Source organism: Strix uralensis, chromosome Z (genome assembly GCF_047716275.1).
Source record: "Strix uralensis isolate ZFMK-TIS-50842 chromosome Z, bStrUra1, whole genome shotgun sequence".
Lineage (NCBI taxonomy): Eukaryota > Metazoa > Chordata > Aves > Strigiformes > Strigidae > Strix > Strix uralensis.
The window spans coordinates 71,601,689-71,723,584 of NC_134012.1; the positions used below are offsets into that span (position 1 = coordinate 71,601,689).

A 121,896-nucleotide genomic window follows, 5' to 3' on the forward strand; every position below is an offset into this window, starting at 1 on the left:
CTTAAACTACACATATTACCTACAGTACATCCACAGTAAGCTCAGTTATTGTGTTTAGACATAAACCACCTAAAAAAAAAAAAAGAAAAAGAAATTAGCCGAACAGAAGGAGAATGTAGTTATGCCATTCAGAAACGTAATATACATCTTAACTCCCAGCTTGTTCATGAACAATAATAAAGAATTACATCTGAGAAAAACAGTCTATGAAGTGCTGTTGATTTTTCTATAACATTTTATAACTTGAGCATAAAAGACCAGGTTTCTCTTAGCTCCTAGTAGGGACCTGGATTTCAAGACAAATATATTGCCTTTAAAAAGCAGAGGGTTTCTTGGTAAGTTCTTTCCACTAGAAATCACACTAAATCAGGACAGAAGCATTAAAATATTTTTCATCTCCTGATTGTAATGATGACAGTAATTTTTAATTTGTTTCATTGAGAGTTCTACTGAAATATCCTTTATTACTTTAATATAAAAACTTTTAAACAAAATGTTACTCAGATGAATTGCCCCTTTATTTTGCCAAATGCTTGTTTGGACAGAAACCAATTCTCTGCATTTAGATATGGTTTTTATTAAGTTAGTAATTCTTTGTCCAAAATGCTTTCTTCTCTGGGCTAATACCTAGTTCTATTTCATTCTTCCCTATAGCATAGATTTGACAGGATTGTTTTACTGCCTCCTTAGCAACAGCCCAGATGATAGCTTTTTACCACACATAAAGGCACCCTGATAAAATTGGGAAATCCATTTTCTACAAGAACTTCGTATCAACTATCTTAAATCAAATGCCAATTACATCAGTAGTGTTCTACCTGGTTTCTGTGTTTCTTGCGCAGTTTTCACTGATCCCCACATGAGAGCTTGCCTTCTCAGTTGCCAAAGCAAAGATCCTCTAAGATGCAGTTAGTAATATTGGCTCTGGCATTCTTCAAAAGGATACAGAGATGGGAGTACTGCTTCCTACAAAGGCTTGTCTAGAAGCCTGATTGTGAGGAAAATAAATGATTTTAACAATATTTAGAAATAGATGAACAGGGTACATTCACTGTAAGAAAAGTATTCAGTGATGTTGCAGTTTGCCTGAATGCATAGTTATTTGACTGAGTCTGCGAATGTTCCGCTGAGCTACTTTAAAAACACAAGAAGGCTTTTAAAAACCTTTAGCAAAAGGAGACACATCAGCATTCAAGAAGTTGTAGTTAGATACAATTACCTCAATTTTTAGGAATCTCCACTGTTGGTCGATTCTGTTTCCACTGCCTTTGCTTACATCTAGCTCCACAGAAATAAATACCTTTATTTCATTCCCTTTTGGCATAAACTGTATGCCCTGCCTCAAAAGAAAACATTCTATATATTTTATTTACTAAATACCTGCCCATTTCCTGTTATAAGTACCTAAGGCCCTCCTTAGGCTCTGATCTTCCAATATTACATGGTGGCAACTACTGCCAATTTACCCATGCAAGAGACCTTGCTCAGCACATTTATGTGCCTGTAATTGTTTTAGCATGCTGCCTTCTGCGATCTGCAGAAAATGGGCAGACAACTTGGTTGTTTCTACCTTCCATGTTTGGAAGTAGGATTTTAAGAAGTCCCTTGAGTAATTGGCTCACATACGCCAGGCGCTTGCCCGCTATATCAATCCAATGCAGTTGTGGCTATTTTCAAGATGTGAGAGTATATGCACAAATAAATGGGGTCGACATGAATGCAAAGACAAAATCTGTCCAGTGCTTTGAAGCACAAGTGACACAGGTACATTTTTTAATAACATGTGTTGGAACCACGTAACAAGTGCCATGTAAGCAAACTTGCAAGCATTCCCAAGTAGACTGAGTTTAGTAAGAATAATTTCTGAAGAGAAAAAGTAAACAATCTAAGGAAACAGCTGCCTGCGAAACATACTGAGCAGGCGTGGTGCCAGAAAGGGAACATGCTGTGTGTGCTGCCTGCTTATTAATAATACATAACAATGAGGGACTTTTCTTCAGCAGTACCAGTGTTAAAAGAAGAGCAAAAAGTCATTACAAAAAGTTAAAAATCAAGACTGAAAACACGAGTGTGATCAATAGATAACATAATAATCAGTAAAATTCTGCCATTAATAAAAAGCACATATGTGAAAATTAGAAGAGACAAAAACTCCTGGCAGGTTTAGTGAAATTGAAACAACCTTTATAAACCAACTTAGAGAAGAGGTAGCTAATGGATCTCATTCTCAGATACCAACAGTCACTTTATAGAGACAATTAATTTCCAACTTGCAAGAAAGACAAGTGATTTAGCTTGAAAAGCCAAAATTTGGTGCTCCATTTTTTCCCTAAAACGTGCTCCCTTTTCACTTTAGTTATACACTGCCACTGATGTGTTCATCCAGGAAAAACAAACTATTTGTTACACCTTATCTACATGCACAATGTAAGAAAATCAAAGCAACTTAGAATTCCTAGGTGAGATTCCTTCTTGTCCTTATTCCTGCTTCATTGTACATACTGTGTAGACCTTTTCACTGTTACCTGTAAAGTCGCATATTAGTATAAATACACATGCAATTATTTTTCTGTCTCATTTGAAATGATCTATTAATATTTTTAGTAATACTAGATGCCTAACTGAACAAGTACTTTCACACTCCTTCATTTTTAAATACCTAATTTAGATCTTAAATTTAGAGGCCACACTCCTCCATTATACTTAATTAAGAGTCAGATTGTTCCTCTAGAAAGTGAATCATGGCAGGTGCCCTGCACTGAATCATGTTGAATAATGTTCTGAAGAAACTTCCCTCCACTAACCATGTAGGCAGTCTCCCAATTTCTGCACCTACACACTGTGCTAAGTTGAAACAGTACTGCACCAAAAACACAGAAAAAGGACCCCCCCACACCTCAAATCCCCCTCCCTTCAAACTAGGTTTTAAAACAAAAGCTGTGAGCAAAGCTAAAATAGGTGCTGCACATTTTCCTTTCCAGTCTCAGCCCTGTATATTGTGAGAACCTGCAGCCTGATGTGAATGGGCTTTCCAGGGTAATTCCAAATGTAAAATTAATTAGAGTGAAGGACCTTCAAGCTTTTTCCCTTGGATTAGATTATGATTGAGTGACCATATTAAAAGTAACAGCTGAGTGCAGAGAATTGCTGAGCTATTCTCCACCTACACTGGTTCTATTTTCATTCATGCTAACATTGCTTCTTTGGGTATAAGGGAGGCTGAGTCAAGATTTATACAGTTGTGCTAAATCAATTTATTTTACCCATCACCCAGTATCAATATTTGGATTTCTGTGTGCAGCAGCAATCAGGTTACCAAGCAATGTCACATGTTTTTTAGGTAGTTACTTAACAGTGCTGTTCCAGTTGCCCCATTTTTTTCTTCTTGTTAGGATATATTTTTAAATAATAATCTGCATGTCAATATACTTTCCCTCTGTAACTAAATGTGCTTTCCATGTACGACTGACTTTAAAGCTGTGTTGTTAGAACTAAACCACAGTGAAAAAAACAGGGAGCAAGAGAATATGGAAAACTCTGCTTTCATCCAACAGTCCTGATTCATGCTTGAACATCAGTGCAATGGAACTGAATATACAGTACTATAAAATGCACTGCAGTATTAAAGTACCAAAATAAAACACATTTAGGAGTATCATGTGGTTCTATGCATGGTACTCACGCTCTTTAAGAGAGACACAGTTCAAAGAACAAAATGACCCACTGTAGCAGGCATCTTTATGACTCTTGTTGCCAAAATTTTAAAATTTGATTTTAAAAAAAAACATTACTCTCTAGACTGCAAAAAATCTTCAGGAGCTTTGTTATGTTACAAAGATAGCTATCTTACCAATCTTCACAACCATTCTGTTTTCAAAAATCACTAAAAAGGTCATTGGAAATAAAACTTTTTATCTAGGTGTAAACATGCCCTAGCAGTGCAGATGTGGGAAACTGCAGAAAAAGTGAATAGAAATTAAATTTTGTTTTCAGTTCTTATGCTAAGAAAGTAAAATCAAACAGTGATGGTGTAAAAGAAAAGTGTACTTCTAAAACTCATCCAGCTTTAACCATGATTGTGGATGTTTGTACAACAGATAGGAGGGTTGATTCCATATGCTGACCTCTGCTCAGGAAAGTGTTTGCTAGTCTTTGAGTCTGGGAACCATTGCAAATGACAACACTTTAGCCTTCAGGCTAAAGGCAACATTATGGTACTGTAGTGAATCTAGTTCTGCTTCTAATGCCTTTTTACCTCATTCTATGTCTTTTAGAATAGTGCCGTCCCTCTGTTTCTATTGAAATATGTGGGCATGATCTTTCAAAATTTGTTCTCATTAAATAAAATGTTCTTCAGCTGTGAACAAAACTTCCAGGATGGACATTCTTTATCCCTTTCTGCTGGAAAAGTCTTTAGCATACTGCAGGCACTGCTGGAACAGCCTGTTAATCACAAGCTATAGTCTTGTTTAAATAGTAAAACATAATAAATGCAAGGTGATAGTCTGCCTGTTCCTTCCCTCCCCATTTGCCCTTCATGGTGCTCTTCATGAACAAACAGGGCATTATTTTTAGACTTTAATTTCTCCAGAAGGAAGGCAGTGGAAGAGCTGCTGAGCAACTGCAGGGAGAGGAATGCAGTAGCTAGTTCTCCCAAATGACAACCAAAATGGCTCCACCTGAGCCTTTGTTCAGAAGCAGTACAGCTCTATCCCTCTGATTAAGTAACACTGAGTTTTGAAAACGATAGTGGTGGCTCAAAGGCATGTTTTCAATTCTCAAGGCCTAATTCTTTGAAGCAGATAAACTTCACAGTTTTAGGAGCCTCATTACTGTTACTGGATTAACTGCAGCTATAGCATCCTTTCCCAAGTCCTGTGGTAAGGAATCAAGTGAACTTCTTTACTTGTATCCAGTATACATACATATACTCTGGCCCAACTAAAGGTTATGGTATTGACACATGGATTGATGAAATTGTACCATCCTTTTGAAACAGGTCATACTGGTTCTGTAATATGTGAATTTGCAACTAAAGATGGCAACTACCTCCCACCTCAACCCTTACTGCTTATACAGTTTGACTTGCTTCATGCCGGTACACCTGTCAGTGTGGATGGAGAGCAAGCAGACACCACAGCTGTATTCTTACACAACTAAACCCAGCTCGGAATACCAAACTGTGTTAGTTTCATCCTTACTTTTGCAAAGCAACAGTAAATCTGAGTGCTCAAAAAGAGGACAGTGGATGTAGAGGGGGGGAAGCAATGCAAGCAGCTTTTTATCCTAGTGCGCAGAACCAGGTGTTACCTGGTTTACATTACTCTCTGTAGCTACTTGATGTCAGTGCTTATGCCACCACCGGGCCTGGGCACGGTTGTGATACTGGAAAAGACGCAAGAGCAGAGGAGTTCATGTGCATTTCTTCTGGTACCACCTCACACAATGCAACAAAGTCTGAGCATGTTGCCTTTAAGATGGGACCTAGATGCGTTCACCACAAATAAAAGTGCTGTGTGACTTCCACCAAGAATTCTCAATAGAGCTAAACAGCAGCTTGTACCAACAAGAAACCTTTGCACGCACCGCTGTATTTCAAGCTGTGTGTGAAAAATTCCAGCTCTCTTCTGGCTAACGAGCCTTTTCTCATCACCGGCCGCAGCCAGCGCTGGGGCCGGCCCGCCTCGTGCCGCCCCTTCCCCGCCGGCTCCCGCGGCCCAGCCTGCGGCCGGCCACGGCGCGGGCTCCGGGCGGCCGCTGGGCGCGCGGGCCGCTCGCAGGTTCCTCGCGCCTCGGCGGCGGCGGGGGGGGGGAGGGGGCCAGCGGCGCCCCGTGCGTGCCGCAGCCGGTCACGTGGGCGGCGGGGCCGGGACCGGCGGTCGCGAGAGGCTGAGGCGGCGCTGGCGGCGCAGGCAGCAGCATGGCGGCGGCGCTGGGCGGCCTGGGCCTCCTGCAGGGCCGAGTCAGGCTGGCAGTCGCAGCCGCCGCCACCTCCTCCCTCGGCCGGCCCAGCCACCGGCCGCCGGTGCGGGGAGGCGCCGCCGCCGCTCTCCCCTCGGCCGGGAGGAGCTACGGTTCCGAGGCGAAGGAAGAGGAGGAGCTGCGGGTCCGGTACCTGGATGACGAGCACAAAGGTAACGAGGGGAAGCAGCAGCGGCGGGGCGGCCCGGCCGCGCTGCTCCGGCAGCGCCCGGGCCAGGGTGACCCCTGCGTGCCGCCGCGGCACTGTGGGGCGGCCGCCACGGCGGGGCAGGGCGGGGGAGGTCCCGGGGGGAGCTACCCGGCAGCGAGGGGCGGGAAGAGAGCGGCGGCTCCTCCTCCTCCTCGGCGCCTCGGCCGGTGGCCCAGTCGTACGGCGCTGGGAACCGGGCAGTAGCTGAGCTGGCTTAGGTTGAGCTCTCTTGGCTCTTCTCTTCAGACCACCGCCCTGTACGTACAGTATGTGCAAGCTACACCTTTCTGAGTTGGCATCCGGTGGCCGCTTTAATGGGAGAAAATGAAGTTTGGCCGGAAATTGCTATGATCGTGCTGCTTCCCACACCTGTTAACGTGCCTGTGTGCAGGGACAGACAAGGATCCAGAAGTTGTATCAATGTTTTCTGTTCTGGGAAGCGTGACTTCAGCACTCTCGCTCATCTCATGCTTTCCTACTAACCATCTCACCCTACTCCTTGCTTTTAGTGCTGTCAACTCTTGCTGACCTGTTCTGCTCAGCTCTACCCAGAGTCTTTTTTTTTTAACCCACCTCGTTAAGCAGAGAAAGAAAATCTGTGCTCCAGAGTGATCTGGAGCCAGTGCATCACAACATGGAAACTTTGTACTTCCTCTTGTGGTTTGGTGCTCACCAGGTTTTGGAGGTGTTTTTCCTTTGGAGGTGTTTCACTTCCTTTGGTGTTTGTCACTTCCTTCCCATTTGGGTGCAGCAGGGCTAGGAATAGTTGAGATACAGTAAGTGCAAGCTTTGTTCTTGAGGACTTATTTTTAGACCAATGATGCTGTACTTATTTTTATGAAGAGGGCCATAGTGTGGACCTCTCTTCATCTGCAGCACATGAATCTCTTTATGTGGATAGCATATCTTGGAATAACCATATGTTGAGATGCACAGTTCAGTTTCCATCTTTCAGCATGTTAACTCAGTTACTTCAGATGCTCCAAATTCAGGCAAATGCCTGTGAGTTGAGTATGCCTATATGTAGATTTGTATACATATATGGAGACGTAACTTTAAAACTTCAAATTTCAGCCTAAGACTTAGAAGATGATTCTTTTTCAAAGGAAAACTAAGGTTCTGCTTTCACCTGAGGTCAGTTTTTTCTGTCACTGTTAAGGGACAGTAAAGCTGATGATGTAATCTGATCCTGAAATCCACTTATGTCTTAGTGATTGTTTTGTTCCCAACTCTTTCCAGTTCCTTTAAGATGTACTTCTTTAGTGCTGTTTTCTCAACCAGCTGTGGAACTTGGAATTAGTTTTAAACATTTATTTTAATTTTTTAAGGTTATTTTAAATTGAGGAAGAGGCAAGTCAGGAGCAAAGAAGAGTTTGGCAGAGTGGTTTTGTTTGTTCTGTGCTTTTCCGATAAGTGGTAGAAAATACTTGAATACTACCCAAGATCATGATTTTTGTTTCTGCTATTATACAACAAGCTATAGAATTAGGGTACTGTGTTTCAGCTGTTGAATCAGCTAGGAATCATTGCTTTTGTAATGTTACGAAGGTGTTTCGTGCTGTGTATCTATTGTTCATTGCTGAGTGCTTTTGATGCACATACTATAAGTTTGATTGTGCAGAGAATTGAAGGAGGTTTTTGAAGAAAAGGTGCAGAGATAGCTAAAGTTTTGCATGTCAATAGCCCATCTGTTTTTGGTTTTTTTCTGTTGAAAAAAATATTTTTGAAGTTGATTTTTCTTCTCAGAATATACGTCTTTGTTAAATGTGGCATTAAAAAAGCCCGAAAACATGGAGATGGCATTTGGAATGTTAAATCAACTGTGGCTATCATAAGGAAGGATTCAATCAATGTATTTTTAATTAATGAATTCTTTTCAGGCGAAGGGATTTTCTTTGGCTTTGCCCTTCAGAAGGACATAGAAACAAATACTGTTTGTTAATAAAGGATAAGAACAAGGGTCTAGAAGTAAGCCAGAAGGAGACATAAGCTTGATATGCCTCCTTCAGCAGCACAAAGAGCAGACCATGTTTCTGTGAAAGAAATGTGTCTGTGTTTCCTCCCTGTGCTCCTAGTGCACACCTTCCTCCTCGCCTTGTATGTCAAATTCATTTTTACCTGCTTACAACATGTAATACCACCGCTGCATTAGGACACTGACTCCATATAAGTCCCTCTGGTCTTTCTTGCTCTTCTCTACCCTACCATTCTTTTTTACACCAGTTCATGTTCTAGACTTTCCCAAGTGAGACTCTGGTGCTCCTGCCTCATCACATTCTTCTATTACATACTTCATGACTACACAGGGACAGACGCTGTCCCTCTGGCTACCTTTTATGGCACTCACATACTCATTTGTGCTGTGGTTATGTTCTTGTCCATGCCTAGTCTTTCCGTGCTACTTGGAGAAGGATCTGTTGTCTAGGGGCTTTTACAGCTGAGGATGCAGGGGAGGCGTGAAGACTGACAGTAACTGCGTCACGTGGAGGCACATACCTTGTAGCTCTAGAAAAATCTTTCCCTGCAGGCAAAGTAGCAAACTGTCCTGCCTCATAACACTTTTACATGATTCGTATACCACAGGTTTTGGGACGTTGTTAAACATAGACTGAAATGAGTATATTTGAAAGGGCTGGTTACTGAAATTTTAACTCAAGGTTTGGAGCTTCCAAATTTGAACTGAACTAGAATACAGAAGATGTGAGATTTTTGAAAACTGTGATTGTAAAATGCGTGTGAATTCCGAACATGTTGCAACTTGTGAAAATTTTAGTACTACTTTTCTATGAGTATAGGTGAATGTCAGTGCATTAGTATTTCTTAATTAAATACGTATCTTTTACTTTATTTCAGATTCTGTTTGATTATCACTAGGGCTGAAATATATTACAACTATTGACATTTCAGAATTTTCAGCCACATTGCATTAGTGATCCCATAACAGATTTTAATGACCTTAGCTCTTTAAGTTATAGACGGAATTAGGAGAAATATCTCTGTAGTCTTGACTCAAGTGTTGCAGTGTCACTGGAATGCGATCTAAATATTTGTAAAATTTAGATTTTACACTAGAATGACTCTTTGTGTTTATATTTTCCACCTGGTTTTAGTTCAGTTAGAGTATGTAAGACAGCTTTTTGTCCTCATTGGTTAGAAATTTAACATATATGGAATGAGTAGAACAAATATGGTCTCAGTTGAAGTTGATAAGTTGGAAAAACTTTCCCTTCTTTTGCTCTTTTTAAATAAAGCAGGGCTGAGCAGATGAGATCTACTAGATCTCGACTTTAGAGGTAAAGAAGGTGCAGATATGGAATTTTGAAAAGTGTTTTGGTGTTTTTTAAAAATCCTGCTTAGGACTCATCTGTGTGATTTTTCACTTAAATACTTCTTGATAAGGCGATCAATGGAAACCACTAGAACTGTGCATGATACACTCACCATAGATTCTTGTTTTGCTTAAAAAACTACTCTAGAATAATAAGACATCTAAGCCAACTTTATCTGAGTAGTTAAGTGAGACAAGCCTAAAAATAGCTCTCTAATCCTCCTTGTATTTTTAAGTGCATAATTCAGATACTTTTTTTCTATTTAGTTATGAAATAGTACATCTGGATAGATAATTTGTGTGAGTGTGTATACTTAATACACATAAATGTATTTCCATAAGTACTTTTTATGCAGATGTAGTGAATATTTCTAACTCGGACAAAATTACTAATATGAGTGTAAAGACAAGACTTATTTGTAAATAGCTGCTTACATGTGCTTCTGCCATTGAGGATGAGTATTTTTCTAAAACTAAAAAGTACAAGATAAAACAGATAAAAATCGTTATTTAAAGTAAGATTTCCTGTGGGCTGATATAAACTGTAGTTATACCATGATCTAATCACTTTGCTTAAATTGGTCCACCCTGTTTTGTACACTGTAGAAGGAAATATGATCTTCTCTCTCAGCAGTTTTAACTAATGATAGCATCATATATTTTTGCTATCACTCTTAAAATACAAGAACCTTTCAATAAATGCAAATCTCGAATTTAGTGTACACTGAAATGAGGATGTTTCTGGGAATTTACAGGTATTTTGAAGCTATCTTTCATATATGTATGTATATTTATCTTAATGAAAGACATTTTTTGGTTTTATTGTATATGACTTTCATATAGTCCCTTAAACGTCAAGAATTATATCACAGGCAGCTTTCTGCTTTGACAAAGGTAACTTATAAGCAGGGAACATATTGTACGTTTGCATACACTTTTCATTGGATGGTTGACTAGGCAAGCAGGGATATGCTTATATTAGACAGCATTGGGAGTCACCCTTGTCCCTTGGAGAGCTTAGCTAATAGGGTGAAAGTTAGTTTTTAATATGTGGATGTAATTTTTAATAGATGCATGTTATTTGCTGAAGAGTGTTCTGAAATAACAAGGAGATGACTCCCAGGAAAAACTATGAAATGAATGCTTATTGCCTTTTAGTATATCTCCCATTTCTTTGACACCATACAGATACTGGAATTTTATTATTATTATTATTTCTACTGATATTTGCTGATGAATGTGATGATGACTTTTTAAGTTATTTTTTTTCTTTAACAGATAGATTTTTCCAAATAATTAAAAAAAAAAGATTTTGGAAAGCACACCTATATGTGGGTGCTTTAGGAAGAATGAACGATGGTTAAATTAAACATAAAAATAATCAGGTTTTCTGTATGAATAACAATATTTATCAGAATGATTACCTGTATGGCAGTATTGTCTCAACATTTTGCCTTTTTCTTAACGTCTTCTTTCTTTATAATTGGGTTGGTGGGGCTCTGCAGTGTTATATGGAGCCTGATTATTCCTTTTTGCCCTTGTCAGGGAAATTTATCCCATCTAAAATGGATATACCCATGGGGCCAGGAGTTTAAATCTTGTTGAATGAGCCAAACAGAGAAGACTTGCCTTAAACATTTTTAGCCAGGAGATTCTTGGGGTGGGCTGGGAGAAGGCTTAAACTCTCAGCTGGACCTCAAGAAGTCTATTCTTTAATTTCTGTTTTGTGACTTTGAGCAGGTACTTAATCTGTCTCTGGTTTGGTCACTGATCAATAATACATTTGGAAAACTTCCCAAATCTTACTGCAGTATTAAAAAAACCTAAGAATTTGTTTTAAGGATGCCCAGGTACTATAGTAATGACGTATTAGAACAAAACTGACTCAAACCAGAATTCAAAGAATGCCTTTTTGTATACATCACTGCAATATATAGTTTTCTCTTGTAAACCTTTTATGTTTTTCCTGTTGCAGTTCTTGCTTCTTCTTTTTTATCTTTTTTTTTTTTTTTTTTTTCTTTTTCTCCTATTTAAGAAATAGAACAGCTGTGTGGGTGTCATCTCTATTTATCTCTTTATTTTTCTGGAGAGCGAGGCAGAAGTGGTAGATTTGTGACTTGATATGACACTGCTAAGAAGAGTCAACTTGTATGATTTGTCTTCAAGGATCATCCCTTCATAGGAAAAAATATTAAATGTGCTTCAATGTTAATTGGAAATTCGTTCTGAATACACTAATATTGGTGATGGAGCAACAATTGTTGCGGTTTGATGGGGAGAAATAAAATACAAGTGTATTTAAAAAGTGTCATTGTCATTGGAAAATAGCATGCTTCTGAAAAGGACTTTATTTTCCTAACTGAAGAACAGTTTGGGATGATAGCTTCTGTAGTTTATTCAAATGCCAGATTTGCAGTGTGCCTGAGAGTTTAAAGTAAAAGCCAGGTCAAGTGTCTCTTTGTTGCTTTAATGTGTGGTGAATGTGGAGTATTTGAATTTGGAGTAATCCTCCTGAAGAGTAAGTTGTGATGGTAGAATAAAAGTGCTATAGTACTACTCTGCTTTGCTTAGCAAAACATAAACAGATTCCTGTGTAAGTGCTGAATAAGGACCCTTGCAGGAGGTCCTAGATGCATGCCTCCAACCATGGGGATGAACAGGTGGGAATTCAGGTTTACAGAACAAGGAAGTGAAGATTATTTAGGTTAGCCAGGCTCCTCTCCCCTTTTAGGAGGTATGTATACATAGCAATTGATTGTACCCTGGGAGCAAGCAAGAGGCACATGTACTCTTATTACTTGGGTTTAAACATTTTTATTTCAATCTTGAGAGTGGTAGCTGGTCAATGGAGCACTTTTGTTTCAAATTGGTAGCTGCAGAAGGAGCAGGAGCTGTCTTAAATCTCATTGTGTGTGCATGCGCGTGCATGTACATGCAGGAGAAAGAAGAGGAAAGGGCGTGGGGTCAAGCACTGATGGGTCAGTACTTTGGGAGGACAGGTTTCCCTGAAATAAAAGAAGTAGTATGTGCTGAGATGACAAGACAGACACCCTGTGGAGGTTACGGGAGCCAGATTACATATAGATTATATGTGCAAAGCTGAGTGGTGAAGTAGTAAATACTCAGGCAAATACTGAGTTTCTGGAATTTCTTTTTTTCATCATGTAGATTGATGGCAATACTGTGGGCGTTTTTGTTTGAGATCAAGAACTCCCTTTTTGTCTTTCATTCCTGATCCCTGTTCTTCTACTCCTTTGTCTTTCTCCCCTTAGCCCTGCATTCTCCAAGTGAAAAAAAGCCCTTACTGATAAGGCCTTACCAGGGCTGGATCAATTTAATAGGACTGTGTGCTGATGTTTAGAATTTAGGGAATTGTGGTGTGTTTAGGAAGTAATTGTCTAAAAGATTATAGGCTTGGTAAATTTAGACATTTCCAAGATAAATTGTTCAGAATTTTCCTGTTTGATAATCATGCCTGTTAAGCTGAGGGGGGTCGAATAAGGAGAAACAATTCGTGCTTCTGCTACAATGTTCAAACAAATGCACATACAATCAGTCAGTGAGACAACCTATCTCTAACTGTTCTAAGGGAGCTGTGAATGTATGATTGGAGCTGTGTACCAAGCATTGAGTGCAGTTTTTGTGTCTTCGGGGATAATTTTTATATGATTTTTTCTTTTTAAACAAACGTTCAGGTTTCCTGTGGGTAGCTTTCTTTCTGTGTTTGTAACTTCCTTTTACCTGTATCGGAGTTGCTAGTCTTAGCTATGGTAGCACTTCTGGCTTTAAGAAGTCTCTGAAGGCAGGCTGTCTAAATATGGAAACATGTTTTACAATTAAATATTATTTTTCCTGATTGCATGTCAGCACTTCACACACAAACATGAAATTTGTGCATGCAGTTGTGTAATTATACATGCAACTTTTGTAAGCACTATTTCCATGTGAAGGTGTTAAGGCTATATTTTTTTCTTAAAAAAAATGTTATTTCTGTTGAACATGGAATGTTTAACATTGGAAAATGTAACTCAATTTATTTTGTTTCAAAAACTCAGTAGTTAAGTGATTACACTAGCATTTTTTTTGCAGTACTCAGTGATACTTTTTCTATAATTTCAAAATAATAATTTATGTAGATAATATGTATTTTACTACATTGTAACAATGATACAATTTTTATTCCCCTCCAGGAATTGTGGTGCTTGGATTAAACAGATCTCATGCCAAGAATGCACTTAATAAAAATCTTCTAAAAATGGTAAGTGAAAATAATAGTTTTTAGTATAAAGGTAAAGTATTGGAATTAAGGACTTTAAAAAGTGTTTGGTTATTCCCCTTCCTCCTTTTCTCTGTAGATGTCAAAAGCTGTGGATGCTTTGAAATCTGATAAGAAAGTACGAACTGTTATATTCCGGAGTGAAGTCCCAGGAATATTCTGTGCTGGTATGCAAACTTAATTTTCCTGAGAAGCTGGAAATCTGTATCTCATATTGCACAAAAAAAGCCCGGATTCCAAGGAAACATGTCTTCTGTATATATTCATCTCAGTAGCGAACAAAACATTTTTTCATGATTTTCTTCAATTACTAACAAGAATCGAATATTGGTTTTGTACTTTCTGTGTCATAAAGTATTTCAAAATATGTAATAGATTATTCATTGTGGTGGAAAATTATTTAATTGAGCTCCTAGAAAGTCTTGAATGTACTCCAGAATGAAGACCAAATATGCTAGAGGCCATATAAAGAGGCTGTGTAGAAAGCGGTATCAAAACAATATTTTAAACACATTAAAAATAAATTTTAATTAAAGAAATGTACATAAAATTAATTATGAACATGACTGTTGCTGCAGGCTTAATGTATTCTCAAATTAAAAAACCAAACCAAAACAAAAAGCACACACGACCCCACGTATAAAGCAGTACATGTGTCTTGCCAAAGTGCTCAGGAAAATAGAAGCTCTCAACTGTCAAACACTAGGAAACAGATTTTGTCAACACATCAAAATCAATTGAAACAACTGTGCCTTGTGGCTATCAAGTGAATAATCGTCTTATTTTCAGATGGTCCATCCAGTTCTTACTTTGTTCAAATTTAATTTAAATCTGTTTGAAACTGAAAACAGAAGTTTCTTCTTTTTAATATACAAATAGAACTGTCAGGAAAGAGGAGGAGATCACTTCTAAAATCTTTCTTTTCTGATAATTTATGCAGTCATTAAGCTTGCTAGCCATACATAACATAATTAATTCAGTTTTAAATGCAAAATAGTTTTTCCAGTTTTTATATATGTAGCACATGTAAGTACTTTTAGTTGAGTTTAAAATTATTTTTGGTGCTTTTAAAGTCTGTTTTCATCCACACACCGTTTGTCACTTAGAAGACTTGTGAAAAGAATTGTCTTGAAAAAAAGAGTAATAAATTTATCATTTAGTAATACATATAAATAGGTTAAATATGCATGTATTAACATATTTAATTTAAATGTTATATCTTGTTTTAAAACAAGTTTTAAAGATCAGTCACTATTCAATCTTCAGGGAAAAAAGGTTTAAAAGCTGTGGTTTTTAAACTGGTGAAGAATGCAGCATCAGAGCAACAAATGCAAATGGGGTTTCAAGTTGGGTGCTACATACATTGTATAAAAAGGTGGCCATTAGTTGAGATTTGTTATCAACTCTTTTTTTAAAAAAAAAATTATTTTTTTTTATTTAACATTCATGAATTTTATGGTACTGTTATATAAGAAATATGAGAGCAGAAATACTGATTTTGAGGGAGAGGATCTTAGGTATGCTATTAATACTGTATTTATGAGCTCCAAGTACTTCTCCAGTATGCTTTGTTGGCTGACTTTGCAGGGCTGTTTTGGTATTAAGATTTAACATAGGTATTGTTGCCTGTTTGGGTAAAAAAAAGGCAGCATAAAGTATGTACAGCTGACTGTATACAAGATGTGGGGATGTTTATGTGTGAACATCAGGAAGAGAGATTAGCCCTGAAAAGGGGAGCGTGAAAGACTGTGACTGGTTAGCTATATCCGCGTCTTAAACCAAGAGGTAGAGATAGGGTGTGGACCAGGTGTCCATAATTTAAAAAAAAAAAGCGACGGGTAAAAGGAGGGTCCTAAGAAAGGAAACTCCTGTATTTGAACCAGTGAAATAAAGGATGTTCCAACAGTGGTAACTGAAATTCAGGGTGAACCAGAAGACTTGACGCCGAGTTTGTCAGTTGAAGATGGGCAGAAAGAGCTCAGTGGCTGCATGGGTTGCTTTTGTAGATGACTTTAGGGGGTGTCTGTAAAGAGAATGAAACTAGAGGAAGTATAATGGGACATGGAGAAAACAGGTAATGGCTTAGGGAAGTAGGATGAAGGGAGGAACATACTGGATGTAACGGCATTTTCTGGAGGGGACTTAGCCAGGAAGTTCAGTAGAACAGAAGAAACTTAACAGTTAAAGAACAATGTGTTTCAAGAACACTTGATTTCCTTAAAAAATGCAAGGCTCATCTTGTGAAATGTCACATTTTTTATGCATTATAGTGCAATTCTATTAGGCTAAACTTTGAATGTTTGCTTTATTTTTGTGTATTTCCTCAATTATGTTTTCTTGCTTGCATGTGTGGGAATGTATGTTTTTAAAAATACATTTGTTATGATTTTTTGGACCACCATCTGATGTTTTACAGACCACAGATTGAGAAACTTTGTCCTAGAATGTAATTCCCTTTTATGTGTGGAATGAAATCCAAGATCCTTAAATCTTGCCATTCCTCAGCTATCAACATAAATCTGTGAAAGCCACAAGCCAAGTGTCTTGTTTCCTTCTAAGGGCTAGTCCACAAAACATGACATCCAACTGGTTTTCACAACATGACAGTGCGGATGGTTAAAAAATTTAAACTCTGTTGGTGACTGTTGTGGATTTGAGTATGATTCCAAATTATGGAATTTTCACATGGTGAAATGGGAGTAAAAAAATAAAAAAGAAATTTTATAAAAGAACATAGAAGTATGCCAGCAATTGTATCCTTTCATTTCTGCGTAAAGATTCACTTTGAATCTTCTACTACTGTTTTCTTTGTATCTTCTTTCTTATGCTCTATCCATGGTTGCAGAAAGTTCCTCATTAATGCTCTAGTGCTGATCAAAAGGAACACCTAGAAGTCAAAGAAGAGAATGACTGGAATTAAGGATGCATTATGAGGCCTTCTTGTGCTTCCATCAGAAGTGCTCTGGCTCCGAGTCACTTCTTGGCCTCTTTCTTTCTTTGTCTAAAACCAAGTAAAGAAAATATTGAACTTTCTGGAGTGAACATGTATGACCAGTCCAGGCCTGTGTAAGCCTACCCTGTGTGCCTGCCCAGTTCTGCAACCAAGGCAAGTGAGTCTTTTCAGGAATCTTTTTATTTCTTGGCAGTGTTCCATCCTCAAGGAAGGAATTGTCTGTGCATGGGATAAGGCAGGTGTCCCATGGGTAAAAACTCTGTGATCAAGTAATTAAGAGCTGTGCTGTGTTCACACAAAGGGCTGAATGACATTTACATAGGCAGTTTAAGTAGCTTAATTTTTCATTATTAAAGTAATTTTAACGTATATATATTAGTGATATTGCTCAGGTAGTTTTGTGAGCAGTTTTTCAGGATTTTTCATCTTCAGAAAATTTCTGGAAGTGCATGTATAGTACTGTTGGGAGATAGGGTACTGTAAGGAAGGGCAGAAGGGCTGTCTGCAACTTGTTACAGAACCTTATTTTGGAGTGGCAGTATATTCTGGAGACAATTTTACAGCCTCTTCTGATCTTAACTGTGTGATGTCTGAAAGAAGGTACAAATAAAATACATTGCCCAAGAGCTACCTTTTTGGTTTTCAGATAGTGTTCAATAATGTTTGTGGTCCAAAGAATTGAACAATCTAATATTCCACCTTAAAGCTTTTGTTGCTCAGTTTCCTAGAGCTTTGAATAAAAGGCAAAATAATATTTATAGAACTTATATTTATTACAGAATTTTGCATTTGGAAATGTTGTTTTGGCAAACTGAAGCCTGCTGCGTGAGTCCAGGTCTTCTCCTTTCCTTTTTTCCCCCCCTCTCTCTCCGACTTTTGTCTGTGTGTTTGATGATGTGAAATAGGGGTTACATTATATATTTCCAATTACAATTATAAAATTTGTAATTTTGCAATTACAAATTTGAGATCAGGTAATATTAATTTCTTTTTAAACAGTTTGATTTGTCGATGCTTACTGTAATTAAAGAAACAGACTCCTTTTATATTCTTTTCCTTCCCCCTTTCCACCTGCTGTTCCTTGTACTACTGTTTCCCTTAGGACTGTAATGTTCCCTCAGACTTCTCTCTTTTCGTGTCCTGTCAAGAAGGCAATTCTATGTGTTTTGAAAAAATGTATTCCTCATGTGTTTGTCTCAGGCCGTAACTTATTGGCTCATAGTTCACTGGTTCAGTTTACAGCTCATACTAATAAATTAAACCCTGAGCTACTGTTCCACAGCTCAGAGTAATTACTGGTTTATTTTCCTTCCTCTGCTGCCTGGCCAACCAGGACAGTTGTTTAACTCTGTCCCAAACCAATCAGAGATTGTTTCTTTCCTAAAAGTCCACATGTGAGTTGTGGTCTGTTTCCTTGCATCCATCCACCCTCTGTTGATAGGCAGAAAAATTCTGCCATACCATGTGGGAGGAGAATGACATGCTGTGATTCCCTAGAGGAACAGACCACCTATGGATTTCTTTTTGCATGGGAGAGTTAGAAGGAGAGCTTTCAGGGGCAAGAACCTCTAACTTGAGAATTTTTGGAGACTGTGTTTAAAGTATAATTGTTATGAATGGGCTCTTCAGTATTGCTTCTCCAAAGTGAACTGCACTAATTGAAATAGAGGTTGTGAGATTGATGAGTTATTCACTTTGTATGTGTGCACACAACTAAAGAGAGCTGTGGGGCAATTTTTAGTTGACAGATTTGAAAAAAAATTGTTCTTTGGAGACCTTATTTCAGAAATCTTTGAGACATATCAGATTATGGATAGTTAGTATATTTTTTGTTGTAACCAGCTTTCAAGACAATTTGAAAAATTTGGGTATTGGGAGCTCTTCAAACCTCTTTGACCTAACAGTCATTGCAGCTTGGCCAATAAAGCCCTCTCTTGGAAAGGCAGAATTAATTTTTCTGCCAGCAGAGGTTCATCATTTGGGTCTGTGGTGTGAGTAAAGCCAACACAAATGCTTTTCCTGTTGACATAACTTGTCTACATCAAAATTTTGTTTTCAGCACAGCTGAATTGGTGTGTGGTTCCCAGCTGCCATTTCCAGCTGGTGTAGTTTTTCTGGCAGGAGATTATGAGGTAGACAAGGCTGGCAGAACAGATCCTTGAAGGAAGACTTCTTCGTTTATGAGGTTTTGTGGAGGAGAAGAGGAGTTCCATAATAGTTCTCAAATACTTGAGCTACTCTTATTTTTGTAGAACTAGCAAGAGTAGTAGGGAAGTATTACTGTGGGTGTAGTCTCCTTTTTCCCTCCAGTCTCTGTTAAACAAGCAAGGAGAGAGGATATATGTTCCCAGAGCATGTTTTGGTCCTCAGATTCCAGCTGTTGCACAGGAACTGAGAAGAGAGTTCACGTAATACTCCACTGTTCCCTTCTGAGGATTCAGATCACACATGAAAATATTTCAGTGTCTTCTGAATATTTTTGTTGCTGTACATACGTTTCATTCCCCAAAATAAATGTCTTCAGATGTAGACTGTAGCTAGTTTCTTTCCTCTTTTTTTCATTCCAGACTTCCATGAAGTTCATATTCAGGCTGATGCTAGTTGCTTGTAGACTGCTAGGCTCAATGGCAGTTGCATTTCCCTTAGAGCAACATGAGTTATGTGAAATCTGGCAGGTTGGTCAGCTGTGTGACAGCTATGCGTTGTGAGTGTGTGCATGGTAATCTGTTGAGTTTGGAGTCTACAGCTTGCTTTTGTCTGACATTGGTTATTTTACTTCTTAATTTTGTTTTTGATGTTTTGATGTTTTTCTGAAAGAATTAGTAGCTGCACATGTTGAACAACCAAGCCAACGAAGAGTGCAGTTAGGTTTGTGGTTTGATCTCATAATCTATACAGAAAAAAATCACAATAAGAAAAACTCCGTCTTTTTTTTTTTTTTGGAAGTACCTCAGTCAGATAACTCCAAATACTCCAAATACCTTCTACCTTGAGGAGGCATACTGAATTTCAGAAGAAACTGGAATGACTGTGTTTTTTTGTGAGCTAGAAAAGTTCACCTTAAACTAAAGTTCATTCCTGGCGTTAAATACGGCAGAGCTGCTGTGTTCCTAATTGATCACCTACATGATTCTAGTATTGCAATGTAGCTCAGATGAGTTCAGCATGTTATTTGATGCATGTTATTCTGCTCATGTATACCTTAACCTTGTGGCTAATTGTAGAACAAAGTACTGGGAAATTAGCAAATAAAAATTGCTTGTAGTTAATGCAGCACATGGTGGTACAGTAAATAGCTGCATGCTTAATTTATGATGCATAAATAGATAAATATGCATACACCTTTTAGCTGCAGAAAAAATACAAATGGGAGGTTTCCAGGAAGTTTTTCAATAAGAATATGAGAACATAACCACATTTTTTTTTCTTTTATCTCCAAAAGATTGATCCATTTCTGTTAAGGAGGCAGGGGGTAGGAATGGGGTGGGAAGTTGTGTGGGACTGTCAACAACAGTGCAGTCTTATTTCAGCTCTAATCAGCTATGAAACTTTCAGCTAGAAATCACTTGTCTGCCTTCTGATTGATGATTACAATGCCTGACTTGAGAAAATTATAGGAAAGGTTTTTTTCATATATTCAGCTTTCTTAAGGTTATTCTGTAGTTTGGAATAGAGTTTTTAAACCAGTGTATTGGGTTTACATGGCAAGGTTTTGGTAGCAGGGGGTAGCCTCTCTGAGAAAAGGCCAGGATCTGTCCCTTTATTGGACACAGTGAGCTCCAGCCAGCTCCAAAACGGACCCATGGCTGCCCAAAGCTGAGCCCATCAACAATGCTGGTGACACCTCTGTGATATCATGTTTAAGAAACGGTGAAAAACCATGTGCAGCAGCTGTGAGAGAGATGAGAGAGAAAAAATGAGAGAAAAAGCCCTGCAGACACCAAGGTCAGTAAGAAGGAGGGGGAGGATATGCTCCAAGTGCCAGAGCAGATATTCCCTTGCAGTCCAAGAAGACCCTGGTGAAGCAGGTTGTCCCCTTGCAGGTCATGGAGGACCACTCTGGAGCAGATATCCACACTGCAGCCTGTGGAGGAGAACCCCATGGTGGAACACGTGGACGTGCCCTGAAAGAAGCTGCAGGCATGAAGAGCCCTCTCAGGAGCAGGTTCCTGGCAAGAGCTGTGGCCTGTGGCAAGCAGCCTATGCAGGAGCAGATTTCCTGGCAAGTGCAGCCCATGAGGGACCCACACAGGAGTAGTCTCTTTCTGAAGGACTGTATCCCATGGAAATGATCCATGCTGAATCAGTTCTTGAAGAACTGCAGTCCGTGGGAAGGACCTGTGTTAGAGCAGTTTGTGAAGGACTGTATCCTGTGGGAGGGACCTTATGCTGGAGCAGGGGAGAAGTGTGAGCAGGAAGGAATGGCAGAGATGGAGTCTTATGGTCTTACTGCAACCCCCATCCTCCTTGTGCTGCTCAGCAGTGCGAAAAGAGGTAGAAGAGTTAGTAGTGAAGTTGAGCCAGGAAAGAAGGAAGGGTAGGGGAAGATGTTTTAGTTTTGTTTCTCACTATCCAACTGTATTTTTAATTGACAATAAATTAAATTTATCTTTCCAAAGTCAAGTATGTTTTGCCCATGATGATAACTAGTGAGTGATCTCCCTGTCCTTATCTTGACCCGTGAGCTTTTAATTGCATTTGCTCCCCTGTCTTACTCAGGAGGGGAAGTGAGAGGGTGGCTTGGTGGCCACCTGGGAGCCAGACAAAGTTAATCCACCACATCCAGTTATTACACATTTTCCAAAATAAGACTGAGGCAAGACCTTTATTTAAGGAACTATGAAATTGAGGATGGACTGGTTATATGAAGTCTCAAAGGAACTTGCATAAAAAATGGGCTAAATAAAAGCTTTTTCTCCGTTGAGTGAGTAGCGACCAGTGCTGTGTTGAGTGCTGTACAGAAGCTAAAGTTGATTAACTTCAATGGAAGAGACTAAATTCTTTCTTCCATCCCTTACCTGAGATGCAGGATTCTTTTCATCAGGCTTGTGCAGGACATCTGCTTAGATGTCTCTCTCTACATTTTGTGCTCTAACCACTTGTCTGTGAAATACTGTGTTCCTGTCCTCTAGTTTTTAAGCTCTCTGATGACAACTTTTGTTTAGTTGCTCCTTTAGTGCCAGGAGCAATTTATGAAAACACATTATTTCTAAGAGAGACTCCATTCTTCCACTGGTTGACGATTATTTGAGTTGAAAGTACTTTCAGCCACAGTGTATTTTTCTCCTGTATTGAAGTTTTTCATAGGCTCTAGTGGAAGTAGAAACAACTTTATTCATAGCTAGTATTGCCACAGCATAAGACTTTAAAAAAAGTTTCTGGTAATTGGTTGTATTCAGCTGGGATGCTAGTTGGGGATATTTCCATGCAATTTTTCTTCCTTTTTTTGGTCTTGAATGACTGTAGAAAGAATGTAGACTGTAGCTCACTGTGATTTGTGAGCACAAAGTTGATGAATAACAAATACGAAGATCAGGCCATTAGTGAAAGATAAATTATGAAAGCCAGGTAGAGAGCCATCTTTTTAGCAGTATTTTTCCTTGACTCATGTAATTTTGAGATTTGCCTTTGCAAGCAGATGAAACAGAACATGTGACCATTCCTCCTCTTGTGTGGCTTGTGACATCTCATTCAAAAATGGAAATGTAAAAGGTTTATTTATCCCGATAATATAAGCATTCTTCTTTATCCTTCCTCAATTAGAATTGAAGCCATCTTGGACTTGAGATCCATGCTATTATGTAAGATTTACCTAAAAAACCAGATATGTCTGAATTGGTCCTCTAGTTATGTGGTGATTCTTGTGAAGAAGAATCAACATTTTTGTGAACAGTGACTTGATAGGAATGATCAACCTAGTGCTTTACTAGTGTAAGACTTACCTAAGGCTGGACTCTAATACAATCACATGGAACTACAATCTATCACCTACTTCTGTTATTTGAGATGTGGGGTTATTTTACGTGATGGATAGTTTTTAGAACTAATATTGAGAAGTAAAGGGCCATACTAGGTGTCATTCAGCTGGTTTATGTATGCTGTAAAATGTGAAACCATGGTTAAAGTGTATCTTTGGCTATTGGAGAACGTAGTGAGGTTGTGATAAGTTTTAATTGCTGATAAAAAATAATTTTTTAAATTATTCTGTTTAATTGTTTTAGGCTTCTAATCCATTAGAACAAATGCACACAATGAATGTGATATTTTCTTTGAAATATTTTTTTAATGTGAAAACCACCTAAAAATATTAAAAGTATTAAATTCTAGGTAACATATATTTCTGAGAGAGTGGAATGTGGTTAGTTCTTTAGTTTAACCGGAGTAGGTTAAGAGGAAACAGGAATAATTTTCCCTAAGTCCTTAAAAAAATTATTGTAAAAGCATGGGAAAAATTGATCAAATTGAATGCCCAAAATTATTAAATTGAAGTATCAGGTACAAAATAATTTGTTATTATGTTATGGAGGAGTAGTCACAAAGCAAAAATATAGAGGTGATATGAGAAATTTATGTGTTTGGATTTTGTGTATGGCAGTCAGAGCTGTTCTCCACGGTGTCCTCTCTTTTCAGTAGCTGTACAGAAAATCTAGGTAGACAAATGTCTGAAGGATACACTTGACTGTTTTGAGTTCCCTTCCTACATCTAGTTTATACTAAGTTGAGTGAAAATTTTGGAAGCGCAGCTTGCTTTTTTTTAATGGAAAATGGAGGATTTGAGCCTATCTTTAGAGCTGAGACTTTTATAACCTAATGACCGAATGTCATTTCATTAATGAGAATAAATATAGCCATATAGCTTGTGAATAAGCAAATTAAATAGGAACCTGAACAGTTGGAGAACTGCAGTTTTGTGAGATGTTTGAAACCGTCACAGTGTTCAAGATGTTTTGGATGGTTACAGAAATGATACAGAAGTCTCCTGAGTAGAAATTTGTAGTGACTTGGTGTGCAGCCTTGACACAAGCAGGATCTGTGGAGGATCATCTTCAAGTGTGTCCCAGAATTTAATTGAAAGTGACATCTTGTCAAGATGATTATGAATCAGTGAAAGGCACCTCACTTGAGTACCTAGAATTGTGAAATGTGCACACAGGCCTTACTTAAAATTCTATAATGAATTTTCAAATAGTGAAGTCTTTTTTTGGAGTGGATTTTACCAGAATAGACTAAATTAAAATGGAAAAAAATACCAGATGGATGCAGCACATTTTATATTGTGAAAACTAAAATGGGTAAAAACTGTGTGGTTTTAAAGTTGCTGAAGCCAGGTAAAAATCACTTTAACAGAAAGATAGAGATTATTGATTAGCCTTGTTAATACTAAATTGATAAAGATAACTTTTGGCTAGGCCTCTGCTACCTGGTCACCACTGGTAAATGTGTTTGTGCTTAGATGAGGAACTTCATTCTTTTCAAATTCTGTTATGTACCTCTGAACATTTGACTTCCCAGTGCAGTGTCTAAGGTCCAGATCTCTTCCGTAAGTAATAAGTCAAATTGAGTAGTCGCCTTCATTTGAAATATGTGTGGATATTTGACATCTCGATTTGTGAAGAAGGGCTGCTGGTTTTCTTCACAGTTCTCTGAGGTAGGTTGTCACAGTGCACTATATGAGCTAACTAACCCTATACACTGGTGTACTAAGTGCCAGTGGCACCTGGTTTCTTTATTGCTGAGGGAACGGAGCCTGCTTTTCCGCTTATGTCCTTAGCTGAGAAAACCTGCTGGCAAAAATAATCTGATCTCATGTGCTTGGTGGTAATGTGTGCTGGAAATAGAATACATGTGCGTAACACATGGCAAAAATAGTTATTGCATAGTAAAGAATTATTTTCCACTTGCTTTTGAAAAGAATAAAATGGTCAGAGGTATTTAGACATATCTGAATCTACGGCATTTTCATTTTAAGACAACTTACAACAGTTAGTTTCTGCTTCCTTCAATAAATGGTGTAGAATACCATGCAATGCAACTATGTATATGTGTGCTAATTGCCCCAAATGTGAAGAACAACTTCCAATAATTAAATTTTTTTGCTTTCTCTTCTCTTGTCTTTGCCTGCTGCTTACACTGGTTTCCTTTAAAGGGTGCCTTTGTTGTAGGTTTACTGCAGTAAAAGATATTTTTTTGCAGCATTTAGATTGAACATGCAGCTCTGGAAAGCTAGAGAGGAACAAAACAACTGAATCTGCATAAATGTAGTGTAGAGTTGCTTATATAGTCACAGTTATAATATGTTGATGCAGTGATGTAGGAAAAAGTGGAGACCTGACCATAGTGCAAATGGTATGAATCTAGTATGTAGTTTAGTTTTTGTATATGGGGTCAGTGGATATTTTGTTTTGTATGTTGCAAAATGTTTGTCTTTGTGAAAGTAATATAGGTAATGTGAAAATGAAGAAATTCTGAAATCTCTCTTTAGATCATTTTCTCCATGTAAAATTTTTACTTTTTCCCTGTTTAAGTACTGATCCCATACGTATGTTTTAATAAATAGAAATACACATGTGCGTCTGTTTGTACTGAGCAGGCAACTCTTTTGTTGTCTTACACCAAAAGAAATTTAAAAAATAAATAAAAGAAATGGTGTGACTCTTAGTCAAATCCTTCCTGATTTAGACAAAATACAGTCCCCAAAAAGCTATTTAGTGATAAAAAGGTGCAGTTACATAGTTCTCTACAATGCCCCTCACTTACTGACAACTTAATGTCAGTAGTTTGTGTTAATAGTGAAACAGCAAGGTTTTGCAGGATATAAAATATTTAGGTCTAAAATAGTCTATTGTTGATATTTTAACATTTATTTGTGGAGTTCCTGTCACCAGCTGGAACTTACTGACTGCATGTGGATAGACATGTTTTTTAAGTGATTGAGCTGGACTCAAATACCACCAAATCTGTGTAATTTGTTAAGCCCCTTCAGATAGCAGGTAATATTCCAGTGTTGGATCTCCCTTCCTTTACTTTCTTTCTCTGAAGTAATTCACTGACAAGTCTATTAGATGGTCTTTTAAAAATAGAAGAGATCAAATACCTTTGAAGTATTTAAAAGTACCAAGTCCTTAGGAAATAGAATCGAGTTTGCAACGTTGGTGCTGAAAAAATGTTCAATGGATGGGAAATTTTGCTATTTGCAAGCATTTTCAATTATTTTTCTGAGTCCATTTGAAGCCTTTGGGGGACTAGGAATAAGGGGAAGTATGGCTTGTGAGCTGCTTGTCTTGGTGCTTATGAGAAACAGAACTGCAGCTGCTCTTTTCCTGTCTTGACTTTTGTATGAACAAAGCATAATTAAGAGATGTTCCTGTTAATGGCTCGAATGCTTTCAAGTCCTTACTTTCACACAGTACTGTGTGGAATGGCAGGACTTTGGCCTTGTGTGCTGGCCCAGATTAATACGCACCAGAGATGTTTGTGCAGGAATGCCAGCCATTTTAATGCTTTTTTTTTTTTTTTTTTTTTTTGAGATCAAGATTTAAGCTTTCTTAGTAGACTTAAAGTGGCCAAAGCTGAGCTCCATATCTTTAACTTTGAAGGCTTTTCTTCTCCTGTTTGAGTTTTCCCACAAAAGTCCTTGTTCTCACCTGCTATAGCTCGAAAAGGTTCCCAGTCAAACTCAGTAGTTACCTCATCTAATCTTTCTAAGGCCATTAATTCAAATCTTTCCTCAAGTTTGTTTGTCATCTGCTGTATGGAGAGAATGATCATCTTGTAATTGGGAGGCAACAAGTCATGATTATTGTTACAGATACTGCTTACAAGGTGTGTTTATTTTCATATACTACTTGTATTACCTTCTTCTTTAAATGTTCCACTGGAAGTATCATTTCCTGCATAGGTGCACAGAATCCACTGTAATTGAATCTTGATCGGCTAGAAGTTTTCAGCTACTATACCGGTATGACTAATACTGATCATTGGGGGAAAAAAATAAAGGAAGCTAAGGAGATACTGGGTGATGCCTTTCAAATCAAGGGATGGGATGAAGGGTAATGAAGAAGAAGAAAAAGGCTTTCACCCATGCATTCATCTGCATTCAGGTGATATAACAGTTCAAATTGTGGTTTTTCTCAGGAAGAACTCCTCCTGTAATAGGATCTATGCCTGAATACTGACTTCAGGACTTCTTTAGAAGAGATTCTGACTTTCTCTTTTTTTACCACGTAACACACTTCCTCCTTTTCTATTTACAGGTCATAAAGCTGGGTGTGCTGTTAGTTAACTATTTTTGTAATTATTACTAATCAAAATAGATAAACCGGCAGTATCACTTCCTTTTAACATTAAAAAAAACACATGTGCAGTGGTCAGATATATGGTATATGCAAAAGATTTGAGTCAGTCATCTGTAACAGTGCAATGAAAGATGTCTTTTTTTTTTTTTTTCCCTCTGATTACTTAATTTACTAGAAACCAAAGTGGAACAAACAGCAGGTTGCTCAAAATTTCAGATGTGTTCATGTTTCTTTGAATTGAAAGGGTTAGTACTCTTTACTAAGAATGTTTGGATTGAGTATCACTATTCATTTAAGATTAAATAAGAAAGATGAAGAATCTTGCCACTGGCAAGTTTTAGGAATCCCTGCTTATTAATCAGAAGATAGAAAACTGTGACACTTCTAATTATAGGGATTAGATATTAGCAGACTCACTGCAAAGCTATTGCAATTGATACAAATGAGGTGCAGTGCTACATGAATGCTATTTTTTTCAGTAATTGTGGTGTTAAAACATCAATACATGCTTATCCTCTTGAGTAAATTACTTCTAGTTCTTTGTTTAAAAACCAAGAAATGTGGTGCTGATCTCTTCAGAGGATTTTCTTGTGGAAGGTGTAGAATAAATAGAAATCACAATTAATGAGTCCACCATTAGTTTGGAGCTAAATAGTAGAGTAAAAAATGTAGCTTTTATGGTTGTCTCATTTGAATTGTTATTTTGTATAAGAATTCAGTTATGTTTCATTACCCGAAAGTAAGTGCACATCATGTTACAGGCATGATGTAGAAGTTCTCTTAGTGAAGGTTGAATTTGAAAATGAAAAGTGATTTGAGGAAGTTGGGCATTCAGACTACCAGAATGACTGGATTGAAGAAGTACTTCTGTAATGCTTATTGTGGAAATAACATAGAAATGCAAGTGGTGTAGGAAGTAGCTTTGCTTTTTTCTGTTGTTAGAAAAAAAAAAAAAGCTCTATATTAAATGATAACTGTAATATATATTGCTTTTTGTTAAATGCTGATATCATTACCATGATGTCAGGTGTAAACTCATGGTCTTGCTGTGTTTAAGTAGCTGGGCTGTTGTATGAGGAATTATTTGAAGATTGGGACAACCAGGTTTGTCATGATTTGATTGCTCTAGAGGTCTGTATTTATGGTTCCTAGCCACTTACTAAGTGACTTTTACTGCTGCCACCACTGCTGCCACCACGGATTTAGCAGCTAGTGCTTTAAATATGCTGATCTGGGTGTAAATTATTGCAAGATATAACATACAGGAGTGGCTACAAGACTGCCATTTTACCAGAGGGTGTGCTCAGGACTGGCATCCTGCCAAAGGCTCAGATATACAGGAATTGCAGATATTTTGTTTTGTCCTTCACTGTTTTATGATTCTGAAGAACTTTCCTGTGATACAGAGGGGATATGAGCAAAAAGTGCAGATATCCAAGTCATGCTAATAAATTATAACAGCGAATCTGATCTGGAAGAACATCACTGTCAGTTTTGACTTAAAAATCATATACCCACATCTAGAGAACTTCAGGAATATGAAGTCCTGCATAAAAATTAAACAATTTTATTCATTTAAATTACTTCCTTATGTAGGGAACATACATTCATGCCAAACTGTTTCCCCTTGACTAAAATGACTGCAGCCAGCATCCTTCTCATTTTGTTTTGAAATTTAGAATACACCTTGCTTTTTATCAAAGTTACATGTAAATGGATTTTTGTTTGTGCTCAGTTCAGGTGGTGTATGCAAAAATTTGTGTCTGTACTGGTGTGCAACAGGATTCATGGTTGCTCTCAGTAAGGCAAATGATTACTAGAGAAAGTAGGTGGTTACTCTTATGAAAGGTGAATTATGAAGTCTGCTGCTCTGAAAACCTTGTGATAACCATATGTTGTGAACTAGTTTCTTAGACTGGATGTTATTTAACAGCAATTATGAAAATGTATCATAACTTCCTTAATATGTTTGTGTAACAGTGCCAAAGACTGAGCGACAACCCAGTTAGATAGGTGTAGAGCCAAGGTGTGTTTTTTTAGCCAGTGACTATCGCTCTTTTGGGCTTAAGAGAAGCTTTTAAGTATATTAATTCACTCTTAAGGCTGGGTCCCATGGTAATACACTGGTTTTCCTCTTTTGGTTCCTTATACATTACATATTAAAATTTCTTCCTAATGACCATGAGCATATCTACCCTTACATTAATTTCAGATCATTCTGGATCTATATAGTGTGCTGACTTTTTAAGAATTTTGTACATCTAAAGAATTGGGTTCTGAATACTGATATAAAGGTTTTGGAGTTCTCCATTCCCTTTTATAGGAGAAGATTTTTTGGCATTTGCTTAATATTTTGTGGTATGTGGCTGACTACTTTACCGTTGTGGTTTTTGTTTCCTACCTAATTCGTTTAAATTTCTAAAGTGTGATTTTAAAAAAAATTTTGTTTTTAAAATCCTAGTATGAAATGTACTAAAATGTAGAGATCCAAGTCATACTTGCCACACAGAAGTGGTGATCATATCTATTTAATTTCAAATGAAAAAATAAATATAAAGGAAAAATTTAAGTATGAGAAGATACGAGAGTTTGGATAAAACTGTGTGGAGACTGAGACTAAATGTCATGGGGTTCCTTCCTTGTTGAAAAGTTTTGAGGTACTCTACAGCATAGATAAAGTTAATGTGAATCCTTGAGGAGTAAGAAAACAAAAAAAAGGATAATGCAAAGCCATGTTTTGCCAACAATACATTGTTCTCGTAGAGAATAATCTTTGAGGAAACGATTTTTTAATTTAAATTCTACCTGTTACATGCACATGTTTGATTTAAAGTTTAAAGTAGTTTCTTAAATAAAGTTTCTTTAAATAATAGTTTCTTAATAAAGTTTTTCAGAGAACAGAAAAGGCAGAAAGTTTTACTGCTTTGTAAGATCTTTTCAGTAGTACTCATAAAAGCAGCTGATCCTCAGAAGCAAGTTGCTAGCAGTTCTTTGTTTAGTAGGTACTTCTGTAATATTTTTTTCCTTTCTCTTTATCCTTAACTTTCAGATCTCTCATACGTCACAACTAAAAACCATGATTCCTGATGAAATGATGTTTCATTTCTTAATGTTCTGAATTAGTAACTGAGTTGTAAGTATTGACAGAGTCAATTTGGAATAAAATATTGAAAATATTTAGGAATGCACTGGAGTGTATTCAGTACATTATAAGTTTATTTTGTGTATTCTGTAGCTTTTAAACATTTAGATTTGAATATTCCTTTTTATTCTTAAAAAAGAAAAAAAAAAGAAAAGCTTTCATCTGCCTTTTAATCTCTCAAATATCCATTATATATTTTTTGGAGGAGGTGTTTATTCAGCTTACCCTTGGAAAATGGGACAGACTCCCAAAGAGTAATAAAGAAATACTGCTCAGGTATGCAAAGATGTGTTTAAGATGGAAGAAGCTCAGCTGGAACTTGAACTGGCAAAAGTTGTCAAGAATAACAAGAAAAACTCATGTAGGTATGTTAGTACCAAGCAGAAGTTCAAGGAAGATGTAGGTCCGCTGCTGCGTGGGACTGGCAGCTTAGTTTAAATGACACAGAAAAGGCATAAATACTCCATTTTCTCTTTGCCTTGGTCTGCATGGGAAAGGTCAGCTCCCAAGTCTCTGTGCCAAGAAGTGACAACAAAGTAAACAGCAAACCAGTGACAGTAGAGGAGCACTGAGTTAAGGTCCATCTGTACCAGTTGGATGCATACACATGAAGAGGATCTGATCGGATGTGTCTGAGTTGGTGCACTGACAAGCTACCATCTATCATATTTGAAAGGTTGTTGAAGATCTAAGTGACTGGAAAAGGGCAAATATTACACCCATCTACAAAAAGGAAAATTTGGGAAACTACAGACCAGTCAGTCTCACTTTGGTCTCCAAGGAAATTATGGAACAAGTCTTTGTGAAAGTTGTTTCCAGGCACATGAAAGACAAGAAAGTGGCTGGGAAAACCCAACTTAGATTTACCAAGGGTAAATTGTGCTTGACCAACCTGATTGCCTTCTGTGATGAAACCACTTGCTCATGTTCTCCCCTGGCATCCCTGTGGACAAGTTTGTAAGATACAGTCTGGACATACAGACTGTGAAAAGTGGCTGGCTTGCCAGGATCAAAGAATGATGTGTTAATGGCTTAAAGTCAGACTGTCAGCTGGTCACAAGCTGGTTCCTTGAGGGTCAATGCTGGGTCTGGTAGTACTAGTCAATATCTTTATAAATATTCTAATTATATGATTGAACCCTCACTGAGTTTACAGATGACTTCAAAGTGGAAGGAGAGGTAGGCATGTGGGAAAGAGGAGCCACCATTCAGAGAGACCTTGACAGGCTAGAAAATTGGGCCAACAAGAATTACATGAGGTTTAACAAAGAGAAATATGAAGGCCTGCACCTGGAGTGGAATAATCTTAAGTGGCAGAACAGACTGGGGACTGACTGTCTGGGGTATAGGTCTGCTGCGAAGGACCTGGATGTTCTGAGGGGGACAGCAAGCCTAACGTGAGCTAACAGTGTACTGTGGCAGTGAAGTGGCCTGAACTGCATCAGGAAGAGAACCATCAGCAGACCAAGGCATGTCTACTCAGCTCTTAGTAGGCCAGCAGAAGGTGATTAGAGGGTTGGAAGTTGCTCAGGGGGCAGAGGTAACTGTCTTCCTGTACCTGCCAGATACAGAGAAAAGTATTTGCAAAGATGTATACAGTGACAGAAGAGTCAGTGGTCACAAGTTGCTTTAGGAGAATTTCATCCAGTTAAATTCTTCATTGTGAGAACATTAATTAAGAATTAAACATAGGAATGGTTTTCCCAGAGAAGTGGTGGAATCTCCCTTGCCAGCACTACTAAAGACTTGAAAGGACCCTGGATAACCTAATCTAGGGCCATGGATTTGGCAGAAGGTTGGACGAGGTGATCTCCAGAGATTGCTTGCAATCTAGACTTTTTTATTATTCTAACAAATAGGTGATAATATTTTTTGTTACTTTGTAAAAGGTGGTCCAGAATAGTTAATATTCTGTCTGTTCTTAATTGATCAGACTGGACTAATTTTTATTCAAGAATACAATCAGTAGTAGCTTTAGTGGGTAGAGATTGATGATCTGAGTATCCTGGGTCTGGCTAGGCTGGGACGTGTGATGGAATTCTTACTGGAATGCATGAGTAGTTTGCAAAGCATAAAATGTTTTTTCTTTCACACAGGCAAGAGATTTCAGTAGTGGTTGACTTTGTTTTGTTGTTATTTTTTAAGTGTATAGCTTTACACAGAGAAAAATGGTAGTTGAAAGCAAAATAAAAATCATTAATCTACATGCTGACATTATTACCATCAAATTTAAATAATGTTTTTGTGTGTTTTTAAAGGGATTTTTAAGGATATCAACCTGAAGTATATATCTGTCTGCAGAATAGTATTCATAACTTATTTATTACTATGGTGTATACCTCTAAGAAACACTAATTCTATTTGGACAAGGTTTTGCTCGCTGTAGACTTGACACTATCTCTAAATTTATTTGCTTCATGAGGTATTACAGTTTCTGTTCAAAATTGGCAATTAAGTTGTGCTGAATAGATTTCAGGATGTAAAAGCTTTATTTCTGAAATTTCTGGAAATTTGGAGACAAAATTATTGGTAAATCTTTTGAACTTAACTTGCTATAGTGTTGTCCTCAAACATGTATGTACAGCTCCCTTTTGGGGTATTTCTAACCTCATAAAAGTTAATTGGGCTTCTGCTAACGATTTCAGCTAAACTTGGATTACTTGCAGTTGCTTCTCTAGGAGATGCACACATCTGCCTTTGAGGAAAGATATTTACATGTACCCTAACGGGTGGGGTTTTTTTAGTAGTAGTTACGAGTTAATCTATAATGTGTGTCAAAGTTAGCCATTTGCCTCATTATTTTAGTGCAGTATCTTAAGTGTATATTTTTGTGTGTGGAGGAGGAGTGGCATTATTAATTCACAGTCTGCTCAATTACTTTGTGTGGGAATAAGCTGTGGGTACATAGCAGTTCTTAACCTTTTAACTGGTGAGGCAGTGCATGTTTTGTACTCCTAGTTGAAAGCCTTGTAAGTTTTCTTCATACATTCTTTAGCCTGTTTCATTGGGTTATTAAACATAGGTGGTGCCTCTGGGCTTTGCGGTTGTCAGTGTTCCTAGTTCTTGCCAACAAGATGCAGAGGAGTTGGACAGAGTATGCAAGAGTATCTTCTGATACTCTCGGATGTCACTTCCTTATTGAAATTTTGGTGTGCTGACAGAATTGGTTGATCTGTGTTTAGTAAGATCAAAGGGCAAGCTCAAAATAACATTGCAATGGTAACAATTTAATACTTTATTCTACTTCAAATGTCTGTGCATGTGTCACTTCCTTTTCTCAGAGAAAGGGCACTTTGGGCAGCTCTTGACACTTGGTAGAATAACTTCACTGTTTAATTTTGGTGTGCCAGATTTCTAAAAGACTTATTTTTTAATAAAAGTAAAGTTGAGTAAAGTTAAAATTTTAAGTATGATGTATAAACCATTAAATTTTATGCCTTTTTAGTTTACAGCTTTTGTGGTGTGTTTTGGAAGTGTGTTAAAAGCATAGTATAGAACAGTACTGTACAAGAAAATTTCTAAGCATTTATGGTATTTGGAAAGTGAGGCTTATACAAAGATGTTGGAACAGATTTTTCAAACACAGCTCTTAGCTTTTCAACAGAATATAAATTCTGTTTAGAAAGTGTGTGAAAATATCCAAATAAGGCAAGAGGCTTGGGGTCAGAGTAATCACGGTAAAGGCTGGTATCTTTTGGTGTGTTCTCACAGTTAAATAGGCATCCTTGTTGTCATATAGATGTGTAGGTGGAAGAATTCTGGTGAATAACAGTAATATGCCTATCTTGCTGGACTACCTTCGGCATTCTTAAATAATCATTTTCTCTGGCATCATTGTGAAATGCAAGTCAGGAACATGCTGCAAAAACTCTCTAGACTGACAGTGTACAACAGCCAACCACTGAGTAGCCAAATGTTTAAAAATATGCAAAGAGAGTTCGTTGATTACATCAGGATTTTTATATTTATGGGAAATAAGGTAAAAAAATAACTAACTTTTCAATGTTCTTCCAGTATTGGAGGGGGGAAATGAGAAAGTGATGGATCAAAATCAAACATTTTCTTTTGGGTTGACAAATCCCAGTAGAAGTGTAGCTAGTATTCAGAACAGCATGCATCTTCCTCAGTAGTTTCAAGGGTTGATTTGCGAATACCGGTTTATGTACTTGTTGCTCAGCAGACCTCCAAAAGACTGCTGTTTGTACCGGTATTTTGCAAACAGGACTGTTTATTGGAAGGCTGCAGGGAAGTTCTCTCCTACCAGTTTGCTTCATAAATTTGGAATTGATGCTTCTGTGAATTAAGCTGTTTCAAGAAGAGTTTATTCACAAGTGGAGAGTACCTGTCTTAATCCTAAAGTAACTGGAGGAGGAAGTGGCTGATTCCACTGTCAATGTAGTCTTTCACTGTTGCACTTCGCTTTTGTCCTGTGCTATAGCTAGTAATTTGAACATGGCACTCCACAGTCTTTTAAAGGGAGTTCATAAAATGCTGGGAGCAGAGGGGTAAGAATTGGGGAGCATGACCCCTAGAATCACAATTAGTTTTGATTGGCTTTTGCTACATTTCTGTGTGGATGAGAATCAATTAGTGGGACAAAGCACTGAGACGCCAGAAAACGTAATATGGAGAAAACAATGATTCATGCTTCAGTACAAACCGGATGGATGTGGGGACATGATTACAGTGTACAATCAAATGCTAACTGCAACAGCTAGTTTGCCTCAGCTCACTGGTATCTCAGGTTCCCCCTTTCTTACATCTCTGGGTAGAAGGGCTTAGAGAGCCCTATGTTCAGCGTGATGTGGAGTCATAGACCCACAGTACAACCCCTGGAGTCTGTTGGAAGTGGGTGTGGGGAAGCAGATAGGCCAAACATGTCTTCAGATTTCAGCTGTGACCCATGGGAAAGTTGCAGAGGTTCATTCTGTGAGAGATTTTGTGGTTTGAAAAGCTTAGCTACTTTCCTGCTCTCAGCAGTTGAGCAAATACTATTTTCAGATACTTTAAAGTAGGAAGCTTGGGGTGAGAGGAGGGATCTTTGATTTCAATAGCTGAGAGAGCAGAAGTCTCTGGTTGAACCTGCACTCTCCTTCATGGCTGTCTTCAGAAACTTAACCTTTCCTACTTCTGACTTGAGAACAGATTTCAAAGGAACCTGTGAACAGTTTTCCACTATACGGGTCAAGGAATTTTTCAAGAATTCTTTGATCAGTGATTGAATCTTAGAACAGGAACAAAAGTATTAAGTTGGTGGCAGTTGCATCTCCTGTGAACCGGAGGATGCCAAGGCTTGTGTTCTGTTGGAGTGCAGCGAATGGTTTCTGCCTAGAAGTATTCTTTCTGAAAAAGCTTCGGTTACTATTATTATGCTTTGGAGGGCTAAAATAGGAAAGGGTTAGGAAAAGAACCTTTTCCATTTCCTTGACAGTTATGAGGGAGAAATACTTAAAAATGGAAATGTATGATTACAGAAGTTGGTTTAAGGCACTAAGATCAGCTATTGTACTAGAAATTTTTTTACAGTACTCAAAATAATTAATTTTAAATTGGCATCTACCTTTTAGTCTATTCTTGCAAAAGTTTTTGTTGAAAATTTAATAGATTTTTGTAAATATCTTCAAGGAAATGTATATTCTAAATGAAGGAAGAAGTCTGCAGTTAGTGCATTTTTTGTTTTAGAATGGTTTTTTTTTGTGTTGGGTCCATATTTTAAATGAGTCTCATTAAATCAAAACCTAAAAATTGCCTTAGTCTTATCTTGACTGTAGATTTTCTTAGCAGTACTAGAGGTATTTTTTAGGTTCAGAGCTTGTCTTTTGAAGTTTTCTTTATATATTTTTCAAAGGTATGCCCAGTGAGTAAGATTTCAGCATGTGGAAGTTTTGAGTCAGATTGCAGAGCCATACAGTTTTCTTGTTCATAAAGCACACAGTTTCTTCTTGTTCTTATACAGGTAGTGATTTGGGCAGAGTTGTAGAAGGTAGCCCCAGAGATTAACTGATATCCCAGAAGTGATATTTTTTCATTTGCACACTTGCTGATATAAGTTTTAAAGCAGGTTTGTCATGAAGTTTTACAAAGCTCCTTTTAGCTACAGAACCCTATACATAAATGCATTTGTGAAAGTTGCTTGCAGTTTTATACGATTGAGAGTTCTATCCAGATTTATGGATGCAAATTTTGTTTGCTTCTCAGGTTCCTGGCAAAATTTCTGTATGCACTGGTTGCGATTTACTTACGTAGCAATTGCAATTTTGCTGTAGTGCAGACTTGCCCACAGTAATTCCTGTTTTATACTGCCTGCTCAACTGGCCTGTGGTACTGTCTTCAGTTGGGGCATATCCTAGAAGTGTTTGGAAGCTTTTATCAAGGTGTCTGATAGTGTAAATTAAACTTGACGTTATTTAGTGGGAAACATGCAAATGCAGTCAAGACTGATGCTTCATTGTTTTTATATTGACAGACATAGGAGGACAACAGAAGTCTTAGGGAAATGAGGAGCTTTACTATGATGGAAGTAGAGGGGAGTTGTAAGCTGCTTTATTGGGCATGTCACCTAAAACAGCAGCTGTACGTCTATCAGAAAATGTTAGTTTGAGATAGTGATTTTCAGAGCTAGACTGGAGTTGTGAATTTCAACTAATGCTGTCAACAAAAGTACATCTAAAACTGTTTGATGAAGAGGGTCAAGAGGGTCTAGCATGAGTTAAGTCCAGAAAGGTAAAACGGGGATCCTATGACTGCTTTATTTAAAATTCAGAGTTACGGTTTTAACTTAATCTGAGTCTGATGCATTTTTCTGAATGGATGATAATTTGATTCACAGCATAGAGAACCATAAAACTGGTTTTTGCATTGGTTATATGCCTTGTTTAGCCTTTTCAGACATATGCCAAGAGACTAAATAGATTCACTTTTAACACATGGAAAAAATATGCACTAAGTTGCAGTGGACATGTTGCACTTCTTTGGAGAATAAATGTGTGTATGCAGATTTTGTCTTTTTCATGTATTCTTCCTCTATAAGAACCATAGACTTCCTGTTTTACTCTGTATTTAGTGTTATTATTTACTGTCTGTTTCTCTTTTTCTTTACACATTCATGAGAGAAAATGTTGGTTTTCCATATCAGAGAATTTTTAAATACACATTTTTGTAACCATCTAGTTACAGTGTGCTTTTTAGAAAGAATTTCATATATTCTTGAAGAAATAGATTAAAGATTTCATGTTTTAGCATTTTTTGGAAGAACAAAAAATATGGTATGTAACTTATTAAAAAATACATTTCAGTAAAGTGAGTTGAAAAATGGTACTAGGTCCACTGTAGAATTTTTTATTTAGATAAATAGAGTCTGTTAATGTAAAAACATGCACCCTGGGTATTTTATGATCTACCAATAAAAGAATAACAAGAGCACAACAAGAAAAACAGATATTTATCAGACTTTGTGACACAGTTGGGAAAATAAAAATATATGTCAGATGAAATATTAGCATAAATGCTGTTGGTCATAAACTACTTTAACATGAGAAGAAATGTCACTGGGAAGAATATACATAGTGAAAATCTGGTGGTGGGTAATTTGATTTTTTGTTTGTTTTGGGTTTTTTTGGTTTTGTTTCTGTTTTTTCTTGATAAATAGTCCATGTTTTCCTTGAAATCTGTGGAAAATGAATATGACCAATTTGAACTGTCCTTGTCCCAAAGTAGACTCTTAATTTTTTTTTTAATACAGGAATATTTTACTTTTCAAAATGTATTTACAGTACTGTATACAGTTTGCTAACATGTATGTGGAATGTCACTTACAGGTGCTGACCTTAAAGAAAGAGCAAAAATGCATTCAAGTGAAGTTAGTTCTTTTGTCTCAAAAGCAAGAGCAACTGTTAATGAAATGGGTATGTAACCTCTCCCTTGAACAATGTTATTTTAACTGTAACCTGAGAAGGGTTAGATCAGAGGAATGACATAAACGTGTATGGTTAATTCTTGAAAGGTAGTAGGATATCCACAACTATTTATATTGATAAATACAAATCACAGTGCATTACTTCTTTTAAAATGTTTCTAATCAAGTGGGACTTTTTTTATCGAATGCTAGAAGAAGCTGAATCTTAACTGAAATTGAGGTGATTTGCGCTGCTGTTTTCATAAAGGATGGATTGTTGAGTGACATCCAAGTACTTTAGAATTTAATTTTTACTATAAAGGATTGTGGTCAGTATAATTAATACAATCTTTAATACATTTTAGAAACATGTTAAACATCAGCTGTTGATAGAAAGTTAGCTACTAAGGCCTTCCAAAATTTTGTTTAATATTCACTTGTTCTGGTGTAGTAAAACCTGTTAATAGTTTGGGATTTTAATTGCGTTGAACCAGTTTTTAAGGATAGTAATATTTCTGTAAATTTTACATTATGAATTCACCATCAAATCATATGTTTCTATATCTTTGCTAATCAGTTTTAATGTAATTGTTTTTCGATAGGGCATTACTGATATGTTTTATGAAAAAATCAAGTGTACCAAGTTTGAAGCAATTAATTTTATACATTTGGTTTATATACGCAACATATTTTGTCACTTGAAATTTTGGCACAAAACTAATTTCTCAGAGAATGTTTTTAGATGCATTTCCTTAATAACATTGAGTCAGATCTTGGTTTGGTGGAATGTTATGAATGGAAACCAGGATGTTTTTGCAGGTAAATGACAAACTACTGAAAAATGAGCCATTGATTAGGTAGTTCATGGAGGTACTTGTGTCATTGAATTAATGTCTTGTCTTTGAAATGAAGCAGATCTTCCAGGCTCTTTAAATAAATAAAATAAGTAAAAATCTATAAGCAAATAAATCATTATTTCCTGCAGCTGATACTGTATTTCATGCTGGCATTTGTCCTTTCGTTGGAATGCTGAGCAGCAAGTTGTTCCATTTAGTTACTTTGTAAGATTTTTGGGAGGCTTCCTTAGCTCCAAGTAATATTTTTTTAGCCTTTCTTGGACTGAAGTTACTGGAAACACTTTCTGAGCTGCTGTAATGTTTAAATACAGGCAACTGGTTTAAAGATTTTCCTGATTGGGAAATAGGTTTGTTTTAAATTAGATTATTTTTAATTTTTTAAGTAAGAAAATTCCTGAAGTCTAAAGAAGTGTTTGAATTCGGCTTTCTGCACTGAATGGCTGGAAAACATACACAGTGATTTGATACTTAGTTTTGCTTCAGAGTTGAAAAGACTTTAAGACAAATGTTTGAGTGTCTTCAGCTTCATTAAGGTTCCTGTGAGAGTGTTTAATTACTGAATACGTAAGCAAATTTTCGGTGTTATCTAAAAGGTTTACAGTGGATCATTATGCTAACAGTGAATTACTTGAAGTTTAGGAAACCTGTATGAGTGCTTTCATTCATTGATCTCTAGTCTCTTTCTCAAGAAAGAAGCATGAAATTGTGAGTAAGTGAAATTAATGTTTGAGAATCCAGGTCACTGTGAAGTATCTAGATAGGAGGGTTTGTGAGAAGAGGTAGCAATGGCAATTAGACACACTGCAGGTTGGAAAAGAGAAAGAATTTGAACATAGCCCTTGCCCAGTATTGTAACAAAACTTTTGCTGAAATTGAGTGTCTCTCTCCCCTACCCCTTCTTCCCCTCTTTCTCCCACTTCTCCCTCCCCACTTTTCTCACTCCTTATTTCCTCCCTCCCCCTATTTTGCCATTCCTTCTTTAAAACACTAAACTACACAGTGACTAGAAGGTTCTTTAATGGTTACATGATATTTGGCCCTCTCCCAGTTCATTTTTTTAAAGGCTTTTTTACAGGATTAGAGAAGAATATTGAGATATCACTCCTAATGTTATTGGTCAGTTTTCATATCATGAATGTTTGGACATGCATACTACATAAGTAGCTTTTATTCATCAATCACATGATACATTCCCACTATATACACATTATGCCAACAGTAGTTGTATTTATGGGATTATTCTGAAGGGTCTTCGCAGAGCAATTTAAAATGTGGTTCCCCACATCAGGAAATGGTAGAGAATATAAAAAAAGTGGATTTCATAAAGGAGATTAGGTTAGATGGGTGCACAAAACATAATGTTGTATGATGAATAGAAGTGAACATTAATTTTGTAGCAAGTCAGAGGTTTTCAGTTCTTTTTTTCTTCTGAAGAAGTGATCTGGCATTACAGAACATAACTTTTGTAGAACTAATGGGACGTTGTGTTTGCATTTGATTACTGCAATGAATCCATATATTGAAAATAATAACGATATTTTTCCTGCCTAGCAACAACCAGAATGTTGTGAGGTGGTTAAAGAGGGGAAACAAATTTCAAATTGTTATTTGCCACTGCAGAATGCTGTATAGCCAGGCAACAATATTTCCAATCTCCCACTTTGTTATTTTTCTATCCAATTTTAATACTGTAATCTCATTTAAAATGTGTTCTACTTTTTGCTTTTCAGAAATAGGTCATGTTTTGGTAATTGTGTTTGTGTTCAGATGTGTGACCTAGTAAAGAGATGCTTCTTTTTAACAATATTTTCAGAAAGAAAACCATTAAGTTATCTTTCTAAACAAAATACACAAAAGGTTAATTACATCTTGAACAGCTGGGTAAACTTGGCTTTTTAGAATTGATATGCTTTGGCTTTCTTTAGTTCCTGTCAATTTCATTACATTTAAAATCCTTACGCTAGTGGTTTTATAAAAAGCTGTAGTATCATTTTGGAATACAGCTACAGAAGAGAATTTTCTGGAAATTAAAAGCATACTGCACTTGTTTTTATGGGATGGGTTTATAAGTTCTTGCTAAATTTGGGTGAAGTATTAAGACTGCAGTAAATATCACTTGGTATAAAAATAAGCACTTAAAAAAGAACTGAAAAAATTGTAGAGCCGTGAGTTGCAGTGCTTAGAGCTTTAAGTTGAGGGGGGAAAAATCAAAACAGCCTCTATTTTTAGCAGTGATTGCTTTTGCTAAAATTATACCAGAATTGTGGGGGTTTGTTTGGGGCTTGCTCTATCTATCTATCTATCTATCTATCTATCTATCTATCTATCTATTTATAATAGTAGGAATTGTAAGATTACTTGCCCATTACTATATTCTGCCTTGAGGCTCTTCGTTACTGATGGAAGGCTGGCTTTATCCTCAAAAAAATAGAAGAGCACTAATAGATGTCTTGCAACCATGCACAACAAAACAGGCCTGACTAAATGAAATCAAATGTTACTGACTCCCAGAAGCCGTGTTTTTGATGCTTTGGGGGAAAAAATCTTCAACATATATTTTATGGTTTGACTCCCATTAAGTTCATGTTGTTCATTATACTGTCTGTGGGGTCTGGGCTGTGATGTTACCATTGTATATATGTTATCTGTTGGGATTTCAGTTGCAAAACAAGCTGAGGCTATGTATGGAGCTGAATGCAATAAATGCTCTCCTCCAGAAAAACATCTTGTTTAACAGAAAGAAAAGGTGAAGGTGCAGAAAGAATTAGAATTTGTCAAATACTTGTAATTACTCAGAGTGACGTTTGGTCCCAACCTCTAATAAGTGGGAAACAGCATTGGTTAGCAAAGCTTTTCCAAGGAACATAGTTGTAAGTACCTAAATCCCACAAATGGAGAAAAAAATTGGGGACTGACTTTCTTGGTTACTTTTTAAAATCAAAGTTAGAGTGTGGTCAGGCTTGAATTTTGTGTCACATTTCAAGGTAAAATACCTTACTTGTGGCTTGATGGAACCTAGATCTGAACTAAGCTAAGGAAAAAATTTTTAATAAAATAGTAATTTTGCTTGGTTTTTGTTGGAGATGTTCCATTCTAACAAACTTTATAGTGCTTTGTTTAAGACATCTGATTAGTTTTGATGCATAAGTTGTGATATAACTTTAATAAGTAGTGATATTTAGTAACTTTGTTTAGACATAATTTTCACAGATGTGATTAGTTTTGATATAGTCCAGTTTGAATGAGATCATCCTGAATGAAAGCACCTTGCAGTCAGTTACTTGTGTTTGTTTTTTTGTTGTGTAATTTTTATTTTATTCAAAGCAGATATAGCTCTATTTTTACAGATTTTTTTTTCCTTCCTTAGCAATTTTCTGTCATTCTGGCTTCACTCAGTCATCACCAAACTTTTAATTTACCTGAAAGAGTGCTATAATTAATCTTCTCCAAAAAGTTGCTTTTTTGACTATTGAAGATCATGCATCCTTGGAAATTCTTAGGTTGTACCACATTATATGCTGCAGTTTGTTTTTGGATGCAAGCTGTCAAAACTTCATCTCAGAGGTCCCAAAAGTGGAACTGGGATTATACAAGTTTCACTTGATTTCTGGTCTGCTAACTGCTACCCCACCTTCCCCTTGTAAACTCTCAAAAATAGGGAAGAATGATCATTGATGAGGTCAGTGCAGTGCCTTATTTTACTGTTTGGGTTTCTGGGGCTTCTGAGTAGCTTTGGTTAACGTTAAAAATCCTGGTTTAGTAATGAACACTTCAGACTTTATTGCTATTCTGAGAAGTGACTGCCTATGTAACACTGACAAAATCCATCTGTATTTGCTGGAGGTAAATCTGGGCAGCAAAGATGGAGTACTCTAGTTTGGAAATCCAGTGAGAGCTGTGGATTTTTCTCTTAGGGAAGAGCAGATATAGGCTATAACTGGAAGCTGAATGAAATATTGCAGGTAGCTATCAAATTTGGAAAAGGGCAAATTTACAGCTAGCAGTGTCATGCTTAGCAGTCATCCTTAGTCATCATGGTCTCCTTATGTTGCTGACACTGTGAAAGGGAAACTTTGGCACAGTATGTCTCTTGCTCTGTTACGTTGTTGCCTGTTCGGTTAAGTGTAGAGCATAGCTAATACAGTCCAAGACTGCTAGCATTCTGAATGTGTTCCTGAGCAGTTGGTTGTTTTCCAGTAGTAGATTTACTGCTTCTCTTAACATTGAATTAATTTAAGATACCCTTTCACTAAGTATTGTCTGTTTCCTAAATAGACAGTACTGTCCTTGCAGAGCTGAAATGATAGCTTTTGTCAAATTGCATTGGATTGTTTTTAATTAAAAAACACAATGCTAAACTCTGTACCATTATAGAGGGAATGAATGCAACATTAAATTTCTCTTCCAAGATGTTTATTAGTTATTTACATGACAGCATTACTTCCACACTTACTAATATACTTTTTTCCTCTTAATAATAACTTTTTTAAACTGCTAAAAAAGGATGCAGAAACGGACAACCTGGATGTTAGGATGAGCTGATTGTCCTTCCTTATAGATCTGAAGATTAAGGAAGGAGGTGGCTTTTCATTGCTGATTCATTGCTTGATCCCTGGGCACTGCTGTACAGCCTTGACAAAATTAACATAGCCTCAGTTGTAGTTTAGTTTTCCTTCTGGTAGTAATTCCAAATGCTGTTCTGTGAGGAAAAGAGACCATGCTCTGGGCATAGCTTTTTCATTTTCCTCCTGCAAAAAGTTACTGTACCAAAAGAAGGGTGGTACTTGCCTAAATGGTTTATTAAGATCAACATAGCCAGTTTGCACATTGTTAAAACAGGCTTCCAGTATGACTTGCTGTCCAAGGCTTCTGTTCCCTCTCTAGGGAGCCACATTGTGTATGTTCGATGCGTTGGGAAACTCTACCCTTTCCTCGCCTTGTTCAGGTTTGAAATTGCATGTTTCAATCCCTGAATGAGAGGAATAGTTTGTTGGCTCTTTTGCTTTGCCTGTCTCACTCTGGCTCTGTTCCTAGAACCAATTGGTATTCAAAGGGCATCAACTGCTGGCATGGTACTGGAAGTATAAAGTTGCTTTTCTATTGAAGAAATCCTAAGCTCATTGCTTGGGCCCAGCATTAGGCTTTGACTTCAGAATAGCATGTTCAAATCTTGTATTGAACATGGCTTTTGCCTAGATATAGACAAAATATATATGTGTGTATATATATATATTTTTCTTTGGTGATATTACTGAGCTAGTTTATTAAAAAAAAAATTATGCTTAGGGAGTGTTTCCTCTATAGTGTTCAGTGAATGAGCTGACTGAAACTATTACTTAATATATTAAGCTAATTTAGAAATAAAGATGTTTTAGCAATAGACTGGGGAATGTAGGTATATGGAATACTGCTGAAAAGAGATACAGGAGAAAAATTCTAGAAATGTTCAACTAAAATGATCAGAGTCTGTGGGAGTTTGTATTGTGTCAAACGAGAATGCTGCTGGTACTAGAGTATGTTATCTTTATACTGTAAATCAAACAAGTAGACAATAAAAAAATCTAAAACTTATCCCATTGGATTCTCCTATTAGAGATTATAATTGTACTGTTGTTTGAATTTTATTTTGTGTGCCAAGAAAAGGAAAAAGCTTACATAGAAATAGAATGTAAAAATGTAACTGAAATAATTTATCATTTTGTTTTGTAAATTCAGTGCTTGAATATGTGCTATGCTATTTGTGTGAGTAGTAAGTTCTTAAATGTACTTACTCAGGATAAGAAATACAAGAAATAATTTTCATTTTTCTTCTATCCAGAGCTTTTCTTCATTTGCACAGAAAGTAGATTCTGTCATATAGGGTTTACTTCATTATTGTTTTACGGAGGGCAGAGTGAGATTACAAGAAGAAACATCAGTAAATATGAAGAAGCTGAGGAATCTTTGTCAAACTGAAGTGTATCACTGAAGATGAATGAAATATCCAAACTATTTTATATAGTACAAAAAGAGAATCATGGGAGAGTAGGCTGCAGAAGACTGTACCTAAGTGTTTGATTAAAGCACATCTTTCATGCCCATTAGTTCCCCAGCTTTTGCTTCTAATGTCAAGAACATAAAATACACTGTCCTTATTACCTGTCAGTCATGAACTGCCAAAGAGAAAATTTTTAAAATGAAGAACACAATATTCCTGTATTAAGTATTTTTTTGTCAATTCAAAAATATTTTTTCTAGGTCATTTATAAGAGTGAGTGATCGGTGGAAGAAACCAGGAAATTAATGGGATTGAGGGAGATGCTTTAAGAAAACCCATTAGCTACTGTCATAATAAAGGGAAGATAAACTTTACTAATATAGTTTACTTAATAACCAACTGTAAGCAATGTGCAGTAATCATTTTCATTAAAAAACAAAATTTCTTTACAAGTACTAAAAAATAATATTTTTTTTATGCAGCTCTTTCTTGCTACCGATTGCCTGCCTGAACTTTAAAGGCATTAAAGCAAAGATAATAATGTTCAAATAAATTTATCAACAGTAGCAGTCTATTAAGCTTCTTATCTGAAACACAGGAATAAGAGGGTAGCTAAAAGCCTTTCACAGTTGAAACTAGCAAATGCATGGGAAAGAATTGCGTGTATCCAAATGCACATGTAGACCATTCAGACTGAAGTGTGGTCATGTTTTTGCAGATGGAGATATTTTTAAAGCATATGTAAATACAGAAGTTAACTTTGAGTAATCACTTTTTCATTCTTTTTGCAGTTAGGACAGGTGGAGCTTTGTAGCATTTAATTACTTGCCTTGCACAAAAATGGTTTAACCAATCTTTGCATTAAAATTCATACAGGAAGATTTGACGGTTTCTCTTAGCCACTTTTGTATGTTGCTACATACATTGGTTGGTTTTCATAGTGTTATAGAATGGATGAAAGTGCTTGAAGTATTTGGTTTCTGTTAGCTTTTTTCCCCGTAGAAAAGCCTTTTTTGATGAATGCAAACAAACTCTTGTAGTCACTGACTTGATAGCAGATTTTACAAGGCAAGGCAAGTGCCTGAAACACAACTGACATTGCTCTCTTAAGTGCAAAGCTTGTATGCCATCTTAATTTTATTATTGTTCTTCAGAAAAAGATCTCAAAAGATAAAATCAAGAAATAGCATTGTGTTGCAATTATTTTTCTGATTTCCAATTACATAAATTAACTTCTGTGAAAGTGTAATTTTGTGATTAAAATGTTCCTAATATAAAGAATATTTCAGTTATCGTAATTGCCCAGGGACTGCCTCTACTTGCCACTCAAGGGGCATAATTTATATCCTTTCATTTTCTGAAGGGAAAAAATTAATTTTACGCTCAAGAACAACACCACTAAGAGAGATCAAAAATCTGGGTAGTGAGCAGGTGGAAGAGAAGTCTATTTGGAATTACAAGATACTAATATTTAGGTATAAATTATTTTAAAACCAAATTAAAAATCCATTCCTGGTTATTATAGCAAGCTAGCATGTAATTTTAAATAATACCTAATGCTGATTCAAACTTCCTATTTACATCTGTGGCCTTTCGAAGTCTCCTTTCCTAACTTGTAACCAGAAAACTGTAGTTAGGAACAAAGCTCTGTAAAGTAACATATCTCGAACTTTTCTTTCAACATTGTTGGTATAGGACTCAGCCCATAGACTCATAGTATTATGTGGTTTTAAGCTATTGTTAGTTGAAATATTCACTGAAGATAAATAGGATGTAAATAACTACATTGTTTTGTAATAATAACCCCAAAATCTATAATTCTTGATTTGACATTTTCACTCTGATTTTTCTTCTTTCTTGCTTTCCTAATGACTGACACATCAGTTGTGGAATTTACAAATATGTATTTCATTGTGTTCAGACATTTTTGGGGCATGTGACTGTTATTTTTGTTAATTTGAAGGCTCCGTTATTGTACTACTTTTAAGTAAATGTACTAAGAAACCAAGAGGGAGCTTTCTTATCTGTAAATTAAAATTTATCCTTGGGAAGGTGCTGGAACAACTAATCCTGGAAACTATTTCTGGGCACATGAAGGACAGGAAAGTCATGAGGTGTAGTCAGCATGGATTGACAAAAGGGCAATCATGCTTTACTAGCCTTATAACCTATGATGAAATGACTAGTTTGGTAGATGAGGGAAGAGCAGTGGATATTGTCTACCTTGACTTCAGTAAGGCTTTTGACATTGTATAATTGTCTTACATAAGATTCTCATAGAGTAACTGATGAGTATGGACTGGATGAGCAGACAGTGAAGTGGATTGAAAATTGGCTGAACGGATCTGTCCAGGGACTGATCATCAGCAGCATGAAGTCTGCTTGGAAGCCCGTAGCCAGTGGTGTGTACCCAAGGGGCCAGTACTGGATTCAGTCCTGTTCAACATCATTAATGATCTGGATGATGGGACAGAGTGTACCCTCAGCAAGTTTGCCGATGATATAAAAGCAGAAGGAGTGGCTGATGCACCAGAGTGTTGTGCCATCATTCAGAGGGACCTCAGACAGCTGAAGAAATATGCTGACAGGAACTTCATGAAGTTCAACAAAGGAAAGTGCAGAGTCCTGCACCTGGGAAGAAACAACCCCATGCACCAGTACATGCTGGGGCCTAATGGGTTGGAAAGCACCTTTGCAGAAAAGACTCTGTGGGTCCTGGTGGACACCCAAATTGAACATGAGACAGCACTGTGCTCTTGTTGCAAAGGAGGCTAAAAGAATCCTGGTCTGCATTAGGAGGAGTGTTTCTAGTAGGCAGAAGGAGGTGGTCCTTCCCTGCTCCTCAGCACTGGTGAAGCCGCTGCTGGAGTACTGTGCCCAGTTCTGGGCTCCCCAATACAAGAGAGAGATGGGGCTACTGGAAAGAGTCCTACGAAGGGCCATGAAGGTACTGAATGGACTGGAGCATCTCTCCTGTGAGGGAAGGTTGAGCAAGCTAGGACTATTCAGCCTAGTGAAGAGAAGGGACAGGAGGTGATTTCATCAATATATATAAATACCTAAAGAGGAGGGTGTCCGGTGACAGGACCAGAGGCAATGGGCACAAACTGGAACATGGAAGGTTCCTCCTGAACATGAGGAAACACTTACTTACTGTGAGGGTGACCGAGCACTGGCACAGGTTACCCAAGGAGGTTGTGGAGTTTCCCTCCTTCAAGATATTCAAAAGCCATCTGGACATGATCTTGAACAGCCTGCTCCAGGTGACACTGTCCTGAGCAGAGGAGTTGGACAAGGTGACCTCCAGAGGTCTCCTCTAGCCGTGACCATTCTGTGTTTTGCATGTGCCGCAGGCACATGTAGACAGATATTTTCCATGCTTTCTCAATGTGCTTTAGTTAGATAATGAATTGTGGAACTTTTTATATATCCCTCAATTTATAGCGTACTTTCCTCCAGTAATCCATGTAATACAGTATGCAGATATTTTTACACAATCCTCCTTACTTTATGTTTTATGAAATCCATTATTCAAAAGGAAAAAAGAGCAGCTAGAAATGCCCCCTGAAGTTTCTTGTCCTAGTAAGTTGTGCACTGATCAACCTTATTTGTCAAATAATCGGAAATGCACATGTGGAATAAATAGTTTTGACAATGTATTTCTCCATTCTGTGGGAACTCAGCTGTGCTGTCATGTAAATTTCAATTCTCTTGCTACTTCTATCTTAGTTGGAGATTCACAGTTTTTGAGGGGAGTACTTTCACTACTTTCTTTTCAGTCAGTACTGGAAAACAAGAATTCTTCTCAAACCATTGTCTGTCTGTTGATAAAGACAAGTCAGGCTTATGAATCTGGTTCAGTAGGTGCTAGAGGTAGTGACTAGCTTCTGATTTACATCTGAATGTTCTTACCAAAGATTGATTGCCAGAGGTCACTGAAGTAAGAGAGATGAACAATAAGGACTTTTTTCAACATTGTCCAGTTATAGGAGGACAACAGAGGAATAGCAAGGGAAGTTAAGGTGACTGTCTTTCATATCAAATGCTTGAAGAGTCATGCTTTAAAGTGTGGCTTCATTTGAATGTTCCTAAATACCAAATTCTGAATGCTGTGGTTAGTTGAATTGAAAATATTTGTTCTAATCTGTAAAAGAGTACTTCAAAAGTAGAAGTTAATTATATCTAAGGAACCATACACAATTTATGCATTGTTAGGGATTGAATGGACTTCAGTGGAGTTTTCTGATTCATGGGAATCATGAACTGCAGCTGTTGCTGGAGTAACGGTGCAGACCTTTTACTTTAAGAGAAACTGGATTCTAAGTCTGCTGGACTTCCAGTTCTTTAATGATGGCTCCTGTATCCTAGCTATAAGAAGGAATACTACCGGTGTTCTTCACATTGATTGTTTGAAACTGCTGTCAAGCTATGAAATGTATGGTTCTCATAGAAAGCTCATTGGCATGTGAACTGTCTAGATCTCAGAATTTTGTGCCTAGCTCGAGAATGTTTCTTCTTTTGTATGAATATGTGGTACAGTTGTTAACAGAAAATACTAGAGCTGTAAACTTACTTAGCAAGCAAGGAAGCCACTCTTAGGAGATCAGTCTCTTTGGATTTGATACATTCTAAATCAGTAACTCTTTTTCTGGGTGTCATGTATTTTAAGTTAATTAATTTGGACAAGTTGATGTAGGTTGACCAGGAACACAAATCACAGTCTGGAATTCTGGATAACCATATTACTCTTCCTCTACCCATTTCAGGAACTCCCAGTAAGGGACTAGTAATAGTGATAGGTCTTCCCTTGAGCCCTGGACACTGTCTAAAAAATATGTTTATTGCCTGTTATGTAAAATCTACTGTATGTAATGTATGTATGTTGTTTAAAGGCAAGACTACTTTCAAATATAAATTGTTGCCATTTTTTTTTTTTACTGTATTTATTCTTTATATGTCCTCCTTCCTTCTTCCTCAATACCTGGAGAAAGTAGATTTTTCATAGTTGATCAGACCATTTCATTATCTGTTAATAGTGAGAAAGTGGGGTTGTGCAGGAATAGGAAAAGGCTGCTTTAAAAGTTACTAAGAAAATAGCAACTCTAATTCAGTTTCCTCTCAGATTTTATCTTACATATCTGTAATTTTATAAGAACTTTTAAAATTAATTAGTCAGAGGACTAGATAGTCACATATGATTCAGGTCAATAGAATCCAGGTTACTTCTACTTTCTATTTGGGGAATGTCGGTGTCTGCAATATATGAATCAGCAGTGTGGGCTTTGTGACACACATCCAAGATTCTTGGCTGAATCCTCCAGACCTGTTGCCTGCATTCATATGTTGATCTTTCATTTGTCATATAATCATCTCTAAGTGGAAAGAAAATCCCTTGTTAGTCACCAGCAGCGGACATTATGTGGAAAGTCACTTAAAGATGAAATAACAATTACGGTCTTCAAAACAATTGTGATTCTTTGTGATTGCTTCCCACAAATTACACGTGTTTTTATGTGCTTAAATGCAAAGTCCTCCTCCTGTGACATTCTGTACTGGTGACAAAATTCTGGGAGAGTTTAACTTACTCTAGTCTTCATGTCTTTCAGTAAAGGGGAGTCACAGTAAAGCAAGAGGCATTCCAAGACTACAAGGTGCTGCTAGTCAGCCTAATCTAAAACTACGCATAACATATATATTTACCAGGAATGTATTCCTGAAGTTGTGCTGAAGATCCACAGTTACTACAGAGTAGGAAACAAGTCCATTTCTTTATATTGCTGTATATCAAACTTTCTAACTTTTGTTTGATTTTTTTTATGGGTTTATTTGACTTAATTAGCTGTATCATGTTATGTTTGGTTTTTCCTATTGAAGTTTTTGCATGTCATTAATATCTTAGTTCTTCAGTTTACCTGTTGGTCACTCCACCTGTATCATGTCTTCAGTGACCAATAAACATCCTTTTATATAGGTTGTATTGCCTTCTGTCCTAACAGATTATTCCTCAAATAACTTAATACATAAAAACTACCTACTCGTTCATGTTTGTCTCCTCTTCAGGTAGTCCAAACTGTGTTTCTAATCCTGTGATCTCAAATAGAGAAATGCATTTTTGTTTTATGTCTGGCTCTGTTGCAGATTTAGGACTAACATACGCTGAAAGGGGCCCTTCTTTACTATACTTAGAACCTTCCTTTTCTGTAATACCATTAAGCATTGATGTTTTATTAGAACGTGAGTATTGACTTATGCTTGGGACACTTATTTTATATGCAGAATGGAAGTGTATCTACAGAATAAGCAGCATGTTTTACAAAACAGTAGATGTGTGAAGTAACCCTTTATGAATTGATTGTATGAACTGGCTTATTCTTTAGTGTCCATATTACACACTTTGATGTACTACAGTAGTTCAGTGCAGTTCTCTTGACTACAGTTTAATGCTGCTTGTTACCTAGTCCTTTTTTAAGTACTACCAACAATAATCTGTGTATATACATGGTCTACTTTTGTCTGTGTGTTGTACAATAATTTAGCTTACTTATTTTGTTTCTTTATATATGATTCTAATTCTTTTTGTGGACTTTACTGTGCAGCTCATGATTGCACATTGATAAACCCATATCAGATCTAGAATCTAGCACTAATGATTAGTAGTACAATTGCCTGAAATTTACAGCATGATGAAAATGTAGAATGTTAGAGAATAAAACCACTGGGTTTCTTGGCAAAGCTTTAAATATTTTTTTTTTTATTGCTCATAGCTAATAAGCCTTGCCATGTAGAATCATTGCGGAGGTTGACCTGTCTATTTACATAATTTATTGTTCTTAAAATTTGAGTGCATATAACTCAGTTAAGTCTACAGGGCACAATTTGTCAAATATCATCTCTGGTTTTGTTATTAGCCAAACAGTTTTGAGAGTTGTGTATTAAAATTATGCAGATAAATGTGAACAAGTGCCTCATGTGCTACAAAATATGAATATTCCAAGAAGCTTTACCCTTGGTAATAAGTTCTAGTAATTTAGAAAGTCAATTTGCAACCCAGAGCAATTGCTAATTTATTTCTGTATTGCTTGTTCTGATGCTTCACAAGAACATGTTAAAAGGATTAATTTCTTCAATTCTTGCGATAGGTGTGCACAGAGCTATTGTAAAGCATTTGTATTTTGCCTTTCATTCATTGTCAAATTCCATGTCAGGTGATCCTGTAAAATTAATATCCATGGGAAGTGATGATTCTAACATATGGTATCAGACTGCTTTTTTCCTTTTGAATTATGAATTTTAATATTGCTTGATAGAAATGCTGGCTGTAATTCTTGAAACCAAGCAGTTTGGTAATACTCTTTCTCTAAGTTTCATTTCTATGTCTAATAGTCTACTTGAATTTTACCATAGCTAAATATGGAAGTTCCTTATCATAGGGAAAGTAGTCTGCCTTGGAGTATTGCAAAAGTTGAATAAATAGTGCTCCAGATAGTGTTTCCTAGTGTCTAAGAAATGAAACATGCATGCAGGAAGTAATGGCTGGAAACTACAGTTAATAATGACCATGCCTTCGTGTTCAGGCAAATTATTTTTCATTTACCTATGGCAAAGGCAGATTCCTTTAAGAGAAATGCTAGCTGTATCATCCTTGAACTTAGATTGCAAGACTGTTTAGCAAATTGGTTATGGTGATGTGGTAATAAGTTTCGGTCAGCAACCTGGTCCTGATGGAAATGAGAGTTGTCTTCTGTTCTTGCCTTCCCATATAACTAAGAAAAAGTAAAAAGGAGCAGATTTTACTCCTATTCCTCTGTCTCCTATGCCTTCTATGGTAGATGCCAAATATAATGGATGCTTTGGGCTCCTTTAAGTGGCAGCAAGTGCTTGATGTTGCAGACAGTAATCAGTAGTCTCGGAATTGATTCAGATAATCACTTTTAATCATGATCTAAACCAGCAACGAAGGGACTTTGATTTAAAGCATCTATTATAATTTTGAAAAGCATTGGTAAATTTTTTTGTTGTTTTCCTAAAGACAACTTGATTTTTATTAGTTGTTAACCATAAAAGGATGCTGATTTGCAGCTAAAAATAGCCTTTCATTTAATTTGATATTTTGTTTTGATACCCAGTGAGAGACTACCTGTTTGTATACAGATTTATTCATGCTGATATACATTAACATTTAATTGATTTTTTTAAAAAAATTAGTTGAATTGTATCTGTCAGAAAGGAAAAAGGTAAGCTAAATAGCACAACTTCTAAATTTAGAACTAATTAATTCGCTAAAGAAAGGAAGTATTACTTGTAATTAATACATTTAATTAACAATTTTTGGTCACATTACCCTTCTAGAATAGAAGAGGAAAGAACATTTTCTCACACCTCACTTTCATTTATATTTTGACAGCAGTTTTTTTTCTTTTTCAATTTTCAACTAAGACTGAATGAGCTGATCATTGAATTCAAGTAGTTGAAACATTAAAACAAAGAAAATATTTTTTGACATATGCAGAAAAAGCTCTTGCTGTCAAGAGTTGGTTTAGCATTTCAACAAGCTGTACACTCAAGTGTTCAGCTAATGAATTGCTTTTGACTATATTTGAAATGTTAGCAAAAATGTACTGCTGAAATATTGAGTAGAGTTTAAAATTATTGATTGTGGTAAATGTTATGTTAAATATAATTAAAGCTGTAATGTACAAGTTTATTTCTCAAGTAAAAAATACATTTTTCATCAAACTTCTTTGAGTTTGTGGTGAAGAGGGAAGAAGGGAACTTAGGCTTTTTGGAGGCGAAGAGCAGTACTTTAAGCTGAACATGTCTGGAAATGTGAAGACACAGAGAGTTTCCAGCTATGCTAGCATCACAGATGATTATGATAAGACATCTGTACTTCAACTGGGTCTGTTTGTGTATGTGCCATTAGGTAGTCCTGTTATACTGTTTGCCTAGCTCTGCTATGTATGTTTTTGTCATTTACTATCCATATTTTTGTCAAAAGTGAGCAGAAGCTAGAGAAAAAGACTTGCAAACCTATTCAGTCACAGAATGTGTAGACGGAGGGTCAGGTTTTTTGCCAAAGTGTTGCTAAGCAATCAGTTTTTAGTCCTGCTTTGTTTTGTGAAACCTTTTTCCATAGCATGACTGTACTTTGAACAAAACATAATGAAATGATGTTTCAGAGATGTTCTTTATGAGACCAGTGTTAATTGGTACTTTATTTTTCAGCTAATCTGCCCGTACCTACTATTGCCGCAATAGATGGAACTGCATTAGGTGGTGGCCTAGAACTTGCTTTAGCCTGTGATATAAGAGTGGCAGGTAGGTCTGATTCCTGTTTTTGGAACATAGGAGTATTAGTGCTGCATATGGCTTGACTAGTCCTTGTTTTGGCAACAGTCTTATAAAACTTATTTTGTATTTGATGTTGTTTATAATAAATTATTTTAAAGGGATTTAAACTTTCTCAAAAAACTTTAAACTTTCTAAAAAAAGAAACCTGTCTAAGTATTTGCTAATGTTTAGTTTCAAACAACTTACCACTGATAGCTGGATTGGTTTTGTTACATGTTTTATTTTACTCTTATGACCTTCATTTTATCAGTATTGCCAGAAGGGTTATGTAGTTGTTTTAATGTTTTATTTAGTAATTAAAGTATTCTCCTCCTCTGTATTTGAATTGTTACAGATGGAGATTGATTTTATCTAAACAGGTTGCAGAGAAAAAGGAAAAGTTGTTAGTGAGAGTATTATTACACAAGCAATTAAGCTGTTATAAAAGAAAAGTGACAACAGCACTTGAAAAGAGGAACCTCTGACCTATCCAGCTGTCAGAACTGTAAAGCCATTTGTTGGAAAGTAAATGGAAACTTTGTCCTGAACAGTTGCCAGTAACTTAGGGTGTATAAAGCTGTTTGGCCCTTAGAGAATATGCTGTCAGCTAAAGAATTCATAATAATCAGATACAGAATTCTACCCCATTTTAAGATGTTAAATAATAACAGTCTTTTAGTATTTTACATTTTGCAAATAAGTCTGTTAATTAATCACTGTGATTACTTACTTGCTAGGTGAAAATAAGGTACAGAACTTGCCTTGATAGAAGTAGTTGGAACTTTTACTAAAAGCAGATCAGTTGGATCTAAAGATTTTCATAAACAAATGCTTTTTGATTTATTGTTCTTAATGAAGGAAATCTAATAAAAACAATCTTGTAGGTCATCATTACATATTTTGCAATTTTTTTTTCTATAGATTGTAGTAAGAACTCATTTACATTCTGTTTTTTAGCCTCTTCTGCTAAAATGGGCCTAGTTGAAACAAAGTTGGCAATCATTCCAGGTGCAGGTATGAATGTTTTGCATTTGTTACCATGGATAACTAAATAGTGCATGATCTTCGTATTTGATTTTTGGCTTGTTGTTTATGAATTTCTGCTTATTTTTGTATTTCTGTTAAGAATCATGACATGTTTTAAAGTTCATTGCTCATATTATTTACCAAAAACTAATAAAAAAGTGTATTTTTCATTTTTAGGGAGTGGCAGTTGTATATTATGTTTTTAATCGAAGTCTTCATTAACTAAGTGTTGAGTGATTCTCTAAATGACACTTGATGTCTTGATATGAAGGCTGAATAATTTTGCTGAGGATCAGTCTAGGAAAAAAGAGTTAACTATCAGTGTACAAAAATGGTAATGTAAATAATGATGCACTGTTATATAACATCTGGTACTTTAGGATTCAAATTCTGTTTTCATGCTGCTTGTAAATTGGTTGTGAAGAGTTTAAAAACTGAAAGTGTAGCTGTGAATAGATCTTTTGTCTTACCAACATTTATTGAGATTTTGGGGTTCAAAAAACTCTTTTCTATTCGGAAGGCTAGTTGACTGGCTTTTTCTGGATTCAAGGTGAACGAAAGTAACACAACGAATAATGTTTGTGGAGGTCTTTGTGTTATGAAACCTTTTGGCTTTATTTTATGGATAAATCATTGTTACTTGAATTGACATATCTGCTTTCCTGGAGAAATGTCAGTAACTTGAAAACAAGTGCATCCGTGTGACCCCCACCTAGTTTTGCCCTTCATTTCTGGAAGTTCTGGGAAACTTTATACCCTTTCTTTGCCTCTGTTTTCTTTCTCATGGGTGGAACCTATCCTGAAAGCACTGTATCCAGTTTTAATGGATACCGTTGCAGCTCATGTAGAGACAAGAGTAAAAACTACCATAATGGGAACACTAGTATGAGCTTTGTGTAAGATAATATCCCATCCTATCACTAATCTAGACAATTATTGTACAATTTCAAATGCTCTATTATTATGGTTATTGTTGAGTTGTGATTTCAGTCAATACTTTTTCCCTATCTCTTTTTCTCTGGTCAGAGCTACATTTTACATAAGGCAAACTGAGTTATGTCTCTTTTTAGCAGTGGATAAAGATAATAACGTAGATGATCTTAAGGATATATTTTATTCTGGTGGTGGTGTCATGAAATAATGTGCCTTGACAGTAAGTTCTGGTGAAGAAAAAGACAGAAAATTATGTTGTTTATCTTTGTTGGCAATTTTTTCCCCTTTGTGCTCCCACTCCACCCTCTCCTAAGGAATTCTGAAGGACGGTATCGGAGAGATACTCACTGGTGTGCAGTCAGGGCGCAGTCCCTCTCCTGGCTCTAGAGCTTATCTGAGCTAGCTGTCATCTCATCATCCTCCACGAGTAGACTGAACCATGGTCTCCACTCAGGTCAAAACCACCACCAGAAAGAACGTGGTGACCCAGCTGGAGCTGCCAGGCAAACATGCAGTGGTCCGGGTCCCGGGCTGCAGGGAGTGCCTGAGCCCGCCAATCCTGCCGGAGGGCAGCAGTGACAGCACCCGTGTGTGCTGCGATCAGCTGGGTGACCTGCTCAGCCTGGTGGCGGAACTCAGAGAAGAGGTTGAAAGATTAACAAATATTAGGGAGTGCAAAAGGGAGATTGATTGGTGGAGTAGCACCTTAGCACCCCCGAAGCAACAGTAGCAAATGGAGGCTCCAGAAGAGTCAGGCGATCCCTCACCCTCTTGCCACCATGCAGAAGGAGGGGACCTAAGAGATGGGGGAGACTGGAAACAGGTCCCTGCTCAGAGAGGTAGGAAAATCTTCTCCCAACCTCCCTCACCCTCCATGGTGTCCCTTCACAATAGATTTGGGGCCCCAGAACTTTTGAATGAGGCAGAGAAGGATGAAGAAAATGAGTCAAACAAGGAGGAAGACCAAGGTCCACCAAGGCTGGGTCGCTCTAGACCTGGTATTAAAACCAGTTCTAAAACGAACTAAAAAGAAGAGTCATTGTAGTGGGTCACTCCATTCTGAGGGATGTCAGAGGCCCCATATGCAGACCAGACCCGCTTCAGAGGGAAGTCTGCTGCCTCCCTGGGGCCTGGGTAAAGGACCTCATGGTAAAACTCGCCGCTCTAGTGGGACCCTAGGACTACTACCCTCTCCTGTTTTTTTAGGTGGGTAGCGGTGATATTACCAGGAGTAGTCCAAAATCAATGAAGAGAGATTTCAGGGCCTTGGGGAAACTGGTTAAGGGGCCAGAGGCACAAATAGTGTTCTCCTCCATCCCTTCAGTTGCGGGGATGGATGAGGAAGATTACAGGAGAACTCAACAGATGAACTTGTGGCTCCAAGACTGGTGTTACCATCAGGGCTTCAGATTTTTTCAATCATGGGATAGTATACAGGACGCCAGTCCTTTTGGCATCAGATGAGATGCACCTGTCCCAGAGGGGGAAAAGGATCTTGGGGCAGGAGTTAGCTGGGCACATTGAGAGAGCTTTAAACTAAACTTGAAGGAGGAAGGGGACAAAACTGGAACTCCTAGACATGAGCCCCAGGGAAGATTACCAGAGTTTGTGGGCTGTTGTGCCAGCAATGACTCTCACCCTGCCATCTCAGAAGAAGCAAGGGATGGAGACATGCAGCACAACAAAGATGCAAGGGATATTGATGGATCGGTAACCATGGTAACACCTGTGAAAGCTCAGGCTGGACTTAGGACCTCTAAATGCAGAAAGGTGCTGGAGACATCAGCCCATCTGAAGTGCATGTATACCAATGCACACAGCATGGGTAACAAACAGGAGGAGCTTGAAGCCATGATGAAACAGGAAAATTATGATGTTGTGGCTCTCACAGAAACATGGTGGGATGTCTCCCATGACTGGAGTGCACCTGTTGATGGCTACAATTTCTTTAGGAGGGATAGACAAGGAAGGAGAGGCGGTGGGGTGGCGCTGTATGTTAGGGACTGTTATGATTGCTTTGAGCACAAGTGTAGTGAAGACAGGGTGGAGTGTCTTTGCATTAGAATCAGGGGGAAGGCCAACAGGGCAGATGTTGTAGTAGGAGTCTACTATAGGCCACCCACCCAGGACAGAGAGGTGGAGAAATATTCTATAGGCACTTGGGTGAAATCTCACGATCGCTTGCCCTTGTTCTTGTGGGGGACTGCAACTTCCCAGACATCTGCTGGAAACACAACACAGCAGAGAGGGACCAGTCCTGGAGATTCCTGGAATGTGTGGTAGATAACTTCCTCATGCAGCTGGTGAGTGAACCGACCAGAGAAGGTGCCCTGCTGGATGTCCTCTTTGTGAACAGAGAAGGACTGGTGGATGATGTGGCGGCTGGAGGCTGAATAGGGCACAACAATCATGAAATTAATAGAGTTCTCTATTCTTAGAGAGGCCAGGAGAGGGGGAAACAGAACTGACATCCTGGACTTCCAAAGGGCTGACTTTGTCTTGTTTGGGCACCTGCTTGACAGGATGCCTTGGGAGATGGTCCTGAAGGGTATAGGGGTTCAGGAAGGCTGGGCACTCTTTAAGAAGAAAGTCTTAATGGCTCAGGAGCAGGCAGTGCCCAGGCACTGTACAAGAAGCCAGCGCCAGACAAGACCACCTTGGCTAAACAGGGAGCTTTGTCTGCAACTCAGGGAGAAAAGGAGAGTTTACCGCTTTTGGAAGAAGGGGCTAGCCACTCACAGTGATTACAAAGATGCTGTGAGGCTATGCAGGGTGGAAATCAGGAGGTTTAAAACCCAGCTAGAAATTAATCTGGCTTCAGCAGTCAAAGATAACAAGAAATGTTTCTATGTGAGCAGCAAAAGAAAGACCAGGGAGAGCCTCCATCCCCTGCTAGACACAGGAGGAGACATAGCAACAAGTGATAAGAGGCTGAGGTGCTTAATGCCTTCTTTGCCTCAGTTTTTAATAGCAAGACTAGTTGTATTGAGGGGATCCAGCCTCCTCAGCCAGAAGACAGAGACTGGGAGAACGACCCCTCCTCATTCCAGGAGGAGATAGTCAGTGACCTACTGCATCACATAGACACACACAAGTCTATGGGACCAGATGGGATACACCCGAGGGTGCTGAAGGAGCTGGCTGGGATGCTCGCCAAGCCGCTTTCTATCATTTGCCAGCAGTCCTGGCTGACCAGGGAGGTCCCGACAGATTGGAAATTGGCCAACGTGACACCCATATATAAGAAGGGCTGGAAGGGCTTCCCTGTCCCTGCTGGCCACGCTATTGCTGATACAAGCCAGGATGCCATTGGCCTTCTTGGCCACCTGGGCACACTGCTGGCTCATGTTCAGCCGGCTGTCAATCAACACCCCCAGGTCCCTCTCTGATTGGCAGCTCTCCAGCCACTCCTCCCCAAGCCTGTAGCACTGCTGGGGGTTGTTGTGGCCCAAGTGCAGCACCCGGCATTTGGCCTTATTGAAACTCCTCCAGTTGGCCTTAGCCCATCGCTCCAGCCTGTCCAGATCTTTCTGCAGAGCCTCCCTACGCTCGAGCAGATCAACACTCCCACCCAACTTGGTGTCATCTGCAAACTTACTGAGGGTGCACTCGATCCCCTCGTCTAGGTCACCAATAGAGATGTTAAACAGGAGTGGCCCCAAAACCGAGCCCTGGGGGACACCACTCGTGACCGGCCGCCAACTGGATTTAACTCCATTCACTACAACTCTTTGGGCCCAGCCATTCATCCGCTTTTTTACCCAGTGAAGAGTATGCCCTTCCAAGCCATGAGTGGCCAGTTTCTCCAGCAGAATACTGTGGGAAATGGTATCAAAGGCTTTACTAAAGTTCAGGTAAACAACATCCACAGCCTTTCCCTTATCCACTAAGCTGGTCACCTTGTCATAGAAGGAGATCAGGTTTGTCAAGCAGGACCTGCCTTTCATAAACCCATGCTGACTGGGCCTTATCACCTGGTTGTCCTATACGTTCCACGTGATGGCACTCAAGGTGATCTGCTCCATAACCTTTCCTGTCACTGAGGTCAGACTGACAGGCCTGTAGTTCCCCAGATCCTCCTTCTGGCCCTTCTTGTAGATGGGTGTCACATTTGCTAACCTGCAATCAACTGGGACCTTCCCGGTTAGCCAGGACTGGTGATAAATGGTTGAGAGTGTCTTGGTGAGCATTTCTACCAGCTTCTTCAGTACCCTTGGGTGGATCCCATGCGGCCCCATAGACTTGTGTGTGTCTAAGTGGAGCAGCATGTCACTAACCATGTCCCTTTGGATTATGGGGGCTTCATTCAGCGCCCTGTCTTTCAGCTCAGAGGCACTGGGTACCCAGAGAAGAACTAGTCTTACTATTAAAGACTGAAGCAAAGAAGGCATTAAGTACCTCAGCCTTTTCTTCATCCTTTGTCACTATGTTTCCCACCACATCCAATAAAAGATGGAGATTTTCCTTGGATCTCCTTTCATTGCCTGTGTATTTATAGAAATATTTTTTTACTGTCTTTTACAGCAGTAGCCAGATTAAGTTCTAGTTGGGCTTTGGTCCTTCTAATTTTCTTCCTGCATAACGCCACAACATCCTTGTAGTTCTCCTGAGACTCCTGCCCCATCTTACAAAGGTCATAAACTCTCCTTTTTTTCCTGAGTTCCTGCCAAAGCTCTCTGTTCAGCCAGGCTGGTATTATTCCTTGCCAGCTTGTCTTTTAGCACATGGGGATGGCCTGGTCCTGCACCTTTAATATTTCCTTTCTGAAGAATATCCAGCCTTCCTGGACTCCTTTGCCCTTCAGGGCTGCCTCCCAAGGGACTCTGTCAACCAGTCTTCTAAAAAGGCCAGTCTGCCCTCCAGAAGTCTAAGGTGGCAGTTCTGCTGACCCCCCTCCTTACTCCTCTGAGAGCTGAAAACTATCATTTCGTGATCTCTGTGCCCAAGACAGCCTCCAACCATCACATCACCGACAAGTCCTTCTCTGTTCGCAAAACAACCAGTCCGGCGGGGTGCCTTCTCTAGTTGGCTCACTCACCAGCTGTGTCAGGAAGTTATCTTCCACACACTCCAGAAACCTCATATACTGTTTCTTCTCTGCTGTATTGTATTTCAGATTGTCTATTTATCTGTTCATCCCCTCTTTTCCTCCTTTTTTGTTCCCTATGAACTTGGGGTCTGTTGGCCAGTTTGGTCTGATTTGACTACAGGGCAGTGGTTGCAAAAAAAGACAGTCTGTAGAATTTTATTAGAATTAGGTGGCCAGATGAAGGGCAAATTTTATTGTCCTCAGATGAAAATTTTCAGCATGAACTAACCTATTCTTGGGCATGAAAGAACGGGTACAGGAGGGAGGTGTTGTGGATGTCCTAGCTGTAGAAAATGTTTCAGTCAGAATATTCTCACTGTACAGCAATGAGTTTGTGTGAGACAGGATTTCATGGGAAACCAGACTTTGTTAGCCCTGCAGCTTAAAGGAGATGCTTGTTATCAGCCAGAGTGGCTTTTCTCATAGCTGTTTGTTGCTAAAAGGAGTTGATTTTTTTGATCTGTTAGTCAAAAAGTTGTTTAAACAAATTTTCTGTGTAGTGGTGTACAGAACTCGTCATAATGTAGCAAAAGTCTGTTTTACACAAAAATCATGTTCCTTCTTGTTATTTCCCAAACTGAAGTAAAAAGAAAGCAAACCTCTTTCATTAATTTAATTTAATTTCTGATGTCTCTCAACTTGCAAAGGAAGTATTTCACAGTGACAAGTTTCTCCTTAGCCAGAAATTGACTTTTGGAGCGTTTGTATCTAAAGTCCTTTGTTTTTTTCTGCTTTTTAATTTTTTAAAGCTATATCCATCCATGGTTTATTTTTGTTGTTTATCTCTAGATTTTCACAACAGGTGTCATACCGGGCCTGCAATTGATAGATGATGCCTTGCTGGCAGATCTGCTTTTATTAGTATCGTATTTGTATACCACTCAGCAATAGATCTGTTACAAGAAAATAAAAATGCTTGTAAACAACATACATAATCTTTCTTACTTTGTTAATAGAATGACATATGATTGGCTGAACAAGGGAAAATATTCTGTGATTGTAAGAAGTAGGAAAGATGGGTGTATATATAAAAAGTAGTTTGGGTTTTCTTTATGCTGTTTTTTTCCATGAAAGTTTCATGTGTAAAGCTGAGGTGTTGGTATGCATCAACAATTATCTTTCCACAAAAAAGACAGAAGAAAATAATGGAACTTGACTAAAATTAATATACTTCTGTCAGCAGATAATTTGACCCGGCTAGATTAAAACTGTAGCTACTGGCCTGCATACCTATGGCTGTCACTCCATTTTGTTTGTTTATGAAGACATTTTAATTAGCAAGGCTTAATTCAGCTCTTCAAAATGAATTTTGCCTTTGTTCTTCCCTGCTCCTCCCCAAAACTCCACTACTTCATTACAGAGCTGTCTTCCACTGTTTAAAGGTAAAATAAAAACCTAGCACATAATCCCTGGGATCATGCTTTCCTTGACAGCATTCGGTCTAAAAGCATATTTTACCAAGAAGACTTTAAAAAAAAAAAATCTGTTAAATCTTTAAAAAAGTCTTTGTAAATAGGCTATATTTTCTTTCTGCATCTTAAAGTTACTTTGAACCCTTTTTTCCAAAGGTGAAACTGAAGCTTTGTTATGTAGCAGGCTGGACTGTTTTTTTTCTTTAAATTATATAGCAAGGGACAGATTTAATGGCAGCATTTCTGTGTTCTCCTCTTTCCACTTTGCTAACAGTGTTGTTTTGACTGCTTTTCTGAACTTCAAAATGTGCTCAGGGAAGTTATGGTACTTGTAGATTATAAGATTATAAAAGATGACAGAGGAACACACCGAAAAATTAGTTTTCTGTGCACAGGAAAAAAATGAGGGTAAGAATGAAAACTGGATTTAGGTAATCATGTATTTTCCTTATCTCTTAAAGTATTCATCATTCGCTTTTAAAAACAACATGAAGGTCTCTGTTACAGAATTTATCTCAAAGCTGAAAAAAATATTCTATTTTGGATGAGAAAGATGTCAAGGGAATTTCCAGATGTGAAAAACTCATACAGAATATGATGTTGCTAACAGCAGTAGTTGTACAGTTCAGCCAAGTGTAAAGGTTAGATAAAATATCAGACGTTTCAAGTTGAAATCTGACTCATCTTACAATATATTGTTAGAAATCTAAAGAATATGCTATACTTCAGTTTCAACAGTAAAAGAAATAATTGCATTTGACAAGCACTGAAAAATTATAGTGTCACCATTTGTGGTAGTGTCTGAGGTGGGACTTAAAGGCTTCTGCACATTTAGTGTAATTTTTCTGCATGTAGGTGCTACATGATATAGTACATCATTGCAGAGATATTTAGAAAGAAAAATCTGCTTATTCTGTATAACTTTATACATTTTACCTGAGTAATCCAGTACCTCTCCATTCCATCTTTATTCCTGCCCTCATTAGCCTACTCTTGTCTCCTCCTTTACTTTTTCTGTAAAGCCTCCCTAGTTCTTACATATACAATTTTTTTTTCATTACATAAGAACACCAATTCAGCATTTTTAAGGTTCAACTCTTAGTCCTGTGACAACTGCCTGACTGATTGTCAAAAAACCCCAAAGTGAAACAGCTTTGAGTTTGTTTCTCTTTTTTTTTTCAGTTAGACCATAAAGTCTCTTGTGACTTCTTGTACTTTGCCTGTTTTCTTATCCCAGCCTTGTGTCAGATATATTGTAAATTTCCCAAATTAAATACTGTTAGAAGACAGTTCTAAATAAGCTTCTGAATCAACATCTGCAGCATTTTATCAATATTGTTTTAAAAATTTATTTACTGTGGAACAAACAAGAAGATGTCGTCTTCTTCCCTTACAATTAAAAAAAAACTTTTTTTTTTACTGAGGTTTAACAGTGGTGGCTGAGTGTTTGCAATCCTATTATGATTTGATACAGTAGAAACCCTAAATTAGTTACTCTAAGAACATTTATCTATTTTTTTTCTTCAATCATCTGAAGTCTAGATAGCTTTATTTGCATTTTAATATTTTGTAATGTTTATTTTATGCATCATGTTAAATAAATGGCCTGAAGTAAAAGATTGCTAATAGTGTAGAAAACAGATGTTTGAACATCCACTCTTATCTCAGAGTAATTAAACACAATATATAGAATGTTACTAGAGGGAGGTAAATTGGTTCTGCTTCTGTAAGTTAGGGAGAATTGTGGTTCTTACATTTTCCTTTTCTTAAATAAAAATAAGCTGATTTTCATCAAATTACTCATTTTCTTCCTGGCTTTATGATCAGTTGTAATGGTGATGATGTTGAGGCAAAACTTCAAAATGTCATGCAATACTAACACTGCAAAAGCTCTCTACATAAAACTAATGATTTGCAAATTTTGTTTACAGTCTCTGTATATAAATAGAATACTTTGCAAATAGTGGCAGTGTACAGGAGAAAATAGGAGAACTCCATGTCGTCAGAACCATTCCCTGTAGCTACCTGAAGCATACAGTACCTCAGCAGAGTGATCCACAGAACAATCTCTGATTTTACCTTTTCATGCTAGCAATAGGACACTTTCCAAAACCATATTAAAAATAAAACTGGTACAGTTTCTCCTACAGAAAAAGGAGGTATCAAGGCTATCATCAGTGTCCCAAGTGACTGCAAATGTACAGAATGTTATTTCAAGTGTTAAGTTCAGTGTAAGAAATTGACCATTTCTGACATTCTAGTTGTTTTGACTAGCAGAGATTGCAGAACATTTCTTCCTGACCTAAATTTGGAGATGTCTTGTTTACAAATCAGAATTAACAATCAGACCTTTGAGAAATTTCAGTATCATAAGAAGCAGCTCTGCATCCCCCACATATTGTGTCTAAAGTTAGTCCTTTGATGCTGCAGAGGAAGGAGGAAATAAATAAGGACAAAAGAAAGCCCCAGAAGCTAAGTTGAATATTAGAGGAAGTGTAAGACGAGAGAAAGGGAATTTTCTTTGTCTTGGAAAGCAAAGCGTGAAAGGTCTGAGATTAGTATAATATACCTATGGAGAAATCAAACCTTAGTAACAAACAGTGATTGAATGTTCTTTAGACCTTTGTCATGTCTTGGGGGTATAAAAACATTGTTCTTTATATGAAGATTGAGTTTTGGAGTACTGTTTTTATTAAAATTCATTCTTACAACCTGAGCAATGTTATCGTTTTCCTCATTCTCACAGGTATATAAGTACATTTGCTTTCATTGGTTTGAAAATCGTTTTGTTGGATGGATTGATTGCTTATTTTTGAATGACAACCAGAAAAAATGAAAAAATGTAACAAACGGTACATTGGTTTCTTCCATTCTTCTTAAATCACGTAGACTTAAGCCCCGTTAAGGTACTGTTTCAGTGAGCACGGGTTGTACTATCACATTTGTATCTTTTTCCTGACTATTTCTGTGCCTTTGGTAACTAAGGAATGAAGCTTTGAAATGAAAGACCCAAATTTTGCTTTTGCAGCTTGAGTTTTCTCACCATGTATAGAATAGTGTGACACTGGACAGAAACTGCAGTTTAGGCAGACTGTAACAATATGAATGGAATTCACAGTAGGTTTCATAGCATAGCTGCAAAGTAGGATATATTCACTTGGGGTACTCAAGTGAACACGGCATGGAGAGAATAAAGTAAATAGAGAAAAGAGTATTCTAAAATGCTTCTAGGTAAAGAACCTTTTATTTTTCCAAATCCAGTTAAAATTTAAAATTATCTGTAGACGTACTTGCAGCTAATCAGGTAAAGGAGTTTTGTATTCACTCATAAGAATCCATCAGACTTCATGAATGCCTTTGGTGAAATGATTTTCCTGTTGCACAAAGTTTGGAATTAATTTTAAAAGTTATACAAAGCCTAATGTACTTTGTACAAGACCACCGTTTTTTACTTTGTAAAAGACCACCCTTTTCATCCCTAAACATGTTCTGAAACCGGCACCTAGTGTCTATCTCAAGCTCTCTTGTCCACTCAAAATCATGATAAAAACTTCCAATTTCACACTTTGGTGTAAAGTTTTTGTATTATTTTCTTTCAACTTCTTATTTTTAAGCTATGCAAAACCAAAAGCCAGACTAAGTAATAATAACCAGTGTTTCTGGGGAAAGGTGGGACATGAGGAAAACAAAAATTTGCTGGGTAGAAAACACAGTTGCATAAAATTTTCTTTTTAAAAAATTGGCTAACTGAAGGTTTGTTGGGCTTTTTTTTAATTTAAAAAAATGCCTTTTGGGAAATAAGTATCAGAAAATTAAACTCAGTATCTGCTGACTTGTCATACTTCTCCTGGTGGACTGGGAGCTAAAACAAAAATCCTGAGCTTCAAAGTTCTAGGCTCAGCTTCTTCTATAGTCAGCATCTCAGAATGAAGGTTCTCCACCTGCTTGTCTGATTACCTTTCCAATTTCCTCTATTGAGGAGGCTCATTGCTATGTCAGCTCATTGTCAGATATTAAGTATTGTCTCAATAGTGTCCTTTCTTCCTGTAGCTTCACTTACGCTCTCTATTTGGCAAACTAATACAAGTTTTTCTCTACTCTTCCCGTATCTATGGTAACACAAGTGGTAAGGAGAAGGAACTCCTTAGTGAGTGTCAGGAAAGGCAGAGAAAATAGGCAGGTGGAAGTAACATCTAGTATAGAAAATTATTAACCTTAAAGAATCAGTGATAGATGAAGATGAAAATGCATGAGCCATTCAATCTGGGTTGGGAATTGATTTTCTAATTTCTTGAGGTGGTGAGGGAAAAATCAAATTCTATCTTTTAGTGGCATAATCAGGCAGAAATATATCATTACCAGCTGTGTGTATGAAAAGCATACCAGGGCAGTGGAAGACAGCAAAATAAAAGGAGTAAAGAAAATTATTCATACCATATAAGCAACTATGGCAGTCTTAGTTGCTGTGCATCACTCCTGTCTCTGCATTGATAGCCCAGGAAACATGAACTCCTTATTTTAGTTCTTGGTTTGTCCCTAAAGGTGTGTAGGGTGATGAAAATATTCCTTAGAGTGTTAAGAAGCTTGTTAATCTGCACATTGATATACACAATTTGATGCAAGATGATGAAAATGAGACATTGGACGGTAATGTGTGTAACTGATCATATTATGTGTTACTTGATAGTTTTCAGTAGTTCTGGAGAAGTGATGACCAAAGGTGTTTTTCAGTTGAAGAAGCTGAGAGTAAAAGTATGTGTAGAAGCTTTGCATAATTCTCACAGGTGAGAAAAGCAACATTCATACGTAGGAATCAAACAGCTCATAAGCCACCCTTTAAGTGGTTTTAGGTGACTCAGCTTCTGTGGTGTATTCCCCTCCGCACCCCTGCCCTTTATTTTTTTTAAGTCTACAGTTTGACAGAACCTAGCTATGATACTGCCACAGTCTGTATGTATGTTTGGGATGGACTCTGCAAGAAACCTTAGATCTGTGCAAAGAGATTGTGTAAAGAAGCAGAGACAGAAGGTGCAAGAGAAAAAAGAGGAGAAAAGATACGTACACTGATCAGGAGGTTACTGACAGAGGAACAAAACACATTGGAGGTACAAACCTGAGGACTTAAGAAGTTTTTAGTAAATGAGGAGAAAGAATGAAGATGCTAAAACTTCCCTATTGATTCTCTTAAAGAAAGGGTTTATTAAGAAGAAAATAATCTAGTTTTTTGTTGTTTGTTTTTTCCCAGATACTCCTACAGCATTTTTGAAATTTAAATGATGAGTATGTCCTTTCAAAACTTAGTTACAAGTCATTATGTCATTATTTGGTAAAAATTTCCGTTGACATCAGTGTTTACCACAGTAAAGACTACAAAAACTATGTTCATCCTTTAGAATTTGTTTCAGTAGTAGTGAATCCAGAGGGAGTCTAGAGGAAAAAAGAAACCCCAAAGTTTTGAGGAAATCAAATGAGCAGTATGCTTCTGTCTTTTAAATTCTAGACCTTTTGTGTAAGTCATTGTGCAAGTGACCCTTAGTGTACATAGCACTCAGAGCAGAGTTGCAGTTTAGTCGTTGTCATGTGTTAGCAAGGACTTGCATAAGCAGGGATTGCTGGGTGAAATTAATGCATCACGTTACTTGGGTCATACTGAAATCTGGTTTATGAAAGAATGTTGTGGGATTTTTAGCAGTGCAAGAATAGTTTTCTTAGAGTATTTCAGTTTACCTTCTGCACTTCGCTTGGTTAGTGAATGGAAGGCCGTTTACAGGAAGCAACAGCCTTTGGAAAGACGAAAAGAAGATGATGAAATTTCTTCTACTGTGTATTGTTATTAAGATTCTGCTCTTCAATATGTCTCCATCTCAATATAGATGTTACTGGGAGTAAAGAATTGGGGGTGGGGCTCTGGAGTACCAGCTGGAGTGTGTAAATGGGGGCTAGTATAGATGCAACAATGCTTGTTAGGTTCCTAAAAATTATGTCAACAGCTGTTGAGCTCATCCATACTCAGTGTGTTTTTTGAAGAGAAGCCAAGGAATTTTTAATCAAGGAAGATTATGGAGCAGATTACTGTGTGCTGAATATTTTAAAATAGAGTTACTTTTATTAGTAAAAACTCTTTGTTTAAGCCTGAAGTGTTACATTTTTCACTGAAAATGCAAAAGCTGTTTTTGTTTTAAAACAGTATTAAATTATTATGAATGAGATGGAAACAGATAATGAGATGATGGAAAGAAGATAATATTTATTCTGTTTAATCAGAATGTTCTGTAAGAATGTCAGCATGAATAATGTAAGTGCATTTTAACTTTAAACTTCAGTGGATCTCAGCTGCATTTTTTGGGGGGAGAGGGTTTTCAGTGACCTATCAGATTGGAAAATGTCTGATTTAAAGAAAATTCTCTATGGAATGTTTTTGTGTGAAGTTATTTTGGTAATCTGCTCTCATAGGACCAATTGCCAGTCTTTTCCCACCCTAATGAAACTAGGTCACTAGTTTTTGGCACTCATCCAAGTTGTGAGATTTATTTGGTGTTCAAGCACACTGTCTAGAAATAGTGATGCAATGTCAGCAAGGCCACTTTTCATTTCATGAACATAATTTCCAGTGCCCTGGAATTAATTTATTCACTGACCTGTTAATAACTGCAATCTGTCACTGGCTTACAGAGGCAGAGGAAGTGTCTGGAAATAGTCATGGTCACCCTACCAGGTGATTAGTTACAGGATTTCTGTTCAATGTAACATTTTTTGGTTTTGATCATGTAGAAGAGTCTGACTGTTAATGAAAACACACCAACAACTTAATCACAAGGAAAATACTTGAGAGATAACTGATTTGAAGTGGTTGTTTTGTACCACATTATACTGTAATATATCTGAGAAACTTTCTGGTTACCTTTGAAAAAGTATAGGAATTCAGCATGTGTGGATGAAATGTTGTTTGACAAATACATTATGGTATTACTGTAGTACTTGTTAAATAATAGGAAAACCAGTAACTTGAATTTACTGGTGCTCCAGGTTTATGCTCACACACACACACACAGAGATGCAGACACCCCAACTGCCTCCCCCTCCCAGTGTTTTTGTTAAAATCAAAATTGTGTTTTGCCACAGGCACAGCGGGCAGTCGCTTGGGCAGTAGATTGCTCTGGAGCAAAGTAGCTGTTAGTCCTTTTCTATTTTGCATGTACCAGAGCTCTGGGGAGTCAAGCTTGCTCCTGCCATTGAGGAAGAAGAGTTCAGGGGTCAGAAAACAGTTCTTACTGCACAGTGTCACAGCTGGCTGTTCATAGCAATGCTGTTGCTGCTTTCAATGTTTCCTAGCTCTAAAGGCATCCCTCCCCTGTTCTGCATCCTATCGCTGAGCCTTTTACTGAATGTTTTTTACCTCTCTCTTTCTTCTTTTCCTCATTTACCATTCCTGGTGTACAAGCTGCAGAGCATCCTGGGCCTTAATACACTGTCTAGAAAAATTAAATTTTGCCTACAGCAGTAAACTGGCTCTAGTTAAAGTATTGGGCACCATCACTGCATATAGTAAACCCTACTCTTGGGTATAGATGGGAAAAGGCTTTACTAGACTTGTACAGAACTGATCTTTGGGCACAGATTAAAGCTTAATAATGAGAAAGGAGTTTTTTTGTTTGGTGTGTTTGGGGGTTTTTTGGGTCTAATTTAATACAGTTAATACAGGAGCTTCTGAGTTAGGGTACTTCATGTGATATTAGAGGTATTAAAATTTCGGATGCAGCTTTCAGCAGAGCTCAGTGCTGATCTGTTATCACTGCCATTGTAATCGTGGAAAGAATTGCCACTTTTTTCAGTCTCAGGTTTCATCATCAGTAGCATTTTTCTTGAAGCTTTCATTTCAGCAGGTAACTTGTGGCCTGGACTTCCATGTCTGAGCGATGGTAGTTGAAAACATGTTTCTACTTCATAATAGTTTGGAGAGTCAGTGCAAGTGAATGTCTATGTTTATTTCTAATCTGATTTTTTGGGAGTCTTGCTTGAATGTTTTCCAGTATTTGAGGGTGGAAAAACACTAGAAATCTTTTTAGTGGTAACTTGTAGGTTGAAACTGAATATTTTTCAAAAATCCAGCTTTATACAATGTATCTGAACTCTTTAGAGGGACGAAACACTGTTTTGGGGTGAAGGTGTGCTGTCCGCAGAAGTATCGTCCTACACCTCTTTAGTGTAGAAGAGAATTTATGAAATAAAGTTCTAAGGCTTGTTGTTTTTTTGTTATAGTAGGAAAATGCATGTTTTGGATCAAAAAAGACAAAATAGGACAGAAAATAGCAGCTTTCCCATTGACTCTTGCTAAAACCAGTATTTTCTAATGGAGACTTGTATAAAGGGCAGTAGCTGCTGCATACTCCTCTGTTTAGTGATACTTATCAGACTGCTAGCTATATGATTCCTCTGTATGGAACATGAAAAGGTCTGTCTGCTTTGTATAATATCTAGTCTTTCAGCGTATGGAATGCTGGCAAATTTTGATGACTTGGCCCATTGCATCTTTTGATGTCTCCTTTGTTTTCTAATTCTTTCAAGTGACACAGTAAATTAAGCTGTTCTCTGTTCACATCTGCTGACTGTCCCCCGAAGTCTTTGTAATAAAAAAGAGAACAAAACCAAAGTAAATTCCTGGTGAGTCATTTTCTAATATGTGATAAAACAAAAAACCAAAACCAAGAATGAACAGTGTAGAACAACATTCTGATCTAGTAAGTTACATACAAGCAGAACTTACGTACTTGCTTTTTCATGCCAGACAAACCAAATGAAAATGATTTGGCTACATCTTCCAGTGTTTCGGACATGAGTGTTTTTCTTTAAAAGGTGCTATTGTAGTCTTTTTAGTTGCATTCATTTCTAAATTACTTGTAAGGAAATCCCATTAATATTTTATAGTGTTCTTATGCTATTCTATTATTAGTACATAGTGTGATCATGATTCAGATGGTTGATTTTGGGGGTTTTTTTTGGTCCCATTTTTATGTTTCAGCATGAAATAAAGAAATGTGTTAATGTTTGCTGACTTTCTAAACTCATAGTTGTTTTGGGACATTGAAACTGACATGTTTGGAAAATCCCGCAGGCTGAATCACTAGTTCACCTGTATTGTAGGTAGCATAAAATAGAGTTTATTAATCTAAAATAGAGCAGTTTAATCATCATGCTATTCTTGAAAATTTCAGTATTCTAGGGGTTCACTGTTTTTTGTCATTGTGGCAGTTTTCTTCATTTTGCTGAGCTTAACATCTGCTTTACTGACTGTTTCAAATGAATTTCTCTGACACTTTTGCCAAAGGTATAAGCTAAGTGCAATTTTCCTCTTCTGTCATTAAGTCACTTTTTTCCCCTGTTTTTACTGGAGAAAGTTCTTTGGAAAATACCTCTCTTGTCTGTTTTCTTATAAAGGGTCAACTGGTGATAATTCTCCCAGCAGAACTGGAATAAAAGTAGGTCTTGCAGAAAGTAGATGACAGTAGACCAGTTAAAAATCTTGAAAGTGTTCATAGCTTTGAACAGTTCATTTGTGGAATTTTCACTGTACAGTGTAGGACTTTATAAGACTCACCTCCAAAATCATCTCACGTGCCTTAATTTCAAATGCAGCTAAAATTTCAGTGAATTCACATGTCTGCTAAACAGAAGGAACAATTAAAACATGTCAGATCACTTCTTCTTGCATGTATGGATGAGCTAGGTGGATATTAGCAGGGTCAGACAACAAATTTTCATGGTAAATTAATCTTACAGTGCAGACTTACCCACCGTTTTTCTTGTCGTGGAAGCCTCAGTGTAGCAATAAACATGGGATGAGTTGTTGTTCTCTTAGGAAAGATCAATGAAGGGTAGCTACTTTAATTAGAAAGCTGATACTTTCTGTACATTTTCTACCACCCTGTTTCTGGAAGAGTCATAGTGCTACCTCACCTGTATTCAAACATAGGCAAGCTTAAATTCCAGCTTCTCTCTGTGTACCTTGTGAACTGATAGGACAATTACGACTTCAGACATTCAGGCACTAGGTATTCATCTTAGTCATCAAAACAGGCACACAGTAGCACAAGTGTTTCTGACTTGTCATATCTTGAAGCAGGAGCCAACCTTTCTCTTCAGACAGTTCCTAGAAGGCTGTTCCTGCAAGCAGAAGACAGCACGTGGGATTCAGTTCCCTAACCATGGTGTATTGTGCCCTGGAGCTCTGGTTACTTGTGTTCCTCAGGAGTTGTAGATACACTGTCATGTCCAAATGCTTTTGAAACCTAGGTGTAGTAACTTGAATCCCATGCATGGGAGAAGAACAATGTCAGTGTTGCAAGGCTTCAAGCACAGAAGGTTTTAAGGGCAATTTTTTGTAAAGTACAGAACATAAGAGCATGGTACAAGTTGCTGTTTTAACATGGTTTCAGATGGAGCTGTCTGCTTTTTTGTTTTCCTTGTTTTGAACCAGAACTTTTTTCTTTTTTTTTTTTAATTTTTTTTTTTTTTTTATTTAGAAGGGACAGGCAGTTTACAGTTATATGCATGTAATTTGTGCTGGTAACAGACTGGTGCCAATGTAACAACTGTGAACAAATGTAGCAAATTGTTGTATGGCCATTTGTTTAGGGCAATACCAAAACTTCACAGACTGTCCTAACAATATGAAACACTAATGCGATTGAAATGTACACAACATAGCTTTTTACATAGCCATCATAAATATGTCAAAGAAAATCTGAGAGAAAAAAGCGTACTTCAGAAATATAATTTAGTAAGTGTAAGTTGATGGACTTACCCAGTAATTTCCATTGAATTTTGATATATGAAAGCTCACATAAAAGATTAGAACAACTCTTCATAGGTCATAAGTCATAAAGTCAGAATAAAGGTTCATATTTTTATTCTTATTGAGTATAAACTTTGCTTTCCAGGTCTTCATTTTACACAAAAAAAAAAAAAAAAAAAAAAAGTTAAAAGAAAAAAGTTGATATAGAACTGACTGATGTCAGTATAGAAAAGAAATGTGATAATTTGAAGACCAAATGCTCTTTCCTATAACAATTCTGCCTGAAAAGGAGCTGGTAGCTATTGATCTTTTATTGAAATTCCTGAAGGTTGACACTAGATTAATGTAGTAATTACTATGAGTTTGACAATGAGCAAGGCGATATATAGCTTCTATGTTAAATTTCTTTCAACTGAGGGAGTTAATAAACAGTTTTAAGCCAAAGATATTGGGCTGTCAGTTCCTATGGGACTGCACCCATAGCAGTGAAAGATTTCTCTCTGCCTCTCCAAGACTCACTATTAGAGGCAGAAATAGAATGACTGATTTTTGATATTTCAGTTGTTCATAAGGATGTACAACTCCTTGCCAGCTTTGTAACTACTGCAGGTGATCAAAAGTCTTCATGCTGAACACTTAGAAGTGCCAGCTATATCTCTGAATATCATCTCTTCAACAGAATAGGAGGTCACCCAGAGCATAGCACTGACCATAAAAAACATTACTTTCTTCAATCTTGAAGTGAGACATAGAGAGGAAGAAAGTAACACAAAATAATAGTACATGCAGCATAGGAAGCAGCTATTGTTGTCCTTGCTCATTGTTCATATGGAAAAAAAAAATAGGCCCCTTGTGAACTAAGAACGACTACTGTAGTCTTGGAAAGTGTTGAAGGTCCCAGGGGTGGAAAGGGCTGATATGCTGTTGTTCTGAGTTCATCACACTTCTCAATTTTTAAATGAGTTAAAACCTTCTTTCCATGTTCTGTAAAAGATGCGTCCTAAATTAGAGTATGGAGTGTAACATATTGTAACTACAGATTTTCTGATTCTCTTGAATTCCCTGCAATACATATGTATTGTCTCTAGGCAAGACTGTTTTCTTTTGTTCCTGGTGAGATGACTCTACCCTTTATTTTGGCCTTTACTGTAAGTTTATTTTACAATACCTTTCTTACTGGAAACCTAAATTTAATTTGGTATGTCTCAGTGTCTGCAAAGACAATATTTTATATGCTTTTCTAAACATAGAGAAGAGATGATTACAGATAATGGAACCAATGATAGTCACAAAAATTCACTATTGTTTCCTTTTAAAAAAACCTCACCCCCACCCCCCCACCCCCCTGAAAAAGAATCTTCCCCTAGGAAATTTTGTTTAAAAACAACAAGAAACAAACAAAAATTGGTGAAAGCTATGTTTTGCAGTTGAAGAGACATTTCTCCTTCTGGTGGGCAGAATAAAATAATTGTTAGACTTTTATCTGTTTCAGGTTTGTCAGGTGACATACATTTTAGGAGGTTTGTGTAGAAGTCCATTTGCTCATCCTGTCATCCAGGAGCCAGCTACTGCGTACGAAAAATCTGGTCTTCAGAATTCCTTGATCTGGACATGGTCTTCGACGACCTTTTCTAGGTGACCCTTCTTGAGCAGGGATGTTTGACAAGATTATCTCCAGAGGTCCCTTCCAACTTCAATCATTCAGTGACTCTGATTTTGGCAGTTGGATGAAGTATCAAAAGACAGTGAAAACCATGTTCTTTTTTTTAACTTCCCAGAATCAGGGTAAAGTGAACTTGCATGTTGTAAGCACAAGTACAAGCACAACGTAAAGAAACATGTTAAATGTGTACGTGAGGCTAAATCTGGTTTGATTTTTTTTTTTTTTCCTTCCCCACCCCTGCATAGAAAAAGGAAGTAGTACTTGCAAAGCAGACCAACAAAATGACAGCTGGTGAAGTATGATGGGTCAATGGAAAAATCGCTGACTTTCTGAAAACACTGTAGAACAAAATATTATCACAGCCTCATGCTATTTTTCTAATTTGTTATCTTTTTCATTCTCTTGTTTCCTGATGTTATAGGACTTAAGATACCTCTGACAAAACCTCTGCTTCACAAGTTTCATTACACGTATGAGTTGTAGTTCAGTCTTTTAAAACAAGGTGGTTTTGACTTTTAAACAAGGGTGTTCTATGATTCTTACCTTCCTTCTTACTTTTTATGGTGTGGATAGTAAACTCACTTCCAGATTCTTTTGTTGATGGTAATAGGTTTGGTTCAGAACTTTAACTGTACTCCTGCTTAACCAAGTGTAAGGTATTAAGGATAAGTGTGCAGTTACTGGGTTGGTGCCAAAGGGAGTTAGCCTTAGGCTGTCACATCAGGAAGCCACCTTGACTAACAGAAAGGAAAGTGACTTTATCCTTACAAATAAGTGTAGAATAATAGTGAAAAGATAGTACTGTCGTGGTTAAGATTGAGATGAATTTACCTGTTCAGTTGCAGATTTTTTCCATGCTCTAAAAGCAAAATGTGTTCTGAGGTTATCTTAATAGTGCCTGTTTCTTATTGAAAATGGGATTATTGTGAACAGTCACAGTTATGAAGCAAGAGTTTCACAAGGTATAGTGGTTCTTGCCCCAGATGGTGGCAGGATAGAAGATACAAAAGGAACAGCGAGATGCTGTGGCACGATACCCAGTTCTGACTTGGGGGTGCGTGAGGATATACATTTAAGGATCAAATTGTTCCAGTAGTTAATTTCAAAGTGCATTACCAAACTGTAGAGAGACTCTAGGTAATCGTAAGAAGCATTCTGGGTTTGGTGGTGTATTTCTAGAGTCATAGCTTTCATATGTGGCTCAGGAAGTGTTTATCTGTGCTGAGCATTAGTATACTCTAGCATGTCTGATGTCAGTGACTGGGTTGCATTGGGATGTTTGTTCCAGGTTTTGCTGGGTCATGTTGGGTTGTTTATTCTAGGTTTTGTTCCTAAATAGGACTGAACACTTGAGTAGGAACCTTGCATATGGCTAGTGTCTCTGCAGATGCAAAGAATATATGGAATGATCTTGACTAAAAGGTTATCTTTTGAAAATAATATTGAGACAATTGCTTTGTTTAGAGATTCAGGAAAAAATTTGGAGGCTTCTTTGGTTTTATTTGTGTATTCTTGTAGACGGTGTAGTTTACCTGTTGCACAGTTTTCATTATTCTCTGAAGCAGCCATTGACAGAGGTAAGGTTCTGCACTGGCTGAACTGTTATAAATGAAGTCCATCCAGGATGTCTAAGTAAACAAATATGAAAAAAAACCTAATGCAAGTGTCAAATTTTCTTTGCTTAAAGGAATTGTGTTCTCTTATTTATATACACATAGCCTAATTCTATCAGGGACAGTGTTACTCTTAGGGATTTACATAGACATACCAATAAGCACTTAGCTTAGGGGAAGTGCATTTGCAAAATCATAGATCCATGATTTTCTGTTTGGTTATGTGGGTTTTTCTCACAGAGAGAAATGAATGCTTATTATTATAATAAGCATTTCTAGTGTTCCTATAGCATCTTTATCAGATTACATGTTCCTGTAAGGGTAAATGTAGATAATATTTTGCAGGAAATCTTTTGTGCATGGCTCAATAGATTGTAAAATTTGACACTAGTGATATGTTTTTCGTAGATTAGATAATAGAATCATCAAGTACAGACCAAGTGTAGCGTTTGGTTGGCTGACTCTACATGACTAAACATGACTTTTGACTTCTATTGAAAGAGAGGTCTGGCAGTTTCTTCTGCTGTATACATACGTGGTCTTTACTGTCTCTTTTGTCTGCAAAATAGAGGTGCCCACTAAACTTGAAGTAATTCCTGGGGAAAAGTTGAGATTATGTTGCTTTTATTTCCTGGTACTTTCCTGATATTTAGAGATTTAAGTAGGTGAACATAATATCTTTGAAGGATTTCAGCCATAAGAAGTCAGCTGTAGCAAAGCATAGTGACATAGCACATAGCTGGTTTTTGAAAAAATTATAGGTTATGAAAAATGAGTTGTACTGTTAAAGAATTTGAAAATTTGTTTTGTATAAAAGGTGTTATTGATTTGTTTTCAGTCTTCAGAGATGCGTGAAGTATAGTGTGAGTAGGGATATTTTTGCCTGTTTTGCAAATATAAAATAACTCCAGACTAATCTGCACTACTGCAAAAGTGGGATATTGGGACATAAACTATCTGCAGTGTAGCTCATTGATTTTTGAGTGTCTTATTAAAGTAAATTGCATCAATCACTGGGGTGGCAATGTAGAAATATGGAAGCAGTGTAATAGTAGTAATCATTTCCATAATGAAAAAGTCAGCTTTAAGAATATGTGTAGGAGGAAAATGTTTTCCAAGAACTAACTACATTTGAATATCATTTAATCTAAATAGAACACACCTCCATATGACTGATATTTTCATTTTTAGTAATTGACATTCTTTGTCAGAAGTTGCTTGTGATTCTGTCTTTTGAACATTGGCCTGCTAAGTTTTATTTCTGTGCACAAAAATTTTAAAATAATGTGCGTTATTCTGCTTTTCATTATGTCCTATGATGAGTCAAGTATTTTCAGCACTTGTCAGTTATTTTCGTGGTCAGTCTGGCAGTTAGCTCTGCATCATCTTTCACTGTGATTTTCTAAGTTCTTTTAATGGTGAAAAGGGCTGGTTTGCACATTTCTTTGCCCCACAATCAAGTATGTGGCAGATTTAATATAATAACAAAGTCAAAAAGCAAAATCTTAAAATTTGCTACTTTTAAACACAAATCAGAATTAAGCAAGGTACACATTTCTACAAAATAATTTTCTTAAGGTGTTAGGAAGATTTTTTAATTTTTTAAAAATTGACTGATTTAATGTATTAAAGACTCAGAATAATTTGGAAAAGATAAAAACCTCTCTACTTAAGTAGTCAGTCTTTTACAATGTGTGATTAAGGAAAATCCAGATTGATTCAATAATACATCACACTCTCCTCTGTGTATCTTTTGTGGGGAAATCAGATGTTGAATATGAAACTAGGTGGAGTGTGGCTTGATACAGTCAGTAAACTTAATGTAGTGTTGCAAATTTCCTAATGTTCTGCCATGGTACCTGTAGTTTAACAGTATAGAAGCAGAAAGTAACCAATGAAGTAGTATATTGCTGAAAATCCTACAGCTTGGGGGAAATTTAGAAGCTCATTAGAAGCCCTCTGCTTATTTAATTATTCTAGCTCAAGTTCATGTGTACAATATTAAAAATAGATAACAGAAGTGCGCTTTTAGTCTTCTACTTTGTCTTCTTAGAAAACAGACATCTTAAGTTTCATTATAATTTGTCAACAGAACTTTGGAGATAAGATAATCAAGCATAAATTTCCATAATATAAAGTCCATATTGTTTATTTGTGCCTGGTATCACTGAAATTTTGATTGCTTAAACTTGCCCGGTGATGTTAGGCAAATACGAATTCCAAATAATTAGAATGGAATTTCACACAACTAAGGACTCTACCATTTACTGGGAACTGAGATTTTAATGAACTGTGTAGCCTAGGTTACATTCGTAGAAGTTGATACCATAGTTTTGTGAATTTTTTCATGAATCCAACCAAATTTAGACTTAAGAGATAACTTAGTAAACACACAATATTATGGTGAATCTTAAATACTTTCAGTGGTTTGATATTTATGTCTACTGTAACTTCAGCTGTTCCCTAACTTAGGTTCATGGCTTAAGATGCATGGCTCTTCCTACAGCCTGTTGCTTACTGTACTGAATAGTAGTTCAGTGAATGCTTAGTGAGAACATAGGAGAGATAGTATTGCTTGAACTGTATAAAGGTGTTTTGTGCAGATTTAGTTAGAGATAATATTCACTTCAAAGGACAGAGGACTGGAGTATGTTGCAAAATCTTAGATATTTTTCTTTGATATGTAAAATTTTAAATTTTTAATGCTCCTGGATGAAATTAGGTCTTGCTGCTTACTCCCTTGGACTTGGTATTCTACACAGCTCACCTAATATTCTAAGTGTGAAAAAAGGATGGTGTTGAAGGGATTGGTACTATACCCAATACATTTTTATTAACTGTGAATGTAAGAATTAACACTTTACAATAACTTTTATTTTCAGCTTGTGCAGAGTGTTATATGCATATGAATGCAAGCAAACACATGTTTTTAGGTAAATGGTAATTCACTAGGTGCATTAAGACCGATTTTGGTTTTATATTTGACTTTTTAAATTGTATTTTTCTGGATGAATTTAGCATAATTCCAACTTGAATTTTTTATTTCAGAAACAGTTTGTGAAACTGTGTTTTGAAAAATCTAAGAGATGATGACACCAAAATTCTTATTGTGTGTTTTGGAAAACAGTAAGTTACGTGAAGTATCTGATTGCTAGGAAAGAAAGTAGAATTTAGTGAACAAAGACCTGTAGCCACTAGAACCATCTTCTGTTTGACAGTGAAGAAGTTGAAATAATGATTTTTTTCAATTCTTGACAAACATTCTAAAAGATTAACAAAATGTCTATGTTTTGACTAGCACTCAGTGATATTTGTATTTCTTTAAATGCTTACCTGTTAGAATTTCAAAACAAAAATAGATGCAGAAGTGTTATTAGTGTTTGTTAAAATCCTTCTTTATCTTTTTTCCTCTTCCTTTTTTTAGGACTACTAATTATAGTAAAAATACCTGCTCTCATTGCATGCAGGAGGTTAGTAGTGGTATTTCCCATTGGTATGTCATGCAGGTTGTTAGTTTTCATTTTAGCTGTAATAATGTTCATGCTGCTGATCCCTACTCTGAGCCGGTGATGTTACTATCTCACACTAACTTCAGGATTGAGATGTTTGATTCAGTGTTGAGGATATGAGGGAGATACAGTTGACTGGTCTCAACAGATAACACCATAGTTGGCTCACAATAGCTATTGTATTGAAAAGATAAAATACAAATTCTTGAAGAGCATCAGTGAAGAATCTCAAATGGATTTATAGTCATCTCAGAAATAACAGAAAGTGTTTTCTCATGTTCCAGAAGATCTAACAGGTGAAACATTGTTTATTAAAATGGAAGAGCTGAAAAATTACTGTCAAGCTTCTGAAAAATGAACCATTGTCAGTGTTGTGGTCATCAGTGGAACATAGCCAGTGTGATTGTGTAACATGCATAGCTCTTACTTCAAGCCCCATTTCTTTGTATCTTCACATTCAAAAAAAGGCAAATGTCTTTTAGTGACTATCAGAATGAGAAGTGAAAACACAGACTTTAGTTGGTAAGAGAAACATCGTATGATAGCGAGATGGTCTTCAGCACTGTATGTGCTAAAGCAGTATGAAGATGTGATTAGTTGCCATACTGGGATATCCTTCCAGGTACATTTAATTTTGTGTATATAGGCTTATTAACTCAGAAGTGGAGACCTGTAGGAAAGATCAGGAGAAAACCCAACATGGACATGGATTGTGTTTGGGTTGTTTACAGTTGTCAAGCATTAGACATCTGAGGAGGATTAACTGTTATTATAAATAAATAAGAAATAGTATAAATCAGAGAGAAAAAATCATATATATTAAAATATTTCAAATGTTGCAATTAATTTTGCATTCACTTATACAAAACATTACTCAACTGTAGCATGAGTTTTTTCTGCAGAAAAGGCCAGACTATATTATAAAAAGCCATGTGCACACAAATGTGAAGAGGTGAATGTGAAGGGAACCTTTATTCTTTTGAGTTTAGTGTCTTCATGCGGGATCCAGCCATTCCAGCAGTCTTCCATCCACTGTGGGGATTACACAAAGCAAAGAACAATTTTTAGGTTGTAATGGGATGGTGTGTTAATTTTGAACATCTGACAATCCTTAGAGTGACTAGAAGTTTTTAATGAAAGCTGGAGTAGGGTAGAAATACCCAAATTGGTTTTGTTTTGCACCATGAAATGTAGAATTTAAACAGAAATACAGAAGTAGAATGCACTGTGGCTGTGAAACAGCTGAACTAATAAATAAACTGTGAAATGACAATGTATTGTATCAATATAATTTATCAAAACAGCATATCTTTTAGGAAACTACTTCAGCACTGAAGTGTACAAATAAGATGGTCATTTCAGGAATTCTATTTAGACTTCTACTAAATACCCTTTGTGTCAGAGCACTTCTTTGACCCTAACACGCCCCTGTATGTGAAACCTTCTGGCCAGTTAAGGATTTGTGTCATATTTTAATCCTTCTTTTATGGAGGAGTTCATGTGGAATAGTTTCTCAGACGTTTAGAAAATGTCTTTTACATGAATCACATTGTCTCAGTGGAGTAAAAACTGATGGAACTGTGGTCCACATCAGCCTCTTGTTTTATAGTCATGTGAATCAGTGTTTGGGTGTTATATTATTCATACCATGAAGCTAGTGCAGTAGAATTAGGCTGTTATGTTACACATTGGCAAAAAAAATATGTATTTCTACCTGTACAATTAGTCTGCAATGATGTAATGGAAGGCAGTCTGTTAATTTGCCATTTACTTTAAAGTTCATTAACTCACTCCAATTTGAATGTGATTTAAAAAAAAAAACCCAAACCACCCCAAGCCCAAATTATTTGTATGTCCTACTTTATCTCTGTGATATTTAAAGAAGTGATTTAAAGGAAGTTTCCAATTAATTTTACATTTTTTAAAAAAAGAGGCTTTCTTCTGATAACTGCAAAGCTAACACACTAAGAATAGACCTAAGTAATTGAGAGGATTTGCTAGAATCTGTAATAACAAAAAGATCCTTTCAAAAATATTTGGTATCATTCATTTGTACTGTTGTAGCACATAAATACTCTGGTTATGGACAAGAAGCATGTTGTTTAAGGCAAGGTGCAAATAGGAGCAAAATGATTGTCCCTGATGGAAAATACTTACAATAGAAATGTGGGAAAGATGCAATATATGGTTTCAAAATATAAGGAGACCATGAGACCACATTATTTGGTGTGATAGGTAATGGTTTTAGTATACCTGTGATGTAGTCTCTTCAGTTTTCATTGCGCATCAGAGTAAAGGAAAATTTAAGGCCAGATTTGAAGAGGATAGTGAAAGTCTCCAGAAGACTGCTTTCTAGCATGAGATGTGTCTGGGAAGAAGGCACAAAGGTGCTTATTTCACAACATGAGAAGTGAATAGTGGAGACTTACATTACTGCTGTAGCTCAAAGATCAGATTCAATCTTTCAGTACTGAATGGGACTTCATGGATAGGATGAAACGAAAAACTGAAAGCATTACACCGATATTTTTACTCAGTAGAAGCAGAGTGAGGTCAACAAAAGATGCAAAGAGAGGGATGGCAAGATCAGAAACACGGAGTAGAGACTAGAGAATGAAGTCTTTGCTGAAGTTTCATCCTTGTACCCTGATCAACAAAGGTGTGAAGGCTAATTGTATACACCATAATCTAAACCCATTGAATATTTCAGCAAGACTAACAAAGACTGCCACTGGCATTCCCAGCATATTCTAGGTGGAGAAAAAAATAACATTTCTTCAATACTCTTATACTTTGCCTCTGATATTTATGACAAACATTATTTGATTTGAAGAATAGTTGATTGATACTGCACATGAAACTGAGTGGGGATACACTATGGAAATAAACAAGTTTTTGAACTGGCAAAGGAATTGTAGGAAGCTCATGGAGGAAATAAGAGTACGCTTGATTGAGTAAATGAAGCTTGAATTGTGGATCTCTCATGTATAGTTTCCACAGGTTGAGATGATTGTACAAACGATTTCATGGCCTCCTTGTTTTTCTCTCTGATCCCTTAACGATTCCCTTAAGCCACAGATGGAGGTGTTATTAGAACTCTTTTGTTGCTGACACACTCTTAGGTTTGCAATTTTATAGACTAGTCTTATTTTCTCCATATTGGAAGAAGAAAATTTTGCACCAAACAAAACAACAAAAAAAGCATTGTTATTGAATCTGAAATAGGCTAAACTTTTGTGAATTTGTTAATAATTTAATCTCTGATGTTCACACAGTCTAAAAATCCTCAACAGCTGATTGGACCACAGACAAGTTTAAGAATTGGTTGTATTCTGTAAGCTCAAATTTAAACTTTAAAGTACAAGGCTGAATAGAGGCTATAGTTTTTCACATATGATTCTCCAGCTTACAGGAGGGACTTATTTGAGCAAGTGAGGCTTTAGAACTGAAGAGCTTGTATTGCCTACCCCAAAGGTCTGTCTAGCTCCGTGTCTTGTCTTCCACGGGGCAAATATATATAAACGATACTTCACTTTATTACTTTTTCAGTCTCTGTTTTTTTGATTAGGGATTTTCTGAGCTGAATACAGTTTATATATTTTTAATAACTCTCAGTGGATTTTTCTTCCATGAATTTTTCTGATCTTTCCTTCCCTTAAGCCCCTGCTTTGTTCCAAGCTTTGTTCAGTGCTTGTATGACTGAGTTGATTTTGCACAGAGGGATCTGTAGATTCTAATGTAACAGTGACCTGATAGTTAAGTGATGCTTGCATGATCTAAGTACCATTTTTTAAAAAATGACCATTACATCATTACCAGTGTCTGCAACTCTAGATTCTCTGAGCAGTGAGGGAAGTGGAGGTGCTGACAAAACTCATGCATTTTCTTGATTTTCTGCTCCCTCAGTCCTTGCTCTTTACCTCATCACCCTAGCTAATTTGAGTCTTTGTTACCTGACAAAGAACAGTTGCTTCATTGAATGCAATTTCTGGTGACCTAGCCATGATGCACTTTCTCCTGATGTGGTTGGTTAAACAATTTAAATAGTTACTTGGAAGGGTGTCAACGTATTAGAAGCAGATGTGCTGAGAGAAGAGATTACTGCTTACTATCCTACCCTCAGCTGCCTCTCTTGGCCTCCTCCAGAAGTCATCACTTATTTAGATCTGCTCTCAGAACAGCTTGTGCAAACTCTTCTTTATTATAGTCAAAATAAAAGGGCCAGCAAAGACCTACAGTTTAAGCCATCCAGGCTGATTTTGACTAAGACAGGGAATCTGATTCGGAGTCCAGGGATCAGTTGTAGAAGCAACGTCACTGCTGTGTAATGAGAAGCAATAACCTCTTTTACTGGAACAGCTGGACCTGGCTGACTAAAGCTATCATACAAGATCAACTTCCCTTGTGTATTCTAGAATGATAGAATAATTTAGGTTGGACAGGTGCTTTTGAGGTCATATGCTCCAATCCCCTGTTGCAAATTAGATCAGTTTGCTCAGGGCCTTGTCCTGCCAAGTTTTATGTCTTCAAGGTTAGTTATTCCTCAGCCTCTCTGACCAACCGGTTCTGTGGTTTGACCACCCTCCTTGTGAAGATTGTTTCCTTCTATTTTCCTAGAATTTCACTTGCTGCAACTTGTGAGTCTTTTGCTGTGCATATCTGAGATTAGTTGGTCTCTGTCTTTTCTATAACTACCCTTTAACTAGTTGAGGATAACAACAAGGAAACTGTGGTAGACTGTCAGAAACTTCCTAAATTTGTGATGAATAACAGTCTCTGCTCTCTCCTCATTGAGTCAACCATCTCACCATCAGGTTGATCAAGCACTGCCTCTCATGTGAATACAAATGCCTTCCAGGAAGATTTGCACTCTAATCTTGCCATAGACTTAGGTTAGACTGGATGGCTTGTAGTTCCCTGGATCCTTTTTCCTGAAGAGGGATATGACATTTGCCTTTTTCTAGTCTTCATATCAGGTAGTTTACTTGACTGCTGTGACTTTCCAAAGAAGAGACCTGTATCACAAGAACATTAGCCAGCTTTCTTAGCACACTCAGATGCATCCCATCTTGTCCCTTGAGACTTGGCAACTTCCAGTTTGCTCATCTGGTCCTTGATCCAGTCATCCTCTACTGTGGACAGTACTTCAGTTCTGCAGACAGTACCATGAGGCTCAGGAACCCTGGAGGGCCTGAGAGGAGACCTTGACAGTAAAGAGCAAGGCAAAGAAGGCATTGAATAATATTTCAGTCTTTTTATGTCCTTTGTCATACCTTTTCCATGTCATCTGTTGCTTGGCCTCATGCCTGATTCACCAGGGACCCACAAAATTACCTTGGTCGATTTTTGGTGCTAACATAATTACAGAAGCTCTTGTTCCCCTCCAACCCCAGCTTCTACTTCCATTTGTGCTCATGTAGGTGATGTTTCTGTATTCCTCTTATATAACCTGTCCCCACTTTCACCTTACATATACTTTCTAACATTCTGCTTTGTTTTTTTTTTTTTTTTTTTTCATTTTCCTTTAAGAAGTTGTATTTACTGCCTTCATATTTTCAGAGGGAATTTATTATGAGGCTTTCTGCATGCCCAGTTTTTTTCCTTGATGACTGCTGCCAGAATTTCTTCTACTTTCAGTTGGAGAAATACCTGGTTTTAAGCAAATAGTTCAATAGCCTGAAGTCTCTGCTCAGGAGTAATTGAATATGTTCCATAATTGCAGCTGCCACTATCTCAAGTGGGAATGTGGTACTAGAAATATATTTTATCTGTTATGTTGTAAAATACTAGAGCTAGAGTGCAGTCTAAAACCTTATAATAATTATCAGTGTATATAGGGAAGTGTACAGTTTTTTGATTTTAGAGTGTTTATTCCTGTTTAGTCTGTTCATAAAATGCACAAAGGAATTGTTAAGGCGAGTCTAATTGTTCAAACAGTATGAGTGGCATTCAAGTGTTCTAAGTGTGTATTTAAGAGGTTTCCTTCACTTTTCTTTTTTGGGATTTGAGACATTCCATTAAAAATAGGCAGCTCTGAATACCTGGCTTACAGCTAACTTTTTAAAAAAAACAATCAATCATTCTGTGATGAGTATATTTATTTTAACATCAATTCAGAGAATTATAAAGGTTGCAGTTAATATCCTTGTTATAGTGGCTTTATTAGCAAATGTATATTTATTTTATTTCATTGAAAAAAATTTATAAAATGTCACACTGTTCCTAAAGAGATACTTTATGGCAATAAAATACAGAAAGCTTAATTACATCAGTCTGTATATTTAATGGGTGTGTGTTTAACACAGTTCAGGCCTCACTAACCCATTTAATGGGCTGATCAAAATTCTCTCATAATGTTACTGTGTTTACAGCAGTTATCATGTACAATAATTCTGTATTTTTCATTTTGTATGGTGTATGAAAAACTACAGAGCTTTTTTTTGCCAATGTCTTAAATTCGGCAACTCTAGTGGTTTTTAAATGAGGAGTTTAACTGCATCCAAAGCCATTTAATCATACCCTTCCTAAAAGAATTCTTTTCCTAATATTGTTTTATGAGATGATGACTTGTCTGAAAAGGCAAATTGTACTCTTGGTGTAAAGCAGTTTAGAAGGCACAGATAGTAGCTTTCAAATGATTTTATATAATAGTTTACAGACATATAGGATGTTCAGTGACTGCTTCAGGCTTTATGGGATGAAGTAAAATGAGTTTTAAACTCTGATGACTTCATGTTGAACAAAGTGAAATTTTAGCTTTGATCTTCAGAGATGGAACTTAAGACGTGTATGATGACTCAGTTGTGGTTCAGAGTATGACGGTTTTAGTAACTTGTTGGATGGTGCTACATGTTGGGAAGTCTGTAGGAATAAGTGAGACAACTTTTGTGCTGTAGCTGCAGTTCAGGTAATAATGTTTTAATTCCTATCCTTACTCTTATAATCAGCCCAAATTGACAAATATTGTATTTTTTATTAAAAGCAACTGCATTATGTTTTGTGGCTTCTAAAATATACATTCTTTCTGTGATCTAGTTAAAGCATATGTGTGTTAGACTAATTACTGAAATCCTTTCCAGGTGATCTTTAGGTGGTAAAGGAACAAAATATAGTCACGGTGTAATTATTATAGCAAATTGCATTTGACATGTAACAAGAAAAAAAGGACAACCTCAGTATGCTGTTATTCTGCGGCTTCTGGTTGGACTAAAATATAATTACTTGCATGCCAGTCAAAAGCCTCTTTTACTAGATTTTTTTGAAATACTGCAACAATCTCTTTTTGGCAAGTTAAATTTAGAGGTGAAATAACAGAGACTGGTGGCCAAAATTTTACTGTTCAGTTACCCTGTCAGTGACTTCTAAATTAGGAGGTAAATGAATGATAAAATACTGACATCTGACTCTATGAAATTTCAATTGGTGTTTCATAGTCCTGACACTTTTGAAAATCTGCCCGTTCAGTTTCATCTGTGTTATAAGAATCATTTTAGAAGTCACATTCAGAGATACAAAATATACTGCAACAAGGATTGTAATGACCAGGAGAAAAATCTTGGACAGGTAGAGGATGCAAATAATATACAGCTATCTAAAACATCCTCTCAGTTGTCGACTTTCTGTATAAGCTACCTTTACATATGTGGTAGATAAATATATATGCAGTATGTCTTTTATAAGTCTTAGAGTTATGTGCAGTATCTCTGACAAAATTGATACGGTTGATATTTAAAAGAAGTCATTTCAGTTATATAAATTATTGTGAGTTCTTAAATGAGTTTGACATATTTTAATTAAAATTACCAAATTTGATATACTGTGAGATAGCATTATCAAAAGTAGAAAGTGCTGTAAAACCAGCTAGTGCACAAGTCATACGATTATTTCTTTAGTGAAAGAATTTCTAAGTTGGATGAATGTGAGGAGAGTCATGATGTTTCGGAATTAAAATTAGGGTTTCAGAAGTTATCTATGGGAATGGAAAAACTGTAGCAAGCCTATCAGAGAATTGAAAACTGGTACTGTATCAGAGGCATCAAGCTTTCAGACTTTTCAGCACAACCCTGAGTTCTGGATCCTCAACGCTCCTGACCCACACATTGGCCCAAACAGGCTCTCAGATGTGCAGCTTGAGCATCCCGACCTATGTTGTGCCTCTGAGGAACTCCCTCCTGTACAGCCAGTGCTGAGCTCTGAGATGAGCAGTAACATACAAGGCAGCTGTGAGTAAAAGTAATGAATTCCTAAGCAGGATTGGATTGAAATGTAGCATACCATCAAAGATGCTGGTCCAGAGATGGGGTTTTTTTTGTTCTTTCCTTCTTCTCCTTCTTTCTTTCTTTTTTTTTTTTGTTTTCCTGGTGAGTGCTAATACCCATTATTGTTTAGGTGTCCTAGCTGCTTGACTAAGACTTTACCTTCTAAAATCTACATGCTTCTTAATTTCATAGCAGAGCCTGTAAGGTTTCTAAGCTCTGCAGCAGGGAGTTTAGATGAATTTGACATCTCAGCCATGACAAGCCTAAAATTGATATGCCAAGACTTTGCAGGGGAATGGATTTTGGAGGCCTTAAAAGTCCTTAGTTTAGCCTTGTCATCAATATGACTTGATAGGAGACTAGGAAGGCTCTGGGGTGCTCACTGAATTGTCACTTGGAGCTTTTGTGTTACTCAGGTGTATGAAACTAAACTTAAAAGATGTAAGATAAACTTCATATCCAAAACCCAGAGAGAACTGCAAAAAGTGTTCCAGAGACTCTGTGTTTCAAAATGCATATATTCCAAAACAGAGGAATTTTCAAAATGTTCTCTAATGAAGTGTCAACAGAAGCTAAAAGTTTGAAGAGGTGTTTGACATGCAGGAGGGTATTGGAGCGTTTAGAAGCATGCAGATGGATGACATTTTATCATCAAACTGTGTTACTGCAGATTGTACTGTATAGGAAAAACGCACTTTCTATAACTTGTTCTGGAAGATATTTAGTATCTCCTGTTAACATGTATCACTATGCCCAAAGTTATCTTAAGCTTGCCCTTTTAAGCTTCCGTTTCCATTCACTTTAGTAATAAAATAACTGGAAAGCCCCCAGTGCTGACAAAGTCTATGACACATAGAGAATTGAAGAATGAAAGGTCATCATAACCAGTAGACACATGTTTTTAACATAAATATATTGCAAGATTGTACTAGTGGCTTGATATATTTAAGTATGACGTTGGCATATGTTATTTTTGTCTTGAATCAGAGTACAAAGTTTTGGAGCATATTGTTACATATCGGTTTCAGAAATGAAAGTGAAACACTTAGATGGACACAAATCTATATATGTTAAAGTGTGAACCTTTCTACATCAAAGTTTTTGAGAAAACTCTAAGGGACTACTCTGTTCAGGAGAAGGGATTGCTTATTACAGTCAGGATTAGTTGATATATTTTCAGTTTTCCAGTGGGAATTTCCTTGTTTTCCATTTGAGGACTTTTATGTTATTTGTGATCTATAAAGTTCACGTTTTGAAGCAGGCTGATGGTATTCTTTGAATAAGACCCATGGTGCTGTCAAGGAGAGGACATGGCAAAAAGCTGGTCTTTATTGTTGTAATGTAAAGCTTCAATTCAGCAAATTGCTAAGGCAAGTAATTGTTTTGTATATAAGATACCAACTTATTTCCTTGAGATGTAGATCCATACATCTCTTACATCTCGTGTCATACACCGATGTACTTTGCAGATTCAAGGGATAATAGCCATTAACAAGTACAAACATGATGTCACATTTCTCTGTGTAATATCCACTGATTTGCTTTAAACATAAGCCATTTGTGTATGAATAACAGCAAAAATGATAATTTCCTCTTGGAACAAAGAACTTCAGAATGCCAGAAAGCTCTGTACAAAGCTATCATTAATGCTATGTTAAGGTTACTTAAATATGTATATATGCATGATGTGTGTATATATTATATATTTGTTACAACTGTGGTTTTCTAAGTTTGGAAATACAACCTCATATAGTTAGAAAACAAAGTAGATTTTTCTAATGTTTAGATTGTGCTCATGTTTCAAAATACATTTTGAAAAGTACATTGCAAATGAAATAATCTTGTGTCTCACTTTTAATGAATTAAAGAAATAGTTAAAGAAAAAACTTTAACTTTATCTCAAGGTATTAAAATGATATGATGAAATAACTGTATTTGAGTTGAGGTTGTTTCACAGAATAGGCCATGACACTGGTGTCTGCTATGATGAAGAGAGAATGGTGTGTTTCACTTTCTCCTCTATGAAAAAGAAGGAAGATTATTGCAAGAAGAAATGCTGTGGGTAACAGTATGCTAGAGGACCACTGAATCAGGAAGGAAAAACACAGAGAGCAGTTTGAGTGGAGTTTGCCTCTCTCTACATGCTTTAAAATATTCAGAGGAGGACATGAGATTCCTTGCGAAGCTTTGCACTTGCTTGCCTTCAACTACAAATTAATGTATTTCAGAACCTTTTGTGTCACGTTCTATCCTCCAGAATTTTCCCATCCTGCAATTTCTCCTAAAGGAAAAGACAACTTGGTTACTTTTTCCCCCAAAATCTTAAAAGTGATCAAGCATGTTATGGACTGATTACTTGTCAGAATTAATTTTTGAGAAATAAGCTTTACTGTCTTTTGTTCTAATGTATATTGAGAAAATTAGCTATATTAATTTTAAAAATCTGTAGTAGATTAGAAAGTAGTTTAAGGTTTTACATCAAAATATATTATAAATAAATATTTACTGCTTATGTCCTATACCCTTGAAAGCACCAGAGTGGAATGGAAATGGTGATAAAATGTCTTCTAGATAATGAGGCTGATAACATCACTGTAGTGGCTTTCAATCGGTGTAAGCCCATGTACTGGGAATCAGTACCATTCTTTTAAATATTTAATATAGCTTCCATTTTGAACTAAGCATTTGTAGGTTAGGGTTTATGCCTAAGTACTTTTTTTAAAAAACTAAAAATAAATATGAAATAATCTGGTTATAAATCTGTGATCAATACAAATAAAACTTAGAAGTTTAATTTAAAAGTTCCAGAAGAAAGCAGCAATCTGATAGTGTTTTAAGCATTTGGGTGGTAAGCCTGAAAAGAAGTCTTCAGGCAGAGCTTGTTCAAAATTATATCCTGCCACATCCTAACATGCAGGAAATATGAAGGTAAATAAAAAACACCACAGAAAAAAAAGTGAAATAATTATGAAAAAAAGCAATAACCAACAAACCAGAATAAAATACTGAGAAGAATCACTAAGTTTCAGCAGAGAACTCTGAGTTAATATGCTCTCAGTCCATTTCATCTAGATTTCATTGTTGTGGTTTCATTGAAATAAAGTCTTTTTTTTTGCTATCTGTCTTGAGATGTGAGATACAAAAGGTGCGGGTGTTGTTTTACTACTTATCGTTTACAAAAGTAGTGTGGTTACTATCTGTTTAGGAATAAAAACACGTGGGAGCTGTTCTCAGTTAGAAGGAAAACTGATCATATTTCACACACCATTTAATGTAAAGATATTTCTTTTATGAAGTTTGGGGTTTATGTTCTAACATTTCAAATAGGTTTGTGTTAAGTAGAAATAAACTTCAGCAGAAAATGTGGTTTTCAATGTAAACTTGTGCTGCAGTTCATACAATGCAGTAATCAGTGATGTAAGTATAAAGATCTTCACTTTTAAACATCCTCTTTTGATTTTGTTTATGTCAGATTTCTTTTGTGTTTCTGTGGTCTTACAGGCTAGCATGTGTAAGCTGATTTGAGGAAAAAAAACATAAGAGTCCAGGGGAGACAGTGAGCTGTTCAGAATACCTCTTTCACTAACAGGTATAGTGACATTCAGCTGGAGTGAGCTTCACTTCAGCACAAACAATGGTGTGAGTGTTCTGGCATTGCTTGAAGCTCTGGAGTGGCTTTCATTGTAGTACAGGTAGAATTAACAGGTTTTTTCTGTAGATAATGTTGTGTATTGCAGGATGCAGATGCCTTACACAAAAGAATATGGAGCACGGCTTTTCCTTTGTTTTTCTGGCATCTGAATAGTTTCCAGAGGCTTGATAACTCAGGTTATTCAACTTGTACAAGAGTGGCTACTGAGTAAATGAGGCTAAATTGCACGTGAATATTCTGTCCAGCACCAGCTGTGCTGGATTCATTGGTCATGACCAGATTAACTCTACTGTGAAAGTTCTGCTGAAAGTGCACTGGCTTTTCTGCACATGTACAAAACCATAAATGTATGATTGATCTGACCAGGAGTGTCACGGATTTCAGCATTTAAAATCTGCCAGAGCTACATGTATCCAGGGCTTTATTTAATATGCTGCTTAAAAATGGCTTAAGGGCTTCAGTGTAGTCTCAGGGGAAAAGAATCCCTGTAGCAGGTCCTCCACAGTAAGGCAGATTTCTTGTTGCCTATGGAACTGCTAGGTAACTGCTTTTTATTATTAATGAAAGATGTGCTCTTCGATCTTTGTCTGTTGCTACTCCGTCTGTTCATCTGAAACTTATACCTGTATGCCATGTTTATAACATCTATTGAATAGTTTTAAAGAAAAAAAACTATACTGAGTTAGTCATCTTCAGTCACTTTAACACTTTTAAATACATGAAGTGGTATTCCGAAGTATCACAGAATCACAGAATTGTCTAGGTTGGAAAAGACCCTGAAGATCATCCAGTCCAACCATCAACCCAACATTAACAGTTCCCAACTACACCATATCCCTCAGCGCTATGTCGACCCTACTCTTAAACACCTCCAGGGATGGGGACTCCACCACTGCCCTGGGCAGCCCATTCCAATGCCCAACAACCCGTTCTGTAAAGAAATGCTTCCTAATATCCAGTCTAAACCTTCCCTGGCGCAACTTGAGGCCATTCCCTCTTGTCCTATCACTTGTTACTTCATTAAAGACTCATCCCCAGCTCTCTGCAACCTCCTGTCAGGGAGTTGTAGAGGGCGATGAGGTCTCCCCTCAGCCTCCTCTTCTCCAGACTAAACAACCCCAGTTCCCTCAGCCGCTCCTCGTACGACCTGTGCTCCAGACGCTTCACCAGCTTCGTTGCCCTTCTCTGGACATGCTCGAGTCATTCAATGTCCTTTTTGTAGTGAGGGGCCCAAAACTGAACACGGTAATTGAGGTGCGGCCTCACCAGTGCTGAGTACAGGGGTAAGATCACTTCCCTGTCCCTGCTGGCCACGCTATTTCTGATACAAGCCAGGATGCCATTGGCCTTCTTGGCCACCTGGGCACACTGCTGGCTCATGTTCAGCGGGCTGTCAATCAACACCCCCAGGTCCCTCTCTGACTGGCAGCTCTCCAGCCACTCCTCCCCAAGCCTGTAGCGCTGCTGGGGGTTGTTGTGGCTGAAGTGCAGCACCCGGCATTTGGCCTTATTGAAACTCCTCCAGTTGGCCTGAGCCCATCGCTCCAGCCTGTCCAGGTCTCTCTGCAGAGCCTCCCTACCCTCGAGCAGATCAACACTCCCACCCAACTTGGTGTCATCTGCAAACTTACTGAGGGTGCACTCGATCCCCTCGTCTAGATCATCAATAAAGATGTTAAACAGGAGAGGCCCCAGAACCGAGCCCTGGGGGACACCACTCGTGACCGGCCGCCAACTGGATTTAACTCCGTTCACCACAACTCTTTGGGCCTGGCCATCCAGCCAGTTTTTTACCCAGCAAAGCGTGTGGCCCTCCAAGCCACGAGCAGCCAGTTTCACCAGGAGAATGCTGTGGGAAACGGTGTCAAAGGCCTTACTGAAGTCAAGGTAAACTACATCCACAGCCTTTCCCTCATCCAATAAGCAGGTTGCCCTGTCGTAGAAGGAGATCAGGTTTGTCAAGCAGGACCTGCCTTTCATAAACCCATGCTGACTGGGCCTGATCATCTGGTTGTCCCGCATGTGCTGTGTGATGGTGCTCAGGATGAGCTGCTCCATCAGCTTCCCAGGCACCGAAGTCAAGCTGACAGGCCTGTAATTTCCTGCATCATCCTTCCGACCCTTCTTATATATGGGCATCACGTTGGCCAATTTCCAATCTATTGGGACCTCCCCGGTCAGCCAGGACTGCTGGTAAATGATGGAAAGGGGCTTGGTGAGCACCCCAGCCAGCTCCTTCAGCACCCTCGGGTGTATCCCATCTGGTCCCATAGACTTGTGTGTGTCTGTGTGATGTAGTAGATCACTGACTATCTCCTCCTGGATTGTGGGGGGGTCGTTCTCCCAGTCTGTGTCTTCTGGCTGAGGAGGCTGGATTTCCTCGGTACAACAAGTAGCATATGTTGTGCAGGCTTAAATGTTGAGGCCTGGAAAGTTGTAAATAATATTACAGTAAAACTTGTGAGGATTAGTATTAGTATTTCTATTAAGTAAACACAGAGATCTAGTGCTGTGAGTTTCTGTACATACACATCTCTATACGTACATATATATATATGAGAATATGTCTGTGTCCATTCAGTGCATAGTGGCAATATCTGCTTGTGAAAGTTCTTGTTTCTCTGAGGCTTCCCAAGAAGATTCACATTGTTTAAGGATTCCTTAGTCAAGCATCTTGGAATGGGTTTATAGAAGAGACAATTTCCAGTCATTTGGGCTGAAATTTTTAATGCTAATTGACTTTCTCAGGATGATTTTCATGGGAACTTAAGTGGAAATGTAGGCTATTTAAAAATTAACAAACATCACCAATTTATTGGTCTGGGAAGGTTGCAGGACTTTACAGAGGACCCTGTGTATAAGGAGATATCTTTTGGTATCCGAAATTTACTTAAGCATTACTGTTTGGATCATAGAACAGTAGAATCATAGAATAGTTTGGGTTTGAAAGGACCTTTAAAGGTCATTTAGTCCAACCCCCTCTGCCATGGACAGGGACATCTTCAACTAGATCACGTTGCTCAGAGCCTTGTCTAACGTGTCCTTGAACATTTCCAGTGATGGGTCATCCACAGCTTCTCTGGGCAACCTGTTCCAGTATCTCACCACTCTCATCGTAAAAAATTTGTCTCTTGTATCTAGTCTAAATCTACCCTCTTTTAGTTTAAAACCGTTATCCCTTGTCCTGTTGCAACAGAGCCTGCTAAAAAGGTTGTCCCCATCTTTCATGTAAGCCCTTTTTAAGTATTGAAAGAGTGCAGTAAGGCCTCCCCAGAGCCTTCTCTTCTCCAGGATAAACAACCACAACTCCATGAGGCTCTCCTCACAGGAGAGGTGTTCCATCCCTCTGATCATTTTTGTGGCCTCCTCTGGACTCGCTCCAACAGGTCCATGTCTTTCCTGTACTGGGGACTCCAGAGCTAGATGCAGTACTCCAGGTGAGGCCTCACAAGAGAGGAATAGAGGGATAGAGTCACCTCCCTCGACCTGATGGCCACAATTCTCTTGATGCAGCGCAGGATACAGTTGGCTTTATGGACTACAAGCGCATATTGCTGGCTCATGTCCAGCTTTTCATCTACAAGTACTACCAAGTCCTTCTCAACAGGGCTGCTCTCAATCCCTTCATCCCCCACCCCATATTGATACTGGAGGTTGCCCCAAGCCAGGTGCAGGACCTTGCACTTGGCCTTGTTGAACCTCGTGAGGTTCACATGGGCCCACTTCTCAAGCTTGTTCAGGTCCCTCTGGATGGCAACGCATCACTTAGGCTTGTCAACTTCACCACACAGCATAGTGTTGTCTGCAAACTTGCCAAGGGTGCACTTGATCCTGCTGTCTATGTCATTGATCAAAATATTAAACTGTGCCAGTCCCAAGACGGACCCCCCAGGGACACCACTTGTCACTGTTGACCACTACCCTCTGGGTGTGACCATCCAACCAATTCCAAACAGTCCATCCATGAAATCCATATCTCTCCAATTTAGAGAGAAGGACGTTATGGGGGACCATGTCAAAGGCCTTACAGAAGTCCAGATAGATGACATACATAGCTCTTCTCTCATCCAATGATGTAGTCATTCTATCATAGAAGGCCACTAGGTTGGTCAGGTAGGTCTTCCCCTTGGTGAAGCCATGTTGGCTATCTCGAATCACCTCCCTGTCCGTCATGTGCCTTAGCATAACTTCTAGGAGGATCTGTTCCATGATCTTCCTATGCAGAAGTGAAGCTGACAGGTCAGTAGTTCCTAGAGTTCTCCTTCCTAGCCTTTTTAAAAATGGGTGCAATGTTTCCCTTTTTCCAGTCACTGGAGACTTCACCTGACAGCCATGACTTTTCAAATATAGAGTGGATTGTCAACTACATCAGCCAATTCCCTCAGGACTCTGGGATGCATCTTGTCAGGTCGCATAGACTTCTGTATGTTGAGGTTCCTCAGGTGGTCACGAACGTGATCTTGTTACAGTGAAAGGGACTTTGCTCCCCAAGTCACTGCCTTGCAGTCCATCCACTTGAGAGGTGTCAGAAGAGAGGCTGCCAGTGAAGACAGAGGCAAAACAGTTGTTGGGTGTTCCATATGCTGTTTATAGATTTTCCTGGAGCTTCATAATAACATTCATTTATTTCTGTTCAGGCCTGAGCGGTATTTTCGTTGTATTGAGAGGCCGAAGTCTTAGGCCTTTTCCTGTGCTTTTATTGGACCTGCTACAGTGTCCACCACACCACAGCATATGGCCAGCTGTGGAGCACCTCAGCACCTTGCAAAGATTCATGGCTCATAGGGAGTGTGAGGGAGGAAGGCACTGCTCAGGACTCGTTTAGCAGGAAACTGGACTTCAGAAGGAAGCAGAACTGGAGAAGAAATGGAGATTTGGGAGGAACTGCATCAGGTTTTTAGGTGGAAAAAATTAGCGGGTGATCATGGTACTGAAAGGACAAGGTGTTGAGGAACCAGCAGCTAGGGAGGAAGTGAGAAAAGACTGCTGAAGACCGGTAGTGCTGTGAGGGGATTGGGGCTTGCCAGTATGGGGAAAAGGGCAGGGCACAGTTTGAGTGTCCAAATGGACAGATGGTACATAAAAGATGATGTTTGGGTGGGGACATACCAAAAATGACTGTGCCTGCTAAAACACAGTCCCTTACAGAGTTGGGAATGGAGTCCATGTTCTTTAAAGGCTTATCTATGGTGGAAGAGGGGGGTAATTTTAAACTTTATTTAAAGTATTACTTAAGCTTTGTTAATTCCTATGTGGACACAAATAGTTCTAAGTTAAAATGGACTTGATTTATTTTAATCAATTTTGAAATTTAACTTTCTTACTTCAATATAAAACAGTCTAACACTTCAGAGTGCTCCTGTACAGCCATCCTGCAAGTCACATTACTCTTCTGTTGCCAGAAGCCCCAACTGCAGCATGTGCTGCAGTCTACATTGTATTTGATGCTACTGTAGGAAAATTTTACTGTCATCTTTTAGCAGCAGAGAAATCCAGGACCTTGCAGCTAAAGGTAATATACCTTATATGGTTCCTCAAAAACTGTACCTTATATGGTTCCTTATATGGATCCTCAAAAAAGGCGCAGTGGCAACACTTAGGGGATTATACAGACATATGTCAAATGTATTTTGGAAGAACGTGATTGAAAAGTGAAGCACGCAAAAATTAAGCTACTACTGTATGCAGTGTTGCCCAAAACTCCACAGTATAGTTTGCAAAGTTTTAAGCCAGCTCTTACCTCTATGCATTATTCTGTATATTCTTTTATTTCATGGGCATGTATACTGGTGCTGTTCATAATGAGATTTTTTTAGAGACTGAAGCTTGCCCAAACATGTCGTGTGGATTGCAAATGACATGTTCCTCGGACATTGCTACCAATGTCAAACCAAATTTAACTCTGTATTCTAAAGCAGCGATGTTAGAGGGGCTCAAAAATAAGCCCTTTTTTTCTTTTCAATACAAGCAAAACACTTTTTTCTACGAGTTTCATTCTTAGGTACAGCTGAACTGTTTTGGCTGAATTAAAAAAGCACCACATGAACAGCCTAGTAATATGAACTGCTTGCTGGGCAATACTTATAAAGGGAGGAGCAATTAAAAAACTTGAGCGAGTACACTCAATTAAAACTAACACTTTATATTGGGAAATTTTATGTGATATTAATAAAGGTGATACTACCAGCACTGCTTCTAAATAGAACTATAAATGCATCATATTGCTAAGACTCTTTAAATTAAAGATTAATTTTTAGGTATATTTTAACTTTTTCAGCATTTTATTTAAGAAAAAATAGGCCTGTGATAATCTGCTTACCCTACTATATCATACAAAGGAAATTAATATGGATGTGAAATGAAAACTGATTACACAGTAGTGTAAAATACAAGATTGTTAGATGACGCAATAGTAGATGAAAAATATAATAACATAATTCAGAGAATTCACAAAATTCCATATTTGTTTTTCAATCCCTAATTTACATTAAAAAGATTACTTTGTACTTGAAGTAGCTAAATTAGATGAACAGTTCATTTTATCTTCTTGACCAGAGGACTGTGTCAGGATAACTTGATACAGGTGTGAGGAAGCATGAAACCAAGTCAGACGATAAAGTATAATCCTAGCAATAATAGTAGGTACTATGGTAATCTGAACAAGATACTATCATTTCCTGAAATTGAGGAGATGGGTGAAATACAGTCAGAACTCCTTTGGTATTCTCTTCACACAGAAGCTTAGAAATATTTTATTAAATATTAATAACAACATAAAAGACCTTTGGTCTTATTTTCATTTTAATTAGGCAGGATATATATGCCATTCACTTTGAAGCCAAATTCTACTCCTTTGTATTAACCTGCAGGGGGTACTAGAAAATTGAACCAAGTAGCATTTAGCTATTTCTCCCCCTGCAATGAGATAATCAACATCTGCTCTTTTGCAGACTCTCTTAGTGTTACCTGATCCCCATATACGGTTTTCATATTGACTGCTAGAGTTTGAGCGGTATGGTGTGAAATGCTGCCTCAGCCCATTTCTTATAAATCACCAGAACTCAGGAAAATTATTAACCTTCAACTTAAACCGCTGAACCTACAAGGGAAGCTCAATCTCATCATGAGATCAGATTGAAGAGACAAAATGGACAATAATGTCAGAAGGGAAACGAAGCTGTATATAATATACTGAACCTGTTTTGTTTTGTGGTGAATGGTAAACGCAACTGAAAAACCTAAGAACTTAATGGTAGCTGGTATGGCTAAAAAGAATAGGAAGTTTTTTGACGTGTAAAGCTGAGGTAGGAATTAGTAAGAAGCAAATAAAGAAAAATTAAATCAATTATATGAAGTCTGTGGGTTTCTAGACTCTTGGCCATCTATTTACCCAACCTGCCTACCTCTTACATAGGTTTCCCACTCCACTTCTAAAGCCTAAGAATCATCTTAAATGGGGCCTTGGAGCTTCTGATCCTAGTGGCCAGGGATCTTGGGGCCTCTGTTGGGAGAACCTTGAAGAGCTGACAGGCTCATTGGTTAGCTTTTTTCTTCTGGCTAATGGCCTTGGACATCCACTTTGGCCAGAGCTTGGTATACTTTAGCCAACTGGCCAGGTAGCCTAGTGCTTCTTAAGTTTTAGACCTAACATATTTTGCTTGGTTGGTCTACCACAGAGCTATAAGCTTGCCAATCCTACACTGTGTGGAACTGGACACTCCTCGTGCTCAGCTTCCTCAGACTGAAGGGTCTGGTGGACTTAAGTGAGTTATGCACATTAACTAACAGGAAACAGAGCTGCTTTCAGAGGAAACCCACCTGTGTTCCACCCAATGAAAACAAATATGTTTATACTGAATGCTTCACTTACTGGTGAATTCACATTTTCCAATGATTATCAGAAAAGCTGTAACAAGTTTGACTGTCGCTATAATACCCCATGACTGAAATTGTCTCCTCTGTACATATGCATTATGAAACTTGATAAATTGCATTATCACATTTTTCCATGGATACCCTCCTCCACAGAATAGATGGCTCTTCTTTAATTAGCTAGTACTCAATATCTTGTATATTTTGTTTCCCCATTGTGTAAAATGAACACCATTCCCTATTTCCTGTACATTTTTTAGCCTTGTTCTGGGGACATGATTATGAATTTTCCATATAAAAGTACATGAAGGTGATAATACTTCATCTTTCAGGAGTGTTATGGAAGTAAATTTCAGTAGTTCTCTGAGACACCCATGCTGTGGTGATGTTAAAAAGTTTTGTTTTTCAAAAACTACTGTGAAGTGGTAGAGCATAAATAGCTTTGTTTTATCAACAATATAAAAATCCAGCAAGCAACAGGTTCCTTCATCTCCTGATTGTCCATTTTTGGAGAAAATGTTAAGTGGTTAACAAAAATGTTGATCTCTACCTTTCCCTTTTTTCCTTTTCTAAGTAAGATCACATTAGTCTGGTTGTGATACATAGAGATACTTTTCCTGGGTAGTTTGTAAATTGTAACAGGTGTAATCAGGTTTGTAAATTTAGAAATTTCCACATCTGCTGTAACACATCATCTTAGGTTCCACCCCTCTGCTATTAGAAAAGCCAATTGAGCCTGTTACATAGTAGTTACCAAACTTGAACTAGTAATGACCACAGAAGTTGCAAGACAGTTTGTGATGTATCTCTCTTCCCTTGTTGTCACGCAGATACGCGTGTAACGTGTAAAACACAACTGATCCAACTCCTGAACTCTCAATAAGGGTGGTGTAAAGGATGCATGAAACATCAGACACTTCTCTGAAATTGAAGCATCGCTTTCTAATTTACTGTGGCCCCATTTTCATCTGTCACTGAGTTGAAGACCTTGAAGTAAGTAGGATCTATGTATCAGGACAAGGTAATAAAGAAACTAAATCCATTCTACCCATGGTCAACAAAATATTTGAAGCAAATGAAAAATATATGCTTCATATGGGTATGAATAGTGTAATTCAGTTTTTAATTGAATAGTTTACCTATTTTGAGAACCATCATTACTGAATAATAGTAGAGAGTCTAATTATTTCCATTTCATATTCATTTATGACTGTATTATGTAAGAAAGAAAAATAGCTTCCAAACTCATAATGAATTCACTGTATGTCTGGTATTTTTCTTCAATTTCCAGAAAATTCAACAAATGAAATGGCAGTTGTGTAGTCTGCCTTAAAAGAACAGCTGCACAAGTTAGTTCACCACAAAACATGTTGGACAAAATGATTTATGGAGTAGTTTCCTTAATTATTTCACAGAACCTCTCTGGCTCTGGAGACTTCTGTGAGCCAACTATTACAAATCTCTGAGTTTCAGAAATAGTAGATTCCTGTCCTTCCTTCTTTACCTCCAGTCTTCATCATGTATTTTCAGTTTATGACCAAGAAGGACTTTCTTTCCCCTGATTCTCAGACACAACTGAAAACAAGCTTATAGGAAAAATTGCCCTAAAAGCTGTTAATCCTTTGTAGCTTTATACTATTAATGATCTTTATATTTTAATAAGAATTTGAGATCTGAGAAACCAGTGTTAATCAGATGACTGAGTTAATCTGAGCTTTCTCTTGACAGCTAATTCTGTAGTAGTTTTGTGAAACTGTAAAGAAAATAGGAACACAGAGTGCAATGTATTTGACATAGACATGAGTGTTTTAAGGAAAAAAAACCAGAATTCAGTCTCTCAGAGGCCTACCCTGATGTATTTTTAACATTATTTTGCATCTGGCCATCGAGAACTATGAGTGACTATGCTGAAATTTAAATTACCCAAACTAAAAGAGGATGAAGGAAGTTAGTTTAATTTTGACCTTTTAGCTCAATATGCCAATATCATTAATACCTGCCAGAAGGAATGGCTATTTGTTAGTTCATTATGAATGGAGTGAAATTCTCCTTTTAGCTTGGACTATGAGGTCCTCATAAACTCCTTGGTTTTCTTGATTACGGAGAATGATAAAACATATTTATTGGTCTGACAGAATGTGGATGGTCCTAAGATTTTTTTGTAGGTGTTTTTAGAAAAGAACCAATCTAAAGGAAACCTTCATTTGCCCCCTTTCTAAGAAATACAGTGATGATCTTGCCACAAAAGGAAGAAATTCAGGAGGTTTGCACAGGGTCACTGGAAACTCTGCTTCCAATTATAGTCATTTGTTCCAGCTCCCTGCAACTGCAGGCTTACTCCCTACACTTGAATTCCCAGTGTTTTCTCCTTAAAAGAGTTCTTTCTCCCCATACTTTGTCTTCCTTTCTATGTGCCTTGAGTATCAGCTATACGTAGTTTATACTTGCAGAAAATGTTCCAGTATTCTTTGAAGGGGAATTAGTTGTCTCCTTCCCATCGAGTATGTTTGCATGAAACCACCGTTGCTCTTGTATTTAGGGAGCTAAAATGATCTAACACAGAATAGTGTGGGGAATCATGACTGTGTTTAGTCTAATAAGCAGGGGGAGGTTTTCTGTGGGATTTGAACCTACCAGCTTGAGCTCACAGGTGTACACCTAGCCCTTAGTCCTGTTATGAACCAATAAGGAGAGGATGCGTGTGTTACTGGGGCTGGGGGATTATCAGTGCAGAACAATTAAAATTGCTGCTGCTCAAGGATACTCCACATGTACAGTGTGAGTAGCATATAAGATCACCACTACATTAATGGTCTCATTTTTGTTGATTGTATTTTATTTTATCAGTTCAAAAAACCAGGGGTTTCTTTGCCACAAATTCTCATTGATATGAAATAGTACATGGCTTGAGTACAAGCAGAAGACTGGAGAAGAAGGATAAATTATTTTCTTTAATAAGACATTTTTAGGTGTAGGTAGGACTATTAGAAAAAATGGAAAGTTCAGTTCAGTGGCTGAACTAAATTACCAAGCAAAATCAAGTGGTAAAACCAAGATGTTTTGTTTCAGGTTAATTACAGTATTTTGTTTCACCAGAAATTATGTTTTAGGCTCTTAAAAACCCCAAGGAAATAGAGATGCATGAACAAGCAACCAGATGATAGAGACTGAGACAGCAACGCAGATTGTCTCAAATCATATTTAGGTTTTGCAAAATAAAAAGCATAAGGGCCATGCTAAGACATTTGCAGGCTTATCCTGCTTTTGGTATTCCACTGGATATCTCCACAGAACTCCTACAGCTTGCTCTGTGGTCTTAAATTATATGTGCATGGTAAGATACAGCCCCATTTAATTAGGGTTAACAGCAGAGGTGTGATAAAAGCTTTCAATTTCTGAGCTGTTTCAGTGGTCCACTTGCAAGAAGAATAAGTGTTGCAACCGAGGCTGGCTGGGGAAAAAGACTGCCAGTTCTTAGGGTGAAACACATCTCAGGCTTAAAATGAAAGAGAGATAGGAATTCTGTTTAACATACCATTTTTTCTGAGAAAGAAAGAGAAAAGAGACTGAGGCCAGGAAGGTGATGTGGGTTTATGCTTGCTCACCAAATTCCTAGCTTTGCAGACAAATGGAGTCTAGAAGGGGTTTCATTCAGCATGTCTACTCTTTTTCTAAAGATTTCATGATTCTCTTCGGATTCAAGAGTAAAGTGTCCTTTATTAAAGAAATATTTTAATTTTTTTTTTTAGTTTCTTACTCATACACCATGTATTCTCTGAAGGACTTATGCAGAAATAGAGCTTCTGAAGTCTTCAGACTCTGGTAAAATGTTCCTAAACTTCTGTGGATTTGAGAGAGCATTAGCACTGACCCTTTAATCAAGCAGGTGAATTGCTGCCAGAGAAGGGTCAAAGGATCTGCATGTGGGAGTGCCTTGAGAGATCCAGAACTAGTAGCAGCAACCAGGCTGTTGCTGCACCTAGAAGCACAAAGGGTTCACAGCAGCTAGGTCTGCTCACGTCAGAATGGTCCTGCCTAGAGATCAGGATGAGGCCAGCTAGTGAGAAGTGAGTGGTGCTCCTTATCTTGTTGATCCTTAGTATTCGTTATAAACTACTCTTGATGACTTACATTAATTAAAAGATATTTATAATTTTTTTTTAATAAGTGCAGTGTTTCTGGCAACTATCCTAGCTCTTGCTGCTGATATAGATTAATTTCTTCATTACCTCCTGCATATATAGCCCCAAAAGTGTCTCTTCCTGGAATTTGGATGTAGGATGTAAGGAAAATAAAATTAATATCCAATTTCTTTGATCCTTAAAACTGTAAAGGTCCATGAAAGCCACTTCATCTGTGAGTGATTAGGTGATAAAGAATCTAATTAGCACTAGCTTCTCCATCAATAGGAAAAGACTTGCCATTGCATACAGCCATTTTGCATTGCATGCTATAAACAATGACTTCTGTTCTGTATTGCTATGTGCCAGCAGCAGATGAGAGGAATATGAAAGGTGTTTTCTAATGTGGTTCCTTTCCTTAGTGTTGTAACAGCCTGACAGCTACAGCCTGAGAATAATAATTTATTAAATGTCTTTCTTTGTCGATTTCCCATCAGTTATTGGTTTTTGAGTTATTCTGAGGAATTAAAAATTGACTAGAAGGTGATGGAAGAGCTATAGTTTTCTGTTAAGGAAAAACATCTGAGTAATCCCAAACAATAGAATGTTAAAATACCAGTTTGCACTTATTGGGGTAGGACCACTGTTTGACAGGAACTGCCCTAGTAGAAAATCTGTCCCATATGCATTTAAAGTTGTCATATATCTGTACACAAAATTATATGCATATTAAAGTGAAAAATTTTAACGAATTTGGACCATAATGTTGTTAAAAACTCTGATTCTCAGAATGTTAACAATATGAATTAAGCTAAATAGTATTTATCAGCGAGGGAAGAAGAGTCATTTTAAATGTACCATCTGTTGTCTGGCCTTTTAATAGTCGTGTAACTCAAACCAACACGCTACTCCTACCTACCCTCTCTCAGTTGATCCTGAACAGCAATATATGGAACCTAAGGGTCAGTTGAAAGTAGTAGAGAGATGCGATTTCCTGATAAGGACATGAACAAATAAGCTATTTGGATCTTCAGATTGCTTTTGTTTACGCTGAATTTGTAACCTTTTAGTCTTTGAATACCTAGTCTTTTGTATAGTCTGGAGGGTATCTGCAGCTCTCAGTATAGCTGAGTAGTGACTGAATCGTATTTGTATAGTGAATAAAGAAGTTTTCTGCAGAGACTCTAAAGGGTGATCCTGGCTTTGGAAAAGTAGCTTCTCTCCCAGTCCGTTGTCATAGACTTCTAACCTGGTATGTTCAGATCACTTAAACTGAAGTTTCTTAGGTATCGGTTCACTGATTTTACTATTTTGATAGCCAGTCCGGAGGTATTGAGCATGAAAACTGGAAGCTGAAGTCAGTACGACTGCTTGTGTCTCTGAAAGAAAATGTTTCATTGTTTCAGGCTAGGCATGCAAATATCTATGCAATCAAAATAAGCACATGGAGAATATCCTATAACATAGACTGAATGCATGTTTATATTTACCGTTGTGATGAATAAATAACATTTCAATTATTCGTGTGACTTACAGAACTTTAATAACAGCAATGATTATTTCTTCGTATGCCAAGTATTACTGAAATATAACAAATAGAAAAATCAGTCTGGGGAGTAAAAAGAACAGAATGCCATTCTGTCACTCCTGGATAGTACTACAAAATCTAACAGATCAAGCTGAAGAATTTAGGTGTATTTCTGAGTGTCAGACTTGGTATCTCAAAATTAAGTTCTGATTTACTGAATAGTTTGCTTTTTGCATTGCAAATTGTTAGATTAATGCATGCCATCTTTGAACGAACTGGCTGGCTTTTTGCTAGAGTCTGTGTTTTCAAAGCACTGTAAAATGTTATAGACATTATGTTATAGCCTAGGTACTAGGCTAGATCCACTGTATGGCTGCCTCATCTGGGATGACATCATACTCAAGATGAAAAATATGCTTCGTATGTACGAGTTCATTTTAAATATATTTATCAGTAGAGAGACCACTTGGCCGCCTTGCGATTTGACAGCTGAACCAGGTGGGGTTGTGTCCTACAGTCTTATTGGCTTCGCTGTTTTCCCTGGGATCCCATTCCGTTACCCACCAATTCTCCTTTCCTTAGTGCTTCTCAAGTCAGAGAATTTCAGGGATGAATAATTTCAGAAGTAAATTCTTAAAAACCCATTACTTTGGAACAGTAGAAAGCAGATTAATTTGATAGCCAGGATGGGAGAAAGAACAGGGTTACGAATAGGAATTTGTTTGGGGGGTTAGCAGAGTGATGGATTTCTTTGCTGTGTGGAAGAATAAAATGGTAGATTTCCATAAGGAGAGCACTGAAGTAAGGAAAACATTCAAGTCACTTGCTCATAAGCAGTGAAAACTTCAGATTTAATAGTCTACTTTTTGCTTTGCTTGTTGTTTCTTTATTTCAATTCTGTCCATTAAAAACTAAAGTAATTGTCCCAATTTGGGACTGTGATCTCATTAAAAATGTAAATAAAAATAGGATACTACTGTGGTAATTAAATTTTCTGTATTTCATTTGCCCTAAGTAATGATGATAGTTTTTCTCAGGACTGTTTTTTTTGTCCTGATTTTCACATGAATTGAATTTTAGCTGTCATAGTCAATCCAAAACTGTAAGAACATGAGCTGTAAAATTATTTATTTAAAATACAAGTTAAATAAAAGTTTTTACCTAATATTACTCATAAAGCCCGCGTGATTTGTGAAGTATAATCATGCAGAGCAGCACTAGTCTAAACCTCCTACCTGTTGTTACTGCTGAGTAATGACTTCATAAATGTGTGGGTGTAATTTTGAAACTGGAAAATGCCTTCTCTTGGGTCATTAATTTCTATCTGCAGCAAGGTGAGTTATGTTTTAATGTGTATGTACTTTTGAATTTTGTTTAAGTTCGCTTTCTGTCATTGCATTCCAAAATAACAATAAGACCAGGTTCCTATCTGGAGTAATAGGAAGGCACGTGGCCTTACCGAATATCTGTGTGTGCTCATGCTTGTTGTGTTTGTTTACATTTAAGTAAAGTTAATATGTAGATTAAGGGCCTTGGGCATTTCTCTTTCCTTCCTCAAATAATTTTAGTTAAAAAAAAAAAAAAAGGCAGATTGTCAGGGTGTGCATTGCTAATACTGGGAGTCCTGGGAGTCCACGAGTGGTAATGCAGATCTGTGCTTGTCAAGCAGTGGTGTTTAGTCTGACAGTGGAGTCTGTGCAGTTGGTTGTACCACACTTTTGAGGGAAATGTGGAGTAAGCTCGTTACACCAGATGCAGAATCTCTTTTGAAGTGGAGTCCATTTTATAAAAATCTGGTTCCAGATTCATTTTTCGGTTCCATTCATTTCATGTATGCAGCCGTCTGCTGGGAAACCATCTTCTATCTTTCTCAATCTACAAGAGGATTACTTATTTTGAAAATAAATTAGTTTTTCTAAATTACCCGACAATTTCATCTTTCTGTATAAAAGCTGTGATTATTTAACTGCTAGTGAATTCTGAAAGTGTATTTACACTATCTCTTATGCATCGTAAGTGTTCGTACATCTTCAAGCCAAGTACTACATTCTTCTGATTCAAGCTGCCACCTTCAAGCCACCCACGCATGGTGGTTTGGTATATTCTAGGCATTTCTCAGATAGGTTTTTAAATAAACCAGTCCACAGACGCGGATGAATAAAACAGATTGTGAAAATTAAGGACTGATTTGCAAATTAAGTTGATGGTTTTGGAGCTGGGGTTTGCCATTACCAGGCTGGCATAGGTCACAGATCATCCTGCCTCTTCGACCTCAGGTAGGGTTGTGTCTGACATTCCTGCAGGGCTTTCTTTGGCTTGACTGACAAGCCAGACTTCCATGAGCCCTTTTGGCAACCTACTACAAAATCTTGCTCAAACAACTCCTCTTCTAAGTCATCGCAGACCCTGGGGCAACCTCTTAGTCAGCCTCAGGCCACTGTCTCAGGTTTTGCTCAGGTCTCCAGTCATCTTCCAAACAATGACCTATATGGCCAGACATGAGAGCGGCCTTGCTTACTGCTTGCTCTTTGTCAGCTCAGTGCTTTTTTCTCCTTGCAGAGATAATGTTTTGTTGTTTTCTTCTCCATCCTGTTTTCACCCTGTCACTTGCATCTTCGTTGCTGTCTTTCTGGTCTAAGCTGGTTTTGGTTGTTAGTTGATTATTCATTTTGTGCCAGTGAAGGGCTTTTCATGTTTTCTTCTGTGAAAGGATTTGGGATGTCTGAGCTCATAAAGATTTATACCTGGATTTAAGTTAGCTGAAACATGTACAATTTTTCAGGATCAAGGACTAATCTGGTAAATAATCTGTTGGAAACTTAGTGTTAAATATTGTCTTGGTAGAGTGTTTAGGCTTTTAGAATGATTAATATTTTGAAAATTGCTTAACTTAGCAATGGATGGCAGGTACTTTAAAAGTAGAAAGTATGTTTGTTACACAGACTTTTAAAATATGACTTACATGACTGAAAACTATTACATTAAAATAATAATTTTTATCCATGTTAGTTTATTTATGAGCTCATATTCTTAAGCATTTGGTGTTATGAACAGCAGGTTTCTGCGTTCCATATTTCTATGAGTTTCAATGAAAAGGAGAAAAATCTACTCCTTACAGCTTTCTGCAAAAGAATCACAAGGATACATTTGAGCCATTTCTTGATTGACTTGAATAATTAGAAAGTTTGTGGTTGACAGACTTTGGTTTCACCATTGATTATTAATAAAACATTAGAAAAGCACAGTAGTCTTTAAAAAAAGAAATCCAGAAGCCTGTCAGTTAAATCAATAAAACGCAAATCAAACAAAGCTCATGATAGAAAGGGTAGGATGGAAAGACTTTTTTACTTGACTTAATAAACAGGATTATTACTGAATTAAAGTTTGGATTTTTTGTCAGAACAGGATTTTTTCCAATATGTTTTGACAGAGCCTTCAGCTATGAGAAACGACTGACTGTAGATACTCTCTGCCAGAATGATGAATCTATTTCCAGTAAGCTAGTTGCTTCATCTTGTTGGATATACTCTTGGGAATTTATCACGTAATTCCTTTAATCCAAACCAGTTGTGTACATATTTTGTAATTGATGAATTAGTGACAGTAAATAAATAATCATACAAAGTCAACTATTTGTTAAAGAAAAAAAATACAGTTTAACAATTTTCGTACCAGAACTTAGCAGTCTTATATTTACTGTATCTTTTCACATGAACTAGTGTCAGCTAAAACTGCTGTTTACAATTATTACAACATTGAATGTATACCATCTCAGATAAGAATGCATTTACATTGCAACTGTAAGTGAAATACTTCTATCAACACAATGAGTAATACCAGATCACTAGTCCTTGAAATAACATGTCATTAAATTTGTGAAGATGAAACAACTATTCTTCCATCAAATTCTGCTCTATGTTTAGATGAAATGCTTTGGTTAAGTAATGTCTTTGAAGACTGGGTGTTACTTCCTTTAGCTCTGATTGTAGTTGGCAGGCATTATATGTCCTTTGTGTATTACCAAAACAGAACATCTATCTGCAGCGTATGCTCTGTCTTTTCTTCATAAATGGATATAACTTTGGTGTGTTGGATGTATTTTGGTGTATTGTTAGCATTTGATTAATTGGGTCTTACTGTTTTTGTGTATGCATATATCTTATTCCTACTACTGGATATATATGATTGATGTACTGAACTGTTGGCTTCCATTCTGTGAATATTAATCAAAGAATATGCTCCTCTGCTTAATGGCTTTGCAGTGTAGGAGGCAGCCAAACAACATAGACTATAGACTGCTTTTTTTGCTCTTTACTCCTTATTGTGTAAGACCCTGGCAAGAACACATTTTTTCGTCTATAAACACTATTTCATGCTTAAACATATCCATTGTTTGGTCAAAGTTATGAAATATTGTTGCTCAATTAAATTTTGTTTTCAACATTTCCTGGTAAAAGCAGTAACAGAAGACATAAAACAGTAAAGGAAGGGGAGATAATTAACTAGAAAAAATAATAGGCATAGCAAGCAAAGAAGAAGCAGAAGATGCGGTGTCAGTAAATTGAGCCTCATATGGTTTCAGGTCTTATGATTTGGACAAAGAGTTTTCTTTAATAAAAAGCCAAACCCGATGCTTTTCACGATTCCAGTTATGATGGCAAAAGGGATAATTTATGACTAAACTATTCTTAAAGAGAATCAGGGTAGACATTTGCTATGTTCTGATGTAAAATGTGGATGTACACTTAAAAGATGGATGTTGATTAGGGTGTGACAGCTGCTTTGGGTGAGAAGTTAAAAGACATGTTCAGTATTTAAAACAAAAAAGCCAGTAAATGGTGATGGTGGTACAGCTCAGTATCAGAAGCAACAAATTTCTTGAAAACACAGCTCACGTTATTATGTGAGTTCTGATATAAAAGTTGATAGCTACAGCTTTAGTCATTCTCTGTGAATCTCACCAGTGAGGCAGCCAAGGTTAATCAGAAGCTCAGGCTTCAGGGTTTGTAATATTTTACCAGGGGTTTTGGTTTAGTTTCCCCCCCGTGTCTTTCATAAAAATGCCCTAGAGTAGGGGCTTTCTCTAAATTATGCTGTTAGCAAAATTTTCCCCCTAGCACTATCACTGGCTGAGCTGTACAATTAGCAGAATTTATTGAACAGGAGTTTCTCATGCTGTTGCCTGTTGCCATTGACCATTAGGACTGTCTTGCTGAAATCCTCTCAGAGTGGTAGGACCATAGAGAATATCACATTATTTGTATTTACTACTGTTGTTTTACAAATTTTATTTTAGCTGTTATGAGTGTAAGCATTTTTTTTTAATTCCTCCAGTTTCAGCCTAGAAGATATATCTCAGTTTTTGTTATAGATCATGATTTTGTAGTATTCTAGAAAGGTGTAAAGTAGAAATCCCCCAAACCTTCTGCATTTTTGTATGATGTAATGTGTTCAAAGCCAGGTCTGTTTTTATGGAAAGAAATACAGTAGTACTGAAGCTTGTGATTCATAAAAAACAATAGTTGAAAGCTGAATCATTGAATCACAAAAACTTTTTATTTGTTCCCAGTCAGTTTATTTGTCTCAGAGATTTATTTAAAGTACTTTCAGGAAACATAACTGAATGGCTTCAATAAAATACTGGCTTAGTCCACCATTATCTAGTGGAAATTAATCTATTTTATATTAGTTGAACACACATTTATCCAGTGATGTACCACCTCCCTTTGAACACCACCTATAAATATTCCTCTTGCATTTATACTTATATTTGAATATATTAGCATGCTCTTGCAGAACTAGCTATTTGGAATGAAATTTTTGCTTACAGACTGCCTATATAAATTGAACATTTCTTTCAGATTTGTGTCAAAATGTTAGACCGTGTATATTTTCAAAATCCTTTTTCCTGGATAAAGGCTATTTCCACTGTTTTAATTCAAACAAACATCTGCTACTGTGATTTAAGTCTACTTCTTCAGTTCTGATAATGATTACTCCCACATTCTTGCTGTTTGTCAGTTCTGGAAAGTTAATTGTTAGTCCAGCTAAGCAACCTTCACATGTCAGGTTAATGTAGTTACTGCGTACTGACCTTCTGAAAATGCTGATCTGCCAAAGAAGTTTTTTAACAGTAGGAAAAGCTAACTAAAGTTAGGCACCTTTCTCTGTTGATCCACACCTGCTATTGTCCTTCCCTAGTTTTTATGATCAAGCTTTAAGATTTCAACTTTAATATGGAAGAAAGAAAAGACAAAACCGTGGCTTTTCAGACCTTGTCTAATTGTTTTAGTTTAGTTTACATATAAATATTGTCCCTAATGTATGGAAGTTTTAGCATGGACTACAGTCTTGTTAGAGTATGTATTCCTTTTGAGTATAGTTCTTCAAAAATGCTCATATTGTGGTGATTAATATCATAAAAATATACAGATTGTTAAAAAGAAGCAAAGTTTTTGGATATGGTAATTACTGGCAAGTAGTTTTCCTTCAGCTTTTGGCTGATATGATTAAGGTAACTTGTCTGTAATCAAACAGAATCTCTATTAATACTACCTCCTTTCAGTTATTTACATGTCTTTCTAAGAAACAGAGCGATTGATTTCATTTTAGATGTAGTTTCAAAACTGAAGAAGGCATTTAGGAATGCCTTTATATGATAGTTTAATTTCTGTACGTTCATATAATTGTTTATGGAATTAAAAATGAAAATATTTGAACTGAACAAGGCATCTACATTTGTGGTATAAATGTATGGGAAACTAATACCAGCGTTTTTTCTTTTTCCAAACTTTAGGCGGGACACAGAGATTACCTCGCACAATTGGAGTGTCTTTGGCAAAAGAACTGATCTTCTCTGCACGCATTGTAGATGGTGAGGAAGCAAAATCAATAGGATTGATTAGCCATGTGGTAGAACAGAATGAAGCAGGGGATGCTGCATACAGAAGAGCATTAGCTCTGGCAAGAGAATTTTTACCTCAGGTAAAACAAATTATTATTTTTGTTTTCACCAAACATTAAAACTGAAAAAGAACTGGCTGTATTAAGAAAAACTGTCATGAAGTTCTGTATTAAAAAGCCATTCTAGTTATGTGGAGAGCAATCAGAAGTTTTCTGTCTTGTGTATTGACTGGTGTTGTGTGGTAATTATTTCATAGTGAAGCAAAAAAACTGTCAATCCTCATATCGTCATGATACGGTCTGTGTTTTTATAGCACATTTTATCTTTCAAGTTTTAAACAAAAAAAAATAGTGTATGGGGTTTTTTTTAGTAAAGCAGTTATCTCAATAGCTTATTCTGTTGCTGTTGAACACTTCAGAAGTGAGGCTAAAAGGTCCATATGAAAGTGGATGTATTGTAGTGTAACTCCTATTTTGAAAACATAAAGCTGAATGTAATTTCAGTATTAAAGTAAACCCATTTACTCGTGGAAAGTTTGCTTTCTGTCCTTTGTGTATAAGCTTGATGAAAGAATCATGCTCTTATAATCATTCATTCTAAGTGACATCCTGTCTCTTTCATAAAAGATTTGAAATGGATTTGCTGAATTCCTGTGCTTTAGAACTTGGAAATTTTAGTAAAAAGTTTAAGTATGACACTTACAGGAGTCTTTGTGTTAGCTGATTGCTACCTGTTCCCCTGTTGCCGTTGGCTGCAAGCTGTTTGTTCAGAGTAGGAATGTGAGTTTGGAGCTTTTGATAAACCTGCTTTTCAAGTGAAGGGTCCTAGGTAGAAAATTCGTAGGAGGCAGAAGAAGAAAATAACTAGTAAACCACTTTATTGGATCATGAGTGTAACAGTTAAAATTTTTCATTGAAAATGGAAAATGTTACAGATTAAATATAGCTTTTAACATTGGTTATTTGTGTCCTGAACACCCTCACAGAAAGACAGACATGAAAAATTCAGCAAAAATTGTAACATACAGTGATTCTGGAAGGTTGATTTATAGTTACAACTTTGCATTGGAACTAGCTCAAAAGCATTTGGCTTTTTCCAAAGCAGCAGGCCGCTTCTCTAAAGCAATGTCTGAACATTCAGAAGCCGATGCTGGTGGGTAGGCACAGGACTAAGGAGATTCCCAAAGATGTCTAGCTGCTCTGTGGCACGTTGGAGGAGGGTCCCCTTGTCAGTCACTCAGGGAAGAGTGTCATCACTTGACCAGTGCAGGCTTTGCAGTAGCATATTTTAGGCTTGAAGCCATATCAGTTCATTTTATTTCATTATCACATCTTTTCATGTGTCTCCATTGTGTTATAATAGAGACATAACATTGACCTTGGGAAGGCTTATAATCATGTCTCTTAAGGTGGCCATTTTGAAGGGAATAGAGCAAACTGGACAAAAGTGGACATGCTCAACACCTTTGAAACATAAACGAAACACATTGCTTTAGTTAGATTCTTCTGAAAACAGTATACTTTTAACTTTTTCTCCTTATTGAAACTATCTGTTTGAAAGCAAATGTCTACTGTGTAATGTAATTTAGGGTGTTTAACCTATTTACTATAAATTTAATAAATGTCCAAAGTATAGAAGTTCCCAGTATAAGAACATCAATGTGCAGGCTCTTCACTGCATAATCTTGTAGATTTTGATAATATGTAAATAAGCTTTTTCTTACATTTTAGGGACCAGTAGCAATGAGAGTTGCAAAACTGGCGATCAATCAGGGAATGGAGGTAAGGATCTGTACTTTCCATAAGAGTAAGCAGAAGCCAGGCTGGCAGCAGGTCTACTGCGGTGGTTTTTTTCTACAACTGTTTTTAGTTTCTCAGTGTATAGTTTTTCAAAATCTATTTCATCAAAGCTTTTTAAAAGATGAAATGCAAATTTTTTATGTCTCAGACTCTTGAGGCTAGAGTTGATGCTGATTTCCATAATGAGTCTTAGTAACCTCATGTCTGTCCAGGAGTAATGCACTCTGCTAATTATTAATACTAGAAAGTAAACATAAACTGCTATGAACAAGTTGTATTTCAAATGCTGGTCGGAAAAAACCCTCAAAGTCATACTCTGTCAAGTCTGTCAGTGCTCTCAGTGTTTAGCAACTAATAAAGTTAAAGGCCAAAAGACATGTTATTTATTTTTAATAGTTTAATAGAGGTTAGTGTTAAAATTATATCTGGAGTCTGATTTAATATTTGACTCTGATTGCCACTCCTTCATGAGCACTATTGACCTAGTCTAAAGCTCATTAAAATCCAGCCCTGAACATGTCTGGACATGTGTTTTACTTTAGGCTTGTGAATCATCTTGCTGAGCTCAGCAGGACTATTCGTATTTAAAGTTAAGCACATGCATAAGCTTTGCACCAGGACACCTTATAGCTCAGCCTGGGACAAGGGAAAAGGCATCACACTGCATACAACATCTGAATCCAAGAAGACAAATTTAAGAATGGTCCTTTTTTTCTTGAAGTCTCAAAAGCAGCCAGTGATATGATTGGCTTCAGCAAAGGGTACCGCCAGTAAGTTTTGGCCTAAGAACCAAACTCAGATGCTGTTGTGCAAAGAGTACGTTTGTTAGGTTTCCACAGCAAGTAATGATGGAATTCAATATTTATTTCAGTGGTACCCAAGGTTCAAAATGCTACAAGCTACATTACCTAGCTACCAGGTATAGTGGACTGAAAGGTCAAAATCATGATGTTTATAGAATTAGGGACAATAGGGTTAGAAGGACTCTGAATGATCACCTAGTTCAGTCTTGAGGCCCCACGACAAGATCTGCTGTATCAAAACCAATTGAGGCAAATGTTCATTCAGGCTGTTGTTGTGAACCTTCCATGGCAGAGATTTCATGACTTCCTTTGGTAATCTATCATATAGTTTATCTCCCCTTGACAAATTGCTTGTGCTGCATAGCCACAGTCCTTTCAGTGACCATGTGGAGAGCTGGTAAGTTCTGCAGCAGCCGATGCTTAAGACAGGCAGAGCAGTAGTGAGGGGAAAATTCAACCTTTTCAGCTGTTCAGACCAGCTCACACAGAAAAAAATATTATTAAAAACTAGGTGATGATGCAGGATGGCCATTGGCCTCTTTTTTAAATTTTAAATCCCTTTAAACCTCAATTTATGTTTGTTTTGTGGCATGGCATCATGTTCTTATATAACATTTTGAAGATAACTTCTTTCAGAACAATTTTTAAATAATGCAGTACATTAAATCTTCTTCTCTGTAGTAAATGAAATTATTACAAATATGCAAGTAGCTAACGGTTTTTAGTCCCAGTGATTTGTGGTGAAGAACATACATTGTTTTGTCAGTATATTACATGCTCATTGTATAGCCAAATAAGGAAACTTACAGAAATACTAACCACTCTTGCCACATGGCAGTGTAGCATTTCTATGTTAAAGTAAGTAGAAGAACTTTGTAGATGTGTTTTAGTATGTGGCATATAGAAACACAGTATTTAAGTTACCTGTCAGGAAATAATATATAATAAATATACAAAAATATGCTTTTAAAAAACATCATATTCTTTTCCTCAGGTCGACTTAGTAACAGGTTTAGCAATTGAAGAAGCTTGTTACGCTCAGGTATGTAGCTATGATTACACAAAAAACCCAGAAAACAGGCTTTGTTGGTGCCTGTTATGAAACATGCAGAAATTCTTCTAGAAATTGCTCTATGTTTCTTCTACAAATATTTTGGCATTGTAGTTAGGCCTTCCTTCTACTTACTCTGTTTTTGTAAGGAATTTAAGGAAGGACAAAAACATCTCCCTGCCAAGACTGTTAGGGGGAAAGGTAGTGGAGCACTACCAGCCATATACCTAGCTGGTCATACACTGCCATTCATCTATTCCAAGAACTGCCTTGCTTTTGCTTTGTTTTGGTTTAACATGAAATAACGTGAAGGGCACTTCAGTAATGTGGGCCACTAATGGCATATGTGCTAACCAACAGAAAATCGAGGCAAACCTCTTTGCCATCGAAACACGGAAATGATGTATTTGAGTTTGTGTGTTCTTGGTCTTTGAGACAACCTTTCAATCATGGAAACAGAAGGATCGGCATTAGATGCTTATCTAAAACATACGATGGTCTGATTAATAACCTATCCACCCTCCAAAAAACCCCCAAAACAAACCCACCAAAAACTCAAAAGCCACCCCTAAAGAGTTTGTCACAGTCATCTGTTTGGAGAAAGGTACTCCTTTTTCTCCCAAACTGTTTCTCAGCCTTATATCGTGCCTTTGAAGTGTCCGGTACTTTCCCATATCTGCCTAGACATTTTAGTTTTCATTTTTCTGTTGTATTATGTGTTGCATGTTGGATGCATTGAAGAACTAGGATTTGTATGAAAATATTTTTCTTGGTATTGTTTTTGGTGTCAATAATAAATTGTTGCTCTGCTCATTGCAGACTATTCCAACAAAAGATAGAATTGAAGGTCTTCTTGCATTTAAGGAGAAGAGACCTCCTCGCTACAAAGGAGAGTAAAAGGATGCCTTTAAAATACAGTGGGATAAAAGTACTGCTATGAGGACCATTAAGGTGCTCTTTGCATCTGCACCTGGAATATCACAACCACCGAAGTAAAAGCAAATCATACTGACGTTACAACATTTTGAATGTGTCCATACTTGTACTGGGCCCAGATAGAAATGTGCTTCAACTCATGCTCATTACCGTTTCTGAAGGTTGATCAGTGTATTGGCAAGGTCAAAGGTTCATGCAGCATTTTTAAAATTTCATATATATGAAACGTACCATTCCACAATTGAAAAAGCTCTGTATATTCTTTATATAGACAAAACCTATATGTGATGTTAAGAATAAATCTGCTGTACCATTTTATCAAAACAAAAGTGACTACTGAACACCAAAAATGAGAAATTGTACCAAATATGCATTAAAATAGTTCTGTATATCAGTAAAAATTATATTTCTGTATTCTACCTGAATATGTACATTATAAATAAAGCTAAGGAAATGAAAAGGATTATTGTTTGGAAAATGTTAAGCTTTATTTATCTGACACTATTTTAAGTAAAATGAAATTAACTTTAGCACATAATGGCATCCTTTTGATGAAGTCATTGCCATTGTATTCATTTAATTGCATTAAATGAAGACATTTTCAAGGCCAGCCTTTAATTGTTCATTCTTGTATGTTAAACCTGACTTTGTCTTGCATTCTTCCAACCTATCATCTGATCAACACTGTCTGCTATGAAGGAACTTTATTTCGCGTGCCCCAGTTATTTTAATTTTTTTCTGACTGTATTAAAGATTGTCATGCAGGGATTCAACTAAAGCGCTGTTAAAGAAACTAGAATTCTCTTAATCTCCAGAATATTCCTTTTGCAGGTCCTAATAATGTATATTTATACACAACAGGGATGATACTGAAATGTTCTTTATTCTGTGGCAGCCTCAGGGTTCTTTTCATACATTGAAAGAGAAATCCAATAGGTTACAAGGTGAGAAAACTGTTGTGATTCATACTGCGAATTTGCTGTGGACGTGGCATATACAGCAAATGCCTGGAAATAACATCTTAGAAAGTATTTGTTAACTTGACTGGAAAATAAATGTGGTTTAGTAGTCAGAGACTGTCTTTTTGTATGAAAACAAATTTCTTTGTGTTTCGTTACCATTGGCTCACGAAACTTGTGCATGCTCTGCTGTTTCTGCAACATTAACTATGGTCACTGTCCATATCTATGATGATGAAGCAGCTGATCAACATGAAATGACAAGAACTCATTTAAATTCATATTTAGACATATCATTACATGTAAATTGATTATAACTGGTAGAGCACAGACTTTGTTGACTGGTAAACTTGCTGAGTTGATCATTTCATGCACGATAATTTGCAAATAAAATACTGGTGCTTGTTTTGATAGTCATATAAAGCCTAGAGGGTCATTTTCTTGTGTTTTTGAAATGCTAACATGCCATTTTCATTTTTACTGAGTAGGAAATAATTATGTTAATAGGAGGAAAAAATACTAGTCTATGCTGATGGATTTCTGTTTCATAACTTTGATATATAGGCTGATTATTGAGCTGCCTCTGTTTTTCTAACAAGCACTGATTAAGTAGCTTCTGTGAATGTCTACTTAAAAAAAAATCTAATAACTTTAAATACTGTCACATAAGACTGTGTAGATCCCTGCCTTTAACTAGTAGTTTTGATCTCAGAAAATAATTTTGCTGTCACAGTGGTCTCTCCATTCCTTTTCTCAGGAGAAGATACTGTCATATCGTAGCAATTTGAGTCCTTTCTTTGAAGTCAACAGTTTGAATATTGTTGCAAAGTGAGTACTAGTAGGACAATTTTTAAAAGTACTTTCTAGTGATGTTGAAATAGTTCTAAAAGAACAATATTTTTAGCAAAAGATGTGTGAATCACTTACTGTCTCTGTTATTAAGTGACGTGTTATGATGGCTGCAGTGCTTGTGATTAATAGCAGTATTAGAATTCTGCTTCCACAGGAGAGTGATTTGTAACAGAAATGCTTTTATAAAGGCTGACTTTTCTTTACGAAAGTTATGATCTGGCAAATCCACTAACCTAAGTGGTTAGACTCAGCTCTTTCAGTTCTTTGCAAAGCCATGCTTTTCTCCACAGTACCTCATGGGTGAGTGAGGCTTGGTCCCCACAGGTTTCCTGAAAGGTTATCTCATGGTCCATAGACATAAGCAGCTTTTTCTCCTGCTCCTGCTGAGCTCAAGTGGATAGTGAGTTCTTCTGCACTTCAGTGAGTTGGATATTGAAAAGTTATAATACGGGTAGGTCTGTTACCATCAGCTGATTACCACTCAACAGTCTAAACGCAAGTTCAACTTACTAAATTGCCTAGAAATTCTCAGTTTCATGCAGAAATTAATGTGTGACTTTATATAACACATTTCATTTTAGCCTTTAATCTGTGAAAGCATTTGTGTTTTCAATATTATTGAATTAACTCACATTCCTACTAGTTTTACTAAATTTCTGGATGAAGTTTTCAGAATTGTCTGAATGGCTTAAGTTGGTTCAGTGCTTTTGAGTATCTCACCTGCTATGAAGCAATATGGTGTTTTATTTATTTTAACGTTGTCTAATGATACAGTTAAGAGCACTTGGGGGATGTTCTATGGAATATTTCTCCGAGATTTTCAGAGCCATTTTGTGCCAAATTGTTGTTGCAGTTCTGTCAGTCTGCATGCAATTACTCATGGTCCTACACCAAGGTTCATATCAATGCTTTTCTAGAACTGCTTTTAACCAGCTGCATTCATAACAATAAACATCAGGATGTGTCATTTGCAGCTGTTCCATATTTTCCTCAGTCATTGGTCTTTGATGCATTTAACCGTAATCAGATTTGTTGAACAGAACATAAAATAACGGGTCTCTCCAACACAGGAGAGGGTAGAATATTGTGCTACTTGGAATCTGCTACTTGGAAACTGGATACTTAGGGAGTAAAGTAAGGGGTTTGCATCTAGTGTCACTTCGCATACCAAAACCAACTCATAAATGCAAAGTGAAAAGAGTAACTGATATGTCTTAATTGGTCACCAGCTTAGTTTGTGTTTCATTGCTTTTCCATGCAAGCAAATCCCTGAAGAGATGTCTGTTGAGATTAGAGAGAGGATTTATTTACAATTTTTAAAAATGTAATTGAAAACCATTGGTATTTTGTGTGGTGTAAATTGAACAAGATTTGATTTCCTGTCTTATTTGTGGGATTTTAGCCTTGTTCTTGCACCTAATGACACTGCTGAATAGCCATAGGGTTTCATTGTCTAATGAGGTTGAAAGAGTCAGTGTGCTCAAGGTGTGATAATGATCATGATGATGTAGTTATTTTAAGATGTTCTTTTTCTGCACACTTTTAGAAAGACCACTGTCTCCAAAAGTGAGAAAAAGGAGAATAATTGCAAACAGATAAACCAAAAGGAGCCAGGTGTTCAGCTAAAGGTAATTAAATTCCTCTTGTGTATTTTGAGGGATTAAAAAGACTAGTTTTTCTGTTTGTGCATTTTTTTTCTTTTGGCTTTTGTTTTCTGTGAGTCTGGAGCTTGGACACCAGGGTGCAGGGAACACTTAATAATTTGTATGGATTGTTTTCACTTTAAGAACACTGATATTTTATTAGCAAAGTTAGGAAAGTTTTAAAATTTTTCCTTAAAGGTTTTTGAAAAATGTAATCAGAAATTATCATGTTATCACCAAAGATTAGGTAACATACCTTTTTTATTATAGATTTAAATCATGTTCAGTTTCAACCTTGAAACGGGATTGAATAGCAGTTTCCTTAGTTATGCAGAAAGTACTGTGTTTATGCAGTGTGTTCATTATGCATTATATATGTGTGTATACTGACATGTCATATGCATGCATATGTATATGTGTGTGGGTATGCATATGTGTACATATAAATAAAATTCTTCAGACTGTAAGACAAGACCAAACACCCTCAGGATGTGATAGTACTATTCTACTCCAGGAAGTTTTGAATTTGATTGTACAAGACCACTACCAGCAAAAACCTTGAACCCCATACAGCATGTACCGTGACTGCTACAAGTGGCCATACTTACAGTGTGAATGTTCTGTGACACAGAAACTCTGCCACAGAGGCAGCAGTCAAGTAGCGAGGGGACACGTGTATGTTACCATATATCTGGTCGTGCACATCTGGTAGTTCAAGGCTAGAATAAACATAGCAGAAGTCTGAGTTCTAAGTTTCAACAAAGGTGTGGCATCCAGATAGCACATTCCTCCCAGTCCTATAGTATTGTTTGCTTCTGCAGATTGGACAGGCCTGCGGCAATCATGGGCAGCTCATTAATCAACAACTATCATAGATTATGAGATCAGTCTCCGCCCCCCTTAAATAAGTCTAGACTTAGATTTCATCTTCAAATTTTATCTAGTAGATAATTCTTCCAAGGACACTCATTCACATGGGAAGAAATATGAAGTATGTTAGAGGAATTTATTACAGAGGGTGTGAACATTCTGTGTCAAAGCTAAGTCCTATTGCAATACTTGAATTCAAAATAGTACATTAACTCTCTAAGGCATAGTCTCTACATGTATGTTTATAAACTCTTCAAAGTTCTGGCTAGTGACTACTACTCTTTGATTATAATTTCTGAAGCATATGCTAATAAAGCTTTTGTAACATTAAAGAGATGAGAGTATGTTTCAGTTTTCTTGTTGCATAATATAACCACTTTCAGAAGA

The 121,896-nt window shown here is 37.2% G+C and overlaps 1 protein-coding gene across 2 annotated transcripts; it reads left to right on the forward strand.

Annotated features, from left to right (window-relative positions):
• The first annotated feature begins 5,860 nt into the window (after positions 1-5,860).
• On the forward strand, positions 5,861-117,795 carry AUH (AU RNA binding methylglutaconyl-CoA hydratase). 2 transcript variants are annotated; one of them, XM_074856270.1, is made up of 10 exons: positions 5,861-6,134; positions 13,691-13,758; positions 13,856-13,943; positions 37,984-38,070; positions 54,120-54,212; positions 55,182-55,238; positions 112,489-112,676; positions 114,327-114,377; positions 116,193-116,240; positions 117,069-117,795. In XM_074856270.1, exons 1-10 carry the CDS (start codon positions 5,921-5,923, stop codon positions 117,144-117,146), a joined length of 972 nt encoding a protein of 323 aa, XP_074712371.1. In that variant the 5' UTR covers positions 5,861-5,920; the 3' UTR covers positions 117,147-117,795. The 2 variants fall into 2 exon arrangements, with proteins under 2 accessions (XP_074712371.1, XP_074712372.1); XM_074856271.1 differs by lacking the exon at positions 37,984-38,070.
• Positions 117,796-121,896: the final 4,101 nt, after the last annotated feature.

Bases quoted from the DNA above. Each gene is read 5' to 3' on its own strand.
- AUH (XM_074856270.1), top strand. From the start codon at position 5,921: ATGGCGGCGGCGCTGGGCGGCCTGGGCCTCCTGCAGGGCCGAGTCAGG. The intron at 13,759-13,855 runs GTAAGTGAAAAT...TTTTCTCTGTAG, and splicing joins ATAAAAATCTTCTAAAAATG to ATGTCAAAAGCTGTGGATGC. The intron at 114,378-116,192 runs GTAAGGATCTGT...TCTTTTCCTCAG, and splicing joins CGATCAATCAGGGAATGGAG to GTCGACTTAGTAACAGGTTT.